The 123475-nt window shown below is 36.5% G+C and overlaps 3 protein-coding genes across 4 annotated transcripts; 2 read left to right on the top strand and 1 right to left on the bottom strand.

Annotated features, from left to right (window-relative positions):
* Positions 1-14704: 14704 nt before the first annotated feature.
* On the top strand, positions 14705-23659 carry LOC123526204 (uncharacterized). 2 transcript variants are annotated; one of them, XM_045305253.2, is made up of 4 exons: positions 14705-14909; positions 15576-15701; positions 19171-19506; positions 22140-23659. In XM_045305253.2, exons 1-4 carry the CDS (start codon positions 14907-14909, stop codon positions 22749-22751), a joined length of 1077 nt encoding a protein of 358 aa, XP_045161188.2. In that variant the 5' UTR covers positions 14705-14906; the 3' UTR covers positions 22752-23659. The 2 variants fall into 2 exon arrangements, with proteins under 2 accessions (XP_045161188.2, XP_045161189.2); XM_045305254.2 differs by lacking the exon at positions 14705-14909 and having other exon boundaries at positions 15521-15701.
* Positions 23660-40297: 16638 nt separating this feature from the next.
* LOC123526202 (Parkinson disease protein 7 homolog) lies at positions 40298-87816 on the bottom strand. Its single transcript, XM_045305252.2, has 5 exons — positions 87625-87816; positions 68584-68745; positions 67622-67691; positions 49868-49945; positions 40298-42683 (listed from the first exon to the last, which is right to left on the bottom strand). The coding sequence occupies exons 1-5, from the start codon at positions 87784-87786 to the stop codon at positions 42523-42525; spliced, it is 633 nt and encodes a 210-aa protein (XP_045161187.2). The 5' UTR covers positions 87787-87816; the 3' UTR covers positions 40298-42522.
* A 176-nt stretch (positions 87817-87992) lies between these two features.
* Positions 87993-122004, top strand: LOC123526201 (forkhead-associated domain-containing protein 1-like). The gene is made up of 15 exons (XM_053523995.1): positions 87993-88360; positions 96476-96682; positions 97428-97460; positions 101568-101827; positions 103191-103252; positions 103780-103809; positions 105040-105161; positions 106020-106148; positions 108935-109057; positions 110516-110695; positions 118677-118841; positions 119605-119817; positions 120113-120352; positions 121043-121241; positions 121787-122004. The coding sequence occupies exons 1-15, from the start codon at positions 88253-88255 to the stop codon at positions 122002-122004; spliced, it is 2289 nt and encodes a 762-aa protein (XP_053379970.1). The 5' UTR covers positions 87993-88252.
* Positions 122005-123475: the final 1471 nt, after the last annotated feature.

The following is a 123475-nucleotide window of genomic DNA, read 5'->3' as shown; positions in this document are numbered from 1 at the left end:
AGTCTTGATGGCCCTATATCGCTCATCTGAGTAGAGTTGTTCCTTTGAACAAAATTCTTAGCTAAAGCTTTGAAAACAAGAAAATTAGGAGGGTGGGTCTAGGATAAGATATACAAGATTACTTTTGAAATCTGTAAAAAAAGATTACAGACATGGATTGACAATCGTGGTATTTAGTGAAACTTTTCATCATTTCTTTGCTATTTGAGGGATTTTAATGAAATTAAAAGTGTTAACGCTTAGACTGATGCTTTCAAGAGGCGACCACAAGGAGAAAACCGTGATCTGATCGATTCTTGCAACAGTGTTCTTGTTTGTTCAGCATGATGTTTTTGTTCCGTTCAGGACCTTAAGTCTCATATATACATATATATATATATATATACCTATGAGTATAACATTTGTTATGTGTCTAGCACCTGTGCCCACACCACCCCCATGATGAACTGTCGGAGGTAACTGGGTCTTGACCAAAAATGTCTTTGACCTTGAACTCCCCCCAGTGTAGCAATTGGTCTGCTGATGCGTCAAGTGTGGTTTGCTGTGTGTTGTGTGCTTGTCACCTTCCGCTTTCAGCCTCCACTGCTGGCTAGCCTTCTGGTGAAAAAGGAGCCGAGTGCGTAAGTCTTCCCTGCCAGTAATAGCCTCTCTGCAGACAAGCCCTTTTGCAGTGCCTCGAGTGGCCCCACACGGTAACTGAGCACCTTGCGGCCTCAGGCAGAACTGCAGGGACTCGGAGGAGGTCTGCCCAAGACATGTGCATGCCGGGCCCCGTTGTGTGGACACGCCCTGATGCCTATAAACAAACCCCCAGCTATGGACAAATAGCTCCTGTTTTCCCCGGGATAGGGTTTTAACTCGGAACTAAGGGTGAGTAACCCCGAAAAAACCTAGAAGTTGAAGACAGAGGTGCAGGGCCATTGGCACTCTTTTAAACGAACCACAGCCCCATGCAATAACGCTATGTCTACACAGCCATCCGGTATTCAACAACGTGGTGCTGAATCTCCGAGCCCCTCCAGGGGATTCAGTCCCCTGCCTCTGAGCCTCGACAGTTCCACCCACAGCTACTGGGGGTCCCTCCTTCAATCCACAACATGCAAAGCGAAGAAGGAGGAACATACCAAGGAGAAGAACCAATCCGCATCAACCTTTCAGGCTGATGCATTGGAATGCGGAGGTTGTCTTCAACAAGAAAGCTGAATTTGAGCATATCCTCCATGAGAAAGACATCAATTGCATTCAGGAAACTCACCTACAGCCAGAGAAATCCTTCAAAGTCAGAGGATACCAGTGTTTCCGCTGTGACAGAATTGGCAGACGAAATGGAGGCATCATGACATTGGTCAGGAAAAACATCAGCATTGTCCAGACCAACACGCATATGGATGACTCCGAGTTCCAAGTTCTGAGCCTCAGAAAGAACGAGTTCAATTTGAAACTTGTGAACATATACTCTCCAAGTGACAAAGCTCTGTCCCTTGACAAAGTTACAACTGATGAAACCATGTTCATCATTGTAGAAGACATTAACAGATGATAACAAGCTAAACCTCATCAACAAGCCAGATGATCCCCAAACTTTTTACTCCAGAAGCTGGCGAACAACATCAACCCCTGATCTTGCTTTATGTACTGATGACATACATGGACATGTCAAGCGGGAAGTCAATGAACAACTAGGAGGTAGCGACCATTCGCCCAGTCCAACTTACTATGGACCGTATAGCCTCTACTTCACCTAACATCCCCAGATGGAACTATAAGAAGGCCAGGTGGACCTTTTAAACCAAAGTCTGAGTGATGAGCTCTGTAAAGACATCAGAGGGAAGGTAGAGACATAAAACCGGGTTGTAAAAGACTTCAACGCCAGTTATACTTAAGGCTGCTTACGCGCCATTCCAAGGGGAGCAAGAAAGGACTATAAGCCATACTGGAGTGATGAGTTGGAGAATTACAGGCAAATTTAAATCAAAGCCGGGGAGGAAGCAGAAAACAATCCCTCACAAAAAAATAACCTCTCTCTACAGCAAGCCAAGGCCAAATTCCTCAGGCACAAACGGGAAGCACAGAGAAGAGCTGGAGAAACAAAACAGCCTCGCTCAACCTACAGCGAGATGGCCAAAAGCTGTGGGATTGACGTGACAGCTGAACGATGAAGAAACAGGAAGAGGCTCAGAAAACTCGGGAAAGAGAATGGTGAACTGTTGACGGGTAAACAAGCGCAAACACTTCTGCCTCTAACTACAAAGAGTTTCCAACATCCCCATCAACAGGAACGGCAAAGTGAAGCCCGAAGAGAAAAAAGGGAAAGGCAGACAAGCTAAGTGACACCAGAATGCATGAACAGGGTCTTAAACTGCATGAGCTACAGACAGCTCTTAGGCAGTTGAAGACAAAGAAGTCTCCTGGACCAGATGGGTCACAAATGAAATGCTGCCCATCTAGGCACTGAAGCAAATTTTCAAACTCTGGAAATTTACAACACAGCTGGACACAAGACTGCTTCCACAGATATGGAAAGAGGCGTCAGGATCCCCATCCACAAGAAAGGGGTGGATCCAAAGAAGGCTGCAAGCTACCGTCCAATCGCCCAACCAGCTGTGTTGGAAAGACCATGGAGGGATTGTGAATGCACGCCTGAAGTGGTACATGGAGACTAACAACCTATTTGCAACGCAAACAAGCTGGCTTCGACAATTCCGCTCCACTGAGGACCAGACCCCTTTTCTTATCGCAAGAGATAGAGGACGGCTTCCAAAAGCAGAAGTCGTGCTTACAGCATGGATGATCTGCAGAGGACGTTTGACAAAGTCTGGACTGATGGACTCCTCGTCAAGCTGATGATTTTGTTTGTTTGTTTTGGGTTTAACGCCGTTTTTCAACAGTATTTCAGTCATGTAACGGCGGGCAGTTAACCTAACCAGTGTTCCTGGATTCTGTACCAGTACTAACCTGTTCTCCGCAAGTAACTGCCAACTTCCCCATATGAAAACAGAGGGGGAGGACTAATGATTTCAGACCCCAATGTCGTTTATCAAATAGTCACAGAGAACATCGCCCCGCCGAGGATCGAACTCACGACCCCGCGATCCGTAGACCAACGCTCTACCTACTGAGCTAAGCGGGCGGGCTTCAAGCTGATGAGGACTGGAGTAGGAGGTCACATGCTGAGGTGGATTAAGTCATACCTCCACAACAGGAGAACAAGAGTTAGTTTAGAACATGCCAGCAGTAGGAAGTTCCTGTTGCGTCATGGTGTCCCACAAGGCGGAGTCTTATCCCCTACACTCTTCTTGCTTTTCATCAATGACCTGGGCTCGTATTCATAAAGAATCTTAGAATCAACTCTAAGATATTTCTTATCTTATTTTTTTAGACTTAGCTAAGAGAAATTCTTAAGTTCTTATTTATAAAACGACTTAGAAAAATCTTAGCGAAAAAAATATAAGAAATGTGTTTCTTAGTTTCATTTCTATGTCTATATTAATATGAAATTGGTGCTACCTATGACGCGGAAGCCCGTCACAAGTTAAATTTAAACTTAATAAGTCTATACAGTAAAGATGCAATTCATGAAAAACTGTTAACTGCGGTCATTGGCGTCCATTTCCCAATTTTACTTTTCTAAGATAATTCTTAGAAGTTAAGATAAGTGGCCACCTGTCTTAAATTTTAAGAGAAAAATCACCCCACTTAAGATAATTTCTAAGCAGATTTCGTTCTTAGAACAATTCTTAGGCAAAAATGTTTCTAAGACACATTTTAAGTCAAAAATGAGAAAAACTTAGAAAATGATGACTTCTAAGATATATTTCTATCTAAGATTCTTTATGAATACGGGCCCTGGTGTCTGAACTACCGAAAAGAGTTAATGCTGCTCTCTACGCTGACGATTGGTGTTATTATGTGAAGGAAATGCCACTACCAGCCACATACAGGATGCAAGAAGCCATCACCAAATTTCAGCTTGGGCGAAGATTTGGTGGTATCGATCAATACAGAGAAATCGTCCACCAACTATTCTCCCTGTCGTCAAGCAGAGGGCGGTAAAATCAAGATGGGAATTTTTTTCGCTGATTGAAGCAGACGAGGCAAAATACCTTGGAGGGGACCTTTGACAAACGGGTAACCTGGAAGCCCTACATTAGTCAAGCAAAAGGGATGGCCCGTAGGAAGCTTGCCATGATGCGCAAACTTGCTGGAACAACGTGGGGAGCAAATGAGCAAATACTCAAGATAGTATATCAGGGAACAGTGAGACCCCATTTACAATGCAACGCAACAAGCTGGCTTCAGACAATTCCGTTCCACTGAGGACCAGACCACTTATCTATTGCAAGAGATAGAGGACGCCTTCCAAGATCAGAAAGTCGTGCTTACAGCATGGATTGATCTGCAGAGGGCGTTTGACAAAGTCTAGATCTGGACTGATGGACTCCTCGTCAAGCTGATGAGGACTGCAGTAGGAGGTCACATCCTGAGGTGGATTAAGTCATACCTCCACAACAGGAGAACAAGAGTCAGTTTAGAACATGCCAGCAGTAGGAAGTTCCTGTTGCGTCATGGTGTCCCACAAGGCGGAGTCTTATCCCCTACACTCTTCTTGCTTTTCATCAATGATCTGGTGTCTGAACTATCGAAAGGAGTTAATGCTGCTCTCTACGCTGACGATCTGGTGTTATTGTGTAAGGAAGAACATGCCACTACAGCCACATACAGGATGCAAGAAGCCATCACCAAGTTTCAGCTTGGGCTGAAGATTGTGTGTATCGATCAATACAGAGAAATCGTCCATCACACTGTTCTCCCTGTCGTCAAAGCAGAGGGCGGGTAAAATCAAGATGGGAAATATTTCGCTGATTGAAGCAGACGAGGCAAAATACCTTGGAGTGACCTTTGACAAACGGCTAACCTGGAAGCCCCACATTAGTCAAGCAGAAGGGAAGGCCCGTAGGAAGCTTGCCATGATGCGCAAACTTGCTGGAACAACGTGGGGAGCAAATGAGCAAATACTCAAGACAGTATATCAGGGAACAGTGAGACCCCATTTACAGTATAGCTCAACTGCCTGGTCCACTACTGCCAAAACTAACCAACAGGCTTTAGACAAGGTTCAGAACCAAGCAATGCGGATCATGACAGGTGCTACAAAGTCTACACCAATCTCCTTCATGGAGAAGCTAACAGGTACACAGCCGTTACAAGACAGAAGACACGCAAAGGTTCTGCTTCAAGCAGAGAAGTTCAGGTCTTTTCAAGACCATCCCATGAAAGTCAAGCTAGATGGCTACACAAAGAATCGGCTCAAACGTAGCAGCTTCGTACATGAGGCAAAGAAACTCAACCGAGAGTTCAAAACTGAGCTGAGCATACCAACGACTCCCCTAGGTAGTGAAGACATCATAAACCCGCTAGCGAATGATCTGTCCTCAGTGACTGTGAGACTTGCTGTTCCTCGTCTTGACCGCGGGAAGCAAGAGGATGAAGGCATTCGGAAGAGCCTCACACTTGCTATGATCAATGAAGACTATCCTCCGGAATTATGGACTCATGTCTATACAGACGGATCAGCCACATGCGCCGTCAAAGACGGAGGAGCAGGAGTTTTCATTCAATACCCATCTGGCAAGAGAGAAACACTACATGCAGCCACAGGAAAACACTGCAGCAATTACAAGGCAGAGACTGAAGTACTCATGAAGGCCGTCTCAATGGTTGAAGACTCGGCAGAAGAAAGCTCCTCAGTCGTCTTTCTCACAGATGCACTGTCTGTCATGGAAGCTCTGATCAACAATAAAGCTCCGCAGCTAGCCAGGAGAATGCAGAGCCTGAGTATAACCTGCAAAGTAACACTTCAGTGGATTCCATCCCTTTGTGGACTTGCAGGCAATGAAGAGGCAGACAAACTAGCTAAGCTATGAGCTCAGTTAGAACAACCAACAGAACCTGTGAGTTACAAGGAGAAAGTCACTATTATCAAGGCACTAACGAGACCAAGAATGGAGGAAGATGTTTTTAATCTCCTTGATCGGTCTTAACAAGTGATGATGGTCAGGCTCCGCTCAAGGCACAACAAGCTCAATGCTCACATTTACAAGAAATACAGACTGACATCATCGCCAACTTGTCCATGTGGTGAAGAAGATCAGACTGCGGAGCATATACTTCAGAGATGTAAAAAGCATGACCAGGAGCGAGCTGCGACTTGGCCGATAGATACCTCAATCCACCAGAATCTGTATGGAGGCATTGAGGATCTTCGGCAAACCACAAGTTTCATCGAGGCTACTGGTCTGACAGTGTAGACGCGAACGACAAGAAGAAGAAGAAGAAGAAGAAGAAGAACACTAATAGTAATTTACTGACAAAATGCAATCATGAAATAAAGTATTGATTAAAGTCCATTTTTAGTAATTATATTTTAGATAGACGATGATCTTTCCTTTTGTAAATACTGTAGTCATATATCGTTTTCATCTAATTGGAATTGGTGGTATCTAAGCATTTTTATTTCAACAGTGCTTACATTTTGTATTTGTGCGTTTTTATTGTATAAATGTTTTCATTATGATTTCTAAATTCTTAACTCTAAAAAGGTCAGTTAGCAACCATTTTTCAGTTTTATTTATGAATATACTAATAGATATAATTATACACAGTTGATATATTGATATGAAAAAAGGTTACGCATTTATATAATTAATCGTTATATACTAAATACTGTCTTACATTAATGACACTAAAACACATTATATATATCGAGCATCACGCCGCATTGTTTTTGACTGAACCATTTTGCGCAGTTATTCAATACTCATGCTTCGATTTTCAAGGCTTCTCATATAGCAGAATCACATGCCATATTGGAGAAACCTGGTGGCAATAATTTTTACCGGCAAGATTTCTTGAAAATTTTTAGTAGCGGTTTAGGAAATTTCTGTGAAAATACTTTGAAATTGGGCCTGTCGTTTCGTTTTATTGCGAGAATTTTTTTTTTTTAAATTTATCTAAAGTAATGTTTTCAGTCTTAAGTAAGCTTGATCTTTAAACACTGACCAACAAACCGTTGGGTTTATGCTATAACTTCCACCAACGTATAATTTTGTGTAGTGTTACTGCAGCAATCGTAACCACTTTGATTTGGCCTACTGCCACCAAACATCAAAGTGTGATTGCAGTAAGTAATGACAACTGTTCATTCTGTTAAGGTCAAAGCTACAGATACCTTAGTTGAACCGTTCTCGACTAGTAACGGGACTTTGAGTAACACTTAATCGGGTGATTAGCGTCTGAATAACACCCCGTTCTCGATAAAACCAAAAGACACTTTCTGTCTAGATCATAGCAGGTATTCAATTTGGTAAATTTCTTATGATGTGGGTTCGGTATAGTAGTTTACTGCACAGATACGTCACGTTTCCGCTACACAAATTGGTTTAAACATGTGTATGTCCAAAATATGTAAAAGCAAGGTCTACAATGTGCAGCAAAAGATATACCGGTAGCACCATTGATAGTAACATCCTTACTTACAGGCATATCATGATATGGCAATGCCGATATGTCTGCATTTTAACATGACACCATACAATTTAGATAGATGCATGTTAGTACCTACTAATTCCCTCTTAACGACCATATAGTGAATTCAAATGTAAATATTACAATAATTAAGAAATCAAATCAACTATTATATTTTATTTATTTAATTTAAAATGCAGATTGATAACCTAAGTGAAATGGTACCACTTTGCATTATGTAGGGCTTATAGACTAACATATAAACTAAATTAGTATACAATGTTCTTATGTTGTTGTTTCTTGACAAAGAACTATAAAATAGGTAAACTCCAGCTAAAAACCATTGAAAAATAAAAAGAATCAAATAGAAAAGGCACTACGTTATTCGCAAATATATTACTTGTGGTGTTTACTAGATGAAATATTTTGAACTTTCACTGTAACAAAAAAAAATACTTAGCTCTACACATTTATTGGTTATTAGAACGAGTGCATATTTCCCGATGCAAAGATAATAACCTTTTTATTACATACGCATCTACACGTATAAATATAGTGTAAATATCATAATTTTGTTCAATAGCCTGATTAGGATTGACAATACTGAACTAAATAGAAAAAAATAGTGCAACAACACGCACTGAATTACGTCACGCACCCGATATGAAATTCGGGCGTCAGTGTATGGAAAATATTGACGTTTCCGGTACCAGTATAACTTAACGGAGAATAAAAACGAGTACGTAATAGTAATATTTATTTAGATAAAGAAAACAGAAACTAGATAATTATCTATCTCCATTTCAAGTTTCAGTTGAAAAATGGCTAAACCACAAACGAACAAACAAACAAACAAACAAACATAACAAAACTTCAGTTCTTTTGAAGTTATGCTCCAGAAAAGAAAACACTATGTACACAGAGGGTTGAATTGCTCCGGACACGAAATCTGACGGGCAGATTTGCAATTTGAACTAAGTATGTGATCTTGACCTTTGACCAAACGGTTTAAGTGCTCTGCACATCATCTCATTAATACCGACCTACATTTTAAATTTGAAGTCAACTATCTTGAACGGTTATTCTCCCCCCCCCCCCCCCCCCCCCCCCCCCACACACACACAATGGCGGACGGACGGGCATACGCGCCATCATATACGTCGTCCCATTTGTTCAAAACGGGCGAAACCCAAAATAAAGGAATTTGATTTGCAATTTGACCTAAGTATGTGATCCTGACCTTTGACCATTTGACCAAACGTTTTAAGCGCTCTGCACATCATCTCATTAATACCGACCTATATTGAACGGTTATTCTCCAAACACACAAAAAAATGACCGACGTACGGGCATACGCGTCATCATATACGACGTCCCATTTGTTCAAAACGGGCGGAACCCCAAAAAAGGAATTTGCAAACAGATCAACAAAGTTTTGCTGATTGGGGACGTATTTCTACTTACCACTAAAATATTTTCTTTGAATAAAAGTCAAGGTATTTGCATAGAAATTCTCATTTTTTCCCGCTGAGGTCAGCTTCTCTAAGAAACGGGAGGATTTGCCACCTACCTCATCATCCCTTTCTGAGTATAATAAAAAATCCTAGCCCTACGCCCTTGTATATTTTATTCACGGTTGTTTAATATAGTATTTACGGAGTCGACCATGTATTGTTAATATGTGATAAATGTTTATATTCCGTTTACTTCCTTTTTTTAATTCTAGTATTCGTGTTTGTTGTTCAAAAGTAATATTTTAAAGTCTGGAAAAAGACTTATATTTTCCTCCAGAACACGTCAATATCGTCAAATATATATATAAATAATTGTTATGATCACTACGCGTAAGTGTAACGAATTAAATCATTTTAATTGCGGACATTATAATGTCAAAAATTTAACCCATTGTTTACATCAGAAATGATCATTTACCTGTAAGTAAGGAATTTCTATTAAAGAAACGGAGAGTGCATTATGTTTCTTTATCAAACTTTATGTGTACTGTATCAATACAACCGATAATCCTGTAATAACATGCGGTCTATTATCTATGGTGGCTGATTTTTGCCATTTAGCGGTGCGAAAAAACGACAACACGAAAACTCAACAAACCTCATTTGTCGAGATTTCGCGTTGTCGGGACGAAAAATATCTTATCTGTCGTGTTTTCGTGTTTTCTCCCCAGCAACACGAAAACATGACAAATACATTATTTGTCGAGTTTTCGTGTTTTTGCCCCGCCGACACGAAAACACGAAAAATACCTTATTTGTCGAGTTTTCGTGTTTTCTCCCCGCCAACAAAAACACGACAGATACATAACTTGTCGAGTTTTCGTGTTTTCGCCCCGCCGACACGAAAACATGACAAATTATGTATTTGTCGAGTTTTCGTGTTTTCGCCCCGCCGACACGAAAACATGACAAATTAGGTATTTGTAGAGTTTTCGTGTTTTCGCCCCGCCAACACAACAACACGACACATACTTTACAGACATCTCTTATAAAACGTAGAATTATTCTGAAACCGGTGGCAATGGGTTTTAGAAGCATTTTTCTTTCTATTCAAACGAACCGTCAATTTAGAATTTATTTATATTTACTAAAGCTGCATTAGGAGATCTGAGATTATAAAACAGTACAATAATATGTCAGATGTCAGTTATCTTTTTAAGAATACAAAGTGTATGTATAACAGACCCGGTTCCAGAAATAATTCATTGGGGTGCGGTGAGCGGCAACAGTTAAATAATGAAGGCTGCATCGGCGAACCGAGTAGGGTTAGGTACGAAAGGAGGTAACCTCTCATGTTAGGTAGGTCAGGGCGTGTCTGTCTGAAAATGTTTGAAATATATTTTTTAAGTCCAAAGTTTGAGGTAGTCTGGAGTTAATATTAACCTTCTCCTGACAGTGGAATCACGGGGTCTCTCCCTTGTCATTTTTGAAATATAGGTATGAAATGGCGGTCCATGTTGCATTTTTGTCCAACGTTTGAGGTATGTGAGGGGGTCATGCCCTCCTATGTAGGGGGTCAGGTGGTATTCCCACGGACATTTTTAAAGATAGGAATGTAATTGGCCTCTGGTGTACTTTGGGTCTAATATTGTTAGAAAATATTATTTTGATATTCGGCTTTCATCTTTCGTCATCTTTTTATGTAACAAAATGGTATTCGGTCAAAATATACATAGAACGTAAGTCAATTTTTATTCTTAAACTTATATTTATTAGCATGCAGTTGTGTTGAGTTCAATAATTGTTGTGCGCATGTCTAGCGAAAGATGCCAAAGCGAAAACATGAAAAGTCGACAAATAAGATATTTGTCGTGTTTTCGAGTTTTCGTGCCGGCGGGGCGAAAACACGAAAAGTCGACAAATAAATATGCCCTGTCGGTGCACTCTAAATGTCGTGTTTTCGTGTAAAATTTGTCGTGTTTTCGTGTTGTTGTGTTTTCGCCCCGCCAACACGAAAATACGAAATGACAGACATCAGTCACCATAACTGTCCAATAAATATGTGTGCAGCCTTTGCCGAAAGGTCATACAAATATAGATAAACACTATTAAATTTATCGGCTCAGCTTTGATGATTGAGATAAAACCAGCTGCTCCTCCTACATTATTTCATCACGTGCGGGCTCTTAGGTAGAATCACCTACCGACCTTCGTAAGCCAGCTGGAGCTAGGTGGCTTCCTCCCATGAAGAATCCAATGTCCCGAGAGAAGATCGAATCCACATTGGTGAGCGAGAAGTGATTCGAAGTCAGTGACCTAAAAACACTTGACACAGAGGCCCCATGCAGCTAATTCAGGACACGTCACGGCTGAGGTACTCTTTTATTGTTTTAATTTAGGAGTTGCAAGCTACAATATAGAAGATCCATTTTAAGAAAATCAAACTTGAAGGTACATGTAGAAATAACAGAATTTTTTTAATTAGGTCATAGGTCATCATACACCTGTCAAAATTTGTCATTAGTTTGCACGAGCAGTCAAAAATATTTTTATCTGTCTATTCTGCATATGCATTGTAAGTAGAATCTATCTTGGTTGGACATTGTAGTGAGTTTTGGAAGCCAGGACTACATTATGATATAAGAATTGTTCCTTTCTGGTGGACAAATGGAACTATTTGTTTGAATCGTAACATAACGTTTTTTGGAAAGAACTGAATATTCTTTGTTTTCTATCATTCACCGGAAATTCAAAACGTGATACCACCTTAGCTCAGTATTATAAATACATGTTTTTCGGTTTGTGAACTTAAGGTGATGTCACGTTTTGAATTTCGTGTGAATAACAAAAAACGAAAGAATATTCAGTTCTTTCCAAAAACCGTTATATTGTGATTAAACCAAAAGGTTTCATTTGTCTACCAGAAAGGAACAATTCTTGTATCTTAATATTGAGGTTTGGTACCTTTGTAACAGACATAAACTAAAACAAAAGAAATTCATACGTGACTTCGGTGAGCTCAACAAAGCAATTTCAAGCATAAATATTGATGTGGAATGTAAAGTAAGTTACACACTACAATATCCGACCAAGGTACTTAAAAAACTATGCATTTGCAGAATAGAGAGATAAAAATAATTTTGACCGCTCGTGAAAACTAATGACAAATTTTGACTGGTATATGATGACTCATGACCTAATTAAGTTATTTTGTATTATTTCTAACTTCCAGTTTGATTTTCATAAAAATGTTTTTTCTATATTGTAGCTTACAACAGTTTGAACTCATAAATTAAAACAATAAAAGAATATATTGTTACCTCACTGTTGTTTTGTCTACCCAAGTCACGTACGAATTCCTATTGTCTCAGTCATTTGTCACTAATTAGAGCAACTCACAGTGTTGCAATCATACAAAACACACCCCTTATATTCACATATATATTGAGGTTTTATCTGATGAGCACATGATTTGGAAACACAATTTCAATACCGATTGTTTATTTAATAATGCTAAAGTATCTCAGCCGTGACGTGTCCTTAATTTGTCAAATTTTGAGTAAACGACCACGGGTCTTCATTTCATATATGCCATATGGATAGATATCTTTTACTCCACCGCTAAAATCGGATGAGAATGGTTATTTTCTATGGCCTAATGAACCTAGTTAGAAACATTAAAGAAAAAAAAGGATATGCAAGAACAATAAAGAAGAAAAAACGTCTTACCTTTAATTTATGTTATGTTACCTTCCATAATATTGTGAAAACTATACGCATTATTACACCCCGCCACCATGGTGAAAGTATCGATTTACATTTGGCCGTTATTTTTAGAAAATTTGTCGTTAGTTTCAATTTCGTCTTCAGGAAATTCAGGGCTGTTACGAAAGTTGATTTTCGTCAATATAAACTGGGTAGGACTGCAGAAAAAAAAGTTTGTTAGATCTATCAATGAGATAAAATCGAAGCTCATGAAAGCTGGGGATAAAGTGATAATTTTAAAATCCTTTCGTGGAAGGCTACTAATTCAACTAATTCATTTAAGGACGTATGCTAGAATTTGGTGCGATAATTTTCCTAATAACAGAATTTCTTCGAACTTTAGATATTGAAGGACAATCATCTAAGAAACAAAAAAATGCAATAAAAATCATAGGTCACCGGTATCAAAAAATAGTTATCTGCCCTTGAAAACTGCATTTCCCCCAAAAATGACGTTTTCAAGGCAGATAACTCTTTTTCGATACCGGTGACCTATCAATATCCAAAGTTTAAAGAAATTCTGTTTTTGGGAAAATTTTCGCCCATCTCATATGCAGGGAATTCTAGCGTACGCCTTTGATAAAAGAAAAAATATCTCTGCATGGAAAAGACACGAAATTTGTACCATTTCAGTTATTCGAATAAAAATAAGAAGTTTAAGTGTGGCATGAAACCATTATCCAACAATTGGCTCAAGTTGCTAAATAATATATATTCGAGTCTGATCCCTAAAAACCCATGCGCCTCCATCGCCTGTTTCTTAATTCCTGATATTCGTCCCCTAACGCGAAGAAAGCAAGTAAAATAAAAAGCATATTGTATGTTATTGTTAAATAAAAAGAAACAACTTTTATAAAAGATCTACCTCTCAAAAATGTTTATAAAATTTACCTTCGTCAGTTTCAAAGTAGAACAAAGCACAGGTAGGCCTATGCATTAGTATTCGTTGTGCTTTAGGTTTTTATTTGTGAAATATTTTATAATTCATTCTATGTTTCTTACCCGTGTGCAAAAGTTATATTAAGTTGTTTTATTGACCTTACTATTTGTTTAAGGTAACTTGACATGAACAAACAAGATGGCGTCACGAAATTAGGGTTGGTCACATTTTTTACCCCTAAAGACAATATGCTGCTATAGAGGTCTAAAGATGCATTTTAATCATTTAACACACATATAAACAATTGTAAGAATGCATTTAATTTATAAAATTAAAAAATCAAATGTTCTGAAACTCACCATGAAAACTAGTCAATTTTTGTGCGCATTTTGCGGAAAAGTTATGTATCCAAAACTGAAAATAATTTATATCATCATATGTTTGAATATGTCCTTCAGGTGCTCCACCTATGAACAAAAGAACTTATCCTCTGAGTGTTATGCTATTTGCTCTGGAATTTCATCAGTAAATTATAAATTTCAATATTTTGTTGCAAATAAATTCAGTAACAAGGGGCTATCAATTCCAAAAATATGTTTATTGTAAAACTCACCCAGTCCTTTGAATGGAAAATGAACCTAAACATAGCTGATTTTGGGTATATTAAATTATGTTTTATGATCCTTTCATGTTCAAATGAAGAAATCTTTATCTAAACTGTCTCTATATTTTTTGGGAGGCAACAGAAAATCAAGAAAATGTACTTTATCAATTACATTAAACATACATTAATTTAGTATGGCCTAAGATCCACGCTTTCCATGAGATTTCCATGCAAGTCAGTAAAGTTTTGACACTGAGGGTTATTCAAACAGTAACAAACACATTTGAACTAGGACACAGATTGAAAAGATTGTAAACGTTTTATAAAATTTAAATACAAACAATGTAGAATTACTAAGAAATGAACACATCACTCAAAACTCATAATATGTGAGGATGTAAAGTCTCAGAAATAAGGACAAAGTAAACTTACATGTACTTTGAATTTTATTAACGACCCTCATACTGCAGGCAGGTTTCAATTTTTAGGGTGTAAAACATAGAAATTTATAATTTACTGATGAAATTCCATAGCAAATAGCATAAAACTCAGTGGATAAGTTCTTTTGTTCATAGGTGGAGCACCTGAAGGACACATTCAAAGATAGGAGGATATAAATCATTTTCAGTTTGGATGCATATCTTTTCCGCAAGATGCGCACAAAAATTGACTAGATTTCATGGTGAGTCTCAGAACATTTGATTATATATTTTTATAAATTAAATGCATTTTTACAAGTGTTTATGTGTGTGTTAAATGATTAAAATACATTTTTAGACCTCTATAGCAGCATATTGTCTTTAGGGGTAAATAATGTGACCAACCCTAATTTCATGACGCCATCTTGGTTTTCCCTGTCAAGTTACCTTAATGCTGCTGAAAGTCAATACGACTGCCAGAGTACAAATATGAAATCCCTTGATTAAGTACTGATTATTTTATTTTTCAACTACATATTGGTCCGCACATTGAAACTGATCAGATTGCTTAAATGCTGTATAGACTTATCTTCTCATACTTTTATATTTGCCCTAATTAAAAAAATTGCCTGAATTTGTTTCATATTGGTCCTGGGTCTGTTGAGTTTAATATGCACAATTTCTCTTGTATTGTGACAGGGTCCATTATTTCATAGGTGAATAATAATAATAAAACACACAACGAAAAGCAACTGGACGATTAAATCGGGTATTTAAAGTCGATTACTTCTTTATGAACCCACGTAACAAAAGACTGTGTCAAGGACGCGACGAGAAAGGTTATCAATTTTCAGAAAATGTTTACATTGTGATTGTCACGTTTACCAAGTTTAACATTTTCCGAAAACGAACTATTTGATCGCTTTTAGATAGATATAGAAGTATTAAACTTTGTAATGGAGTGTCGGCTGTGCGAAGTTACGAAGTTGCCGAATGAGTTTGCCCCGGATAACGTTACAGAATTATGTGAGCATCCAACCCTTTTCTGCTTGAGGGTGAGTATTAGCCTGATTAGTTTATATATTATTAGTTTATGTGCTTATATAAATCTATATGTATATGGTTTGTAAGGTTTTCTAGTACTACTGTCTCCGAACGTCAGGAGTAAGTTTGTGTCAAAATTACAAGTTCCGGTGAGTGACAAAAATAAAAATAGTTCAGTTGTTTCTAAAACAGGATAACGTAATGAATCAACGTATAATATTTTTCTTTACCCATCAGAAAGGAACTGTTATGTTTTGATCAAACTCCCAACACAGTGTTACTTCCCCTTATCGGTAGAACTTTTATTTTTGGTTGATTTAATGTCGCACCGACACAGTTTTAGGTCATATGGCGACTTTCCAGCTTTGATGGTGGAGGAAGACCCCAGGTGCCCCTCCGTGCAATTACTTCATCACGAGCGGGCACCCGAGTGGAACCACCGACCTTCCGTAAGCGAGCTGGATGGCTTCCTCACATGAAGAATTCAACGCCTCGAGTGAGGCTCGAACCCACATCGATGAGGGGCAAGTGATTTGAAGTCAGCGACTTTAACCACGCGGTCACGGAGGCCCCTTAGGCTGAATTTCAGCCGAGTCATACTTTTCCACGGGTGGTAACTTTTACGCGCAATCCAATTCGCACTGGGAATACGCTTAAAATGGGTTGTGCGACGTCCGTTGCTGGTGTTGCACATTAATATATACAACATCTAGGTAGTTTTTTTTTTGAAAATCATCGAGAAAGGGGTTGCACGCACACTGGGAATTGAGTTGCTCGTATGCATCATAATGTATATAATGTATACGCGCAACTCCATTCCCGGGGCGCAACTCCATTCCCGATTATTTTTTGCCAATCTTTCCCCCAAAACATTTCATTCAAGTGTATGTAATATTCATTACTTTTTTACACGTGTTTGATCATTAGAAACGTCACATTTCTAGACAGAAGGCACAAGAGTTAGAAAATGTGCACTTTTCATGATTCCATACTTTATACTTTTTTGACAGTTCGAGCCAGCAGAGTTTTCGTATTTCACACGTAATTTTTTTATGATCTTTATTCATTTTTGTGTCGAATAGCATTTTGTGTTTTCGAAAAAATGCCAAATGCTATTCGACACAAAATGAATAAAGATCATATGTGTAAAATACCAATTTATTAATTTAAGAATCAGTCCTGTTATCACGAAAACACTGCTGGCTCGAACTGTCAAAAAAGTATGGAAGCATGAAAAATGCACATTTTCTTACCCCTACTCCTGTGCCTTCTTTCTAGAAATATGACGCTTCTAATGATCAAACACGTGTAAAAAAAGTCATGAATATTACATACACTTGAATGAAATGTTGCTTTTGGGGGAAACATTGGCAAAAAATAATCGGCCCGGGAATAAGAGTTGCGCGTATGCATTATATACATTATGATGCATACGAGCAACTCCATTCTCGGTGTGCAACCCCATTCTCGATGCTTTTCTTGTCAATTATGTCCTCGTTAGCAGGATTTGAAGCAAACAATTTTGATATTTATTACTTAATAACAGTTGAGTTATCTTAAAAAGCATCAATGTCCTCAGATTAGGCATATAAGGTCAACAACTGCCATTTTTGTTGATTTCCTGCTTTTCTCACACTGTATCGCCAGAACTTTTGTGATAATAGAGCCAAATCATAAATTACAAACCAGATATTTTACATATATGATGTATTATCATATTTGTGTCGAATAGTATTTTGCTTTTTTCGAGAAAAAATATGCTTGTCTTATACTAAGCTAAATCATAACTTCAAATACATCAATTTTGTCCTTTTTACGCGCAACACCAGCACCGGATGTCGTGCAACCCATTTTAAGCGTATTCCCAGCGGGAATTGGATTGCGCGTTTACCACCCGTGTTTTCATTATTTTAATTTGTTGAAGTTTCTATCTCAGTAGTTAAATATTATGCTTGTAAAACGAGCAACAAACTAAAAAGTAATGTAGTAATACTATTATTGCTTTTTTTCTGGTGTTGTGACGTACACCTGCTAAATATGTACGTAAACAATGAAATTATTTGACGGTATTTTGAGTACAGTAAGCGAATTTGACGAATGGTATACTGCAAAATAGAGATACATTAAATACTGTCAATGCTCTTAAAGATTGTGACATAGTTGTCAATTTACCTTTAGATTATGGCAAGCAATTTTTTTACCAGACGTTGCCAATCGTGTCGCCATTTTAGGATCACATGGTTGCACCGTCGTCACGGACGTGATTTGCTTGGAGGCAGGGATGATTGTTTGACAATGTTCCTGCGCGGAGGTTGAGTTTTGATGATGACTTTTTTACCAAAAGTAAATTAAAACTAAAAATCCAACGTGGCTTTTAAATGAGTTCAACAAAACAATTTCCGAACTTTTTATATGATTGAAATTGATTGTAACATTATGTACTGCACTTTCTTATCCCCCAATGCATAGATATATTTCATTTTTTAGTGAAAATTAATGGCAAATTCACAGATCAATGTGACTTGTGAACTAGTTATTAGATTGCGGGTATGTCTACCTTTCATTTTGATTTTCTTAGAAAGGTTCTATTTTCTCAAGCGAAGTCCTAGCTGTAAGAATTTCTATTGTTTCAGTCGCATGACACTATCATATCCTCTTCCTACCATCCTTCTATCATCGTCGACAATTGTACTGCAAAGTCACAATTTCCAGTAAAATAGAGGAGGAGGAGGGGTCATTGAATTGAAAAACTAGGTTACTAATCAAATGAAAATAAAACCGTCTGGCTACATTTTCAGTTTGATTACAATCCACATCATCACATCGTAAAACATAAGGTTCATAACTCTGGCAGTAATATTCATGAATTATACCCCCTTTGATACTTACAACTTCTGCTTATTATTTTCATACACATCCACTCAATCTATATAATTGCTGAACAAATTTGATTCGAAGTAAAAATAATTGTTCCACATCATCGGCACATCATATATCACAAGATCCAAGAAGAATAGATGTGAGTGAATGCCAGATATCGCCCGCTAATTTTCTTCATGTCAGTTTAAAAAGTTTACACATTTAAATTTTACAACAGAACTACCTGTCAAATGTTTACTTTTCTTAGTACTATAATTCTGAATTAGACCTCATTTTTGACATTTATACTTAGAGGTAGCAGTCTACATTCGACCGGCTTCAAGGTACTAATTCTGTTAAGGTGAACTGAATGCTTCTCTTAAGTGATAAAATGGCCATTCTAGAGCACTATCGGCACAAAATCCACTTTTCAAAATTATTTTAAAGGGAAGCAGGGCCTTCAGTTATATATTTATTTTAAGAGTAGGAATCTACCATTTATCTATTACTATCATGTACGGTATGGTCAATTATTTCAAACATTTATTTGCTTCATGTATATCATCCGATGAAGTAAGAGGACTCGTCCTTAATATTGTAACTGTGTTTATGTACATTCAGTGCACTCTGAAAGCGGTAAAAGAAACATCAAAATGCCCACACCCGGGATGCATTCAGTCAGTTCAAATGTCCGATAAGAAGATGCGATGGTTTCAGGAGATTCTTGATGACATGTTCAAAGAATATGAAGCTGATGATTCTGTTGACGACAGCCCGACGATTCAAAATACTTTATATGCTGGAGGTATTTTGACCATCACTGTACTTACAGGCGAGAGTATTGCTGTACCTTACGATCCAAACATGGAAGTCCTGCAACTGAAAAGGAAAATAAGCCAGGCAATGAATCATGCCGTTGAGAAACAGAAGTTACTGTACAAAGATAAAGAATTGGCAGTATGTAGAACACTACATTTACAATATGTTAAATGCGTTCTTAGCTAATCTGATTTTTTTTTTTAAAAAATGATGAGTTATTGTCATCACTTGATCGGTGTCGGCGTCGGCGTCGGCGTCGGCGTTGCCTGGTTAAGTTTTATGTTTAGGTCAGCTTTTCTCCTAAACTATCAAAGCTATTGCTTTTAAACTTGGAACACTTGTTCACAATCATAAGCTGACCCTGTACAGCAAGAAACATAACTACATCCTGCTTTTTGCAAGATTTATGGCCCCTTTTAGACTTAGAAAATATCAGATTTCTTGGTTAAGTTTTATGTTTAGGTCAGCTTTTCTCCTAAACTATCAAAGCTATTGCTTTAAAACTTGCAACACTTGTTCACCATCATAAGCTGACCCTGTACAGCAAGAAACATAACTCCATCCTGCTTTTTTCAAGATTTATGGCCCCTTTTGGACTTAGAACATACAGATTTCTTGGTTAACTTTTATGTTTAGGTCAACTTTTTCTCTTAAACTATCAAAGCTATTGCTTTGAAACTTGCAACAATTGTTCACCATCATAAGCTGACCATGTATAGCAAGAAACATAACTCCAGCCTGCTTTTTGCAAGAATGATGGCCCTTTTTAGACTTAGAAAATCATGGGTAGGACAATATTTCTATTATACAAAAAAAAGCAGATGAGCGTCAGCACCCGCAAGGCGGTGCTCTTGTTAAAAGATATTCTTATTGTCTTAATTGTCTTAATAGGCTTTATCTTTTTAGCTCACCGGAGCACAACGTGTGATCACACCGTTCGTCTTCCGTCCGTCAGTACGTCAACTTGTTTTTCAAACGACATCCTCTGAAACCATACTTGATGAAATTTTGCTTGGGTATTCCTTGGGTGGTCAAAGGGGCGGCGAAATCAGTTGTCTGAAGCGCATTGCCCATGCATACAAGTAGATTTTCATCATATTGTATTAAATTACCATTATACAGACAGGAAGAATATACTTATTGGCACTTAAAAATGGACAAGTAAGTCAGATTTCGCCGGCCCTCTGGTCCTCTTTCAAAAGTGGTCAGACGGTTCTGCTTTGTTGCACAAAACAAGGGATGTTCTCACCTTTCCCTATATGTTCATAGTGGATACTTTAAGAGTCTTATTGTCAAAAACTGTTTGCCCACTTTTAAAATAATTTTACTAGAGATACTTGGGTGAACCTCTATCAACAGTTTTCAGATTATTCTGATTCGTGAAAAACATGACCACCTGAGATCTTTTCTCTTTATGTATATAATGGGAATTTCAAAAATCTTGTCTGGAATAATTTTTCACATAGTGTTCGTTGTGTGATCTTTACCAACATTGTTCAAATTATTCCCGTTCATCAATCTTGAAATTACATATTCTCCTGAACCGTTGATCTAAATATGAAGAGATCATTGGGTGATCTTCCCCAAGGATTGTTCAGTCAAAAATCATTGGTGCTAGGTGGCGTCGTTAATTTTCCGTATTTGTATACAGTGGAAAATTTGAAAAATCGTGTAATGACCTAATTTCAAAATAACTTCATTTACTAAGCATTAAATGGTGTGTCCAATTTTCATTAAGATATGTCAGTATTTTAAAAAAATAATAACAAAAGTATGTGGAGTAAGAGAAGTTGTTGAGTATATTTTGATTTGTCACAAAAACATGGCCGCCAAAGCTAAAATAGAACAAACTTTCAAATGCCATTTCCTCCTAAACTACTGGTTGATTTTGAAATATTTTCAAAGAAATGATCATTTGCTTACCCTCTACTAAAATCGCAAGGCTGTCTTGATAAGAAAACAAACATGGCGGCGAGCGGTCGGTACACCTCCACTAACATTGTTAAAAGCCATCTTTTTAAATAAATGACTACCATTGCTGGGTCTAGTTGTATCCTATTATGGTTTTATGGAAGGCTTAAAAATTCTTCTCTGAATCTGTATGCCAGTTTTCAAAGTTATTTAGCAGAAATGCTTCTTGTTAGAACCTGTTTGATCTGTGAAACCTATATAAACGGTATAGGGTCATCACGACTCTCTTGTTTAATAACCTGCATATGGCTTACATATCAATAACAAACTATTCATGGCCTTATTCGAATATTTCGAAATGTAAAACAAATAAACGTAATTTGCAACAGACACTGAATTCGATTGAAACACCTCCAATTTTGTTTCTTATTCCTATCACTAAAATATCTCGTATTGTTTTTTATATTCCTCACCCCCTTCGCTCTGACTTCCCCATCCCCTGCTATCTCCCATTTACCCACTACCTTTTCATTTCTCACACTAACTTTTTTTACCTATCTCTTACCCCGCTTTTTACTATCACCGCCCCCTTCACTTCACCTTAAAGGTGTTTTTACATCACTGAAAAACTTACATCATATAATAAAATCTTGATAGCCGGGCGTGCTGTCCTTCCGACAAATCTTGTTTCTTTTATTGTTTATAACGTGACCAACTGAAGAATAATTGAAATTTAAAGATGTCTCTTTATCAGTCTTGTTACATGCTTTGTTTTTGAGAATTGTATATTGTCAGCAAAAGTGCATACATTTGATTGTTTTCATGCTTTCAATTTTATTATTTAAAACGAAATATTTCAGGACCTCAAAAGTGACGGAAGACGTACAAAGATTCGAGACGCTGGTGTGAAGCCGAATTCTACACTTTGTCTAGTGATCATACTTTACTCCGTTCCTGAAAACTTCGACCGTGTAGTATTTGATTTGTTTTGGGGGTATCCTTCCACGGGTTGTGATTACCTAGATGCATCATGCCTCTTGTTTAATGGGACAAAGTTTAAAACCTGTTGTGATTACACAAATCGGCAACTGATACAAGCAATTATACATTCCGGGGATGTAATGGACAACAAAAATAAAATTGGACATCATACGATATATGTCAACTTGAAACAGATACCTACCGACATTACACATTTGTTCTTCACTCTAAGTGCATGGAGATCACCGAATATATCGCGGTATCCAAATCCAAGCCTTACGTTTCGTGAAGCATCAAATCCAACCAGTGACTTATGTAAAACAACTTTTCACCATGCAAATTTGTCTCAAGCTGTTATAATGTGTTCTGTATCACGTGGGCCTCATGGACGGTGGGAAATATTTGAGTCTGGGAAACTGTCGTCGGGCAATGCAAAGAACTATAAGCCAATAATAAACACGATAAAGTCGTTGATATCCCAAGGGTTTTAAACAGCAGTTTAACTGACCGCGGGCGCATATGAGACTGGCTAATTTGTGTCAAGATATTCTAGGCATATTCTTTTTATAAATACATGGGCCATTCCATGAGAAAACCTGTATTAGTGACAAAAAAAAGATTAGATAACAACACATTGATAGAGAACATCCTTTTGACCTTTTACCTTTCAAATCCGAAAATTTGAAGTAATTATCTTCACTATTTCAAGAGTTACAATGATTTTAAGCAAGACATCGAAGGCATTTGAGACGTGACATAAAGAACTTCATGAAAGCAGTATGACGTCGCCGTGCATGGCATGTATTTTTCAAATCATTGATGCAAAAAAAAAAAAAAAAAAAAAAAAAACTTGCGTATCACTTACCAAACATCCTAGGTTTGAATATCTAGGATCGAACAGTTTAAAAGGATTTTTCTGAAAAGTAACATAACCGTATATTTTGGTTTCATCACGGGTTATTATTAACACAGCTCAGTATTTTCATGATTAATTGGTGCTTTGGAACTTGTATTTGTAAAATTTGGTAGAATTTGATTAGCCTTAGATAACTGTTTTACATTATACTTATTTCTAGTTTGTGCATGAATATATTCAGAAAAACGGTGATTTTCCAGTACTTTAAACTATTTATGATGCAATAATTGTATCGTGACAATTAATACAGGTTTTCTCATGGAACGACTGTCATATATTCAGTATAGCAGTCGTAGATTATTAATTGTTACTTTTGGAGCCGGGAATTGATCTGTCGATTTCTTTTAGACATATATAGATAATATTCCCATGTATCTATTGAATACGTGGTTTACGAGGTAAATAGTTATTTCATAATGTACTTGTTATCATAGCGAGGACAATTATTAATAATTTTGTTTAATAAATTATTATGGCCTTCGAGCGGTTTGTCGTCAAATTTGTAATGGTTCAGAGTTAAGATACGCAGAGTTAAATACCTTTTGATTTTAAGCAATTATACACTTATATATTAGCAGTTCGTTTATTCTCTCAGTTCATGATAACATGACATAATGAGGTAAAACATACTATACAATACTTAATTATAACAAGAGCTCGAAGAACCCTTGATGCATTCAGTAACTGCACAAGGAACAGAAATATTCAGGTCATTGTGACCTTGACCTTTGACCTACTGACCTCAAAATCAGTTGGGGTCATCTGCTGGTTATGATCAACCTCCTTATTACGTTTCGTGATCATAGGTGCAAGCATTCTCAAGTTATCATCCGGAAACGATATAACTGTTCCGGGACGTTTGACCTACTGTCCTCAAAATCAATAGAGGTCATCTGCTCATTGTGATCAACCTCCCAAAGGCCCAAGCATTCTCAATTATTTGTCCGTATACGGTTGAACTGTTCTGGGTCACTATGACATTGACCTTTGACCTACTGGCCTCAAACTCTATATGGGTCATCTGCTGGTTATGTTCAACCTTCCTATTGGGTTTCGTGGTCCTTGGCCAAAGTTTTCGTCCGGAAACCGTTTAACTGTACTGGGTCATTGTTACTTTGACCTTTGACATCAAAATCAATAGGGGCCATCTGCTAGTCATGATCAACCTCTCTATCAACTTTCATGATCCTTGGCCCAAGCGTTCTTGAATTGTCATCTGAAAACCCGTTTAACTGTTCCGGGTGACTGTGACTTTGACCTACTGACCTCAAAATCAATAGTCATCTGTTGGTCATGATCAACTTCCTTATTAAGTTTCGTGATCCTAGGTCCATGCATTCTCAAGTTGTTGGCCAGAAATGGTTTAACTGTTCTGGGTCAGTGTGACCTTGACCTTTGACCTACTGACTTCAAACTTAATAGGGGTCATCAAACTTATGATTGTCATGATTAACCTTCCTATTAAGTTTCGTATTCCTAGGCCCAAGCATTCTCAAGTTATCGTCGGGAAACCGTTTAACTAGTCCGTGTCATTGTGACCGTAACCTTTAATCTGCTGACCTCAGTCAGTAGAGTTTATCTGCTGGTCATGTCCATCCTCCCTATCAATATTTATGATTCTAGACCCAAGTGTTTTTGATGTATCATCCTGAAACCGTTTAAGCGTTCCGGATCACTCGCACCTTGAACTTCGACCTACTGACCTCAAAATCAGTAGGGGTCATCTGTTGGTCATGATCAACCTCCCTATCAATTTTCCTGATCCTAGGCCTAAGCGTTCTTGAGCTCTCGTCAACAGCATACAATACAAATATAACTTAATTAAGTTGACAGATCCGCAAATTCTAGCCACATTTATAGCATTAAAAATATAAATATGACTTCAATAAAACAGTGTGTATCTTCATAACTCCGTCTGGGAGGTATTGCTTTATTAGGGTTCCTATGGGTATTTATTCAGCACCGGAATATAATTATGCAAAAGAAACTGTCACAGCTGCTCGAACTTACTTTAGGGGTCATATGTCAGATGGACGACTGTCTCGTCTCAGGTGCCACTAAAAGTGAGCAAAATACCAGGTTGTTTCAAGTGTTAGAGATACTGCAAAATGCAGGCATTTACACTGAACAAGACAAAATGTGAGTTTTGGAAACAAACAATCACTTTCTTAGGGAGTGCAATTGGCCAGGATACAATTGAGGCTGATTTGAGCAGGCTATTCTTGAAATGCCGGAGCAACAAAATGTATCTGATGTACGAAGATTTCTACGTCTCATAAATCAGCTAAGAACATTCCCACCAAATTCTGAAGAATACTCGCAGCCTATCAGGGAATTACTAAGACCAAGAATGGATGGATAAGGGAGAACTGACTTGCAGCGTATCAAAACAGAACTAATTTCATCACAGATCTTAACTGAGTATGAAACAGATTTAGAAACTCACATATCAGCTGATAGTTTATCTTTCGGGTTAGGGAGTATAATTAGCCAAAGGCATTGGCAGTTATGGAAGCCAGTAGCTTAGTATGCTCAGATTGAGAAAGAGGGTAAATTAGCATTAACATGGATCTGTGCGAAATTCGCAAACTTCCTTATAAAAATGAAAATTCAAATAGAAACACACCACAAACCTTTGGTTCCTTTATTTGGTACTAAAGACTTACTTGTCAGAGTTACCTCGAAGAATTCAAAGATTTCACATCAGACTTACGAGGTTTGATTACACAATTTCTCACATTGCTAGTCAAGAGCGCCAATGGCAGCATTCGCTGAGTTATCTTCCCAAATGATTTGACAGGTGTCGCTACGGGCGAATAGGTCCTATCATGCGGTGTACTCTCGGCTTTTATCATAGTGTTAAACTCTTTTTCTTAACCTTTCATGCATTTGATAGCTGAATAATAAAATAATTAAAGCATTTAAAAAAAATTCTAATCATGTAATTTATCAATATAATCTATCTGGATAGCTGTTTCTTTGGTTTTAACATAAAATTTAAACCCTTGTAAAATTTTCATCATTTCAAAATGCTGGCTAGTAATATATAACTGAAATTATTATTTTAGCATTAATTTAAGTGAGTCACATTTCCGTATAATTTATAAGCAAAGTGGGGCTAGCTAGTAGCTAGTTGAAAATATTGTTAAATTTTACCCCTGAATGGAAGCTTTGTTTCAAATAGACAATGGTTACTCTGGAAACATTTAGTTTGCATAAAATTTCCTATCCACCGGCTGCATACTGATTGTTATCATAAAAATGTGCATGCCATGTGTCCTGTTAACTCTAGGGGGTTAAATTCAAGAATATGTCTTTAAAGCAGACTTTACACTTTCTGCTCCCACTTAGGTGTTAAATATCGGTCAGATGTTAATGTAATGTGTATAATAAGTTTTCTTAATACATTGCAATTTGAAATAATGTCTAAAAGGTCTCACAGTTGTTTTTATTTTTAAAGCTTCACAAATTTGTGGTCTGTGTATTAAAAATCCTACGGGTGTTTTTATTAAATGTAAAGATTTATATTTTAACTTTATGTGGGCAAGTTACTGTGAATTTGAATTGACTGAAAATTAAAGAGGCAGCAACATAAAATTAAATTAACACGTGGTATGTCAACTTGTCAATAGAGATCATTTATGCCTCATGGATGATATTTTGAAATATATGAGAAAACACCTATAATAAATTAATTGAGCTGATGGAAAATTGAAGGTACATCTTATCACAAAGGCATATATTCTAACATTTTACAGTAATTATTATTATAATTCCTATATTATTCAAGATCTCATTGCATTAAGCTGTGTATGCAGATCTTTCCGATTAATTTTGTAACTTTAGGAATATATACTGTCTAGTATATTGATCCTTATTCTAAGAATATATAGTCTGAATACTTGCACAATGATAAAATGATTTTCCAAGGAGGCATTTCAATATTGAAAAATACTTTAAAGCTGAATAAAAGCATTTATTGTCACAATTAACAAACATAACAATCATACAGTCCATATATAAACTGACACACAGAAAATGCACTTTAAAACAGTCCTTACAGCTAGCCTCATATTTTTTAAGGCACAGAGTATCAATAAATATAAATAACGTTCTTTCTTCAATTGCTCAAGAGATAAACAGCTGAATTTTGATTACATAATCAGATATTTTCCAAATCTACTAATATAGTTTGAAGTGACAGCGACTGAATAATAATGTAAATAATGTAAACAAACTTTTCTAGGACCTATTCGCATGTAGCGCCACCTATACGCGCACCTGTTTAATCAGGGGAATTAACTGACCGATATCGCCCATTAGCAGTAAATCTCAACAAGATTTAGGTTTTTCCTAGAGAGTAATGCATTTGTAAATCAGATAATTACAGCAAATGACCGACTGGCAGTACAGGGATGAAATCACGATCAATAGAGGTCTCTAACTCAAAAGTTCAAGGTTAATTATTCCAGAGTGTCTGCAGAATGGGATCCTGGATAAAATTTATGATAGAGTTTATTGCTCGGTCACAAAACCGATGCCCGTATGGTTTTTAAAAATCGAACGAGTCCACCAATTTTAGAATCCTTACGATCTCTGTTCAGTCGAAGCGTCTGGTCACAGTACCTACGAGCCCCGTACGATCTTTTGATAATGCAGTCGTTAGATATCCGTACGGACATCACAGACAAGTCGTGCGGAGCTTGCAAGGAGCCCGGCCGTACCTCATACGGTGCTCATGGGGTTCGTACGGCGCTCGCACGACACTGGTACAATGTCCGTAGGTACTATGTTTTTATACCACCTTGAATTACGAAGGAAGTCGTACGGAGCCTCGTATATTCCCAAGTTCGCACGGACATCGTGCGATGCCCGTACGATCTCTTCCGGGGCCCGTGCGATTCCCGTACGGGGCTCTTTCGACCTGCTCCCGACTTCGAAAATCTCTACGAACTCATAGAGAACTTGTGAGCTCGGTGAAACATTTTCACCGAGTTCCCGAGTCCTCTACGAGTTCCAAAAATCCGTTCGACGCTCGTACGAGTCAACGATGTCCGTACGGACGCCGTGCGAGTTTGCCAAAATTCGACTGAAAACCTCGTATGGAGCTCGTAGCGTTTCTGTGACCGGGGTGTTAGTGGCCTGGGTTACACCCCGGTCACAAGATCACGTTGAATTTTGGCAAACTCGTACGGCGTCCGAACGGACATTGTTGACTCGTACGAGCGTCGTATAAAATTTTTTGAACTCGTGGAGGACTCGGAAACTCGGTGAAAATATTTCACTGAGCTTTCGAGTCTCTGTGAGCTCGTAGAGATTTTCGAAGTCGGGAGCAGCTCGCAAGAGTCCCGTACGGGAACCGCACGGGCCCCGGAAGAGCCCATACCGGTATCGCACGATGTCTGTGCGGATTTGGAAAACTGTGAGGCTTGCCGATGCTCGCACGACTATCGCGTTACGATCGCCGTACTTGCTCCGTTCCTTGGTAATTTAAGGTGGTATAAAAACACAGTACGAACCCACGAGCACCGTATGAGGTACGGCCGGGCTCATTGCGAGCTCCACGCGACTTGTCTAGAATGTACGTACGGATATCATACGACTGCATCCTCGAAAAATCGTACGGGGCTCATAGGTACTGTGACCAGACGCTACGCTTGTACACCGTAAGAATTCTTAAATTGGTGGACTCGTACGATTTTTTAAAACCATGCGGGAATCTCCGGTAAGTCAAGTCCTGTATAACATGAATAGAGCAATCAGCTGATAGTCTAAGGAATTTCCCAGTCGTCCTTGGCAACGCATTGCTACGGATTAGTCTGAGCTAAAAGGCCAAGCATATTTATTAGTTATTGACTACTTTTCGCGGTACATTGAGATATTGCAAACTTAAATTTAGATTCAAGTGCTGTCATAATGCACATGAAATCTATCTTTGCGTGCCATGGAATTCCAGAGTACGTATGCTCTAATGGCGGCAGTCAATATAATTCCTCTGCATTTCGTGACTTCGCGGCGAAATATGGTTTCACACCTATAAGTAGCCCACGTTTTAGTCTAGCTAATGGAGCTGCAGAAAGAGCAGTCAGAACAATTAAGCAAATGCTTAAAAAGGCAGACGATCCTCGGTTAGTTTTATAAGCCTGCAAGACAACACCACTACATAATGGATTTTCGCCTTCAGAACTACTTTTTGGTAGAAAATTACAAAATACTGTACTCATCAATCCGGAGAAGGTACTGCCTAAATGGCCAAATATGAAAAGGGTTACTTCTACTGAAAACCTTCCGGAACAGGGTATGGATAAAAGATCAAGAGATATGGTGCACAGTAGTTTCGGAAGATAAAAGCCCGCGGCCTTTTCATGTAGAAACTGACAATGGTGTTCTTAGAAGAAATTCAAGATTCTTAATGATTATCCGATGGGCCATACACTAAGTAGTAGTCTGGCTACCGACAAGATAATCTTTTATTTTTAATCATTTCACCCATCTTTCTTGGCGCTGATTATCTATCAATGTTTTGAGAAGAAAAGGGACATATTAGGCGCACAATGAGAAAACCAACATTGTGCGTTTGCGACCAGCATAGATCCAAACCAGCCTGCGCATCCGCGTCTGGTCATGATCCATGCTGTTCGCTTTCAAAGCCCTATTGCAATTAGAGAAATTGTTAGCGAACAGCATTGATCCTGACCAGACTGAGCGGGTGCGCTGACTGGTCTGGATCCATGCTGGTCGCAAACCCACTATGTTGGTTTTCTCATGGCGCGGCTCATATTATTTATACAAAATTTAAATAGCATCAGGAGTTACCTCCTGTGAACAAATCATAGACTAACCAATTAGCAATGAATCTTCAGAAATGATTGACCAATCAAACCAACAAGAGCAAGAAACTTGAAAGGCACAAAATCAGGTAGACTGGCTCCCGTCCCTATGTTTGTTCTACATATATATGTTTATTCATTAAGAGGGAAGTAACTCCAGCAGGTTGTTTCTACATTGACTTTTTTATTGCCCCTGGCTCCGAACATAGTATGGTTCAGCCATCAGATAAAATGTGCTATTTTAGAGGCTAAAGATTTTCTTATTTTGCTTGCAGTATTTATATAAAAAAAATAACCATGCAGCCAGGGAGCCAGGCTAAAAATCAGGTAGAATTACAGATTAAATTTAAGACATTGTAACATTCTTCTCTAATAAGTTAAAACAGTAGTACTAATTGCAAACAGTTCACAAGAAAGAGTTCAAATATGAACCATTATCCACTTGAAAGGGAGGTGTAGTATCGGCATTGTAGAGTAGGGTACTCTCTGGAGCATAGCTACCTGTGATAAGCCCTTAGATATTGAATCACTCTATATAGTCTAGGCTATACAGCCTTAGTAACATCTCTATGTAGTTCAGTCAAGGATATTAAATATAGCCGCTTCTTATTTATTGTGTTTACCCATATAATACTTCAGTTAACACATAAATGATTTAAGTGTAGATGTAAACAAAACAGGGAGAATGTACAAAGCAAGCACTATAACGTTGGGCATTGTACTCGTGCTACAAGTCAAGTAGACACTGACTGGGCACTGTCCTGAAACATGCTATTCGTTTTTCAAATGGACCGGTACACTTCAAACATTTTCTCTGCTATAGAAAGGTTCTCCCAAAGTTTCTATCGTAAATGGGACAAACCCAAACCTATTTTTTTTTTAAAAAAACCTACTTCTATGCTTTCCTGAATTATGTCATTTTACATAAGGTTCTGCCTTATAGATTTGTTTAGATAGCCTATGTGTTCGAAATTTGTTACCACCGTTGCCTCTTCGAGCAAATAATGTTCCTATTTATGCAAAACAATCTCACTTATTTCTTGTTGCATTTATGAACTACAACTTTTTGAACTATATTTTAATATTAATACTACAAAATAGGTCCTGCTATGTAACTGACAGTTCTTCATTCAATAGAAAGTTTTGAGAAAGAGTGAAAAGGAAGTTCACCAAAACTTTATTTAGCAGTCCAAATGCACGGTTAGTTGACTTTGACACATTTCTTGTCATAGCATTATAATCTATATATTAATAAATGATTAAAATAAACAATTTCTAGTTTGTCACTTCCAATATCGACTATTACGTCTGTAGATGGAACTGAATGTGGTCTGAGTCATCTTAATTTTGCAAGAATAATGGTCCATTCTATTTCTGCTAAACCAGCTGATAAGACCGTCAAGCACGAGTTGAAGGTAATTTTCATTTTCACTTAGCAGCACACTGCCATCTGTATACAATACAATACCGATTATTTCTCCGTCGTTGCCAGTACCCAAATGCGATGCATTGAATGTTGGAATCGAGTTATTTATGAACAGTTTAAATAAAGGCATCAATATGGGAAAATTAGACCCATCGTGAAAATTATCACAAACACCGATAATGAATTTGGCCAGGTAAATCGGTCATCCAGCTAGACTGCTCTACTCCGTTATTTGCTAACGGTGTCAAACAGGTAATTCCTTCTTCGATAAATTGTACCGTCATTAGCTCGTCTGATTTTGGAAAAAAAAATCTAAGAGGTATTGTCGCCCCTTGATCGTCGGCGTTGGTTAAATTTTTTGTTTAGGTCAACTTTTTCTTTAAAAAAACTGTAAGAATTACAGCTTTGAAACTTTGTACACTTGTTTATCATCATTAGGTGACTATGTAGGCCAAGAACCATAACTCTAACCTGCAATTTGTCACAATTATGACCCTTTTTGCACTTAAATGGATGGGTCTAATTTTCCCATGTGCCTGTTTTAATCCGCATTTTACCGAAAACAAGTCTAAACTAACCCCACTCAGTCTTGCGGAACATTCAAATTTCTGTTTAAGCTAGGGTACGAAGGCATTACACATATTCCCGTTTACACCGATTTCGTCAAGTGTTTTTGTTTCTTTCCATTTATCATATTTTTTATCGTCAATGATTGCTACAAAAATTGATTACGGTCTGTAAAATTGATATAATGATACTTTGGGCCGTCTCGAAGTCCATCATGCAGAAGGTTATCTGGTTTTCCCCATATGATATTAAGAATAGATTTTTTTTCTATACCTCGCTCAATGTTATGCATCTGTAATTCATAATTGGGTCTCTGGAATCTGCAGCGTAGATTAAGGGGCGGAGTTAATCATGTTTCGTGGCTACATTACGGGTGCAAGGCCTATACGTACTGTACACTTGTTAAACATTAATAGCAAGGAATGTATCCAAGATGGCTGCTCTTCCACAGTGATTTTGGATAAAAATGCTATCGGACACGACGAGTTACTGGTGGAGGTTTACTACTCCACCAGTAACTCGTCGTGTCCGATAGCATTTTTATACCCCCCTTCGAAGAAGGAGGGGTATATTGTTTTGCAGAGGTCGGTCGGTCGGTCGGTCTGTATGTAGACCAGTCCGTTTCCGGATGATAACTCAAATACGCTTGGCCCTAGAATCATGAAAGTTGATAGGGAGGTTGTCACCACCAACAGATGACCCCTATTGATTTTGAGATCAGTACGTCAAAGGTCAAGGTCACAGTGACCCTGATTAGTAAAACGATTTCCGGATGATAACTCAAGAACGCTTGGGCCTAGGATCATGAAATTACATAAGGAGGTTGGTCATCACCAGCAGATGACCTCTATTGATTTTGAGATCAGTATGTCAAAGGTCAAAGCCACAGTGACCCTGAACAGTAAAACTGTTTCCGGATGATAACTCAAGAACGTTTGGGCCTAGGATCATGAAAGTTGATAGGGAGGTTGGTCATGACCAGCAGATGACCCCTATTGATTTTGAGGTCAGTGTGTCAAAGGTCAAGGCCACAGTGACCAGGAAAAATAAAATGGTTTCCAGGCAATAACTCAAGAACGCTTAGGCCTATTGTCAAGAAAATTGATAGTGAGGTTGGTCATGACCAGTAGATGACCACTATTGATTTTGAGGTCATTAGGTCAAAGGTCAAGGTCACATTTGCCAGGAACAGTTAAAAGGTGTCTGATCTTCTTGTACAAAACAACAGGGCCTAGGGCTTTGATATTTGGTATGTAGCAAAATCTAGTGGTCCTCTACCAAGATTGTTCAGATTATTTCCCCGGGATCAAGTATGGCCCCACCCCAGGAGTCACATTGTGTATATAGACTTGTATAGGAAAAAAACTTTGAAAACCCTCTTGTCTGAAACCACAGGTCCTAGGGCTTTGATATTTTGTATATGACATAATCTAGCGGTTCTCTTCTAAGTTTGTCCAAATTATTCCCACTAGGGTTAAATATGACTCCGCCCTGGGGTCACATGGTTTACATAGACTTATAGAGGGAAAAACTTCTTGTCCAAACCACAAAGACTAGGGCTTTGATATTTGTAATGTAACATCATCTAGTGGTTCTCTACCAGGTTTATTCAAATTAACCCTCTAGGGTCAAATATGGCCCCACCTCGGGGGTCACATGGTTCATATAGACTTATATAGGGAAAAACTTAGAATCTTCATTTCTACAACCTACATCGTTCAAATTTGGATCACATGTATTGTTTTAAGTGGCAAGGTGAACCTTGGCGTGAGTTGACCTTGATCTTGACCTGGTGACCTGCTTTCACATTCCTGTGGCTACAGACTTCAAATTTAGACCACATGCATAGTTTTGTGTTCCGAAATAAAATTTGACCTTGATTTTGACCTAGTGACCTTCTTTCACATTTCTCAAGCTACAGCCCTCAAATCTGGACCACGTGCATAGCTTTGTGTACCGAAACAAACTTTGACCTTGCTATTGATCTACTTTCACATTTTTGAAGGTACAGGCTTCAAATTTGGACCACATGGCACATGCATAGTTTTGTGTTTCGAAATAAAATTTGACTTTGATTTTGACCTAGTGACCTTCTTTCAAATTTCTTAAGCTACTGCCTTCAAATTTAGACCACATGCATAGCTTTGTGTACCGAAATGAACTTTGATCTTGAGATTGACCTATTGACCTACTTTGACATTTCTGAAGCCACAGGCTTCAAATTTGGACTGCACGCATATTTTTGTGTTCTGAACTGAAATTTGACATTGATTTTTATCTAGTATCTACTTTCACATTTCTCAAGCTACAGCCTCCAAATTTGAAGCACATGCATAGTTCGGTCTACCGAAATGAACTTTGCCCTTGTCTACCGAAATGAACTTTGACCTTGAAAAAAATGATCTCGTGACCTACTTTCACATTTCTCAAGCCACAGTTTTCAAATTTGGACCACATGCACAGTGTTTTGTATCGAAATGAAATTTAACCTTGATTTTGATCTTGAGCTAGTGTTAAAATTTGGAACATTAAAAAATGGCTCAGTGGTCAGAAACCAAGATCACTCTGTGATTTCTTGTTAGGTTAATAGGTTAAAGGCCAAGGTCATATTGGACCAGAACAGTAGAACTTTTGTTTACAGAGAGTTTATAATTTCTGTTCCTTGTGCAATTACTGAATGCATCAAGGGGGCATTTCCTGTTCGACGAGCTCTTGTTTTTATATTTCTTGATACCCATGATTTCAATTTTAACCTTTAATCCAGTGAATTGTTACTGTACCTTCCATTTCCAGGCCTGTTTTGGTTTTCAATAACATCTTGGCTTAACAGGCATTCAGATGTAGTGACCATCTATCCAACACCTGCGGTTTTAAATCCATCTTCATTCCGGATTTCAAGGAGTTTGACTTTTCGCTCGTTTTCCAACCAAATTATCCAATTAACTGCTCTCTTTCTTCTAACATTTTTGGACATGCTTACTGAATAATTTCATTTTAGACTTAGGTGACGACGAGCGGTGCCCTTATTTAAAAAGCAAACAAAACAAAAAATTCTGCCTGGAACACAATTCGTTCTAAATTTCATTTGATTGATTATTCCACTAGTGTTTCTCAAGTCTGTGCTCACCGTTAATAGACTTGTGCCTCATTTTAGTAAACATCTCATTTTGATGCAGTTACTAAATTCAGAAGATACATCGTTCCACTTGCTTTGATTCAAGCTCCAGTTTATATATGACATTATTTAAGCATTGCTGTGTATCATACATCACGTCTAGTGGTACATCTGTTTTATTACTGGTACTGATGATAAACTCGAACAGAAAGTGAAGTTTTGTTACCTGTAACTTTTTTATTTCTGCAATTTGTAATCAATGGTCGGTATCAAAATAAAGTTTAACATTAGCTGAAAACTTTACATAATTCAAATTTATATTTAATTAGCAAACTCACACGAAGTAAGGCCCTGAAAGGGGTTTGTAAAATGGGGACTGTACGAAGGTTGACTGATGATAAATTCGACCACTTTGGCATTTACAAAATTTTCTTCGGAGTATTATATTGAAACTTTCCCCAAAAAGCTGCAACAGTCATTTCTGATCAATTAATGGAAAGTGACCCAATGTCAGGCCTTCATGTGGCGAAAGTGAGCATTCGCAAAAAAAAAACCTCTTCCACAGTGATTTTGGATAAATATTTTTATAAAGATAAATGTAAGACATTTATTTATACAGAATATTTACCAATTTTGTTTTTATTTACACTAGTTGGTGTTTAAGTGGAAACTATTAGATGGTGTGTTCAATTTTATAAATAACCGATTGCAATCGAATACTTCCATGGTGGTCGACTTTATCATCTGTCCGGGTTTAATATCATCAGTACCAGTACATATGGTTCGAGCTTTTTGGCAACATCTGTTACCCATTTTATTTATATTACTTACATACCGCCCTACTGTAGAGTAAAGAACCATGTAACCATTGAATGATCTGGTATACAAATAGTATGACTTATTCAATTGATAATATAAATAGTATTCAACATATCAACCTCTGCACTAGATTTCATGCGGTACTAACAAAAAAATCTTTACCATGCTTATTATGCTTAAAAACTATAACATGACGTTCATGCGCATGATCCATCCTTGCAATAAACGCATCTTAGTCGGATCACACTGCTTTAAAATCTCCACAAACATAGAACACTTTGTATTACGGAAGTATTTGATTTAAAAATAATATCAAGAAGTCGATCTTTACAATCATTTCGGGTTGAATCTGTGGATGATAAACAGCAAACACAGCAGAGGAATTTGACCATAATATACAGTACCATCTTGAGTGCCATCAGTTCCATGATATTACAATATAATGTATAATGCTTAAAAAAGTCTGCAATTTGAGTTAAAATTGTAGGTAAGGGAGTGGAACATGGGGTATAATTCTACAAAGAAAAGTCACAAAAAGGCTTCAACAGACATCCCAACTTTGCTGAATGCCAAGCGGAAGATTTTGCTTTCCAAAGTGGGAGATTGGGGCGTTAAAGTGGGGAATTTAATACCGCGGTATTTACGTTCATGGTATTACTTAAAGGAAGCTTTTGATACATACATACGTACTAAAGACACAATGTAAAGTGTAAGACACCTCTTTAGCACTCCTAAAAAATAAATAGCGGGTTCAAATAAGTATTTCATATATTTTGTTTTTGTTTAAAAACTCGTGTTTCTACAAAAAAGGTTTCTGTAATTATTTCCGATTGTAATTATTACGTATCAATTATAAATGAGATTACTTTTTAAAGCTTGGTGCATTATGCGTAATAAAAATGTTACAGTAGAACTTCGTTCACTCAAACATGGATAATTTAATGCCACCCTTGCTTGAACTAATCATCAAAACTTGTGAAAATCGCTTCAATGTATAATTCTTAAAGGCTCGAAGTACCGATAACTGAAGCAAATTTTGCTGATCGACTTTGAGCAAATTACCTTGAAATTACTAATGGTAATTGTGTTTTTCTGGTACCCTTGAAAGACGTTGATAATTCAAACTTTGTCCATAAAACATACCCATTATATCTGCATTAACACATCTCTTAGTTGTCATCAGTAAGTATTGAATTCCCGATATTGTCGATTTTCCAAAAGTAAAAGAAAAGATAACCAGGCTTTTTCTCTGTTTATAATATTTGTTATACACATCCTGTTTTAATGCATCATATAGTAAATTAAAGCTGCTGAATTATGTTAATTTGTGAAATTCCTTAAAATGGAAAATGTATTAGAGATAGAACTGCTTACATATATAGTTTTATCCTGAATAGTACAGATACTAGTAAGTATAGTTTGAAGTGACAATCTCAAAAGATCTCAACTCGCAAGCCCTATATCTAAAGTAAAGAACTGTTATCCATTTCAACAGGAGTTATGTCAAGGCATATAATACTGTTTTATAAAGCCTATGTCTGTCCTGTGAACTGTTTGGCATCATAAAAATCTGTTGCATTGGAAGAGTATGAAACTCTAACAGGAACATTTTGATAAATGAGATTTCTGTAAGTCAGTGCGTTCAACTATTTAATATTTCTATGTCGAACAAGGGTTGCAAATTTCATTATAGTCAGACAAGACTTTCAGGCTAACCAAGTTATAACAATTAAACATTTTATAATGGCAATGATAACAACATGCTTACAACATTTTCTAACTTTTAGTCAAAAAACATCATAATTTGGATTAGTTTCAATCTGGAGGTCTCTAACTTAGTTATGTTTGTTTGATGAAATGGATGTCTTAGAGAAGTTTGAACATAAAACTGTGTAGCTGTTTCTGAGATACAGCTTGACCATAATTTACAGTGGAAAAAGGCTAATAATTTCTATCAACATCAATCTAGACTTACATAACCTGCTAACAAGAGCTCTACAAAGTGGGACAATATATGTCCAAAGTTCTAGATATAAAAGATTTTTGTTTGGTGTGTGTGTGTGTGTGTGTGTTAGAGGCAGGTTGGGGAGGGAGGAAGCTGGGGGTGTCATGTGGTGGGTAGTTTGGGTATATAAATATGAGACTGTGAAGGGAAGCTGCGGTTTGGAAAAAGATGTTCAAACACCTGAGCTTTGGGATACCCGACCCTTTACGAAAAGATGTGTGCCCTTTCCCATGAGCAATCCTTATGTAAGGTTTGACGGTACCAGGAGTAGCAGTCAAGATGACATTAAACTTGTCAAGAAGTTTTCAGCTGAAAGCAACAGTGATAGTCACGCCATGTTGAGTACAACTGCCCTCCTTGTTACTGGTTATCAATTGACCAACAGTTGCAGACCACAAAAAAAGACCGCATAGCATAAAATAATCTTAAGAAATATGACCGCTGACAGGCATAGAATTTGATCTGAAACCAAATGTTCTGGAAAAACAATCACCCTCTTCTTCGAAAGCCTATTACAAATACATGAACAAAACAAGAGGGCCATAATGGCCCTATATCGCTCACCTGTTATCATTGCACTTCAGGACAGGAAGGTCAAAAAATCATAATCAAGATCAATCAAAAGAATCCTGAGTAAATATAGTTGAAATTTTCTTAAAGGTACAGATATGTCAAAATACACCTAAAAATTGGAGGTACCATCCATGTTGTACCACAGAAAAGTGGTCTCGGTTTTTCCCTACGGCCAATAATAAAGAAGTTACTAAATATGCTATTTATAGTAACATAAAATAAAGTAAACCCTGGGGCTGGGTCAATTTGACTCTGGGGGGTCAAGATTTGAATTTTTTTTGTAGAGGTCCACTAGGCAATGCTACATGTCAAATATCTAAGCTCTTTGGTTTATTTTTAGAAAATTTTGAAGATTTTTCTATGTACAATCAAGTAACCCCATGGGGCGAGGTCAATTTTGGGGAGGGGTCAGTTTTGACCCCGGCGGTCATGATTTGAAAATTTTTTGTAGAAGTCTACTAGGCAATGCTACATGTCAAATATCTAAGACCTAGGCCTTCTGGTTTATTATTAGAAATTATTTTTGTTAAGATTTTCCTATGTAAAATCAAGTGACCCCTGGGGCGGGGTCAATTTTAACCTGGGGGACATGATTTGAACAAATTTTGTAGAGGTCCACTAGGCAATGCTACAAGTGAAATATCTAAACTCTAGGCCTTCTGGTTTATTTTTAGAAAATTTTTGAAGATTTTCCTATGTAAAATCAAGTGACCCCTGGGGAAGGGTCAATTTTGACCCTGGGGGTCATGATTTGAACAAATGTTGTAGAGGTCTACTAGGCAATGCTACATGTGAAATATCTAAGCTCTAGGCCCTCTGGTTTATTTTTAGAAAATTTTCCTATGTAAAATCAAGTGACCCCTGGGGCGGGGTCATTGACCCCGGGGTCATGATTTGAACAACTTTAGTAGAGGTCCACTAGGCAATGCTACATGTCAAATATCTAAGCTCTAGGGCTTCTGGTTTTTGAGAAGATTTTTTAAGATTTTCCTATGTAAAATGAAGTGACCCCTGGGGCAGGGTCATGATTTGAACAAATTTTGTAGAGGTCCACTAGGCAATGCTACATGTGACATATCTAAGCTCTAGGCCTTCTGGTTTATTTTTAGAAAATTTTCCTACGTAAAATCAAATGACCCCCGGGGTCATGATATCAACAAATTCTGTAGAGGTCCACTAGGCAATGCTGCATGTGACATATCTTAGCTCTAGGCCTTCTGGTTTATTTTTAGAAAATTTTTGAAGATTTTCCTATGTAAAATCAAGTGACCCCTGGGGCGAGGTCAATTTTGACCCCGGGGTCATGATTTGAACATACTTGGTAGAGGTCCACTAGGCAATGCTTCACACCAAATATCTAAGCTCTAGGGCTTCTGGTTTTTGAGAAGAAGATTTTTTAAGATTTTCCTATGTAAAATTAAGTGACCCCTGGGGCGGGGTCAATTTTGACCCTGGGGTAATGATTTGAACAAATTTGGTAGAGGTCCACTAGGTAATGCTTTACACCAAATATCTAAGCTCTAGGGCTTCTGGTTTTTGAGTAGAAGATTTTTAAAGTTTTTCTTTCGGTTGCCATGGCAACCAGAGTTCTGCATGGAATTCAATTCTTTTTGAAAGGGGGCGACCCAAGGATCATTCCTGTGAAGTTTGGTGAAATTCTGCCCAATGGTTTTCAAGAAGATTTTTTTACAAATTGTTGACGCACGACGGACGACGGACATCAAGCGGTCACAATAGCTCACCTTGTCACTTCGTGACAGGTGAGCTAATAAGAAAAAAAGACATATAATGTTATTATTTCTGATTTATTTTATAAAAAAAAGCAAACAAAATAGCAACAAAAATGCACCAAACTTTTTCTAATCTGTATACATGGATTTAACACTTCATAATATGAAGTCTAAATATACTGCTTCAGAAGCAAAGAAAATAAGCACATTTCAAACACATATGGCATCATCACTAATCCATAATAAATCTCTGCTGGTACACTTCACATAAAGATGTAGTAAAACCACAGTGAATAATGAACATCTACAAACAAGCTCTGCCATGAGAAAACCAACACAGTGCCTTTGCAACCAGCATGGATCCAGACCTGCCTGCACATCCACGCAGTGTGGTCAGGATCCATGCTGTTCGCTAATAGTTTCTCTAATTGCAATAGGCTTTGAAAGCGAACATCATGGATCCTGACCAGACTGTGCATATGCGCAGGCTGGTCTAGATCCATGCTGGTTGCAAACGTACTATGTTGGTTTTCTCATGGCATGGCTCAATTATGTCAGTCATATCTGCTGTTTTTCAATTAATGCAAGCTATACTGATAATAAACAAGAGGGTCATGATGACCCTGAATCGCTCACTTGAGTAATATGAGCCACATGTTTAAAATGGCAAAATGATGCCTTTGATATTTGGTATGTAGCATTGTCTAGTGGATGTCTAAGATTGTTCAAATTATACACCTGGGGTGAAAAGAGTTTTATGAGTTGTGTAGGAAAAGAAATACTTAAAAAATTATCAGATTGTATTTCCTGGACTGTTTAGACATAATTACCTGATGACCCTAAGTGCTTACCATACAGCCTTGAAATCTGAATGACATGTACAGTTTTGCACAGCGATCTTAAAACTGACTTTCAGTGACCATGAATATGACCTACCAACCTTCTTTCTAATATTTTTTCAATGTTGAAGTATGAATTCTGTCTCATTAAATCCGTTTACTTGAGGAACCAATGAACAAATGATATTGACATTTTTATTTTGTGTTTAATAATTGTTTACAAATAGTTTGATGTTTCTTTTATTAAAATTAATGGTAAAATGAGTTCTCTGCAAACGTTTTGGATAGTGGCTATCACTTTGAAATTTGTCTCTACTCGAGCTTGTGGAGATACCATAAGTTATACAAAATTTATAAAAACCAGCACGGTAAAAGTTGTTTAAAAATTGCAAAATAGTGCAAAACACAACTACCTTTCAGAATATACCAAGCAAAGGCCATTTTGTAAACATTACTATTAGTGACCTAATACCTTAAGCATTGCAGTTTCAGACAAGAAGATTTTTAAAGTTTTTTTCCTATATAAGTCTATGTAAAACTTGAGAGCCCCAAGGGCAGGGCCTCTTTTCATCCCAGGGGCATAATTTGAACAATTTTGGTAGAGGAACACAAGGCAATGCTACATACCAAATATCAAAGGTCTAGGTCTTTTGGTTTTAGACAAGGAGATTTTTAAAGTTTTTCCTATGCAAGTCAATGTAAACTTGGGACCCCCGGGACGGGGCCTTTTTTCCCCCTAGGGGCACAATTTGAACAATCTTTATAGAGGACCATAAGACGATGTCACATGCCAAATATCAAGGCTCTACGCCTTGCGGTTTTGGACAAGAAGATTTTTTAATTTTTTAAATAATTTTGAAAGAGGACCACTCAAGGATCATTCCTGTGAAGTTTGATGTAATTCTGCTCAGTGGTTTTCAAGAAGATTTTTTTATAAAATATTGATGGACACACAAGGCACGACAGACATTGGACAGTCACAAAAGCTCACCACGAGCCTTTGGCTCAGGAGAGCTAAAAATGGCTGGAGACCATAAAATTTGCAGGAGTCTGAATGCTTCAGCCATCCATATTACAGTGAGCAGTTTTTCAATGTACATAATTGGAGATTCCTTTTCATACAAAGAGCATATTGGAAAAAATGCCCTTATTAACAATGCCATTAATATTCAGTTATACTCAGTTACTCAGCCATCTTAAGTCCAAGCAGCAAAATTTCTTCACTCATTATCTAAAATGTCTTAACCATATAGCAAATGACTAATTGTTAGAATGTAAGCTAGGATCACCAATGACATTGACCTTGCTGTTATTGTTATTTATACAAGTAAAAACTTCATAAGCATGCTAACTTGAACCAACATCATTTTTGAACAAGTGATCATGATGAAAAACTTAAGTTCCACCTGATAAAGGTATGTTTACATTTATAATGGAAGTGTTCACATCTTTAGAAGCATAGGGGCCACCAGTGAGTTGGCTTTCTCCTCACCCAACAGGCTTTCAACAATTTTAAGAGCAAATTCAAAGCAGGTGCCTGGGCCACGACTTGTGATGAGTTTTCCATCTTGTACAACACGTTCTTCTGAGTATTTGTGATCCCCTGTAATGATACAGTAAGTTTTCTACATTTTAAAATGTTTGAATTGAATTTACAGAATATGAAAGTAATATAAACTTCCTTTGTTTTCAGTGTGAGATAAATCTCAAGGTAATCCAAATGAGGGACTGGGACACACAGCGTCCCGGAGTAAGTAATGAGAACTCGCTGCTATAGACCAATTAAACAGTCATATCCTTTTCTGAGAGTTCTTCAATGTTCTGTTACTTTTAAACAAGTAATGTTTATGTAAAATTTAAAAAAATTTCTGCCAAAATGCCTTTAGATTGGAGAACTGACAAAATTGGAACATTTAAGAGTTTGTAGAACATGAAATGTCCCCCTTGATGCATTCAGTAATTGCACAAGGAACAGAAATTATTTCATCACTGTGCACTGGACTTTTCACTAACTGACCTCAAATCAATAATTATGGGTTGTTTACCAGTCATCAGTGACCTCTGTATCAAATGTGATCTTAGACCAAAGCATTCTCTAGCTATTTGACAAAAAAAGTTCTACTGTTCTGGGTCAATATGATCTTAATCTTTGACTTAATGACCTTAAAGTCAACAGGGGTCATCTGCTGGTCATGATCAACCTCCTTACTGAGTTTCGTGATCATAGACCTCAGTGTTCTCAAGTTATCCTTCGGAAATGGTTTCACTGTTCTTGGTCACTTTGACCTTGACCTTTGACCTACTGGCCTCAAAATCAATAGGGGTCATCTGCTGGTCGTGATGAACCTCCCTATTGAGTTTCCTGACCCTAGGCCCAAGCGTTCTCAAGTTATCATCTAGAAACAGTTTAACTGTTCCAGGTCACTGTGACCTTGACCTGACCTACTGACCTCAAAATCAATTGGGGTAATCAAGTGGTCACAATCAACCTCCCTTTTAAGATTTGTGATCCTAGGCCGAAGTGTTCTCATGTTATCATCCAGAAATGGTTTAACTGTTCCAGGTCACTGTGACTTTGACCTTTGACCTACTGATCTTAAAATAAATAGGAGTCATCTGTTGGTCATGATCAACCTCCCTATAAACTTTCATGATCCTAGGCCTGAGCATTCTTGAGTTATCATCCAGAAACCAATCTGTCTACCGATCAACCAACATACCGACCATTGGACATCTGCAAACAGTATACCTCTTCTTTTACGAGGGGATTTCTACCCGTTTATGATGATATTTACATAAAGGTGAAACACCTGACACACAGTCACAGTTTCTCGTAACTTGACTTTTTTTTTTTTTTTTAAAGCTTTAGTACCCTATAACAGAACTGAAAATGGAACAGAAAATGAAGCAATTAAAAATCTGAGTCACGCCATGAGAAAACCAACATATTGTGGCTTTGTGACCATCATGGATCCAGACCAGCCTGTGCATCCATGCAGTCTTGTCAGGATCCATGCTGTTCGCTTTCAAAGCCTGTTGCAATTAGAACAAGAGCTGTCACAGGAGACAGGGCGCTCGACTATTTCGATGTTGGATAGTGAAACTGGGCACATCTGAGGAAACTGGAGCTGTCACTGGAGTGTTTATTAACTCCAATGGTAGATGAAGATATTGCACAGTAGCCCGAGTCTGTGTCAAAATTATCAAGTACTGGTAATAAGAGAGGTAAAGATAAAGTGTATCAAAACACTATATATATAAGTATAGTCTAAGCAAAAGGGGAGCATAATTCATTAAATATCGGTGCAAGAGTTATGCATCTTGTGTCATATGATTTGGGTGATGATGTGGAACAACTACTTAAGTCTGAATCAAAATCATTTCATAATATCCGAGATAGAGTGAAAATGTATCAAAATTAACCTTAAATTCAAAGTAAAAGGGGGCATAATTCATGAAAAATTGGTGCCAGACTTTTGCTTCTTGTGTCATATGATGTGAGTGATGATGTTGAACAATTATTTTAAGTTTGATCGAATCAGATCCATTCAGTAATATAACAGAGATAGAGTGAAAGTGCATCAAAACTTTAACCTAAAATTCTAAATAAAAAGGGGGAATAATTCATGAAAAATTGGTGCAAGAGTTATGCACCTTGTGTCATATGGTGTGGGTGATGATTTTTTTTAGTTTTAAGTTTGAATCAAATCCATTCAGTAATAATAGAGATAGAGTGAAAGTACATCAAAACTTTAACCTGAAGTTCTAAGTAAAAAAGAGGAATAATTCATGAAAAATTCATGCCAGAGTTATGCATCTTGTGTCATATGATGTGGGTGATGATGTTGAACAATACTTAAGTTTGAATCAAATCCATTCAGAAATAACAGAGATAGAGTGAAAGTGCATCAAAACTTTAGCATGAAAATCTAAGTGAAAAGGAGGGATCAATCATGAAATATTGGTGCCAGAGTTATGGCCCTTATGTCAGATGATGTGAGTGATGATGAGGAATAACTTTTTCAAGTTTGAATCAAATCCATTCAGTAATAACAGAGATAGAGTGAAAGTGCTTCAAAACTTTAACCTGAAATTCTAAGTAAAAAGGGGGAATAATTCATGAAAACTTTGTGCTAGAGTTATGCATCTTGTGTCATATGATGTGGGTGATGATGTTGAACAACTATTTTAAGTTTGAATCAAATCCATTCAATAATAACAGAGACAGAAAGAATTTATTTATTTATTTGGGTTTTATGGCACACCAACACAGTATAGGTTATATGGCGCCAAACAGGACTACAAACTTTGGTTCCACATCTCATTTACATTGAAATAACATGAGGGCCATGATGGCCCTATATCGCTCACCTGAGTACAATTGCTTTAACCAAAAACAAAAAGAAAAAATTCTTACAAGGTACTGATATGTCAAAATACACCTGAAAATTGGAGGTACCATCCATGCTGTACCACAGAAAAGTGGTCTTGGTTTCTCCCTATGGCCAATAATAAAAAAGTTACTAAATAAGCTATTTATAGTAACATTAAAGGGAAGTAATAAAAAAAAATATTGTAAGCTAACAAAAGAAGGATCTGCCAAATAAACACAAGAGCACTGCAATGCAACGCAAATGCAGAGCAATATTCACACAAAACAAAGTCATATGACCTTTGACCCCTAAGTGTGACCTTGACATTGAAGTGAGCCACCCGAAACATGCGCTCTGCACGTCATTTCAATGAGGTGAACATTTGTGTCAGGTTTCTCTGAAATCCATCAAGGGGTTACAGAGCGGAAGGGAAATTGCTAACCAACACACAGACAGACAGACAGACACCGAGGCGATAACATAATATGTCCCTTCGGACGTATAAAAAGGAATCGAGATCTTATGGTGGTACAAGTTGTGTGCAAGTTTGGTTAAAATCAAATCATAAATGAAGCTGCTATTGTGCAGACAATGTCAAAATAGCTAATTCCATCCCTATCATGGGCCGTAACTCTTGAACCCATTATGGGATCTGGCCGGTTCAAGAAAGGAACCAAGATCTTATGGTGATACAAGTTGTGTGCAAGTTTGGTTAAATTCAAATCACAAATGAAGCTGCTATTGTGCAGACAACGTCAAAATAGCTAATTCCATCCCTATCAGGGGCCGTAACTCTTGAACCCATTATGGGATCTGGCCGTTTCAAGAAAGGAATCAAGATCTTATGGTGATACAAGTTGTGTGCAAGTTTGGTTAAATTCAAATCACAAATGCTATTGTGCAGACAACGTCAAAATAGCTAATTCCGTCCCTATCAGGGGCCGTAACTCTTGAACCCATTATGGGATCTGGCCAGTTCAAGAAAGGAACCAAGATCTTATGGTGCAAGTCTGGTTAAAATCAAATCATAAATGAAGCTGCTATTGTGCAGACAAGGTCAAAATAGCTAATTTTGATCCCTTCAAGGGCCATAACTCTGGAACACATAAAGGAATCTGGCCAGTTCAAGAAAAGAACCAAGATCTTATGGTGATACAAGTTGTGTGCAAGTTTGGTAAAAATCAAATCATAAATAAAGCTGCTATAGTGCAGACAAGGTCAAAATAGCTAATGTTGGGCCTTTCAGGGAACATAACTCTGGCACCCATAAAGGAATCTGGCCAGTTCAAGAAAGGAACCAAGATCTTATGGTGATACAAGTTTTGTGCAAGTTTGGTAAAAATCAAATCATAAATAAAGCTGCTATTGTGCAGACAAAGTCAAAATAGCTTATTTTGGCCCCTTTAGGGGCCATAACTCTGGAAACCATAATGGGATCTGGCCAGTTCAAGAGAGGAACCAAGATCTTATGGTGATACAAGCTTTGTGCAAGTTTGGTAAAAATCAAATCATAAATAAAGCTGCTATTGTGCAGACAAGGTCAAAATAGCTTATTTTGGCCCCTTCAGGGGCCATAACTCTGGAACCCATAATGGGATCTGGCCAGTTCAAGAAAGGAACCGAGATCTTATGGTGATACAAGTTGTGTGCAAGTTTGGTTAAAATAAAATGATAAATGAAACCATTATCGTGCAGACAAGAAATTGTTGACGGACAGACGACGGACGAAGGGTGATCACAAAAGATCACCTCGTCACTATGTGACAGGTGAGCTAAAGACATGAGGTGTGGAATCAAAATTTGCATACCTGCTGGAATCACAGAGTTACTGCAAAAGCAAGTGTTAAGACCCTATTAGTCACCTATTATGATCATGCAAGGGTAAGGCAGTAGTTCTAATTCTTTTCATACACAGATCGTCCCAGAACCACATGGGGTGAGATAGAAAGGAAGTGCAGTGCATCAAAACTTTAACATGAAAATCTAAGTGAAAAGGGGGGATAAATTATGAAATATTGGTGCCAGAGTTATGGCCCTTATGTCAGATGATGTGAGTGATGATGAGGAATAACTATTTCAAGTTTGAATCAAATCCATCAAGTTATTATAGAGGTAAGTTGAAAAAAGAGAGTGTAAAAAAACTTTAACCAAGGTGGGGACGCGGAGACGTCCACGTCGGGTCGAGTAGGATAGCTCTCCTTATACTTCGTATAGTTGAGCTAAAAACTGTCTGCGAACATCATGGATCCAGAGCAGACTGCACGGATGCGCAGGCTGGTCTGGATTCATGCTGGCTGCAAAGCCACTATGTTGGTTTTCTCATGGCACAGCTCATTTAATCAACACTAAAATTTGATGAAAGTGGTTCAGTAATTTTAGTCTGAAAACTTTATGTAAAATTTCATGCAGTGCATCTCCTGTCAAGCTTTCACCAAACCTTTCATCCAAAATCTATTCACTACATATACAATATACCTGTGTATGTAATAAAGATAGCTTTAAATACAGAAATATGCACTCTTTTTACATGAGTAGAACAGCTACAAAACTTGTGTATATATATTTCCAAATATAAACAGAAATAGTTTTTCATGAAAAATGTATCTCCCCTCACTTTAGGCCCAGAAATTGTAAACTGCCAAAAATTTAGGCCATAAGTCAAGGATAAATCACTGAACCATAGCATTCCAACAATATACACAACTAATGTGAAATTTGGTGGAATTCCAACCCGTGGTATCGGAGAAATTGCAAAGACCAAAGAATAAAACAACTCAAGGTTCATGACTCCGCTGAAAATAATTAAAAGAGAACATGACAGTAATATGCATAACTATGCTTCACACCTATCACTTGTGAGGTTTGATGAAATTCAGCCTAACTGCGCACAGCAAGTAGTTAATCTGACAAATCAAGGGCTGTAACTCTGCTACAAATCACTGAACCAGAACATGCTGATGATTGTATAAATAGGCTTGAAACTGATAACTCTTGTAAATTTTGATGGAAGTCTGCAATATGGTGTAAGAGAAAATGCTGAAATATCATAAAATTTGACATATACAGGGCTATAACTCTCCTGAAAATTACTGAAACAGAACTTGCTGATAATGTGCATACTAAGACTTGGCACTGATCACTCCTGTTAGTTTCGCAAGAAATCCACACAATTATATAAGAAAAAAGGCTAAAACATCATAAAATTTGATATCTCTACTAAAAACAAGAAGTTGCGTCAAATAAACGCTTGATGCCCCTGGTGGCATCCTTGTCGATACAAAGCAACCAAAGTCCAAAACGAGGTCAAGTTCAAGGTCAAGGTTTAAACTGAGGTCAGGTGATGTCTGAAGATGAGAAATGGTCACAGGTTACATCTGCATTAGTATCAAGTCATTCTAGTAAGGGGTATTGATGTTAGACAAAACGGTCCCATTTGGTTAACCAAGAGATGGCCCATATAAAGCAACCTAAGTCCAATGAGGTCAAGGTCAAACTGAGGTCAGGTGATGTCTGAAGGTGAGGAATGGTCACAGGTTACATCTGCATTAGTATCAAGTCATTCTAGTAAGGGGTATTGATGCTAGACGGAACGGTCCCATTTGGTTAACCTCGTACAGATGGACGGATGAACAAATGAACAGACAAATGAATGGATGGACAGGAGAATCACTATATGCCTCCCGCATCAGTAGATGCTGGGGGCATAAAAACAAAATGGAACTTGCCCAAGCTAGGCACAACCAAGATTGGCAATGATCACTTTTGTGTAATTCCCCCTAATAGTATCCAGGAAGTTAGTTGGAAAAGGTAAAATACAACAAATCAAGTGACAAAACACCACTGAAAATCACTGAACCAGAACATGCCAATAATATACACAGGAAAGCTTAGCACTGATCACTCCTGTAAGGTTTGGTGGAAATCTGCCTTGTAATGTATGAAAATTGGCCAAAACATACCAAAATTTGATGAATCTAGGGCTATAACTCTGCTGATAATCATCAAACTGGAAAATGGCAATGTGGACGAATGATATACGTAACTAGGCTTTGTGAGGTTTAGTTCATTTATTGGTTTGGTGTAAATCCGTCTAGTAGTGTCAGAGGTGTTGCGTGGACAATCTTTGTGACAGACAGATGGACATACAGACTGACAGTCGAACAGCACTCAAACAATATGTCTTCCCTATTACATTTGGAAAACATAATTACATATAAGTTTTCTCTGGACAAGAAAAATTGTGAATGAGATGTTTTCTTGTGAATGAGATGTTGTAAGCAAAAGATATTTTCTCTATACAGAAATTTTTTATGTTTTGACCTATAAGAAAATGCATTTTTCTCCCTTGTATACATTCAAAGTAAACACCTACTTCCCATGAGTCAGTAGTGCTTTTCATAACACCTTGACTTACCTACTTTGTCCTTAACACTGGGATGAGATGTAACATTTTTCCCTTGCCCAATTTTGTGACTTGCCAGTGCAATTGGAGCTGAAATTTAACAAAATATTACATATGTTTACAAAATAAGCCTCTGTAAATCAGAATTATAACTAAAGAAGAGCATGCCTTTCATTTCCAGTTTTTTTTTTCAATTAAGCTGTCACACCTATTATGAAACATGATTTTATCATGTGACTAATACTCATTTTATCAACTATGAATATATACTAGCAAATATTTCTTCATACTTCATAAATGAGTTTGAATTAGAACTAGGGGATCATGATGGTCCTATACAACTAACCGAACTGTTTTGCCACTTGCCAAAATGGCAATGATGACCCTATAAAGCTTACTAGAGCTTCACAGTTCAACCAGTTTCTAACAAGAAACACTTCTGCTTTGAAAACTGAAGAAGGTATGAACCCATTTTAGGAAAACTAGACCCATCTCAGACAGCCATGTTGTTTTCATAAAGACGGCTTTTTAAATTTTTAACACAGATTTACCCATCCCCATCATTCAGGTTTTAAAGTAGCTATTGTATGTGAAAGTACAACTTGAGAGGACTTTTAAGGGTGCTACAAACCAAGTTTTGTGAAGATCCACTATGTGGTTCATGAAAACTGGTCGTTTAAAGAGCAAATCAGAACCAAGATCAAAGTTGGTGAAAATCTAGTAGTTCATGAGAAGCTCTTTAAAGACATTTTCTATTTTTAGCACTGGTGGCCCCTTAATGTCCAAGGCTGAACTTTTTGAATAAATGTGAGAGAGGGTGACATACAAGGATGCTACTGGCAAAATTTAGTGAAGATCAATTCTTTCATTAATGGGAAGACACATGAACACACCATAATTCTTTTTCGATTTTAAGGCATGGTAGCCCCTAATAGGGATGAAGTGGATCCATTTGAATAATACTGAAATAAGTACATACAAGGATGCTAAAAACCAAGTTGGTAAAGATCCATCATCTGGTTCATGAGAAAAAAGTTATTTAAATTTTTTTCTACTTTTAGCCCTGGTGGTTTATTAAAGGGGCCAAGCAACCTCATTTGAATAAATTTGAGTGAGGATAATACAAGGATGCTATAGACCAAGTTTAGTAAAAATCCATCAAGTAGTTATCATGAATAACTAGAATGGTGTCTGTAGGACACTCATGCCATCATATTCACAACAAATTCCTTCCTTTATGGGCAGCTGCACATCAAGCTTGTTCATCTGTAAAAGTCTGAAGCAAATCAGGCTAATAGTGTGTTAGGAGTTGGACACACAAGTTTTTTTATCTATATTCCATAGAAAAACTACATGTATCAAAGGACCATAACTGCAGTAAAAAGATTTTGGGATATACATACGAATGTACAGACAGTAGGAATGCTCTATGCCCTTGACATAAATGTGTTAAGGCATAAAAATTATTATAAGGTTTGTCTAGTTTGGACTCTGCACCCCTAAAAGGGTCAAAGCATAACCATTTCAATAAATCTGAGTGAAGCTACATACCTGGTTTGGTGAAGATCCATCATCTTGTTTATGATAAGATGTTTAGATTTTTTTTTTGGCTTTAGCTCTGGCAGCCTCTAAAGTCCAAGCTACTGGCTAAATTTTGGTGGAATTTACCAGTATATAGCGGGGCTATATTGACCCTAGGGGGTAATTTGAACAATCTTTGTAGAGGACCACTAGATGATGTTACACACCAGATATCAAAGCCCTAGGCCCTGTGGTTTTGGACAAGAAGATCTTTAAAGTTTTTCCTTTCGCTTAACATGGCAACCAGAGTTTGGCATGGAATTCAATTCTTTGAAGGGGGCCACCCAAGGATCGTTCCTGTGAAGTTTGGTGTAATTCAGCCCAGTGGTTTTCAAGAAGATTTTTTTAGAAAATGTTGACGGAAACATGACACATGACTGACACTGACCGGTCACAAAAGCTCACAAGGAGATTTTTTTCCACTACATGAATATAAGGAAAAGTGACCTATCCCTCTAGTGGCCATGTTTTTTGACAAATCTAATTTTAAACAAGAGCTGGTAATGCCCCCCTTGATGCATTCAGTAACTGCACAAGGAACAGAAATTATTTGGTCACTGTACACAAAAGTTCTACTGTTCTTGGTCAATGTGACTTTGACCTTTGACCTATTGACCTCATAATCAATATGGGTCATCTGCTGATCATGACCAACCTCCTATCATGATGCTAGGCCCATGCATTCTCGAGTTATCATCAGGAAAACTTTTAACTGTTCCTGGTCACTGTGACCTTGACCTTTTACATACTGATCTCAAAATCAATAACGGTCATTTGCTGCTGATGACCAACCTCCTATCAACTTTCATGATCCTAGCCTCAAGCGTTCTTGAGTCATCATCCGGAAACAAATTGGTCTACATACCGACTGACTGACACACATCTGCAAACAATATACCCCTCCTTCAAAGGGGGGCATAATTACTTGAACAGTTTCATTAACAGGTCATGCAATAAACATTAGTATGATTATTTTAAAATGGGGCCATAAATAAATGACAAAAAGATTTTTTAACAAGAGGGTCATGATGCTCCTGAATCACTCACCTGAGTAATATGAGCAACATGTTTCAAATGGCAAACTGATGCTAAAATATTAAGAAAGTAGGTCAGTAGGTCATATTCATGGTCACTGAAAGTCAGTTTTGTCATCCAAATTTCAAGGCTATATTTTAAACAAGAGGGCCATGATGACCCTGTATCGCTCACCTGAGTACCATTGCTCAAAATGATATGATCAAGTTTTGACTTAGAGCACATCGGCATACACATTAAATATCATCAGGATAAACATTTTGTTGTAACAGTCTCTTTTGACCTAGTAAGGGCCAATTTCCATACCAAGTTTGAGGGTCCTAGGCTCAAATGCTGCATTTTTGTACTAACATGACTATTCCTTACCCTGGAAGATTTAAATAACAATTAAAACCAATCTCATTAGATGCTGCCGAGATATATTCGTTTACATAAAATAAATGGAGGAAATTTGTCATAAATTCAGTCTAAAGTTATCTACCCTGATTGTCCGAGTCCATCTGATTGCACAAATGACATTTCAAATCAGTATCTTCACTGGTTACTGAGATACACCCATTTTAATCTGAAACAAAGGGAGGTAATTTGACATAAAACAGTCCATAGCTATCTACCCTGATTGCCTCAGTCCAACTAAAGACAATAATGAGTTATATAAATATTTACCAAGATAAATCCATTTTTATTAAAATCAGGTGTGTGTGTGTGGGGGGGTGGGGGGGTGGGGGGGGGTTAATCATACATTAGTATATGCAGGTACAGAGTACAAGCCTATACAACAATAGATTAGTAAAGTATTCATATCAATAAATGTTCAATCAAAAGTTATCTAATATGACTATTTCTTACCATGGACAACATAAATAATGTTTCAAACCAATCTCATTAGAAGCTGCTAAGGTGTATTCATTTACTAAAAAATAAAGGGAGGTAATTTATCATAAATTCAGTTAATATGTATCTTCACTGATTGTTCAAGTCAATCTGTTCACATAAATGAAATTTCAGATCAGTATCTTCATTAGTTATGGAGATACACCAATTTTAATTTGAAATAAAGGGAGGTAATCTGACATAAAATCAGTCCATAGTTATCTACCCTGATTGTCTCAGTCCAACTGGGAGAGGGATAACGACAACAGGCCGCGCATGGTATTGTTAAGCGCATGTGCAAATATCGTGTAAAAATAGCCATCTAAAAATAGCCATCCCAAATAAAAGTATATTTTTAGATAACTAGCCCGTTTTCTGTTTTCAATTAACATCATGGAATCGGATGAGGAATTCACTATGAAGAATGACTTTTATCACGGTTTATTTGTGTCTATTGAGGCAGCAAAAAACGTCATTGACGACTTGAATATTTTACTTCTTCCTCATTTTCGGAAACAAGACTGAACACGGTATATATGAGTACTATAGATAAACATGCCCTACTGTTGTCATTGTTTGGTAACAACAGCTGGAGCATTGTATATATCAGTACTAAAGTTAACCATGACCCTGCTGTAGTGATAGCTAGCAACAGCTTGAGCTAGGGGATATATGAGTACTATAGATAACCATGCCCAACTGTTGTCATGGTTTGATAACAACAGCTGAGCATAGTATATATCAGTACTATTGTTAACCATGTTTTAGCCGTTGTCGTGGTTTGGTAGCAACAGCGGGAGCGCGGTATAATTTGAGTACTATAGTTAACCATGACCTAACAGTTGTAATGCTCCAGTAGCAACCACGCTGAACATGGTATACATGAGTAATATAAATAATCATGCACCAACTCTTGTCCTGGTTTGATAACAACAGCATATATCTGTACATGCATTGTAGTTAACAATTTCCCAAATGTTGCTATTGTTCGATAGCAAAATCAGAAGCCCAGCTTAGTTAACACCAACTGTACATGGTATGTATCATTAGTATATGTTATTCACGGTAATAACAGCTGGAGCATGGTTTATCTGAGTATCTTAGATAACCATACATTGACTTTTGCCGTGGTTAGGTTACAACAGCTAGAGTTTGCACATAACAGTACTTGTACTATAGTTAGTACTGTACCAATTTGTTGCTTTTGCGACTGGAGCATGGTTTATATTTATATATCCATGTTCAGACTGTTGTCCTTAAACCCAGCTGGAGAATGGTAATTACCAAAAGAATTTATATCCATTTCCAAACTGTAGTAATGATTCGGTAACAACAGCTGAAACATGGTATATTACCAATATTATAGTTTACAATGCCCCAGGTGATGCATAATATATACAGTACAACCTCACCACAGCGCCCTCTCTTAGAAAAACGTCTATATAACATCATCATCAAAATTTCCCTAAGCAGAATTATACTATCAAATATAACCTCTCCAGAACAACAACCTCTACATAACAGTCAATATCTGTATCTCCCAAAGGGTGTTGCTCTACAGGGTGCACTGTATGAGTATTTTGGATAAATATGCCATGACAGTTGAGTTGGTTTGAACCCGTCTGAAATATTTTTCCATTACAGCTTCTTTTTGTTGTGGGCCTACTATGCAAATGCGTAGCTCTGGGGCTGTGATGTATGGGTACTATAGATAACCATGTTCGACTTGTTGTCGCTGTTTGCTTAAGTACAGCTGGAATATGGTGTATATCAGTACTAGAGTTAACCATGATACAACAGCTGTACATAATCCACCAGAAGCAACAGACGAAACATGGTACACATGTTGACCATGTTCTGGCTGTTGTTGTGGTTCGACAACAACTGCTGGATGATGGTAAATATGAGTACTATAGATAACCATGCCCCAACTGTTGCCATGGCTTGGTAACAACAGGTAGAGCATGGTATATATCAGTATTACAGATAACCCTGTTCTGGCTGTTTTTTGTGGTTCAGTAACAACAGTGGAGCATGGTAAATTGTAGCACTATAGATACCATGCCCCAACTGTTGTCATGGTTGGTAACAACAGGGAAAGCATGGTATATATCAGTATTTCAGATGACCATGTTCTGACTGTTGTTGTGGTTCAGTAACAACAGTGGGAGCATGGTAAATAGTAGTATTATAGATAACCATGCCCCAACTGTTGTCATGGTTTGGTAACAACAGGTAGAGCATGGTATATATCAGTATTACAGATAACCATGTTTTGGCTGTTTTTGTGGTTCAGTAACAACAGTGGGAGCATGGTAAATAGTAGCACTATAGAGAACCACGCCCCAACTGTTGTCATGGTTTGGTAACAACAGGTAGAGCATGGATTTATATCAGTATTACAGATAACCATATTCTGGCTGTTGTTGTGGTTCAGTAACAACAGTGGGAGCATGGTAAATAGTAGCACTATAGATAACCATGCCCCAACTGTTGTCATGGTTTTGGTAACAACAGGGAAAGCATGGTATATATCAGTATTTCAGATGACCATTTCTGACTGTTGTTGTGGTTCGATAACAGTGGAGCATAGTAATATGTGTACTATAGATAACCATGCCCCAATTGTTGCCATGGCTTGGTAACAACAGGTAGAGCATGGTATATATCAGTTTTACAGATAACCATGTTCTGGCTGTTTCTGTGGTTCATAACAACAGTGGAGCATGGTAAATAGTAGCACTATAGATAACCATGCCCCCAACTGTTGTCATGGTTTGGTTACAACAGGTAGAGCATGGTATATATCAGTATTACAGATGACCATGTTCTGACTGTTGTTGTGGTTCAGTAGAACAGTGGAGCATGGTAAATAGTAGTATTATAGATAACCATGCCCAACTGTTGTCATGGTTTGGTAACAACAGGAAAAGCATGGTATATATCAGTATTACAGATGACCATGTTCTGACTGTTGTTGTGGTTCGATAACAGTGGGAGCATAGTAAATATGTGTACTATAGATAACCATGCCCCAACTGTTGTCATGGTTTGGTAACAACAGGAAAAGCATGGTATATATCAGTATTACAGATGACCATGTTCTGACTGTTTCTGTGGTTCAGTAACAACAGTGGGAGCCTGGAAAATATGAGTACTATAGATGACCATGCTCCAACTGTTGTCATGGTTTGGTAATAACAGGAAGAGCATGGTATATATCAGTATTACAGATGACCATGTTCTGACTGTTGTTGTTGTTCAGTAACAACAGTGGGAGCATGGTAAATAGTAGTATTATAGATAACCATGCCCCAACTGTTGTCATGGTTTGATAACAACAGGAAAAGCATGGTATATATCAGTATTACAGATAACCATGTTCTGACTGTTGTTGTGGTTCGATAACAGTGGGAGCATAGTAAATATGTGTACTATAGATAAACATGCCCCAACTGTTGTCATGGTTTGGTAACAACAGGTAGAGCATGGTATATATCAGTATTACAGATAACCATGTTCTGGCTGTTTTTGTGGTTCAGTAACAACAGTGGGAGCATGGTAAATAGTAGCACTATAGATAACCACGCCCCAACTGTTGTCATGGTTTGGTAACAACAGGTAGAGCAGGGTATATATCAGTATTACAGATAACCATGTTCTGGCTGTTTTTGTGATTCAGTGACAACAGTGGGAGCATGGTAAATAGTAGCACTATAGATAACCATGTTCCAACTGTTGTCATGGTTTGGTAACAACAGGGAAAGCATGGTATATATCAGTATTTCAGATGACCATGTTCTGACTGTTGTTGTGGTTCGATAACAGTGGGAGCATAGTAAATACGTGTACTATAGATAACCATGCCCTAACATTTGTCATGGTTTGGTAACAACAGGAAAAGCATGGTATATATCAGTATTACAGATAACCATGTCCTGACTGTTGTTGTTGTTCAATAACAGTGGGAGCATAGTAAATAAGTGTACTATAGATGACCATACCCTAAGTGTTGTCATGGTTTGGTAACAACAGGTAGAGCATGGTATATATCAGTATTACAGATAACCATGTTCTGGCTGTTTCTGTGGTTCAGTAACAACAGTGGGAGCATGGTAAATAGTAGCACTATAGATAACCATGCCCCAACTGTTGTCATGGTTTGGTAACAACAGGTAGAGCATGGTATATATCAGTATTACAGATGACCATGTTCTGACTGTTGTTGTGGTTCAGTAGAACAGTGGGAGCATGGTAAATAGTAGTATTATAGATAACCATGCCCCAACTGTTGTCATGGTTTGGTAACAACAGGAAAAGCATGGTATATATCAGTATTACAGATGACCATGTTCTGACTGTTGTTGTTGTTCAATAACAGTGGGAGCATAGTAAATAAGTGTACTATAGATGACCATACCCTAAGTGTTGTCATGGTTTGGTAACAACAGGTAGAGCATGGTATATATCAGTATTACAGATAACCATGTTCTGGCTGTTTCTGTGGTTCAGTAACAACAGTGGGAGCATGGGAAATAGTAGCACTATAGAGAACCACGCCCCAACTGTTGTCATGGTTTGGTAACAACAGGTAGAGCATGGTATATATCAGTATTACAGATGACCATGTTCTGACTGTTGTTGTGGTTCGATAACAGTTGGAGCATAGTAAATATGTGTACTATAGATAACCATGCCCCAACTGTTGTCATGGTTTGGTAACAACAGGAAAAGCATGGTATATATCAGTATTACAGATGACCATTTTCTGTCTGTTGTTGTGGTTCAATAACAGTTGGAGCATAGTAAATATGTGTACTATAGATAACCATGCCCTAACTGTTGTCATGGTTTGGTATCAACAGGAAGAGCATGGTATATATCAGTATTACAGAGAACCATTTTCTAACTGTTGTTGTTGTTCAATAACAGTGAGAGCATAATAAATATGTCTACTATAGATAACCATGCCCTAAGTGTTGTCATGGTTTGGTATCAACAGGTAGAGCATGGTATATATCAGTATTACAGATGACCATGTTCTGGCTGTCGATGTGGTTCGATACCAACTGCTGGATCACGATGAATATGAGTACTATAGATAACCATGCCCTAACTGTTGTCATGGTTTGGTAACAACAGGAAGAGCATGGTTTATATCAGTATTACAGATGAATATGTTCTGGCTGTTGTTGTGGTTCGATATATATGAGTTCTATTGAAAACAAGTTTGATGACAACAGCATTGTATATATCAGTACTATAGTTTACCATGACCACCAGTAGCAACAGCTGGAACATGGTATACAAGAGTAATATAAATAACCATGCACTGACTCTTTTCGTGGTTTGATAACAACAGCCGTGCTGTAATTATGGTTCGGTAGCAGCAACTGTAACATGATATATGAGTACTATAGGAAGAGAGTAGTATTTATCAGTACTATAGTTAAACATGACCCAACTGTAGTGGTGGTTCGGTAGCGAAAGATTGAGTACGGTATATATGAGTCATATAGATATAGATAACCATGCCCTAACTGTTGTCATGGTTTGGTAACAACAGGAAGAGCATAGTTTATATCAGTATTACAGATGAATATGTTATGGCTGTTGTTGTGGTTCGATAACAACTGCTGGATCAAGGTAAATATGAGTACTATAGATAATCATGCCCCAACTGTTGTCATGGTTTGAAACCTATAACCTATAGTACGGATACAGATCATGCTCTTACTTTATTTTACTTATTTTGTTGGGTTTAACGTCGTACCGACACAATTATAGGTCATATGGCGACTTTCCAGCTTTGATGTGGAGGAAGACCCAAGGTGACCCTCCGTGCATAATTTCATCACAAGCGGGACCTGGGTAGAACCACCGACCTTCCGTAAGCCAGCTTGATGGCTTCCTCACATGAAGAATTCAACGCCCTACGTTAGGCTCGAACCCACATCGATCATGCTCTTACTGTTGTTATACAACCATGACAACCGTTGGGGCCTTGATATCTAAAGTAGTGATGCAGAACATGCTCCACCTGTTGTAGCACAACCATGACAACAGTTGGGGCCTTGTTATCTATAGTGCTGGTACAAACCATGCGCTAGCTGTTGTTACACAACCATGACATCAGTTAGGGCCAGGTTATCATTAGTACTGATACAGATTATGCTCCGTCTCTTGGTACCAGACCATGACCACAGTCAGAGCATGTTTACCTATAGTAGTTATACAGAACATGCTCTAACTGTTGTTACCCAACCATGCCAACATTGGAGTCTGTTATCTATAGTACTAATACAGACAATGCTCCAGCTGTTGTAACACAACCATGACAACAGTTGGGGCCTGGTATCTAGAGTAATGATACAGACCATTTCTATAGCGGTTGTCACACAACCATGGCAATAGTTGGGGCCTTGTTATCTAAAGTACTGATACAGAACATGCTCCAGCTGTTTTAAAACAACCATGACAACAGCTGGGGCCAGGTATCTAAAGTACTGATACAGACCATGATGTAGCGTTGCAAAACAACCATAACAAAAAGTTTGGGCATATTTATCTAAAGTACTGATACAGACATGCCCCAGCTGTTATAACACAACCATGAAAGCAATTGGGCCTGGTTTTATTTAGTAACAGATACAAATCATGCTTTAGCTGTTGTAACACAACCATGACAACAGTTTAGTCCTTGTTTCTTACATGTATAGTACTGATACAAACCATGCTCTTTCTGTGTAACCGAATCATGACAACAGCTGAGAATTTTTAACCATAGTACTGATTTATACCATACTCCAGCTGCTGTAACACAACCATGAAAACAGCTGGGCCTGGTTATATTAGTACTGATTAGACCATGCTCTAGCTGTTGTTACCGGTAAATGACAACAGCCGCAGCATATTTATCTATTGTAATGATATAGACTATGCTCTAACTGTTGCTATCGGACAATAAGCAACAACCGGAGCAGGTTTATCTATTGTACTGATACAGACCATGCCTTGCTGTTGTACACAACCATGAAAACAGTTGGGGCCTTGTTATCTATAGTACTGATACAGACCATGTTCTAGCTGTTGTAACACAACCATGACAACAGTTGGGCCAGGTTATTGTTAGTAATAATACAGATTATTCTCCGGCTATTGTTACAGGACCATGCCACAGTTAGAGCCTGTTTTACATATATTACTGTTACAGACCATGCCCTAAACTGTTTGTTACACAATCATGACAACAGTTGGGGTCTGATTATCTATAATACTGATACAGACCATGCTGTAGCTGTTGTTACCGGACCATGACAACAGCCGGAGCATGTTCATCTATAGTACTAATACAGACCATGCTCCAGGTGTTGTTACACAACCATGACAACAGTTGGGGCCTGTATATTTATAATATTAATACAGACCATGCTCCATCTGTTGTTACGCGTCCATGACAACAGCCGGAGCATTTTATCTTTTGCACTGATATGGGCCATGTTCTAGCTGTTGCTACCGGACAAACAGCCGGAGCATGTTATATATTGTACTGATACAGGCCATGCTCTAGCTGTTGTAACACAACCATGACAATAGCTGGGTCCTGGGTATCTGTAGTACTAATACAGACCATGCTCTAGTTTGTTGTTACACAACTATGAGAATAGTTGGGACTTGGTCATCTACAGAACTGATGCAGACCATGCTGAAGCTGTTGTTGGCTGACCATGACAACAGCCGTAGCCTGTTTATCTATAGTAACTAATACAGACCATGCTTTAGCTGTTGTAACACAACCATGACAACAGTTTGGGCCAGGTTATCGTTAGTACTAATACAGATTATTCTCCGGCTATAAGTTACCGTACCATGGCCACAGTCAGAGCCTGTTTACCTATAGTACTGCTACAGACCATGCCCTAACTTTGTTACACAATCATGACAACATTTGGTATCTGATTATCTATAGTACTGATACAGTTCATGCTGTAGCTTTTGTAACACAACCATGACAACAGTTGGGTCTGGTTATCTAAAGTATTGATGCAGACCATGCTGTACCTGTTGTAACACAAACCATGAACAATAATTGGGGTCTGGGTATCTAAAGTACTGGTGCAGACCATGATGTAGCTGTTGTAACACAACCATGACAAACGTTTGGGCATGGTTATCTAAAGTACTGATACAGACAATACTCCAGCTAATGCAACACAGCCATGAAAGCATTTGGGCCTGGTATTATTTAGTACAGATACAGATCCTGCTCTAGGTGTAGTCACACAACCATGAGAATAGTTTGGGCCTTGTTATCTACATTACTGATACAGACCATGCTGTAGCTGTTGTAACCTGACCATGATAACAGCGGAGCAGTTCATCTATATACTTATACAGACCATGCTCCAGCGTTGTTGCACAACCATTGACAACAGTTGGTGCCTGTTTATCTATAGTACTAATACAGACCATGCTCCATCTGTTGTTACCGATCCATGACAACAGCCGGAGCATGTTCATCTATAGTACTGATACAGACCATGCTCCAGCTGTGGTTTCCAGATCATAACCACAGCCGGAGCATGTTTATGTATAGTACTGATACATATCATGCTCCAGCTGTTTTAACGCAACCTTGACAATTGTTGGGGCCTATTTATCTATAGTACTAATACAGACCATGCTCTACCTGTTCTTACACAACCATGACATCAGTTATGGCCAGGTTATCATTAGTACTGATACAGATTATGCTCCAGCTGTTGGTAGCAGACCATGTCCACAGTCAGAGCATGTTTACCCATAGTACTTATACCGAACATGCTCTAACTGTTGTTACCCAACCATGACAACAGTTTGGGTTTGGTTATCTATAGTACTGATGCAGGCAATGCTGCAGCTGTTGTAACACAACCATGACAACATTTGGGTCTGGTTATCTAAAGTAAGATGCAGACCATGATGTACCTGTTTATATTTAGTACTGATACAGACCCATGCTCTAGCTGTTGTTACCGGTCAATGACAACAGCCGAAGCATATTTATCTATTGGAATGATATGACTATGCTCTAGCTATTGCTACCGGACAATGACAACAGCCTGAGCAGGTTTATCTATTGTACTGATACAGACCATGCCCTAGCTGTTGTAACACAACCATGAGAAAAGTTGGGTCGTTGGTATCTATAGTACTAATACAGACCATGCTCTAGCTGTTGTTACATAACCATGAGAATTGTTGGGGCCTTGTTACATTACCGATACAGACCATGCTGTAGCTGTTGTTACCGGACCATGACAACAGCCGGAGCATGTTCATCTATAGTCCTAATACAGACCATGCATCAGGTGTTGTTACACAACCATGACAACAGTTGGGGCCTGTGTATTTATAGTTATAATACAGACCATGCTCCATCTGTTGTTACCGGACCATGACAACAGCCGGAGCATTTTATCTTTTGCACTGATACAGACCATGCTCTAGCTGTTGCTACCGGACTATGACAACAACCGGGGCATGTTTATCTATTGTACCGATTTATTCCATACTCCAGCTGTTGTAACACAACAATGACCACATTTGGGGTCTGGTTATCTATAGCACTGATACAGAGCATGCTCCAGCTGTTGTTACCGGTCAATGACAACAGCCGCAGCATGTGTATCTATTGTGATGATATAGACTATGCTCTAGCTGTTGCTACCGGACAATGACAACAGTCGTAGCAGGTTTATCTATTGTAATGATACAGACCATGCTCTTGCTGTTGTAACACAACCATGAGAAAAGTTGGGGCCAGGTTATCGTTAGTACTAATACAGATTATTCTCCGGCTATTGTTACCGGACAATGGCCACAGTCAGAGCCTGTTTACATATAGTACTGCTACAGACCATGCCCTAACTGTTGTTACACAATCATGAACAACAGTTGGGGTCTGATTATCTATAGTACTGATACAGACCATGCTGTAGCTTTTGTAACACAACCATGACAACAGTTGGAGTCTGGTTATCTAAAGTAATGATGTAGACCATGCTGTACCTGTTGTTAACACAACCATGACAATAATTGGGGTCTGGCTATCTAAAGTACTGATGCAGACCATGGTGTAGCTGCTGTAACACAACCATGACAAAAGTTTGGGCATGGTTATCTAAAGTACTGATACACACAATGTTCCAGCTGATGTAACACAACCATGAAGCAGTTGAGACCTGGTTATATTAGTACAGTTACAGATCATGCTCTAGCTGTTGTACACAACCATGACAACAGTTGGGGCCTTGTTATCTATAGTACTGATACAAACCATACCGGTCAAAGACAACAGCCGGAGCAGGTTTATCTATGTACAGATACAGACCATGCTCTAGCTGTTGTAACACAACCATAAGAAACGTTTGGTCATTGGTATCTATAGTACTAATACAGACCATGCTCTAGGCTTTGTTACACAACCATGACAACAAGTTGAGGCCTTGTTTTCTATAGTACTTATACACACCATGCATCATATCGTTGTTACTCAACCATGACAAACATTGAGGCCTTGTTATCTATAGTACTTATACACACCATGCTCTATCTGTTGTTACACAACCATGACAACAGTTGGGGCCTGGTTATCTATAGTGCTTGTACAGACTTACTTTAGCTGTTGTTGCCGGACCATGACATCAGTTGGAGCCTATTTATCTGTATTTATGATACAGATCTTGCTCTGACCATGACAACAGTGGGTGCATGGCTAAAGTAATTTCAAAACAGTACAAATAATGTTTGTAGAAAAAAAAAATGATGCAAATCTGATCAAATTCTGCACAGTTAACTTTTGTGTATACCATTCGATATAGCATTAATATTTCAAACGGTGCGTTGCCGTAGAAAGAATTGTGATACCTTATCTTCATATATATGTCAAATATTGAAGCAGCCATTTCAATGTATGTTGCCACAAAAAGTAAACTTACGATACCGTATTTTTTGCCTCGTAAATGACTTATAGGCTGCTCCATGAGGATATGTCACTGGGTGAGAAAACTGTACAGCGTAACCAGGACTCGAACCAGGGCCTTTTGCTTACTGGACGAACTCTTTTGACAGAGCTACCCGGTCCCCTACACATTTTATCCACTTCAAACATAGTTTGAATTTTAGAGAACGCCATTCATTTTTCTCGTTAGTTATCATAAGGGCAATGACTGTGAATTTAAAGGCTAAAATAACTTTAAAAGAGATATGTAAGATTAGAATTTTAATCAAATAAACATCATAATTTGGTTCAGGTAATACATGCTGTTTGCTTCCATGAAGTGCATGTCTAACTAACAATTTTAACTTGAAAGCAATGATGTCTACAAAAGGAAACACTAAGTTACAGGGTGTTTTGTTGCATATGTTTTATATTGAAACATTATTTTAAATGTTCTGCTGGCGATTTTTGTTTATTTGTATGTTTGTCTACTTGCTTTACATGAATTAAATATTTTGAACCATACTCAAAACTTTCTATTTCAAGGTAATTAATTATTTTGAACAAAATTGCATTAAACGTTGCAGTTTCATGGTGTAAGTGTAACCTATGAATATAAGAAAAAATATACGAATTCAGATTGCACTAACCAGTTCCAGTTAAATGAAACTACTACATCGTTATTTCATCCGCAGACGTGTCCACTTGATAGTTTTCAAGGCCACATAAACGGAAAAAAAGAGACAAATCAGGCTAATAATCATTTTGTTGTATGTTACGTTGACAACCCTACTAAGTCATATTGTACAGTAGGATACGTCACAATATGGAACTTAAATGATATGTATAAATGTTGGAATTTCCGACATCTATAAAAAGTAACCAATTGACGCATGCGCATTTTGCAACCATGCGCGGCCTGTTGTCGTTATCCCTCTCCCAGTCCAACTAATGACAATAATGAAATTTCAAATAAGTCCTGTAAGTACTTACTTTTATAAATCCATTTTGATTACATGGGAGGTAATCAGATATAAAATACTCTGGAACCTACGATTGGATCTGACAGATTCGTCATGGAATGCAAGACTTATTGTTGTTGAAAATATTTCGGAAGTTTGTATCAAATCAAAACCATAAATGAAGTCTCTGTATGGCTGCAAAAGCCAAAATAGCAAATTTTGGACCTTTAAGGGGCCATTACTTTGGAACCCATGATGGAATCTGGCCAGTTCAAAACAGGAGCCAAGACCTTGTGGTGATACAAGTTGTGTGTAAGTTTGGTTAAAATCAAATCATAAATGAAGCTGCTATTGTGCAGACAAGGTCAAAATAGCTAATTTTGGCTCTTTCAGGGGCCATAACTCTAGAACCAATTATGGGATCTGGACGGTTCAAGAACGGAACCAAGATCTTATGGTAACACAAGTTTTGTGCAAGTTTTATTAAATTCAAATCATAAATGAAGCTGCTATTGTGCAGACAAGATCAAAATAGCTAATTCTGGCCCTTTCAGGGCACATAACTCTGAAACCCATAATGGAATCTGGCCAGTTCAAGAAAGGAACCAAGATCTTGTGGTGATACAAGTTGTGTGCAAGTTTGGTTAAAATCAAATCATAAATGAAGCTGCTATTGTGCAGACAAGGTCAAAATAGCTAATTTTGGCTCTTTCAGGGACCATAACTCTGGAACCCATAATGGGATCTGGCCGGTTCAAAAAAAGGACCAAGATCTTATGGTGACACAAGTTTTGTGCAAGTTTGATTAAATTCATACCATAATTGAAGCTGCTTTTGTGCAGACAAGGTCAAAATAGCTAATTCTGGCCCTTTCAGGGGCCCACAACTCTGATATCCATCATGGGATCAGGCCAGTTCAGGAAAGGAAACGGGATCTTATGGTGATACAAATTGCGTGCAAGTTTGGTTAAAATAAAATCATAAATGAAACCACTATCATGCAGACAAGAAATTGTTGATGCACGGACGGACTGACGATGGGTGATCACAAAAGCTCACCTTGTAACTATGTGACAGGTGAGCTAAAAACAAGCAAGTAGGTAAGTAGGTCATGGTCACAGTCAAGTGACCCCTAATCACTTGGGGTCATCAGGTAATTATAATTAAATAGTCTAGGAAATATGATCTGATATTTTTTTAAGTATTTTTTCCTATATAACTCATATAACAAGTGACCCCCAGGGCATAGCCTCTTTTAACCCAAAGGGCATAATTTGAACAATCTTGTTAAAGATCAACTTCAGACAAGAAGATTTCATTTTCCTATACAAGTCTATGTTAAACTTTGGACCCAAAAGGCAGGGCCTCTTTTCACCCAACGGGAATAATTTGAAAATGTTGATACAGGAACACTAGGCAAGGCAACATACCAAATATCAAAAGCCTATGCCTTGCAGTTTAAGGCAAGAAGATTTTTCAAGTTTTTTCCTATATACTAAGTCTCTGTAAAACTTGAGACCCCCGGGACAGGGCCTCTTTTCACCCCAGGGGCATAATTTTAACAATTTTGGTAGAGGACCACAAGGCAATGCAACATACCAAATATCAAAAGCCTTGCAGTATCAGACAACGAAATGCCACATACACAATATCAAAGACCTAGGTCTTGTGGTTTCGGACGAGAAAATTGTTAAAGTTTTTTCCAAATATGTAAGTCTATGTAAAACTTGTGACCCCCAGGGTGGGGCCTCTTTTCACCCCTGGGGCACAATTTGAACAATCTTCATAGAGGACCATTTAGATGATGTCACATGCCAAATATCAAGGCTCTAAGCCATCCGGTTTTGGACAAGAAGATTTTTAAAGTTTTTCCTTTTAACAAGACTTCTGCATGAAATTCCATTCTTTGAACAACTTTGAAGGGGCATCACCCAAGGATCATTCCTGTGAAGTTTAGTGTAATTTTGCCCAGTGGTTTTCAAGAAGATTTTTAGAAAATGTTGACTGACAGACGACACATCGCAAGACTGACCATGCACGACGGACATTGAGCAGTCGCAAAAGCTCACTATGAGCCTTTGGCTCAGGTGGGCTAAAAAGTTTCCTTTCTGTTGCTATGGAAACCCTGGATTCTGAATGGGACAGATTTCATCGAACAGCTTAAATAGTGGATCATCTAAGGAACAAGTTTTCATCAACTATAGAGGAGATGTCATTTACAGAAAATGTTAATTGACAGTAAATATATATTCAGCTTCAGCACAAAGGACATTTAAGTAGGGATCATATTAACCAAGTGGTGTTAAAATCTTTGGTTACTACTTCGCTACATACCAGCACAGACAGCTGCTATGAGACGTCCACCTTTTTCTTGCTCTTGCAGAATTTTTCCAACTTCTTGAGACTAAATAAAATAAAAGCATTATCTAATATTATCAAATATTCATTATTCTGATATTATCACAAAAATGTTTTTGCTGCACAATCCAGTAAAAAATACTTTTTTTTTATTTTTGTAAAACTTGGATAGTTCTTCAATGTAACTCTTACTAAATAAAAAGTTTCTTTAAAAAAATCTAGTAAAATACTTGACAAAATAATACCTTCATTCTAAAAGTATTAAAGAAATCTGCTTCCAAAATAATACCAACAGAAGCACTTAGACACTAAACATGCTAAACATGTCCACTTTTTACAACAATCTCCAACTAACTATTACCAGATCTCAATTTGTGTAACAATTTTCATATTAAATAACTCTAAACAGATCAAGCAGTGTTTGAAAAAAGTTTCACTGAAATCTTTTGAAAATATTTCCCTCACCCTGAGATCACTATACAATGGTTAACAGTGTGCTCTACACAGTCGTCAAAATGACTGGTGTAAAAGTGTGCTTGCACTGATGCATCGATGAATATTTGCATCCACCCAATCTTGGTAGAAATGTCTGCCTCCAATATTGAGATGGCATGTCTCATACAAAACCTGATAACTCTTTCAAAGGTAAAGGGCACTCTGGCAGGAGAGTTGTCAAAGACAACTACAGAAGACCTCTTCATCTGAAAACCTACGTCTATGGTCAATGTTTATAAATTTGAGTTTGGAGGCCAGTCTAAAAAATTTGACATCTGATTTACAGGTAATGAGCTCAGTTTTGACACTGACCAAACACAGGGTACAATTCAAAGACAGGTTTCCAAACCAGGTTCTATTAACTTGGACCTATACCATCTGAGATTTGTCTCTAAACTCAGTTGTATAATCTGGGACAAAGATCACTATGAGACAGGTATTACCTCTGCTAGGTTTTGAGCTCCCTTTGCACCGCCAGGACAAACAACCACATCATATGGACCTTTAGAAACAGCATCACTAAGAGCTGCATCTGGGACAATCTTCACATTACGGCTACACAGCACTGGATCTGCACCTGTCAAGCCAGCAAGGGTTACTTCAATCTGTAAATGTATACATATGTGAAGCTGTAATAACACCATCTTAGTTCATATCTTTTAATTTCAAATTTGTGAAGAGTTTGGTTTATTGTTTCAATTAATTATTCATATGACAGTATTTCACTTTTCTATGATTGTATATTAAATACTTGCATTTTGACTGATTAATATCTCTATTTACTCCATAAGCCCTGCCACCCAATGAAGTTTGAAGGTTCTAGGTCAAATGGTACTCCAGTTATTGATCAGAAGGATTGAAATGAAGTATGACATACGGACAGATGGACAGGGCAGAAACAATATGTCTTCCCAAGTGGGGGGAGACCTAATCAAGTGGAACTTTTTGAAATAATTTGAGGGAAGACCTTACAAGGTGGCTAAAAATGATGATCAATCAAGTACATGACATTGTAGTTCATAAGAACAAGTCGTTTACAGGTTTTTCTATTTTCAGCTCTGGTGGCCCATAAAATAACTCAGGCAGAACCATAAAATGCAAAAACTTGAGAAAGGACCTTACATGGATACTACAGACAAAGTTTAGCGGCCATCAAGGAATTTGTAAGAAGTCATTTAAGATGGAAAGCTAAGACAGAAAAGACAGACAAATTCACAATAGCTCACCCTGATCCTTTGAGGTCAAGAGGGCCATAGCAGCCATAAGTCATGAAAAGAAGTCATATAAAGAGATTTCTATTGTTAGCTTTAAAAGGGGCCAAACATGATCATTTGAACAAACATGAGAGAGGACCATATAATAATGCTACAGACCAAGTCTGATGAAGGTCTATGAAGTTATTCATGTGCAGAATTTAGAGGCCCATATTAGGGTCTAAGTGCCCCCAATTTAAACACATTTAGGAGAATTATCATATGATAATTCTACAAAGTTTGATGAAAATCCATCAAGCAGGTGAATAAAGGTATTTCTATTTTCAGCTCGAGTAGCCCCTATCTTGACAGATGTTAAAGAGGACCTCAAAATGATCCTATACAGATCATGTATGATAAAGATCCATCAATTGGTTTGTGAGAAAAAGTTGTTCAAAGGTGTTTCTAGTTTAAGTTCAAGTGGCTCCTACCCCCATTTGATACAAGAGTTAAATTGTTTGATGAAGATCTATCAAACAATTCATGAAAAGTTGTTTAAAGCTATTTCTATTTTTATCTCTAAAGGCCTGTAGAAGGGACTGAGTCCAACAGGTTTTTCTCCTTTTTTTTTAGCTCTAGCAGCCCTTAAGCAGGTCAGGCAGAGCCTTGCCCAGGATTCATTAGACCAATTGTTTGGTGTAATTCTTACCATAATTTTCAGAGCAGAAGATGTTTATGTAAATTGTTGATGATGGACAATGGAAAAAGGCTGGACCATCCCCCTTTACTAATAGCTCACCTCCCCTTGGGTTCGGGTCATCTAAAGAGTGACTACACTCATAAGTGGTCTTGTTTTTTTTTTGACGAATTAAAATAATTTGATCAGTCTTGGCTGAGAGTCACCTAAAGATTATCTGTGTAAAATTATCTTAAAATCAGGACAGCATTTCCCCATTAAGACTACCATACAGACAAATCTCGATATCTCAACTTCGCCAGAACCAAGCAAAAAAGTCGACATATCAAAATATCCAAATAACCATAGTTAAGTCAACTTTGGTTGGGAGATGGGATAATGTCAGACAAAATATGTAATTTTGTACCTAAATATTATGGTTTTCATATTAACTGGTCATTACTTGTTGAAATAATATCAATATTTCAACTTACTTCCTGGTTTCTAATACATCTTTCCACCATCTTGTGCTATATGCAATGCACATGATGTATAATTCACTATTGGGTTTAAACCTAAATACAATGTAAATTGCACAATGTCATTATCTTCATTTCTTTTTGTTTATAATTGCAATTAAATTCACTCAATTTCGAATATTCAATAAAAATTACTCAATTAGCTTTGCACACAGCTTGCATCTCCAAAACCAACAGTTAATGACACATGATCGCCAGTTAATTGGCTTTGGGTCGTAAGCAGGACTATTGAGTGAATAACTGCGTTTGTTGTTGTTGGCAGCTACGGCGGCAGACGACAATTTAGCAAATACATGACTGTGCAGCTTTTGGCACCTGTGTTTGGTAGACGATTAATATCCACTTGTGATAACTGATGTCAAAACTATATTTCAAAGTTGGGGATTGAAAATTTAGTCGAGATATCGAAAAAATTGAAATATCCAAATCAAGATATCCGTAGTTGATTTATATGAAATAAGAAGGAAACAAATCGGGACCAGGAAAATTCACTCAAAATAACCGAAGTCAGCATAATGATTTCAAACTGTATATACTTTGATGATGTGGAATTTTTTGAACAATCTTGCAAGAGGGTCAGCAGAAGAGTATGTGTATGTTCGGGTTTAACGTCTTTTTCAACAATTTTTCAGTCATATAAACGACGGTGTCTACTTGTAGCAGTAAGCACAATGCCCAACTTTATAGTGCTGCCTCACTGGAATATCACGCCGTAGACACGTGACATGATACCCCACCCAGTCACATTATACTGACACCGGGCTCACCAGTCCTAGCACTATCCCCTTAATGCTGAGCGCCAAGCGAGGAAGCTACTAGTACCAAGGTCAGCAGAAGAACATTACCTTGAGTACTTCGTGCTCAGGTCAGCTAAAAACTGCAAAATTTAAAACAAGACATTCTAAAACATATAAATATGAACACAGTAATTTTTTTTTATAAATCTGACACATGACATGACGATTCAATTTAACATCAACTAGACTACACTAAGTCTAATGTTACAAGTCAAGATCGATTGTGACATTGCTTGTGTCAAACACATATCCACATGTATTGTCATTTTATGTTCTAATATATATATTTTTCAATAAATGCAACATGTTTTCTTAACTTACATTCTGGCACCCATTCCTGGTTACAGTTAATCATTCTAGTACTATATTTTATGTTTTTATGAATTTAATGCCCATTTCAACAGTATTTCAGAGCAATAAATGAATTATGACACCTTCATTTTGTATGATCAGCAACAATACTAGCTGACATAATTTTATCTATCTAAACATTTTATTAAAAGGTTTTGGTAATGAAAGAGTGCTGTGAGTGTCTATCTACAAGCCTGTACAAATTGCTAATTACACACACATTTCTGTGTAAAACTACTTGCATTTTTTTAATATCAGGTCTTTTTCACATATATTCTGCAAATAAGTATTTTGTCTTTTTTTTTCTTTTTTTACAGTATTAAGTCTGGCCAACAGATTTGGGTGTCATGTTTAAGCAGACCAACTGATGGATGAGTATCTGACTACCGAGTCCAGACTCGGAGTTGCCATTTATCAGTGAAGACACAAGTCTCGACAGTTTCTGGTTGAAGATGGAAAGAGGTTTGGGAAACTCAACTGTCCTTGTTTTGCCGGGCAGCAATGCTGATCTCACGAGGTGTTTTAGTATGGTTAGAAAAATTCAAAAAGATCACAGAGACAATTTGGCAAACAGAAATATGAATTTATTGTTAAGGTGTAAGTTCAATAAGACAGTGAATTTTTAGGTTTAGTGTGAGCAAAGAACTTCTCGGATCTTCAAAAGAGGCCTGTAGTCTGTACCAACAAAAATGTATTCATTGAATAATAATAATAATAAACTAGAAAATGCTTTTGTAAAAAAGCGCATGTCTCCCCCAATGCAAAGTCCTATAGGCACGAAGTCAATAGGGGTCAGGAGCGAAAGTCAAAGAGACACTGATGGTTGGCTGCAATAGGGATCATCTACTTGGCATGTCTAGTCATCCCGCTAAATTTCAACACTAGTGGCCTAGTGGTTCTCAAGTCACTGTTCAGGCTCCTGTGACCTTGACCTTTGATCAAGTGACCTAAAAATAAATAGGGGTCATCTACTCTGCATGTCCAATCATCCTATTAAGTTTCAACATTGTAGGTCAAGTGGTTCTCAAGTTACTTCCAAAAAATGATTTTACATGAACAGGCCACTGTGACCTTGACCTTTATTAGACTGACCCCAAAATCAATAGGGATCATCTACTCTGCATGTTCAATCATCCTATGAAGTTTCAACATTCTGGGTCAAGTGGTTCTCAAGTTATTGATCGGAACTGGTTATCAATGTTCAGGCCCCTGTGACCTTGACCTTTAACGGAGTGACCCCAAAAACAATAAGGGTCATTTACTCTGCATGAACAATCATCCTATGAAGTTTCAACATTCTGGGTCGAGAAGTTCTCGAGTTATTGATTGGAAATGGTTTTCCATGTTCAGGCCCCTGTGGCCTTGACCTTTAACAGAGTGACCCTAAAATCGTTAGGGGTCATCTACTCTGCATGACCAATCATCCTATGAAGTTTCATCATTCTGGGTCAGGTGGTTCTCAAGTTACTGACCGGAAATGGTTTTCAATGTTCGGGCCCCTGTGACCTTGACCTTTCACAGTGACCCCAAAATCGTCAGGGGTCATCTACTCTTTATGACAAATTATCCTATTAAGTTTCAACATTCTGGGTCAAGTGATTCTCAAGTTACTGACTGGAAATGGTTATCAATGTTCAGGCCCCTGTGACCTTGACCTTTAATGGAGTGACCCCAAAATCGATAGGGGTCATCTACTTTGCATGTAAAATCATCCTATGAAGTTTCAACATTCTGGGTCAAGTGGTTCTCTAGTTATTGATCAGAAATGGTTTTCAATGTTCGGGCCCCTGTGACCTTGACTTTTGACGGAGTGACCCCAAAAACAATAGGGGTCGTCTACTCTTTATGACCAATCATCCTATCAAGTTTCAACATTCTGGGTCAGGTGGTTCTCTAGTTATTGATTGGAAATGGTTTTCAATGTTCAGGCCCCTGTGACCTTGACCTTTGACGGAGTGACCCCAAAAACAATAGGGGCCGTCTACTCTTTATGACCAATCATCCTATCAAGTTTCAACATTCTGGGTCAGGTGGTTCTCTAGTTATTGATCGGAAATGGTTTTCAATGTTCAGGCCCATGTGACCTTGACCTTTGACGGAGTGACCCCAAAATCAATAGGGGTCATCTACTCTTCATGACCAATCATCCTATGAAGTTTCAACATTCTGGGTCAAGTGGTTCTCTAGTTATTGATCCAAAATGGTTTTCAATGTTCAGGCCCCTGTGACCTTGACCTTTGATGGAGTAACCCCAAAAACAATAGGGGTCGTCTACTCCAGCAGCCCTACAACCCTATGAAGTTTGAAGGTTCTAGGTCAAATGGTTCTCCAGTTATTGCTCGGAAATGAAGTGTGACGTACGGACGGACGGAAGGACGGACGGACGGACAGGGCAAAAACAATATGTCTCCTGGGGGAGACATAATGATTTGTGTCACAAGTAATCTGGTTATATTTAAGGATAGTTTTTCAATCTACTTTCATAAAAACATAATGGTAAACCAGGTAAATACGACAAGAAAAAAATCTCCCACTTTTGATACCCAATCTACCACTTTTTAGTAGCAATAACAAACTATTTCTTTTCTTTTAAATACATGGCACACACTATATACTGTTACAAAGGTCTAGTTTTAAGAGAAACAATGGTGAAAACCATTTTTTAATAACTTTATCTGTTAAAAAGTTGTAACGAGTTAAACCTGGTGACTGTCAGAAATTCATCTGTCAAAACTAGGGCAAATCCATATCAGAAAATTGAAGGGTATTTGTCAAGGGAAGTAATTTGTTTATAAGTTTATAACTAGAGCGCACCTGCTGAGGGGGGTATTTGGAAACGATGGCGCAAAAAAGCGCAAGATTAAACATATATTTTTATGTTATCAACTTTTTCTTTAATGATTAAATTCGATAAAAACAAGAGCTGTCGGAGGACAGCAACGCTCGACTATTCAACAGCCTTGTCAATTGAATGAATACAAATGTTGAAAAAGGGGCATAATTTTGTAAAATGCAAAGTAGAGGTATTGAACCTCTGTACTGCATGTCATATCATGACAGTGAACAAGTGTGTGAAGTTTCAATCCTTTCCGATTTGTAGATACTGAGATACCAGCTTACATACAAAAACTTAACCAAAAACTGCTAAGTCAAAGGGGCATAATTTTGTAAAAATGCCAAGTAGAGTTATGGGACCTTCACAGTGCATGTTAGATCATGACAGTGAACAAGTGTGTGAAGTTTCAATCCATTCCAATTAGTGGATACTGAGATATCAGATTACATACAAAAATTTAACCAAAAACTGCTAAGTCAAAAAAGGGGCATAATTTTGAAAAAAAAAGAGAGCAGAGTTATGGGACTTGCTTAGTGCATGTCAGATCATGATAGTGAACAAGTATGTGAAGTTTCAATCCATTCCCATTAGTAAGTACTGAGATACCAGCTTACATACAAAACCTTAACCAAAAATTTCTAAGTCGAAAAAGGGGCATAATTTTGTAAAAAAGCAAAATAGAGTTATGGAACCTGTGCAATGTAAGTCAGTTTGTCACAGTGAATAAGTGTGTGAAGTTTCAATCCATTCCCACAAGTGGTTACTGAGATACCAGCTTACATACAAAACCTTAACCAAAATCGGGACGCGGACGCGGACGCGGACGCCGACGCATGGGCGAGTGCAATAGCTCACTATTCTATGAATAGTCGAGCTAAAAATGGGTCCTGGGAGGTCCAGTCAATAGGCAATGCCACAATTCGTCACCAAAAAAGACCTATTTTCAGTTATATTTTTTTTAATATTGCTTTAATTTTCCAAAAATAAAATAATTTACCCCCTTCGGAGGCCTCTTATGAACAGTCAGGGGTGTACCTGTTTCAGTTATATAACCTACTTCAGTTACTTTTTCAGTATAGGATAGACAACTCGTGCCGTTGTCTATGGGATATATACAACGAGCAAAGCGAGTTGTATATATCCCGTAGACAACGGCACGAGTTGTCTATCCGACTTAGACCACTTGACATAAAAATTGCAATTATTGAAAACTCTCCCACGCGTTCTATAGAAATTAGGATTAACGTGTTTTTATAAGAGTGATATTATCTTTGTACCGTTAGCGCTTTTTGTCAGTAGGGCATATAAAAGAATGCAGGATATTTGTATAAATTCAGTTTTACTCCAATACTGTATTTACTAAGATTTAACGTTCATTAACACTTTGAGTCATTTGTAATCACAAATGCTAAACAGTTAAAAATGGATTTCTCAAAAATACTCAAAATTGAACTGCATGCTGAACAATTAGTTTTTGTGAGGAGTTTGCATGTTGGCGAAACACGAAGACAGATACGTTGATTCAAGAAGATAGTCAGGTTCCGAAATTACAAAAAGGCTGACAGCAAATCGGAGGTAAACATGTTGGATAAAAAAAATATTGTTGTTTGTTTGAATGAAGTAATCTGGTATTTTAAGTATGAACTAGTGCTTACTGGTGATATACATAATCACATACAAATTATCAGATTCTATTAGAAATCACCATTTTACAATCGGTGTAAAGTGACAAAATAATTATGGTTATATTCATATTTTTGTTCTTATTTAAACAGAAACCAGTGACGGTGTTTATTTATTTATTTATTTATTTAGTTAGTTAGTTAGTTTTAGTTATTTTTTATTTTTATTTTGTTTATCAGGATATCGTTAGTGCGTAGATACTCGTAGGACTACGAACACATTTTACTATAGCGTGTCCTTCTTGTTCTACTTTCTAACTGGGCAAAGCTGTTCGAAACTTTAACGGGCTGTAATTTAGTTTAGTTTATACTAATTTGTTTCAGCTCGATTGTGATGAAAGCTTGAAGCTTATTGTACCATTCTCGAGTCCGTTTCCTATGAAAACCAGTACTGGGGTCATATGAGAAGTCATGGTCATGACAGCAATGATGCTCGAGCCCACGACCACTGCATTAAGCTGTTAAACTAACCGCCTGTTAAATTTCTATTCCAGATATTAGTCTTGGTGGGTGGGAAACATTAGTATGATGTTTTACTGTAAAGATGATTTAGTGTTTATATCCCTTAACATTTGAATTTCTAAACTGTCGAAATCTACTGATAATTTAAAAGTTACTCGGCAGTTAACTCAATCGCCTGATAAAGTTTCGAACAACTGGATCCAGTTGTTTGCAAATGTAAGGATCGTGCTGACATGTCTATTTTATAACAAGTAAACATAAAAGTTGCAGCTGTTGGAAACATTTCAGTGAATGTGTAAATTACGTTTTTACCAAGTTTGTTCTACACTACAAATATGTAGTTTATTGTAATTCAATTTTATTGATATCCAATAACATGGGGTCATTTTTACGATATTAATATTTAGACGTTGTCGACTTAATTAACCTCCAAGTCTGTCATATTTTTTATCCCATTGATAAATGGTGAGAATATTGCAAGGTCATTTAACTCCGGCGTTAGCTTGTATTGTTAGATGGTACACTAACACGAAATTCACGCGTTTTTTGCCCAAGTTTACCCCGATATATATACAACGCTACTGTTGTATATGAAATATAGACGGGTTCAATTCTGCTTTGCGACTGGCTATTTACGGATTATCGTGGTCTAAAGCATTTTATAACCTGTATTAGTTATAAAATATAGTTAACTCAGGTAAGTTATTCAAAAAAAGTGTTCTTGCTGTTCTCACAAAGTGACCTTTAAAGTGAAATTAGGAGCAAGCTGTGGTTAATCAAATTGTCTTTTAGTCTGACCATGACCTGATCAGCATAATGGGATTATAGGACAGTTTTATGGCTTTAAAACTTTTGCGTAAACCTTTATCAGCCTTGCATAAAAATTTTTATTGCATAGCTGGAACGAAAGAAGTTCACGGATTCAGACAATAATTGCATTAGTCACATTCAAAATAAGGAATTGGCACAGGAGGGCTTTGTAATATTTTAATTATGATAACTGAAACAAATTATGAAAGTATAAGCAATAACTTAAATGGGTTATCAACTGTGACAACTTGAAACAGTTACACCCCTGACTGATGAATAGAAATTAGCCTCGTTTTGATAATTTTATATATAGTATGATGTGTGTACAGATAGCGCAGCCCTCAAGCGGCCGATACGTTGTTATTCCTATTTTTGGAAACAAATCTATACCACTTTTGCTGTTCAGAGTGATCACATGTATGGTAAAGTGTTTTGGTATATCTTCTACTGGGAGGAGGCAGGAAGTGGTCGTGAAGCAGCTAAATATCAGCCTCTGCTAAAGAAAATACAACTGAAACAAGAGCTCGTCCTACACGAAATGCCTCCCCCCCCCCTTGATGCATTCAGTAACTGCACAAGGGACAGAAATTATATGCTCACTGTAAACAAAAGTTCTACCATTCTGGTTTAATCTGACCTTGACCTTTAATCTATTAACCTAACAAGAGATTACAGAGTGATCTTGGCATCTCCACTGAGCCATTTTTGAATGTTCCAAATTTCAAGACTAGCTCAAGGTCAAAATCAAGGTCAAATTTCAATTCAGTACAAAACAATGTGTATGTGGTCCAAATTTGAAAGCTGTGGCTTGGGAAATGTGAAAGTTGGTCACTAGATCAATCTCAAGATCAAAGTTCATTTCGGTACACAAAACTATGCATGTGGTTCAAATCTGAAGGTTGTAGCATGAGAAATGTGAAAGTAGGTCACAAGGTCAAAATCAAGGTCAAATTTTATTTCAGAACACAAAACTATGCAAGTGGTCCAAATTTGAAGCCTGTACCTTCAGAAATGTGAAAGTAGGTCACTAGGTCAATCTCAAGATCAAAGTTCATATCAGCACACAAAACTATGCTTGTGGTTCAAATTTGAAGGCTGTAGCTTGAGAAATGTGAAAGTAGGTCACTAGGTCAAAATCAAGGTCAAATTTTATTTTAAAACAAAAAACTATGCATGTGGTCCAAATTTGAAGCCTGTACTTTCAAAAATGTGGAAGTAGGTCACTAGGTCAAAAACAAGGTCAAAGTTTTTTTCGGTACACAAACCTATGCATGTGGTCCAAATTTGAAGGCTGTAGCTACATAAATGTGAAAGTAGGTCACTAGGTCAAGATCAAAGTCAACTCATGTCAAGGTCGCCACTCAAAATATACATGTGGTCCAAATTTGAATGATGTAAGTTATGGACATGAAGATTCTAAGTTTTTCCCTATGTAAGTCTATATGAACCATGTGACCCCTGGGGCGGGGCCATATTTGACCCTACAGGGATAATTTGAACAAATTGGTAGAGAACCACTGGATGATGCTACATTACAAAATATCAAAGCCATAGTCTTTGCGGTTTGAACAAGAAGATTTTCAAAGTTTTTCCCTATATAAGTCTATGTAAACCATGTGACCCGCAGGGCGAAGCCAAATTTGACCCTTGGAGAATAATTTGAACAAACTTAGTAGAGGACCACTAGATGATGTCATATACAAAATATCAAAGCCCTAGGTCCTGTGGTTGTGGACAAGAGGTTTTTTAAAAATTTTCCCTATACAAGTCTATATAAACCATGTGACCCCCGGGGTGGGGCCATATTTGACCCCAGGGAAATAATCTAAACAATCTTGGTAGAGGACCACTAGATTTTGCTACGTACCAAATATCAAAGCCCTAGGCCCTATTGTTTTGGACCAGAAGATCAGAAACCGTTTAACTGTTCCTGGCCAATGTGACCTTGACCTTTGATCTAATGACCTCAAAATCAATAGGGGTCATCTGCTGGTCTTGACCAACCTCCCTATCAATTTTCCTGACCCTAAGCCCAAGCGTTCTTGAGTTATTGCCTGGAAAGCATTTTACTGTTCCTGGTCACTGTGACCTTGACCTTTAACATACTGACCTCAAAATCAATAGGGGTCATCTGCTGGTCATGACCAACCTACCTATCAATTTTCATGACCCTAGGCCCAAGTGTTCTTGAGTTATCATCCAGAAACTGTTTAACTGTTCAGGGTCACTATGACCATGACCTTTAACATACTAACCTCAAAATTAATAGGGGTCATCTGCTGGTCATGACCATCCTCCCTATCAACTTTCACAACAGTCAACTATAAGAGATCACCTTCCATGGGTCAATCAGGACATTAAGAAACTAATCAGAAGGAGGAACAGAGCTTTTAAAAAGGTTAAGAAAACTAGCTCATCTTCTGATCGAAAGAAATTTCTAGACTTAAAGCATCTAGTGCGGAAAAAGGTCAAAGAGGCTTATAGCCAGAATCTTGAGCACATCCTAAACCTGAATAACACTGATGCCTCATTCCCAAATAAACTAAATACTAAGTAACTGTACTCGCTCATTAAACACTCGAGACAGGAATCTTCCTCTATCCCTCCCATTAAGTATGAAAATAAACTCCATCTGGATGGTCAAGCCAAGGCATCAGTACTGAACAAACAGTTTCAGTCTGTTTTTAGCCCCAAGTCACCACTAAACCTCGCCTCGCTGAGTAAAATGAAACTAACCCCAGATGGTAATTCAGTCCCTACTATGCCAGATATTAGGATAGGTACAAATGGTATTGAGAAACTTCTCAGCAACCTCAACCCCCATAAGGCCAGTGGTCCTGACAAAATCAAGCCTCTAATACTTAAAACACTCTCTGTAGAACTATCTCCCATCCTTGAGGTCATATTCCAGAAATCCCTGGAGGAAGGTTCACTTCCATCCCAGTGGAAATCCGCATATGTTGCCCCCATTTTTAAAAAAGGTGATAGGTCAAATCCAGTAAATTATAGGCCAATTTCATTAACATGTGTCCTATGCAAAGTTCTTGAACACGTTGTTTCCTCATCAATTGTTAAGCACTTCACCAACCATGGTATTCTGTATGACCTACAGCATGGTTTTAGGGAAAAAAGGTCATGCGTTACTCAGTTAGTTATGTTAGTAAATGACCTGGTCACCTCAGTCTACAATAAGAAACAAGTAGATCTTATACTTCTAGATTTTAGTAAGGCTTTCGACAAGGTTAGCCATGAGAAAGTCCTACTAAAAATGCATGAATATGGAGTCAGAGGTAACACACTAAGATGGGTCAAAGGCTTCTTAGATAATAGGATCCAATCAGTAGTCCTAAATGGCACTACCTCTGATGCCATCCCAGTATCCTGTTCTTCCTAGCTTACATAAATGACCTCCCACAAAACATCAGTTCCAAAGTCTGTCTGTTTGCAGATGACACGGCAATATATCTAACATTGTCATCTGCAGACCAATCTGTCACTCTCCAAAATGACCTAAAACTTCTAGAAAAGTGGGAGTTGGAGTGGGATATGGAGTTCAACCCCTCCAAGTGTCAAGTGATCCACGCCACTAGAAGGAAACATCCTATCCCTACCCAGTATTACCTACATGGAGTCCAACTTAAATCGGTCAGCAAAGCTAAATACCTAGGCGTGGATATCTCAAATGACCTATCATGGGACAATCACATAAATAGGTCAACCAAAAAAGCTAACCAAACCCTAGGGTTCTCAGGAAGAAACATTAAGGTCAAATCCCAACCCATTAAGACCATTGCTTACCAGACTCTAGTCCGACCCCAGCTTGAATATGCCTCCGAGGTATGGTCGCCCCACACCCAAACCCAGATAGACCAAATTGAAAGTATCCAAAGGAGAGCTGCCCCGTTGGATCAAGACTGACTACGGCCGTACTTCCAGTGTAACAGATATGCTACACTCCCTAAACCTTCGTCGACTGGATTCTAGGTTATCATTCTTCTATAAGATTCATCATGATCTGGTTGCTATCCCAATCGTAGATTACCTTACCCCAATTACCCGATGTGTCCGCTATGGCCATTCCCTAAGTTATAGGTTAATTACTGCAACCACTGACTATTACAAGTTCTCTTATTTTCCGAGAACTGTGTACCATTGCAGGGCTCTCCTTTGGCAAAATTTGGGGCCGAATATGGGCCCCATTCCCCCCTCAAAATAGTGGGTTTTTTTCCTCTAATTCAAAAAAAATTCCCCCCCCCCCCCTCTAGTCCAAGAACATCAGTGCTGAGTGCTTTGCAGTTGACTTGTTGGCCTTAAAATTTTATTTTTTCCGAAAATTCAGTGGCTCAGAGAAAAATATACAAAGTGTGATGCCTGAATAAGGTTGTTTATAATTGGAAGAGTTCATATAGCAGACTTTATAATTAACAGAATTCAGGTTCGGGTCAGTAAAGTTGAAAAGAATGTTTATATTTGTTTGCATTTCTTTTCATGTTTGAAATTCCCCCTCAAAAGAATTTTTTTGAAAAATCATGCGAAATTCCCCCCTTGTATGGACCCTGGCCCCAGTCCCAAAAAGCAAACGAGAGCCCTGCATTGGAACCAACTTCCCCCCAGTGTCACCCACCTCCCTACCCTAGAGCAGTTCAGTGCCGCAGTTTGCAGCCTTGAACAAGTCTCGCCCTAGTTATCCTACTAACTCAAGTTTTAACCTTTTATTTCACCAAAGTTATTTTTTTTAGTTTCTTCCACTCTAAATTTTTTATCACTATATTCTTTCTCTTTATGATTTTGATGCGCAAAACGTCTACGTCCCCGCAAGGGGTTCGACGGTTACGGAAGATAGATAGATAGATGATCCTAGGCCCAAGTGTTCTTAGTTATCATCCGGAAACCATTTTACTTTTCAGGGTCACTGTGACCTTGACCTTTGACATACAGACCTAAAAATCAATAGGGGCCATCTGCTGGTGATGACCAACCTCCTAGTCTAAATAATGAGACCTCGGGCAGACCGATTTTACATTTTGATATTTTACGTTGTCTACCTAGAGGTCTCAACCAGAAACAATCAAAACTGTGGTGGAAACTGTGGTCAACTGAAATTACGATTTATCAGTAGTCACGATTTTTCTTTAGCCCTAATTGCTTACCTGTTGTTTTAAATCATAAATAGTAAATAAAAAACATAAGAACAGGACATATTTATCAAGAATTTCTGTTGTAAAAAATTTAAACCTCTAACGTTTCAATCGTCTTCATGTAATGGCGGTCGGAGGCGTGACCAATGAAAATGCTTGGTGTAGTAGGGTAAATCCATCAAATTTCGGTCAGTCCGGATAACTCGGACACTTTCAGTTTCAATGCTATTTTTATGTTAAATAGTCCAATCAAGACCGTTCTTTCGTATGGAATTCCCAGAATTTTTATGTACACACTGGGTGATATCCAAAAATAGAAAATTCACACGTGACACTAAATTGTACATGCGCAGTTGTTATATACACCCACGCTTCCTTTTCCGCAGCGCAAAGTTTTTGTGGCGGCAAGTTTGAATATAGTCGGAAACAATCTTCAACATCTGGGTTTGTATCTCACTTTTACTTCAATGTTATGTTTTTATTTTACTTAACAGACGTTCATATATTGTGATAAGAGTATATTTAATGGTGAATATCGTTTAATTAGTAATATTTTTAACAAAACATTATCTGTCCGAATTTCCCAGTTCTAAAATATACGGTCCTTAAATCTCGGACGTCAAAAATCTCGTATCCTTTATAATTCGGACGCTGCTTTAATGGCATGGTTCTTGAAATATTTCAAAATACCCAGCATAGCTAAATTCGTTTATCTTCTGTTTTAGGGGCATGAATGCACTACTGAACCTAAGAAATCGGGAAATCAGCGGCAGAATGTGTACTATTCATATTAAACAAACATTAAAAGAAACATTATGTCACATGTTTAATCATGAATATATATATGACCATCCCCTAATATTCAGTATCTTAAAACATCTTTTACAAAGAATCGACTCCGATATGTGGATTGTCTCTGAGATACATCATTTATTGCTTAGAATGGAAATGGATGAAGATAGCAGTATAGTCTGGCTAGCTTCGCGATATGCAAAGTCCTGCAATGATCTTCACATGCTCCGCCTCGTTGACGAAGTCAAGAAGAATTCACTTTGATTCTTTGTTATTGTATTTTCTTAGATATAGACATGTACTTCACAATGTCTCATAACTGTCAGAGATGATAACATGTAATAAAATACAAGTATTTGTAATAAAGTTTAACATCTTAAATTGTTTCTTTTACGTTCTTCTACGCTTTCAGAAATGCCTAGAACATATACTCATAAGAAACGAGGCAAGACAATGAACTATGATACAAAACAACTAGCTGATGCCTTGAAAGCGCATCAAAATGGGATGTCCATCAGAGAAGCTTCAAAAGCGTACAATATCCCAAAATCAACACTAGCTGACAGGGCTAGTGGCAGATATGAGGTAAATGTAACTCATGGTCGTCCGTGTGCGATACCAATTGAAGTTGAAAAGAAAATTGTCGAAACAGTGAAAGTAGCCGCTGAGAGGGGAATTGGAATTTCGCGGAAGCAGTTGCTACTTAGGACAAACGTGTTGTGCCAACGCATTCAGGTACATAGAGTAGTATGAAACTTCTTCATTTTTTTAATTTGAATAAGACTTTTGCTTTACTTGCCTTGTTCAGGGCATTGTCCTGCTCAAGTCCCGAGTAATATTTTTCTTCTATTAAAGATATCTATTGGGCATATTTCACTAAAATATTTTTTCTCTCGATATTTACTTCAAATGAATAAAATCCTTATCAATTGTATTAAGCTTTACTAAATGAAGAAATTATGCTTGCAAATAGGGCTACATTCGTAATAAAATGCCGTGCAGTAACAGTTGATTGTTAAAAAACAGCCAGTTCTTTTAATGGTAGTACATATTTATACTGTATTTATCTATGAATGTACAGAGTGTGCACTATTTTATACCTAATATATAGTATTGTAATGACAAATAAACTTGTTGATTTTCTGTTAACATTAAATTAAGTCAATGTTCATTTTTAATTAGCATGATCGTTTTATTTAAAACGGATAACATAATAATACATGGAAATATCAAATGGATGATAAGAATGTGTGGTAGAATGTTTCTATTAATTACTTTCTAGGTGCATACATCCTATAAGAACTTCCACGCAGGTAAAAACTGGTGGGAAGGCCTCAAGAGACGTCATGGGCTTACACTTAGACAGCCAGAGCGCCTCGGTAGTACGCGTTGTCGTATGATGAATCGTGAAGTTGTAGGAAAGTATTTTGAGGCATTGTCAAACATCATTACTTCCTCAAACTTGAATGACAAGCCAGAATTCATCTGGAATTGTGACGAGACCAGCAAGAATTTTGAACACAATCCAATTAAAGTTGTTTCTGGTATAGGTGCTAAAAATGTATGTGGTAGAACAAGTAGCAAATCTACTAATATAACCATTATGGCATGTGTTAACGCAGCCGGCAAAGCTATGCCACCCATGTTTATAGTAAAGGGAAAGACCCCAAGGTCATTGTACTCGTTCAATACTCAGGCAGCTCCTCCTGGTACTAAGTGGTCCTACCAGGAGAAGGGCTGGATGACGGACCAAATAGGTGAACAGTGGTTCGACACTGTTTTCCTGCAAAACTGTGGTACCCATCGACCCCAACTCCTGATTCTTGATGGCCATAGTAGCCACGAATCTCTAGCGATACTCCAGAGGGCTATTGAAGAGAATATATATATTCTTGCCCTGCCCCCTCATACCACGCACCATCTTCAACCTTTGGACTAGTCTGTATTTGGTCCTTTTAATAAGGCGTACAATTCAGCTTGCTCCGAATTCTTACAGGATCCATTAAACTCCGTGAATAAATGGAACTTCCCCGCGCTGATCACAAAAGCATGGGTATCAGGTCTGACTGAGGGGAACATTAAATCTGGATTCGCTGCCTGTGGCATATTTCCTTTGAACAAAAATGCCATCCATGATCAAGCTTATTCCCCAAGTTATCCATCTGACAAACCACTTGACAGTCAAACTCAAAGTCCTTTTGTAGAACATTTCTCAATCCCACAAGGCATAGGAAGTAGTTCTTCATCTGTATCTAGTATGAGTACTGAGGTAAACCATGTTGACACATCTCTTCAGAGTGTCAACACTTCAAATTTCATGGACCCAGTTGTTACTGATCAAACTGAGTCTATTGATCAGGTTAACAACCAAGGCGACAGCACTGTAGATGTTGTAATGGACCCAGTTGTTACTGATTATATTAAGTCTATTGATCAGGTCAAAAACCAAGGTGACAGCACTGTAGATGTCGTAATGGACCCAGTTGCTGTTCTGGATCTTCTCTCTAGCGGCGATTTTATAGTTGATGGAGAGATAGATTTTCCAATTACAGATGATTCTTTGACTCTTCCCAACTCTCCATGTAACATAAGTCCTGAAATTAATACCGAAACCACGCAATGCCAGTCTTTAGTACCGTCCGCTAATTGGAATCAAGATCTGGATTCCATATTCCTCCCGCCAAGCGGCGGTGTACCCAATGGCCCTGTGGCAAAAAAACGAAAGGCTATTACATCTCATAGGCTACTGACCAGTGCTGAGGTTTTGCAGGAGAAACTGGAACAGGAAAGGAAAAAAGTTGAGAAACAAAATAAACCACGTAGACAAAAACGAGTAAAAATAGAATCTAACAAAATTTAATTGTAACCGAACCATACAAACATATAGACTGAACAGTTGAACAAAGAGTATGGACATGAAATAAAATGATTTTGACGAAAATAAATGTAAAATCTTGTTATTTTTAAAAAAATTAATTATGTCCGAATTTCCCAAACCCTATGTCCGAATTTTTAGTACTACCGTCCGAGCTACCCGGCTCTCACATACTATTGAAAAGTTGTACTTTTCGCTATTCTAGCCTCGTTTTCGTACTCTTTTCTTTTCAATTTGAAAAATTCGGACGTCGTTGAAGCAGACTAACGCTCGTTCAGGTGTTAGGAACTAGACATACAGGAAAAGCGCTGCACCTGATGCAGTATGTACAAAAATTGTCCGAAATTTGATGGATTTACCCTAATTTGTTTACCGGTGATCGGCCATTTTCCAATATGTAGTACACTTGTGTTAAACCTTGGCATTTTTTTAACTGCCATAGTTTGAATTTTTCTCAAGAAATCTCGGTAATATATACATCATTGAAAAGGAAAAATTACAGGCTTTCTATGTATGTATTTTTTTTTTATCCGTTGCATTATTATAACATAATTCCCGCCCAACGGATTCCACTGGGTGTTACTTACGCAAAGAAGAGGACAGTGCTATCACATTCTTTACCTTTTCTGGTTTGTACTCGGAGGCGGATATTCGACAAGTCAAAATAATATAACGATATTCTGTAGTGAGAGTAGGTTTATAGGCCACTTCCAACAGCCTTGCTGTTGGGTTAACCCTTTAGCGACGTGGTTGAGTGTCCGCCTACAGATCTCGAGGTCCGGGGTTCGAGCCCCAGTAGGGACCTTGGTATGTTCTCTCCCAGGGTTTACTTTAATGGTGTCAGAAGTGTTTGACGGACTCATGCAGTGGACATGGAGTGTCATTCTGGAGAGCTGGTAAGCTCTGAAAAGTAAAGGGGGAGAAGTGTAGTGAGAGTAGGTTTATAGGCCACTTCCAACAGCCTTGCTGTTGGGTTAACCCTTTAGCGACGTGGTTGAGTGTCCGCCTACAGATCTCGAGGTCCGGGGTTCGAGCCCCAGTAGGGACCTTGGTATGTTCTCTCCCAGGGTTTACTTTAATTCAACTCTCGAGTACAATTATTTGGACTAACCAACCTCCCTATCAACTTTCATAATCCTAGGCTCCAGGGTCTGAAAATGGATTGGTCTACATTCCGACCGACAGACAGACCAACTGACCGACATCTGCAAAACAATATACCCCTCCTTCTTCGAAAGGGGGCATAAAAAAATGAAATGGGAGACAACATCCTAAGGAAAAACTACATGAACAAGGGAGGTAACTATGCTAATCTGAGGTGACATTCATTTACCCCTCCTCTTCTAAGGACGTCCACGGTGATGACAGTTTCCATTTCCTCCGCCCCTTCAGACAATATGACCAAAGCTTTCGGCATGGCTGAATTCTGTACGTGGAACTGCTTAAAACCGTGTCTATTTAATTGTTTTAATACGCGAAAAATTGCAGACCGCATTAAACCGGAAGTAGTAAGATTTGACAGTTTTGTAATCTTTAATCCAAAAAAAAAGAAATAAAAATCATTTCCTTCCTTTGATTATAACGTTTGTTAAAATTAAGTCAGATCATATGATAAAAAATCAATTTGATACATATTTTTGTTAACTTGTTTCAGCACATCAGGGAAACTTGAAATTAAATCACGAATGTAGTCTCTAGGTTAGAGATTATGGTTGTTTGGTGTTGTTATGCTGAAACCTGTCAAATGTGAAAATTGATAGTTTTGATGACAATTGACAAGTTCATCATCATTGTCTTGGACTTTATGTGTTTCGAAACATGATATATGATTAAATTCTAAAATTATGTGTTAAAAAGCATTGCTTTTAATCATCTGATAGTCATCTTTGTGTTCGATTTTCCAATTAACTAGTTTTCCCGGGCACCTGTTATTTTTAATTGGCATGTGAAAAATCAACACCATGAGCCGGAATTCCAAAGCATTTCTAAAAGGTGGTGATGGGAATTACTATCCACTAGCTCCTAAAGTTACGACAATAGGAAAAGATGGATGTGATATACTTTTGCAGGTGAGAAAGTTGTGTAAAATGTTGAAATTTTTGGCTAGACTTTAGAATCTGTCCGTAGCTATTCTTGTTATTTGGGCATTCTTTTATTTATCGATATGGTAGCATGGATATATTTTCCTCGCCAGGTTTAGAAAATGCGGGGGGTGTGGGGGGCAGCAGCCCCCCAATTATGAAATATACAAACTAAAAAAGCCTTACCTTTATTTAAACCATACAGGTACTGGATATTGCAAATTATGCAGATTTTACCTACGGACAGATTCTAAAAGTGCTCCGGGACACCTGTATAGGCCCTATTGTCAATTAGCAGGATCGCCAGGTGTCAAAAATCAATAAGTTAATTTGGGGATTATCTTTCTGGTGGTGGGGCGCCCGCTCGTCATTTCATAGAGCAAAAGTGTTAACTTTTTGATCTAATTGTCTATATTCAGACATTGTTAAAGAGTGCAGTTGAGCCTTAGTTGAGCGCCAACAAAAGCTGTGCTACAAATAAATGTGAAGAAGGTAATGTATCAAAAGCAGTCAAGTAAAAATATTTTAAGTGTTAGTTGTCTGTAGAATACATATGCATTACATTTTATGAAAAAAGAAATGAGCATTGTTTGTCTTTCACATCACTTTCTCATGTTTTTACCCCTTTTATGAATGGTTTGTTGGTTTAATATTTTCTGACGATGGTTGATGGTTGATGCTTGAAGAGCAAACCTCATTAAAGATGTTATATTAGCTTCTAACACATTGATACAATTGCACCATTTTATAAAATTTAAGAATGTCTATAGCTTGCAAGACAATAAAACGTTTTGAAATTGAGTGACTTTCAGAATTATTTAAAACAATGCTTTAATAGATCTTCTTGGTAAAATTGAAACAAATAACGTCTTGATATAATTGGTTATATTGTATCTAAATGCAAGGAAATCGTGTCATTTATGGTGCAATTTGCAAAAAAAATTCCCACAACCTGGGACGGGGATCCCCCTCCCATACCCAACCTGACAACATCTCGCGTCACCTCGATACCAGATGCCTCGCGATGCACCTGGTCTAGGGGTATGGATCAGTACCTCTACAATGATTTCTAGACACTTCAATTATTTAAAGCTTAAATATTTAAAAGCATAACACAGCATGTGATCAACATTCAGAAAACATGAGCTAAAAATTTCTTTTGTAACTAATAAGGTTTCCATTAACAAACTCTTACCAGTTACTGTCCTGACAGAAACCTAATTGAATAAAGCAAGGGAGCAGCCATTGCCAATACTGTCTTTGATATGACATGGCCAGGGACTTCTATACTCAAAGCAGACAGCAATAAACATGAAGTGTATTACTTTAGGACCAGTGGGATTTCTTTACACTGTCATCAAAGAGCAATGGCAACTTATAAAAATAATCACATCAAAAGATATATATATGTCATCCTGATGCAGGCTGATGTGCATGATTCTGTGAAAATTAGTAGAAATGATTGCAAAATTAGGAGTGTGAGTGGCTCATGTCTTTTAACCTTGACAAGTATTTAATTATCCATAACCAAAAGACAAAATCCATTTAACTTTACAAACACCTAAGTACAACTGAAATCCTGTTACACCAACTGATGGTGCTAAAGAATTTTGAATCAGCATACATCACAGATCATGAATTCATGATCTGTCTTAAAAGCCAGCTCCACCTGGCCTTCATCTTCACTGCAACATTCACTGAAGTATACCCAGTGCCAAACATACAGCCTACAAGACATTATGTCTGTCTCAGTGTGGTATGTAATTACTGTGGTGGTCTCCCTATGCTCTTAGGAGAGATGGTTTTGATAAAAGCTGCAACATTTGTCAAAAAGATTGTCACAAAACAAGCTTTAAGATATCAAATATGCTCCATGAACTTCAGTAGTACAGACTTCAGTGCAGACATAGCTTGTCCAGAGTAAACACGCAATATAAAATTGGTCATTATAATATATCATGTTGATGTTACTCCAGATCCACCAACCTACCAGAATTAGTGACAGATCATAACTGGGTTATTACACAGCTTAATATCGATGTCTGTTTGAAATCGCCTAATTGGCCTAAAAAAGAAAAAAAGAAAACAGTGTTAATAAAACACAAACCCATTAAAGTGGAGGGTGGGGGGGGGGGGGGGGGGGGGGGGGGGGGGGGGGGGGGGGCGATAGCGGGATACAAAATTAACAAGAGCTGTCACTAATGCAGAGCTGTCAAGGGTTTCATGAGTCTAAGCGTGAGAAGGGGTTCCAAGGGGCGGTTGCCCCTAGTGGGGGGTCTGAGGGGCAAAGCCCCCCCATACGCTAACGGTGCGTTCTCGTTAATTTTCGTGAAAAAAATGACCAAAAATGACATTGACAACTAATATATTACCCGCCGATATCGTGTTGTAAACAACTTTATAAATAATCCCGCCTTCCCTCCTAACATCGATCAATCGGTTCATCTCTTTGAATGTTGCCGAAGACAAAATATCAAAATCTACAACTAAAAGACAATTTAAAATGAAAATTTTTTCCGAGACCAGTTTTAGCATGAACATTTCAAAAGGCTTTAAAACGTTTTTATAAGCTTACCAAGACCTGTCTGTAGCTCCAGCCAGCTCCAGTGTTTACGACCGAAATGTGTAAACACGGGCTAGGATTCCCCTTAATAATATGTGTAAAAATAGCAATGTTTGCTGCTGATATTGCTATTTTTAGACATATTTATATATGGTCACATGAAGCTGCATCATCATGCAGACCGTGAACACTGCAATCTTGCGTAATACACTAGGCAAAGACAGATGGAGCGGGTGACATCCAGTATTTTTTTTCTCGTTATTAGTGGGAATTTGAAAGAGTGCTGATCGAGGTGAAAATAATTGTTGAAGATATTTTTTATCTAAATTTGCGCGCTAGCGTGAGAAATTGAAACCAGGGCGTGAGAGCGTGATTTCTGTCCTGAATGCATGATTCTCACGCTCAGTGCGTGAGACTTGACAGGTATGCTAATGGTGACAAATGCGCCTTGACCTTTGGCCCCTGTAACCTTGACCTTTGACCTGGTGACCCCCAAAGTCAGTAGGGGTCGTGGTCTCAATAAGTACTCTCAGCAATTGTGAAGTTTGAAGGTCCTGGGTGCAGAGGTTCGCGAGTAAAGTGCATTCATGCAAAAAGTTAATGTTGTGACGAACTAACGGATGGACAGTTGAAAACAAATATGCCTCCCTTTGGGGGCATAAAAACTAAATACCCATCATATACTATAATTATAAGGACTTTTAAATCTTGAATTTTGCAAGTGGGGTTTTTATTTATTTCTTTAGAGTTTCAAATTTATTGACAATCACATAGTACACACCTTTGGTCATATACAGACAAAACATGAATGGCAAAGACAGACAAGGGTGAAAGTTTTTAAATATAATCCACTTAAGTGTTGACATAAGTTAATTTTCTACAATTTGGTTTTCCTATTGTAAATAATGTTTGTGTAGGGAGGTTAGAGGGGAGAGTTATACCAGTAGAATGCATTAGGAAGGAGGGCTTAATTGGGAATATTTCCTACTATTATTGTAAAGAAAATTTTATAATGATACATTGATAGTAACCATACACAAGCATTTAATTCATTTAAATTTCTTACGCAGATAAACATCAGATAGTCTAATTATGCTGTTAATCTTTCTTGATACATGATAACCATAATGTGTTCATCAATACCTCGAGTAAAACAGTAATTACAAATTATTGATTAATGGCTGCAAAACTGATTAAAGGTAAACATTAAGTAGACAGAACTGTCTCAGCAGCTGTTGATATTGAACCAGTGTTTATTGTTTATTGTTACCTAAGGGTAGTTAATGTCATTTATTGCTGGGAATGCTTTTATAAATGAATTATAGATTAAAGCAATCAGATGAAAAAAAAACACTACGTAAAAAAGGTAAAGATAAAGTTTCTTGTTTAACGTGGGTAGTCGACAAAGTCCCCAACTGGAATGAATGGAACAACTTATTTCCAACTGGGCCCATGGGAGACGTAATATTCACTTCCCCAGCATCCAGTCTAGGCAGATACTGCTGGAAACAGTACAGTTTAAGTAAATCAGCCAGCACTGAACACTAGTCGAAATATCAGTGAAACAAATAGTTATAAAAGACCAAGATACTATAGTTTGACACTCAGCCCTCGACTAGCAGTGTCTATAGTGACATTACTACAAGTTGAAAATAAAGAAAACTCTAGCTCAGGCAAATGAAGATGCATTTTTCAATCAGGCATACTGTTAATTAAAAGCTTTATAATTGTTCCAAAATTTGAACATAGCTATGAATTAATGGCTAAAAGACAGTATAAATTTAAATGTCCAAAAGTGGGGGCGGGGCTAGTTTTCTCTATGGGAAAAAAAACAGCTAGGTCTCGAAGCCATTAATAATTTATCGATTTTAAGGATTAGGTCTGGACCCTGAAAATTATTTTATAAGTGATCCATCTTATAGGCAAGATAAGAAAAGAGGAAGTTAATTAGCAAATATTGAATTAGATTATTGTTCTAAACAACCCTTACAGAAGCAAGCCTCTGTGGCGTACATGCTGCGTATTTGCTGTGTATATGCCGCGAACACAGTAGTACGCCAGAGGAGTACATTTTACATACACCGCATGCCGCGTACATGCCGCGTACTATTTCAACGAGTACACAGCATGTACGCAGGAGGTCACTAGTACACTTCAAGTACGCAGCACAGACTCTGAAAATTTAAGGAGTACACTGCATGTACGCAGGAGGGACTTGTACAAGAAAATAGTACACTGCATGTACACCGCAGATACTTCGAAATTTATAACACTTATATTTAGTTGCATTAAAAGTGTTTCCCTTGATGCAGTTACGCCATTTTGTTCAGATGTTTACCAAATTACATGCTACAAAAATTGATTTATTTCATTGAAAAGTGGATGAAGAAAAGCATACTAATTTATTTGATAACATCAATCTACATTATTTTGGTAAGGGTAAATACTTATTGATGCATGTCACTTATCTTTTTTCTGTTTTTTTTCTGTCCAAATGATCAGCATTTGCAAAAGAAAGTTGGTGGGGTAAGGAATTTACATTATCACAGCAGTTTGCCACAAGAGTACACAGCATGTATGCAGCAGGAGTACACAAGCATGTACGCCGCAGGACTCGGGCCAGGAGTACACAGAATGTACGCCGCAGGAGTACACAGCATGTACGCCGCAGGAGTACACAGCATGTACGCCGCAGGGGTAGTACACCGCAGGCTCATTTGCATGTGAAAAGTGTATGTGCCGCGTACATGCTGCGTACTATTTCCCGCATACTAAATTCCTCCAGCGTACATCCTGTGTACTATGTAGTCCACAGCATGTACGCAGCAAGTAGTACGCGGCAGAGCTCATTTGCATGTCAAAAGTGTACTACAAACGTACTATCGGTGTATGTGCGGTGTATATCCTGCGTACTATTTAAAGTCCTTGATTTCAGTACACATCATGTACGCATCATATACGCTGTATGTACACAGCAAGAGTACGCAGCAGGCCTTTTTCTTCTGTAAGGGAAGAGAAATGGAAGTTTTGCACATTTAGGTTGTTTTCTATATCTCTGTTCATTTGTTTATATGATTTTCATTTCATGGTTTGGTATGAATGTAATGTTACAATAAACCAGGTTCTGATGTGTAAAAACAGTACCTGCATAATTCATTCTACAATTGATTACTGCAAAAATTGAAAGTTGGGCCGCAGGTCTAGTGGTTACAAGCTTGACTGTCAATCCAGAGGTCCGGGGTTTGAATCCCGGTCCTGCCACTGAAAATTTCTGAGATGCTCTTGAGTGTCTCCCACCTAATTAGAGGCCTGTACTGGTTCTTCCCAGGAAAGACGGCTTCGCGTGTGTCGGTGCTATACACCAGGCAGGTTTAAGAACCAGACTGTCTATTCGAAAAGAGCTAGGCTAAGTCAGCCGGGCATGTCTGTATCTGAAAAGTTCTCTCTGTCTGTTCTCGGGGCTTTATTTCACTCTGTGTCTTTGGTCAGATCGCTCTGTGTCTGTACTAGTAGAGGATGATTTCGTGCCCAGTGTGGCTGCAGTATAATTATGTGAAGCGCCTTTGAACGTGTTTATCAAGAAAAGGGCGCTAAATTTATAAATCTGGTATAATAATAATAATATAATAGGTTAATGAGAAAATTGTATATATTAATGATATTTTCAAGTTGTCTTACGATGCAAGAAAAGTTCAAACAAGATTACCTCCCCTGGTAAGTTAACTTTTAGTGAGATTCAGAGTTTATTGACTGCTTTTTTTTGTAACATCAGACTTGTTTCGAAATTTTAAACATGTAATTTACAGTTTAATAGTTAATTATTTTTAACAGGAACCCATAATTAACTTACACAATGTCATACAGAAAGGCTTCATGAAAAAATTCATTTCATAGTTTTTATGAAAGTTTAAGGTTTAAATCTCAGTTAATTGCCAAGATTTTTCTTTATTCAGTGTGTGTTTTAGTGAAAGGTAATGGTTTATTAATCTCGATTAATTGCTGAAGTTTTTCCACCAAGACTTCCAATGTTCAAGTTATGTTTAATGAAAGTCTAAGATATAGTCTTTGTTAATTGCCAAGATTTTCTGTCTTCAAGTTGTGTTTAAGGTGTGGCCCTTGTATTAGTGTACCTTCTTTTGAAGAGTATTCAATTTCTACAATAAACCTCTAACTTTGAATTAAATTTTTCAGGGCCCCAATGGAACCAGTTTTTTTTCCTTATTTCTTTTTTCCTAGTAAGGTTTTACTTTTTTCAAAACTTATAATTGATTTATTGTATAAAAGTGAACAATTTGAAATTGATTTTTTGCTGTTCAAAGTGAATTTACCTCTGAAACAGAAGGGGGTAGAGTTAGACATCTTTAAATATATTGCTTTAACATAGTTTTGAACAATTTAAATATTCACCTTTAGGTGGGTCATACCTTAATGAAAGATTGAAGTCTTGAAATATTGCCACAGCTTCTTTATCAAGACTTACTTTGAGTCTTGTGTTTTAATGCAGTGTGACATGCTGGTTTGTGTATGCTGTGATTAGAGTGAGAGTAACAGGTTTCATTTTTAATGCTTCAGCAACATAGACTGTGATGCAAAGCAAATTTCATTGAGACTCTGCTTCAGCAAAACAACAGTGTTTCAGTTTATTGTTCTGAAGATTCAGTTTTTTCTTTGCAAATTATTTTTACAAGGTTTACAACCAAACAGCATGTCACACAATGTATTGTTAGCGTCTTGATTCAAGAATTAATTGTTCTGTTTATCAAACTGTAGTGTAGTGTTAAGGTATTCTTCATGTTTGATTAACTGGAAGTGACAGCTTAAAGTCATTTAGACTTCTTTACCAGCATTGAGTATCCACTACTGTAACTTCAGATATGGAAATGTATTGTAATATTCGACTGATGCATGGGAGAGTAAACGTCATTCAACCAGAAAACCTAGCATGGTGTCTTGTAGCCAGTACATCAGGGTAGCATAATGTTGCTAAGAATCCATCATCTCCTGTATAATATTATTAAGTCTGAAACAGACAGCATTACATTCCTTTATAAAGGTTAAGTTTTATGGGATTTGATGTAAAATGGTTGTTGAACTATAAGGACTGCAAGTGATGTTTGGTGAATTGTGAAAGATTTAGCACATTGACCTTGACCTTGTGATTGGCAATAGATAACTCTACAGCCATGCAGAGTTTCATTAAGATCTACATTGGGAATTTTTTCTACATGGGAAAATGTTATCATAAGAATCACATTCCCAATTCAGGAGCCAGCTGTGATTAAATTGACCAGAGGACCAGTGTTTTCAGATTAGTCTGACAGAAAATCAAGTACAAACACTATTTCCATCTGATACAGACACAGTAAATGTAAAAATACAGTTTAATAAAATTCTATATTGTAAAACAATATTTGTTTCAAATGTGCAGAACTACCTTAACAGTATACTATTTAATATATAAGTGTCTTTTTTGTCCCATTAATACATAAATGGTCACCTTTTCACAGATCATACTGATAAATTGTACATTTCATTTACAGATGAATGGTGTAGATCAGCAACATGCTGTTATAGAGTACAGCGAGCAAGAAGATTGTTATGTTCTACAAGATCTCAACTCTACACAGGGTACATACGTTAATGACGTTCGTGTTCAAAATGCCGCAGTGCGACTTGCTCCGGGGGATGTCATTAGATTTGGTTACGGAGGGACGCCGTATGAACTAAATATAGATAATCCACCTCCGGTAAATACCTGTTTTCTTGTATGTTTCTCCATGTGTAATATTTAGATATAAATGACAAGTGGGTTCTTATTGACTACAAAACTTGGGGTAAAGAATTTGAGACCGGGCTCCTCCAGCCAAGATTACTAACATTCTGAGTCCCGTGTATGGGTGGCAGGTAAAGAATTAAGGAATCTTCAGTATGCACCAACTAAACTCACAAACAGTAGTAAAGCTTTTAATCAGCTTCCCTTAAAGTGAATCATGAAGGGGCTATTTCTCCATTATGTATGTTATGATAATGTCAGGCTTTTTAAAACAGAAAATCTTAGTACAGCTATTTTAACAAAAGTTTATTAATATTTTGTGAACATGTTGTAATTTATTACGTTATGTCTATTAAGCAAATGCTTGCTGCTTGACCATCAGAGTAGAATAGAATATATACATATATAGATAGTACAGAACAATGAATTTTATCACTGCCTTTAACAAAGTAATTCACTTGCTTACGTTTTTATTTACAATAATTACTAAATTCACAAATTACAAAAAATTGGAGACTGACCCCTTTGATATATTTTAGAGGTATAATAATGATTGTTTGATTTTATATGTGTGATTATACGTATGTTTCATTTAGAGTAATTTTAGTGCCAGATAATTGTATATGTGTGTGAATGTATGTATTTTTCATATACAGTTATTAATTTTTAGAGCCAAGTAATTATGTGTGATATATATATTTCATGTCCTGTTGTTTTAGAGCCAGATATTACCATCGTATCACCAGTCTACCGTATGTATTTTTCACAGAAGTATATATTACTCTATAGCATGTAAACATAGGATGGTGCCTGGTGGTAGGGTAGTAGACAATCTGACTAAAGTACATATCCTATTATGCTATGCATAGGATCTGAAAACGAGCTATTGATAGCCTCGTTCTGACGACCCTTCCGCTAGCCAATCAAAAGCTAACTTACAACATCTGCAAGCTTTAAAAAGCCTTGGTTTTTGATATCTACAATTCTTATGTCGTAAGATGTCAGATAGTCGAATAGCTAAGTCGGTAAGACACTTGCTCTGTAAGTGAGGGGTCCCGTGTTCGACCCCTGGATTGACTGTAAATTTTTCTTACTCTTTGACATTTGAACAAACTGTCTGATTGGTTCAAATAAAAATAGATTTGCGAAAATAAATATAAATACTGGAAATCCAAAATACAGAAGACGTATGTGAATGGGTCGTTCTCAGATCTTCGTTTAGAAGATCAAGTACTTTAGTCAGATTGGGTAATAGATAGACTATATATACAAGTGTAAAATGTTGTTACTTTCCAAACTTTGAGAAAATCTTTGTAAAATTCCCAAAACTCATCTGCACATTTTTACATTGTCTGCATGACATTAAATTAAATCCCCTTTCATTTGTTTACAACTTAATGCTAGATTTTAAAAAATTATATTATGTTTGCTGAGGAAGAAATATATATTCTTTCAGTTTTTAGTAATATTTCAATATAAATTATTATAATTGCTGTTTTCTACCAAAAGACAAACTTGTGAAGGAGGTGGGATTGTTTTGGCAAAACTGTTAAAATGAGCGTCGGAGGATTCAGATTTTGACCGTTGATCATCAAATATTTTTTTGGAACAATTAATTGACTGACTTATTGATTTAATAACATTTGAAAATGTACCAAAGAATTTACGATTGAAGTTTAAATGATCTTGAAACAGGAAGTATGTTATTGCTTTGATACTGGAGATTTAACTAACATTCGAAATCAGACAAACAGGGAAGTATCAACATTACTTGCACATAGTTTGTTAATAATTGCCATTTTGCATTAGTTATGAATTTAAGTCAGCAATTTTAAAATACACAGATATTCTTTGCCTTATAGTTCTGCAAAGTTTAGTTATATTTATGTATATAGAAATCATAATAGTCTTTCAACTTTCTTGGAAATTTTTTTACTAAACAAATCATGATATGCAAACAGTTCATACTACTGTTGCATGTTTTTAACTTGCAGCATGACTAGCTCGTCAGTAAGAGACAATTAATTTAGTTCAAATCCATTTGTAGACATTTACAATAGAATTCAATAGATGGAACAAAATGACGGTGTTTATTGTTTTTCTCACAGTTTTTCTTTGGTGACGGTTTAGATATTGTAATTTGCCACACTTTAAACTTACTCTTTATGCTCTTACAGCTTTTTGAAATATTACTTGATCAAACTTGATACAAGTGGTAGGTGGAGTTGTTGTAATACAATTGAAACACTTGATGTACAGAAGATTATTAGTTATCTTTCAAGTCCCAACCTACACTGGCTTTACAATATACCGGTAGCTTATCTGCGTTGAAAAAAGAACTTGCAGAAATTTTGGCAGATTTTGTAATTTTTATAAGATGAAATTGTAGAGTGAAAATCTGAAATTTAGTATTGAGAACAGACTATTCAACCAATTTGTCTTCTTTTAACAATTACACTGTATAAAAACTGAGCTGCAGATGTGAATTGTATAAGTTACTGGTTATGATATTATATAATCTAAGTATAAATGACAAGACTAGTATATGACTATGGCATTAACCTATCATTTAAAGGGGTGTTCACTGAAAATTCACTGATGTCATATGATAGCGAACAGTGCAAGCTTGACTTGGTCTGCACTGGTTGCAAAGGCAGAATCATTGAAGGTTAAAGTTTTTTGATAAAAAAATTTTGTCTTGTAAGATGTCAGTTATGACATTAGAACTCCCACGTACTTCTTGCTGTCACTGTCTTAGCCTATAGGCCTAGTATCTGCATGGTATCAGATATGATTTAAACTTGATCAATATCAGTAAATATTTCTATGTTTATTTAAATCAAACAGTCGAGTTTTTCACTCGATTGTGAATTACTTAGGTTTAAAAAGACTGCACCATTTTCTAGTTTGTCTGTTGAAACTGTTTTCCCTAGCAATGTCAACACTTCTTTTCATGTGTTAATTTCTTTCTGGTGGCTAGATTTTCATTACAAGGACACAATCTTCTTGATGTATTTTATCTGCCTTTATATAGGTATAGAACAAAAAAGTTGTTCAAGAATTTAAAGACCGATTTTTAGATAATCATTGTTAATGATTATACTTAAATATTAAAGCAACTGGGCTAAAAGTTGTTAGCAAAATTGATGTTCTTTTTATTTTTTGCTTACCCTTAAACTGATTAATATTGAAATATCACATTTTAGTGTTATTTCATTACTTATATACGACTTTTAGAAAAGTTTTTTTCTATCATGAATTATGGTAAGTCCATGTTTGGAAATTAAGCATGCAGTTAAAATCCATGGGTATGTACATAATACCTAATTATCATACATGTTTTTTCTGCTCATCAGATTTTTTTCATGTAAGACTTACATACTATAGATATGGCCAAAAATGTTTTTGAAAGAAATTAAAAAAGGGTAGACAAAATTATGATTATTAATAAAGGTTTTTCCATAGGACGACACAATACATTATATCAAAGTACAAGTATGTAGAGATACAGAAATATTTACTCCGTCTGTGCATGAGAAGCTTTAACATTTATATAGCATGAACATATAATGTAGATTAGAAATACCTTTTATCATGCATGTCACAAGGCCGTGTCTGTTGCCATTGTGTTTATATTTTGGCTTTACTGCCGTCATTAAATCAATCACAGATTTTTGTAATATATTATTATATACTCTTGTTCATGCCTGCAACATGAAAAACAAAATTTTAAAAGTATACATAGTCTGAGTTTTACAGTCTTTAATAATCAGTTTACAAGTTAGAAAGTCTCTTCTTAAATTATTATAAACTTCTTTTATGAATTTGTATAAACATTATAATTTCATGAGACTTTCCAGATCTTATTTCCCTTCAGAACAAATTGTTGTCCAACTATGTCCTGAATCGGATGTTACAATTAATTTTTTAAAGAAATATATTACTGACTATGATAGCATTTTATAAGTTCTTTTTTTTTTTTTAACAATTTAACACATTTTGAACAAATACAGGGGCAAGCTATATCAGCAGGAGGATCTGTATACCCACTCAAAATATAAGGCAAACATGATTGTATTGTAGGATAACACGGTCAAATTAAGCTTGTACAAGAATTTATAGGCTTTTAGTGGTACTTATATCAATAATTCAGTCAGATCAATAATTTTCGGTAACCAGGTGTAGCGTTAACTTGAATGAGAGAAACTTATCATGGGTATATAGCTTTGCAACTTTTGATATTTTTCCAGTCTAGCTGAGCTAATTAAAGTTTAATCAGATTAAGTAGGAGAAATTAAACATGGCTTTACAATTCATTAATCAGCAAAAACCTTTTTATTCAAGTTGAAATAGTTTAAAATACATGTTACCATATTATTTTAAAATAAATTGAGTGTAATTAATGCTTACATCTTCAACAGAAGGAAAAAGTCATTAATATAGAAATAAGTATATTTTAAATAGCTTTAAAGAGGATTGTCTTGAATATTTAATTATAAAAAAATGTTTTGTGTCTATATAAAGCATAAATTCTTGAATATAGAATGTATTGATGTCGGAATAAATTTTGTTTTTGTTGTAGAAGTTGTACTTATGTCCTATACAGTCAAACCTGTGTTAAAGACAGTCTCCATATAAATACTACCTGCTGTAAATTCCACTATTTGTTTTCACAACAAGCAATAAAAAATGAAAATTGCCAACATAGAGAACGTTCTTTTCCCCAAGAGTATTCCATAAAGACAGGTTTCACTGAAGTATAAATTCAGTGACTAAATGTATTTCAATTAAATAAAAAGATAAAAAGTTCTCTCAATTATTCCATTTAACCTTTTTAAAGTGTAATGTTGTTGTTTTAGATTGCCTATCCACCAGTTCAACAAAGACCAGCATGGACAGGCACTCTAGCTTTGCTTACAGACGACCAGTCACTATACACACAGTCAATGCAGCAGTCCAATCCAGGACTTCCATATTTAACCACACCCACTCTCACAGTTCCTGCAGCTCATTGGACACCAGTAGCACATGCACACCCACAGATACCTCAGCCCCGCCCACCACTGAGAAGTCGACCACTCAGTGCAGGCTCTAGAAGACCTACAACAACATTTGACAGGTAGAAGTTTGAACATAACCAGGTTTAGCATAACATCTTGAATAAAGTAGTTCTGCATGTAGTGATCTTTTTTTACACAATGTCGAATTTAATTAATGAATCCAAGACATTTTAAAACTTCAGCATAACAATTACTTTAAAAATCAGACAAATGAAAAAAAAATGGCCATGTGCTTGATATCTGAACAATTTGGACCTCAAACAAAATTTCATTATAGGGAAAATAAACTTTGGATGATATTTTTGCAAATAAAAATTTCTACAATGTAGTCTGTTTGAAACTTCTCACTGTAATTAATAAACATTTTTTAGACAAATAAAATGTTATATAAATGGGTCTGTGTGCTTATTTTTGAGATATTTGCTCTTGGTTAGAGATCGGTTGATTTTATGACTTAATTTGGATTTTTTTTTCACACATCAATATTTTTGTTATCATATTTTATCTTCAGAAAGATAAGTGACGGTTTTTCATTTTCATTTTCATTCATGGGACGATTTTTGATTTCCATTTGTTGGGTCCAGGCTAAAAATTATTCTATAGATATTTTCTGAGTAAATGTTGTTTAACCATTTCTTCTAGTTAACCAGGTTTTCAACGAAAACCTGAGTTATTAGACTGGGGTATGTCGTTGGTCGGGCGGGTGGGCGGATGGGTGGGCGGCGACGGCGTCAAACTGGTGTTTCCGGTCAATAACTTTTGTTTCGGTAAAGATATTTGAATAAAACTTGGTGTGTATGTAGCTTATATCAAGACAAAGGCTGGGATTGATTTTGGGGTTTCTGGGGTCAAGGTCAAGGTCACTGTTACTTAAAATAGAAAAAGGGTTTCCGGTCAATAACTTAACTTAGGAATGAGCTATCATGATGAAACTTGGTGTATAGAAAACTTATATAAAGTTGTAGCTTGGGATTGATTTTGGGGTTTCTGGGATCAAGGTCAAGGTCATTGTTACTAAAAATAGGGTTAGGGTTTAGGGTTAGGGTTAGGGTTGTGCTTTAAAGTGGTGCACTGTGATTCAGTATACTTTTTTATTCTTATGAAAAGTGTTGAAAACCTGGTTTCGTGGCATTGCCGCGTTTCTTGTTTTTAAACATGCAGAACTACCTTAATGCAGAAATTAAGAGAAAGTAAACCAGCAGTATTAGACAGAGTATGAAGTGTTTTACTAGTCACTGTCTTAAAGTTTGATTCTTTGTTGGAATGACATACCATTGTTCCAAACATGACTTGTATAAAATTATAAGCAAAACATTTGCATTTGTTTCCAAATATGACTTTTAAATGTTCTTAAGGGACCATAGAATAATGACAGATAATAAAATGTTTCATCAAAATTAATACTTTATCACCCTGTTTCAGGTTACAGACTATTGGCGGTACGATGCAGCAGACGTCCCCTGTTTCTGCTCCACTTCCTAGAAGTAAGTCTCCAAAATAGTGTTACAATCTTAGTATGCTCTCATTAACATAAAAAAATCTTTGTTGCATTTTGACTTTAGTTTGTGAAGTGTTGTATCTAAGTGTTTGTTTTCACTAATCTGTTCATCAGAAACATGAGTTTGACAGGTTCACAATTAGATAGTAGCATTTTAATGAGATCATAACTGTTAGGAAGAGTTCAGGTTGAGATCACAAAAAGCAACAATGTTAATTACATATTAGATGACCAGTTGGATCAAGCATTACAGACTGACCAAATTTCTAAGTCATGTTATATTTGCATTATAATATACTTTAAAGATTTTCATTAATTTTGTTCTTTGGGTGGCATTATATTTTAAGGGTTGCTTTTTATTTCTTTTTTTTCTCATACCATTTATTCTATTAATTAAATAGATTCTTTTTATGTTCACCAAAATATTTACTGCATTTTTAGAATTTAAATGCATTTTGCTTGAAGTGCATCTTAATTTCTCAATTTTCATTATTTTATTCACTATTTTAACAGCTGTGAATACTAAGGCATGGACTACACAAGGTATTTTGCAATGTCACAGCCTATTTATGCTTTGTCACTGGCTTACAGAATCTCATATATATTCTGTTATATTTTGCTTTGACCCTCCATTCTGAGTATGTCATTCTTTTCCTATGGATCTTCGGCTAAGATTGCTTTTTCACTTAAGGATTATGTCATTTGTCTTCATTCAAAGCAGAAAACATGCTTTGTCTCTGGCTTAGAGGATCTCATTATTCTTATTGGATTTCACTTTTACCTTCCTCAAGATCTAAGTTTGTCTTTTTCCTACTGATCTTTGGCTAAGATTGCTTTTTCAGTTACAGGCTCATGTGATTTGTCTTCATTCAGAGCAGAAAAATGCATTTTAATCAAATACTGCTTTTATAGCAAGATGTTTTGATGATTTGTATAATTTTCTTTTTGCTTTTGCTAGAATTTTTAAAAACTGCAAATGGTGTCATTTAGCAAAGGGAAGTAACTCCAGATATTTTGGACTTTATATTTTTCATATGTTTCATATTGTTTCTTTTCAAGGCCTGCTGCTTTATCATACTTAGTGTGTGCCTTATATTTCTTTATTTTTTTGCACTCTTCCGTTTTTCTGTAGAAATTCTTGAAATAAGTCTCACAGTACACATGTCAAGGCTGGGACAGATTTTGACCTTTCCTACTACCTTTCTCTATGCTAGCACCACTTTCAGAGGACATTCAACGAATATTAAATTGTATCATTCAAATATTTACTGTAGTATATATAATATCTTATACTGTACCTGTATGAAATGTTAAAGTTATAGACACCCACACTTAAACTCATGACGCAAAAAGTTCAAGCAGCTCTTTTGACAAAAACAAGGGTTTTGGCACCTTGAGACACATTAAAAAAACAACATAAATTGAAAAAAAAAACATCAACAACAAAAACATGTGCAATACAAATCTGAGACTGCTTTTAATGAGCCATGTAAGCTCACGGTCTGCTGCTGCAAGAATTACTTCAGCTCACCTTTTTAAATCTTTGTAGAAAAGTCTTGGATAATTTACTCTATAAAACATCTTTGAATGCAGACTGACTTCTCATTGTTTAAGTTTTAGTATTCAGACAAAACCAGAAATGAAGAAAATAAAGGCTCTATGGCACAGCCTGTAAGATTACTGTATTTTAACTTAAGAAAGTAACGCAGCAAATATGTTTTGTGTATATATCAGACATAGTATTATATAAGATAAATGATTGATGATTTTCAGGTGGAGGCTGGGTAAACAGTGGCAATGGAAGAAGTGTGGTAACTAGTCAGTTTACCCCTGTACGCCCCTCTTCAGTAGAAAATGGGGGTACACAGGGAGATCTGTATCTAATGCAAGAAAAGGTAAGATATGGCTACATGTAGGATTTTATGCGGTATTTCTGTAAGTGTGTGAGGGGCCTCTGTGGTCGAGTGGTGTGTGAGGGGCCTCTGTGGTCGAGTGGTGTGTGAGGGGCCTCTGTGGTCGAGTGGTTAAGGTTGCTGACTTAGAATCATTTGCCCCTCACTGATGTGGGTTTGAGTCTTACTGGAGTTGTTGAATTCTTCATATGAGGACGCCATCCAGCTGGCTTACATAAGGTTGGTGGTTCTATCCAGGTGCCCAATTGTGATGAAATAATGCATTATGCCATATGCCATATGACCTATAATTGTACCAGTGTGATGATAAACCCAACAATAAAAAAGAAAAAAAAGTAAGCATGTGAGGTGTCAAAATTCAGAATTTAAAGCATTTTCCCACAATTCAAGCCCATCATGTTCTTCATGTAAGAAGTATGATGTTTTTATCAGTTGTAGCGGACAACTCAGTTAAATTTACTGAATTATTTTAAGGGACTTATTATTATGTATATTTCAGGTCAATAGGTACTGATCTCTTATTACCAGAGCTTGAATGGAAATTCAACAATTTCATTTTATACTTGTCATGACTGTGATAGTGTGATAAATAAAAACTTTATCTTAATTCAATTGAAATTTAAGACACACAGTCGACCAGTAGATTAAATTGTCAATGAAATTAATGAAATTAAAAAGACATATCCAGTCTGCCAGTAGATTTAAATCGCAATTTAAGAGACCCAGGCTTAGTAACCAGCAGATTTCAAATGAAATTTAAATATAGTCTCCACATAATTATATTTATTATATTAAGTTATCATTGTTGCAATTTTGAATTAGTTGAATATTATTACTTAGGATCAGAAGATTCGAGAGCTTTCAGAAGAGGTAACAAGACTGCGAACTGTTGAGATGGAGTCATTCCATAAAGACCAACAAGTTCAACATAAAGATCAGCAAGTTCAGCAACTACAGCAACAACTACAGGTTGGTATACCAGTAAAGTCTGGTAGGGGGCGCAACCAGTTGTTTCTTGTAAGGGAAGGGAGTTTCATCAGGTATTTCTGATACGGGTTGCCACCAGTAAGTTATAATAAGAGTTGCATCAGTAGTTTAAGATAAATGGCACCACCAGTATGTTCAGATAGGGGATTTCACAAGGGCACCATAAAACAGAAAAATGAGTCATTTTGAAAACATTTACCCAAGTATGACATTTATATCTTAAATAGTGGCTGAATTTAATGCTTTCAAAGCCAGTCATTAGGTCATCTGTTAAAATGCCCCTGAAATTAATTATCTTGACAAAACATAATAGACAACAATCCAGAATTAATTTTGCACAACTTCTGTCCTTATAAATTATATGGTTATGTTTGTATTATAAGCCAGTAATAAGGTATCTAGACTTCTTTTTTATGAATAGCATGATGTTAGTTTAAGTAAATTCTGTGCAAATTGAACAGTGAAAAGTTCTGTTCTTCAGGGAGGTGGCACACTACCCCAATCACCAGTTACAGTTACAAACAGACAGACAGATGTAAATAATGGAACTGCTGTAATCAAACTTATGTAAAAATTTGAAATTAACTTGCACTGACCCATTGATGTTAACAGCACGTTTTGCACTAAAACTTCAATCAAATGCTGATGATTATATTGCATACCAACAACCCCCAGGGACATTATATATTTATGCTTTTCTTTTGTTGAGTTATGTAGCTAAAAAATGAAAGATTTGGCCAAGTGACTACTTACTAAAATAGTGAAAATTTGTTTCTAGGTTGAAATTAGTACATAATTAAATTTTGCAGATAAAATGTGTCGTGGCAGATTTTTTTTGAGAGAGAGAATTGTAATTAAAACTACTTTTTAGTGTAACAGATTATGCTAAATCTCCACTTGTCAAAGTTCAATCAAGAATCAAGTCTCATTAGCCATACATCCCCTTATTATCTCCCCTGAAGGCTTTTATTAAGGCCCTCATTAGCCCTCATTTTTTTTTGTTATAGATTTAAACATATTTTAGTAAATATAAACTATAAATCAATTTTCTAAGAAACATGAGAAATGGGTTTTTACAATTAATAGCACTACCATAGTACTGTAACTATTCACTTCTGATCTTAAACAAATATTTTGGAAAATAAGGTGAGAGGGACTTGTATTAGGAAATATAACATTAACATTATACTCTTACAGTTCCATAATGTAATAACTGGTTATTCCGTCTACCAGCATGATTTTGTAAGTTTTTATCCTTCAGGAGACAGTCCACACACATTCTCCATTAACAGTGGATATTATCAATGAAACAACAGTAACTATTTCATAAATACAAGACTAACTATTGATACAATGTACAAATTCCTTAATCTCGCCATTTCTGTCTATGGTATGTTAGTATTAATTGACTAACTGTTAAGCATACAGTAATTTTACTCATCCATCTACTCTTATAATATGCATTAGTTTCTCCATTTTAGTTCAGTAGGTTTTCTTTTTCTTTTTTTTAATGTCAACAAGATGTTGTAATCACTGATCAGTAATGTCAGTATTGTTATAGAATATAATTTTTTTGGTTAAGTTGAGGTCCACTTTTCCTTCAAAACAGACCTGTAGCCTTATAACCTTGTATAGTGACCTTCTTTATCACTGGCCAAAGTTTGAAAATGGTGTTTAGTTAAGAAATAATTTATAGCAAAAGAGTGTTTTAACACTATGTACGATGGGCGGTTATAAGTTGGGCGTAATAATTTTCACGAGGATGAAGCCTGAGTGAAATTATTTGTACGACGTATTACCGCCCGAGTGTATAAATAGTGTTAAAACACTATTTTGCTATAAATTATTTCGATTCTAATATGCCCTTAATCTAAAACAGTATGAAATGTAGTAGCGCTCTTTCTTGGTCGCAACAAAAACTTTGACATCACTGCATGTTAACATGATGTCACTCTAGTGTGTTTAACAGATATAAGCATATTAGAATTTAGTTTATGCTTTTATATATTTTTACTCCAGTACTTTTGTCAAATGAGAAGTCACGGTGATGACCCCACTGGGGCTTGAACCAACGACCCCAAGTTTGAGCGGCAAAATTTTGTTTGACACACATACATTAAATATTCAAAAATATGTTGTTGTTTTTTTTACTTGAAATATAACCAATGACACAATTGTTCTAAACCTCTTACATCAATACCCCACTGATAAAATACCTCAGAAAAATAATTTTGCACTCTTGAAATTCTCACATGCTAAAACTCTTATTTGTTTAAATTCCTATTGTTAGAATGTAATGCATTCCATCTCCTCACAACTGCATGATTAACACAAAAATACATAATTATGCATGTATTTTATTCCAAAATGCAACTGCTGTAAATAATTTTTCTTGATTATATGACATTATCTATAGTATAAATGGCAGTTGTAAATTGTTGTTTGATATTTTTGTAATAATACATTCTTAGATAGCCATATATACTTTTACTAATCAAAGATTTAAAGCTCATTCAGACTTTCTGTCTAATATTTATACTGTTTAGGTGTTATTTTATATAATCCTGTTTAAGGAATGTAATGTTTTTCATAGATATTGTTTGTTTTTTCCAACCTAATTTTTTTTAAGACTGCCGACCATTGATCGAATATTTTACAAATAATTATGTATGTTAACTGTTCCAAAATGATGCTACATGTCCAAACGGGAGATAATTTATCAAAAGTTCATTTTCAGTTTTTTTCAGCCAATTTTCTGTATCTTTCAGGAGATAAGCTGTCGTCAAAGTCCAATGGTTATGGGAGCAGACCCAGAAGTCACAAACAAATTGTCGCAGCTAGAAACAGAAGTCTCTCTGAAGAAACAGGAAATTAATGAACTAAGAGAACAGGTAAACAGGAACATGTGATGCCTGTTAAGCTACAGGTGTTGAAAAAAAATAAGCAGAAAATATAGCCTCGTTGACAGTACAGATTCAGCTTTTTTTGTCAAGATAGCTTGTGAGCTTAAAAGAAGCCATTATATCTGTTTAAGATTAAGTTTACTTTTAGTTATAGATTATGTGAATACAGATTATTTATTAGTTTTATTGGATAGCAATATTTTCCCAAATTTATTGTTGTATATATTCATTAAGTCTTAGGCTGTGTTTTTTAGTTCAATATAAATTTGAATTCAAGTAATCATAGTATTTCCATAGTGAACACACAGTGTGAAAGTTGTTCATATATCAGCCTTGTTGAAAAATATTATATATGTAGCCAGAGTTTGTTTTTTCAATAAGAGTCTTTACTAACTGTCCCAGATAATAAATGATTAAGAAATATATTAGGTGTGTAAAATTTGCATTGAGAAATAGATAATGTGTAAAAGCATATGTAAAGTTTTCAGTGTGCTGTATTGATTAATCTGGTTAATTCTGGATCATCCCTTTGATGTTTTTGGATTATTTAGTCCTTTTTCAGAGAATTTTTATTGCATCCATGAACTGTTATGCATCATTTTAATATTGTAGATTTTCACCTGGCATGTAAAATACAGTGATAATTGCAAAAGCATGAAAGACTCTTGTGGCATGAAAACTTTATATTCTTAAAACAATGGCAGCATGTTTTCAAGTTTCCATCACAACATGCATGATCAAGATAAAAGAAAAGTTTCACAGCACTCTTTTGAGAGAATTATAAACTGTTATGTTATTATTAGACAGCTGTTATTACAGTCAGTGTAATATACAAATATCTCACTAACAAAATTCAAAAGTTTTCTTATTAAACTAGTCTGGTTTCAAAGCAATAAAAAAAAACAAACAAAAAAAACAGCAGCTTAAAAGAGTGAAAAATAAAATCCAACACATTTTCAGGTTTGTTTGTTTTTCTGTTGCAGTGTTGTTTGTATATAATAAATAATATTAATAAATAAATATAATATAATAATTATAGTATATATATATTTTATATATATAGTTTTATTAGAATAATTAGATACAATTGAAAATACAATTGTTGCTTTGAGTATATGCATCTAAGCAAGCTTGAAAGACCAGTTTCTAAGGTTATAAAGTAGTTATAAACCTGAGTTGGAGACTGGTCTCAGAACTCCAGCATATGATTGGATGATTCTGATTTCATTCTGGAAATTGGCCAATGGCAAGGCGGGATTCTGAGACTGGTTCCAAACTCAGATTTATAGCTTTAGAACATGTTATGAGCAAGTTGTAACTTATGACTATTCTTTAGAAAAGTGTAAAGAACTCACATTCTCTCAAAAGTGTTGCGCTGTAAGATAAAATTTGATAATAATACACGTATTTGTACATTGCATGTTTATAAATGTTTACATTTTACAGCTGGCGCAGTTACAAGCACAGAATGAACTTGATATTGAAAGTCCCGCCCATATACGTGCAGAGCTCAGCGATAAAATTAAGGAGGTTAATAATCTCAAAAATGAGCTTGAGCGTGTCAGAAAGGATAAAAACATAACCTCAGGGCTCGTAACTCAAATGCAGCGAGATATGTCTAACAAAGTAAGACAACTCTGCCGAAACTGCACTCAGTAATCCTGCCCTGTGGAGTTGTGCACCTTTATCTAACCAAGAATAACACTTTTAATGTTTGTAACAATTTTGGAAGGGCAAACCATATTGTATATGAAGAAAAACGATACAGTATTATTGTCATATTTGCGACAGTAAAATGAAAATTGATTTACATTAGTGCATGAAAGTGCAATTAAGTTCTGTTATTGAAATATTTAGTTTTAGCTCTTTTAAATTTGGTACTTTATAATCCCGATTGGACTAGCAAACCTTTAGATGGATTAGAAGCATTTAAAAATTCTGGGTGTACAAAGTTTAAGAGGAACGTTGAAATTTTGGAAAAGAAACTCAAAATGTTAAATCCGCTTACCTCAGCATTTAAATATAGCATAATGTCTTTTAATAACACATTGTAAGAGCAAACTCTCACTTCGAAGGTTAATATTTTCTTTCCCATTTACCTTGCTACAAAGACTGATATTTTTTCCCATTTATCTCCCTAAAAGGCATTATGTGTTCTTTCTCATTTACCTCCCTACAAAAACAGATATTTTCTGTCCAATTTACCTCCCTGCGAAGGCAGGCTTTATCTTTCCTTTTTACCTCTCTGCAAAGACTGATATTTTCTTTCCCATTTACCTGCTTACAAAGACTGGTATTTTCTTTCCCATTTACCTGCTTACAAAGACAGAATGATATTTTCTCTCCCATTTACAAAGACATTTCCACATTACAAAGACAGATATTTTCTTTCCCATTTACCTCTTAGAAAGACAGATATTTTTTCCCATTTACCTGCTTACAAAGACAGATATTTTCTTTCCAATTTACCTGCTTACAAAGACAGATATTTTCTTTCCCATTTACCTGCTTATTCTTTCCCATTTACCTCTTACAAAGACAATTATTTTCTTTCCCATTTACCTGCTTACAAAAACAGATATGTTCTTTCCCATTTACCTGCTTACAGAGACAGATATTTTCTTTCCCATTTTACCTGCTTACAGAGACAGATATTTTCTATCCAATTTACCTGCTTACAAAGACAGATATTTTCTTTCCCATTTACCTGCTTACAAAGACAGATATTTTCTTTCCCATTTACCTGCTTACAAAAACAGATATGGTCTTTCCCATTTACCTGCTTACAGAGACAGATATTTTCTATCCCATTTACCTGCTTACAGAGACAGATATTTTCTTTCCCATTTTACCTGCTTACAGAGACAGATATTTTCTATCCCATTTACCTGCTTACAACGACAGATATTTTCTTTCCCATTTACCTGCCTACAAAGACAGATATTTTCTTTCCCATTTTAACATGCTTACAAAGACAGATATTTTTATGCCCCTGAAGGTGGGCATATTAAAATCGCACTGTCCCTCCGTGCATGTGTCCGTACGTCCGGTTCTTGTCCGGGCTGTAACTCTTTCATCCATCAAGGGATTTTAAAATTGCATGGCCTAAAATGTTTGCTATAATGAGACGATGTGTCATGCGCAAGACCCCTAGCTCCAAGGTCAAGGTCACACTTAGAGGTCAAAGGTTATCATGGTCTGTTTTGTGTCTGGTCCATAACTGCCATCCATGAAGGGATTTTCAAATAACTTGGCATAAATGTTTACCATAATGAAATGACATGTCATGCACAAGACCTAGATCCCTACCTCCAAGGTCAAGGTCACACATAGAAGTCAAAGGTTAACAGGATCTGTTTTGTGTCTGGTCCATAACTCTGCCATTCATCAAGGGATTTTGAAATTACTTGTCATAAATGTTCCTCATAATGAGACAACGTGTCATGCACAAGGTCCAGACCCATAGCTCTAAAGTCAAGGTCACACTTAGAGGTTAAAGGTTAACAGGGTCTGTTTCTTGTATGGTCCATAACTCTGCCATTGATGAAGGGATTTTGAAATTACTTGGCATAAATGTTTCCTATAAGGAGATGAGGTGTCATGCACAAGACCCAGACCGCTAGCTCCAAGGTCAAGGTCACATTGAGAAGTCTAAGGTTTTTCTTGTCTGGTTCATAACTCTGCCATTTATCAGGGGATTTGAAAATGATTTGAAACAAATGTTATCCATATTTTCACACTTATAACTTGGGCCTCTTAGGTCAAGGTCAAGGTCACGAAATGATGTGTGATTTTTTTACGCATACAGCTGTAGCATTCTAAATGGGCATGCTTCGGGGGCATTTGTCACCAATAGTGACAGCTCTTGTTTCCAATTATCCTCCCTAAAATGGGAGATATTTTCTTTCCCATTTGAATAATATTCTTAGTTAATTTTACCTTCTGGAGCAACAACCTGACTATACATTAAACACATTTCAGTCATTCCAGTGGTGTATGCTCGAGAGAGAGTGCACTGTATTTTACTTTAAACCTTATTTAATGGTTATTTTATTATCATACAGCTAAGAAAATCTCTGGACAGAAAGCCAGCTCCTGTCCGAAAAATACCGGTAAAATATAGCACATTGTACTGATAGCACAAAAATATTGGACATACCGCATAATATATGTTACGGCACTACAAAGACACATTGTCAAAGGATGTTGCCTTTTTTGTAATGACTCCATTGTCTTATAATTATCATTTACAATTGCATTACCTAAGGTCAGGGAGGGCGATCAAGTGACTTCTTTATGATCACATTGTGTCCACTTTAATGGCTGCCCCCATGTGCAAGATGGTTTTTTGTATTTTTCTTCAATTTATCATCATATTTGAACATATTTAATCGATCATGTTCCAGCCAACAACTTTCCGGTTCCAACGATGTATTATTTTGCTATGTGAGTGTTGCCGTTTTTCCATTTACCCTGCAGAGATTTTCGAAGTGGTGATTTTTCTCTTGAAAAAGTGTGGTCACATTGAGTCCCAAATTCAAAAAGCACATTTTATACATTTTTACAGGTTTGTTTTTGATAGAAATCGACTGAAAATGCACCTCAATCATGTATTTTCTTTCACATGCGACTTCTGAATGTTTATGCGTGTTTTCTACAACGTTCCGGGGATTCATGTCTGAATGGTTACATTACGTCATGGTCACATTGTGCCCGATAAATTTAGTAAATTGTGTATATAGCAATTAATTCCAATCTTCTATATGATAATGAGTCTTTTTAAGTGTTTTTGTGTTGAATTCAATAAAGGTATACATATAAGTACTAAACAGGTAGTCCAGTAGTACTTTCGGGCTTGTCACATAATTATTGGCTAAAAGGAAAAATAATTATTTTTTTAGATTAAGTATCAATTTTTTTTCTGTAAGCTAGTTCCTGTTTTTACATCAGTTTGGACCTTTAATTAACATTTTATACCAGAGAAGTCTTTTTGTATTGATGGAAAAGTAAATGAACCTTTTTTACACTTATTCCTCTAAGTGTTAATAGATACGTTACCTTCATCAGATTCTGTTAAATTACTATTAAGTGAAAAAATGTGAAAAACATTATCTTTATTAATAATGTGCACCCATTACATACAACATTTATAATATGAAATTTTGATAAACAATATCATCGGTTATTAGAAATCAATAACAAAATCCACATACATTATTGAATAATTGATGCATTATTTCACAATCAGCAATAAACATTTCACCTACATGAAGAAATATAAAAGGAAGTAGAATATAGATGTTGAAACGAGATACGTGAGGAACTGATACTTTAAAGATATTTTAAATTCGGAATGTGTTCTGTGCTTTAGGGATGCAAAAGTGATGGAATTAACATCAGAATTCCAAAAACGGATACGTTACTATCAAGCTCTTTTTTAATATAGGACATTGTTTTGAGTATCATCTATAAATGAAATACAACATTTTATTTGACATATTCAGATCTCTTTGACAAAACCGTGTATGCATGTCTTACGTTTTCATTTCTACAAACTAAGCTTATGTTAACTAAGCTCTCAGGTTAAAGGAAGAAATAAAATTGAAGCCTACAGCAGGTCAAATAAGTTTGACAGCCTGGCATTTAATACAGTAACGTAAATTCTAGATCTTAATCACAAGTAGCAGCTTAAACATCGTTATATAGTATTATCAATATCACAGTTCAAGGTGTGATATTTATGCACTACGAATGCACGCATTGATACACGAGGTATTTAGTAATATAACATAACTGACACTATATAAAACAGATATACTTACTGCATAAAAATGTTATTTATTTATTTATCTATTTGGGTTTTACGGCACACCAACACAGTATAGGTTATATGGCGCCAAACAGGTCTACACATTTTGGTTCCACATCTCATTTACATCGAAATAAAAACATGAGATATGGAAGCATAAAAAATGTTAATAATTAAAAATGTTAATAATGAAAAATGAAACCATACATGACTGCTTGATATAAGAATTAATTGCCTCAACGATTTTATACATTTTTTTTTGGTTACAGATTTCGATATAAAATCCAAAGTTAACGTATCTGATTTTTAAGAACATTATAAATGGGTCAATTTGTGTGCTTACAGACATACATGATGTCTAAGATCTCTCAGTTGGTATAGGCCAATCGGTAGCTATGATTACACTATGTTGTACAGAGGTCTCACAAAGGTCAGACTCAGATAGTGACAATTTGTTTGAAGTGTACAACTGTTTCTTAAACATTCATTACATCCCTTCAGTGATTATATGATATTAATTCCATCACTTATGTATTTCTAAAACGCAGAATTATGTGACATTCTGAATAATGTATCTGTTTATCACGTACTAGTTAGTATTTGGTTTCATCACCTTAATTGTTCTTCTTTTTCAATTCCATATAAGTAAAGATAGAATATTTCATGTTAGTGAAATGCTTATCAGCGATTCTTCTGTTCTGTAAGGGAAAATATAAAAGTCGATTGCTGATTGTGAAATCATGCATAAATCAACAATGTATGTGGATTTTGTTATGTTACATTCTGTTTATCAAAATTTAAAATAATATTATAAATGTTGTATGTAAGGGGCGCACATTATTAATAAAGATAAGATTTTCAAATTTGTTTCACTTCATAGTAATGGATCAGATGAAGGAAACGTATCTGAACAATGCTTTGGCGACAATATATATTTGTATACACAGACAATTAAAAATGTGTGCCAATGATGATGGATTTTGGGAGACTTGCATGAAAACAGTTTGAAAATGATGCCAAAAGATTCTAAATACAATGCAGAATAAGTTTAGTCAAGATTGTTGAGCGACACAAAATTAGGCAATTTTAACTCTTACGAAAAGTGTAAAAAGGTTCACTTACTTTTCTGTAAATACAAAAAGCCTTCTCGAAAATGGTACAAAATGTCAATTAAAGGTTCAAAATGATGTAAAAACAGGAATTAGCTTACAGAAAAAATATAAATGACACTTTCCCTCGGAAAAAATGATTATTTTTTTCTTTTAGCCATGATGTGACAAGCCCGAAAGTATACATACTGCCTGTTGGACAACCTTTTTAGTTCTTTTATAATACCTTTATTGAATTGCAACACTAAAGCAGTTTAAAAGACTCATTATCATATAGAAGATTGGAATTAATTGCTATGTACACAATTTGCTAAATTTATTGGACACAATGTGACCATGACGTAATGTAACCATTCAGACATGAATCCCTGGAATGTTGTAGAAAACAGGCATAAGCATTCAGAAGTCGCATGTGAAGGAAAATACATGATTAAGATGCATTTTCAGTCAATTTCCATCAATAAAGAACCTGTTAAGATGCATAAAATGTGTTTTATGGAATTTTGGACTCAATGTGACCACACTTTTTCAAGAGAAAAATCACCGCTTCGAAAATCTCTGCAGGGTAAATGGAAAAACGGCAACACTCACATAGCAAAATAAGACATCGTTTGAACCAGAAAGTTGTTGACTGGAACATGAAAGGTAAAATCAAATCAAGTATGATGTAAAATTGAAGAAAAATACAAAAAACCTTCAAGTACATGGGGGCAGCCATTACGGTGGACACAATGTGATCATAAACAAGTCACGTGATCACCCGCCATGAAGGTGCAGTTTCAAAATGATTGCATAAAAAGCATTACCTAATTTAATATTATTGAAATTTTCAGAACATTTAGTACACACATTTTTGTAAAAGTACTAGTATGTCAAAATTTAGAAATATGATTCAGATGATTTTAAAGGTATTGGCAAAAATATTAATGGTTTTGTAAGAGGACTTGTTCAATGGACAGAATTGTGTGGTTGAGAATACAATATGGTTGCCCTTGGTTTCACGGTTGCAGCATGATGTTTGTTTCACTGACTGTATTTCTGCATGGTATCAGGGTGGTCAATATGAAGGAAATAGTCTGAGCCAGAAATTTAGCAACTTTTTAAAACTGATTTTTTTTTAAATGTTTTGAAAAAGGTAGACCATATAAATAGTGAAAATCCAAAGGGTTGGGTGGGGAATCCCTTGCTCTCAGTTCTTATTGACCACCCAGGTGTAATGTTTTTCCTTTTACACTTTGTAACTCCCATTTAGCACACATATTATAGCCAGTGTATCACATAAAATGGAGAAAATTACAGTTTGCACAAGAGGTAAAATGAGACCAAAACAGTTGAGAGATTTATGGCACAAATATTGGTAGGTTTCATAGCAGGCCATCCCAGAGAGTTATTTGATTTCAAAAATAATTTAAACAACAAAGAAAACAATATTCTTCAGATGTAAATGCATTTTAAATTGATTTAACTGACATTAATGATGCACTTTTGACTTCCAGCATGGATCACTGTTTCTGAGATGCAAAGTATAATTTACATTTTTTCAGTGCAACTTATTGTCAGTAACATGAGTAAATTTATAAAGGTGATAATATACTGGTACATTTCATGTAACAGTGGGCTAAATGGGATTTCAAAGTGAATGCCTTATGTGCTCTAGTCAGCATTTTTTTGCATGTTTTTTTTTTATTATTTCTTAACTAGATGACACCCAGTGTGTACTGGTTAGTTGTTCACTATATCATACAGTTACATGCCAAAATAGAGTCCACAAAATGATTTGCTATTAGACTTCCCTGTACAAACCTGTGTTAAGCAGCCAAGCAGAGGACTGACTCAGTGTGGCTGCTTAATGCAGGTAACTGTTGCATACAGGTGCTTAAGTTTAGCTGTATTTCTGATATTTTTCTAAACTCTACTGAAAATGTTCTATCTTGCCATTATTGATAAAAATTACATATTGAGATTCCAATCTTTATATTTCATTTATGATGAATTTTGTCAAAATAATGTCCATTTGTATTATACTTATAATATCATACAGAAGAAATTTTGAAATTTCTGATGTTCTATGGTCAATAATAGACTTTAAGGAAAAGTTTTAAGAAAAACTTTTTCAATTCTCAGAGATACATTTCTATAAACATTGGAACATGCAAACACTATAGAAATTGTTTTGTGATCTTTGATTTGTCATGTATTTGTGTTTGATTAAGATTTCTTATCCTTCTTGTAGAATTCACTCTATATTCACACTATACATAGCTCTCAATAAGAGCATGCACTTTGCTTTATGGAAGGTTGTTGTTCTTTATAGGTAGAATTTTTTTCTTGAGGTTATGGCATTTATGTATGTAAGTTGTATTTTTCAAAGCTTTTAGACTATTGCTTCGTTGTTTGGGAGTACTGATTTTTTTCTCTCCATGTAGCAGAAGTTATAAGGGCATTATATATACATAATGTGTAATGTGACTGCAATGCAAATGTGAGATGACTTATTTTCTTAATACATCTACCATCATTTAATTTTGACTATAAGTAATACTGTAAAATGATCATTATTTCTGATGTATATATAAGTATAGACTTGTTCTGTTAGAGAATGTGAATGTGAAATGCTGATGAAAAATAGAAACACATTTGAAAAGAAATTTTCAACAAAACTATCAAAGTAATATTTGTATTTTTTCAGGATTCTTCCATTTCGAAGCTGACACGCGAGATAGAAGCATTGAAGAAGGAACTGCGAGAACGAGATTCCCAGCTCTCAACAATGACCTCGAAGGTGAACAAACTGAAGGAACCAAGGACTGAGGAAAGAGATGCTAGGGAAAGGGAGTTAATCAGTCTGAGACAGGTAAATTATAGAAAAAGGGAGTTAATTTAGTATGAGACAAGTAAATTGTAGAGAAAGGGAGTTAATCAGTTTGAGACAGAAAGGAATTTAATTAGTCTGAGACAGGTAAATTCTAGAGAAAGGGAGTTAATCAGTCTGAGACAGGTAAATTCTAGAGAAAGGGAGTTAATCAGTCTGAAACAGGTGAATTCTAGAGAAAGGGAGTTAATCAGTCTGAAGCAGGTAAATTCTAGAGAAAGGGAGTTAATCAGTCTGAGAAAGGTAAATTCGAGAGAAAGGGAATTAATCAGTCTGAGGCATGTATATTCTAGAGAAAGAAATTTTGTAAGTCTGAGACAAGTAAATTCTAGAGAAAGGAAGTTAGTCAGTCTGAGACAGGTAGATTCTGGAGAAAGGGAGTTTATCAGTCTGAGACAGGTAAATTCTAGAGAAAGGGAGTTAATCAGTCTGAGACAGGTAAATTCTAGGTATATTCTAAAAAAAAGAGAGTTGAATAGTCTGAGACAGGTAAATTCTATGATTTAACCAGTCTTGAGACAGGTAAATTTTAGTGACATACACATATAAAAATGTTAAAAAACACTTGTAAATCCTATTTTAGATGTTTATAGTAGCTTTTACATGTGGAGGGACATGCCATTCAGTTAGCAGCAAATTTTAGCAGATGTATAATACTATGTTATTACATGAATTTTCAAAAACTTAACTTATCCAATCTCAGCCTCTCTGTTAGGTGATATGAACATATTTGTTTAAATTTTAGAAATTCAAAACAACTGAAAGCAAGACCCAAGAACAGCAGACATTGATTGACAGTTTACGGGAAGAGCTAGAGAAAACTAAAGCCTCACTGTTTGCCGAGAAAGATGTTCAGCGTAAACTTCAACAAGCAGTAGATGAAGCAAAATCTGATGCTCAAGATTTAGAGAGAGCCGAGAGAGTCGTTAGGGTTGATCTGGAACAAATGTCTAAGAAGGTCTGTTATTAGGTTACTGTAAAATCGTTAATGTTTAAGGGTAAATAATTGTTGTGAATTGTTTGGTGCCTCCAAGCCTGGATATTTAATGCCACAAAAGCAGGTCAAATTCTCATTTTTCTTCAAAATTTGAAAACCACATATTCAGGTTGCCATGTAATAGTTTTTCGGCAAATTGAAATGATTTCCCAGATAAATGGATTAAGCCCAAAATGCTATCAGTCATGTTGAGAAATTTATATTTATAGAAAACGGATTGAAATGATTTAATTTGAAATATTTCCATTGTTTTCAGAATGAAAGGTTCAGAAACCGAGTGGTGCAGACAACATTTTCTACTCCTGGTATAAAAGCTCCAGACACCGAGATCAGTGACGATGAACTACTTGAAACCTTGAAGAAAATAATTGATGAGCGCACAAACTCATTTAGGAATATTAAGGAATTGGAACAGAAACTCAAAGCTGCTGAGGCTGGCAATAAAGGATTTGACAAAAATGTTCATGATTTACGCAAAACATTACAAAATGCAAAGGTGAGTAAAAGTCTTTTCCAAGTTAAGCTTATGTGTCTGTGAGGAGATAAAGTCATTCATATACATTATGTAATTGTAAATAATTGGCCAATAATTTCTGTTATAAGATATAGTCAGTTTATCTACACAAATTTAAAAAATTAAAGATAAGATTAGACTTCTTAGAAACTTTGAGCACAGCAGCAAGAGCCGAACATTTCAAAGTAGGCCAGCCACAAAAACTAGTGGAAATAATAATTATGGCAGAGCAATTTAAAGCATTCAAAGCTATAAGTTTGTGATGATCATTTCAATTAGTTGGCATTGGTACTTCATCTTATACATATGTATATGATTCACATTATTTCCTACCTGACAGAATAAATCCAAATATTATTAGCTATTGGGTTTGATAGTGACCCTGCATGGAAATATATGGAGTCAGTATGATAAATGGGTTGGGGTGGTGGCGAGGCATTAGCCGAGTCCATATTTACCATACTGACACCACATTTTTCTGGGGTGGGGGGGCGGGGGGTCACTGACAAACCCTATAATTGATTTGTTTTATCCAGCACTTATTTATAGCCTAGATCAACATGAAACTCTACTGAGCCTCCAAAGAAATATAAGGGGATCACTGTGACCATCTTTTAACCAAAGAAAATGGTAGAATCTTTGTTATAATGGTGGAAATGATATTCATTTCAGGTTCATCTAAAACAGAAAGGTCGTTTGTCTGGTGCCCTGAAGGAAGAGATAGGTCTAATACAGTCAGTATCAGTGAATGATACACTAGCCTGGATAAAGGATGTAACTGTGGGACTGCTCGAGGGAGAGTTGGCTTGGGAAACTGATATTGAAGCAGCATTGGAAAAATGTGGTGTTAATGTTAAACTCACAAATGATGGTAGGTTGAAATTGTTCAGGAAAGTTTCATTGTAATGCATCCACTCATCTTGATGTTTTCGAGTTTTAGAGCTAGCAGGGCTATGATAAAACATCTGTAAAAGACACATAAGGTTATTGACATGTGCATTTGTATTAGTATTTGTATTAGGGCTTCTTGATGGGGCCTTTGTTTTGGCTGCTGCATAGGAGACGCAGTTGTCAATGAATTCATGAAAATTTCACTGAAAAAAAAAGCTAAAAAATAACTGGATATATGTAAAACATCTTGTTACATATCATGATAAAGTTAGATTTAAGAAATTATTCAGTAAAAAAATATAACCAAGTGACAACATGTTCTTAGAAGTTTGTCCAGTCATATCATACTGTATATACTCACTACCTCTTTCAAAATTTATTTGTGGCCACATTTATTTTCAACTGATATCTGAATTTCATAGTTACACTCAAGGTTGGCAGATGCACGAATATGTTATACATGTAGATATGAAATGTGCTTTATATATACAATGCTGAGTCCATATTTTACACGTGTCATTTCAGAACCTAGTAAGCATATTAGTCTACTTTATGCTAAGTGGGAGAGTGCATTAAGTGAGAAAGAACGTCTAGTGAAACAGATTTCGGACATGGAGGTGAGACATAAAGAGGATCTACTTCTACAGATAGATCAGCAGAAAGTGGAGTTTGAAGGCAGAATTGCTGATGCTGCAGAGAAAGCCAAGCTTGAAGGTACATTTTGTATTTCAGACTTGTTGTAGACATTTTAGTTCCTCAACACAATGACACATAGTGACCCTGTTATAGAGTTAGGAATTTTTTTATCAGGCTCTGAAAGTATTAAGGTAGATTTCAGGATAGTCTTAGAACATAGCCTTTCCTAAGGGCTGTTTCTAACATATGCTTTGAATCTTCAAAGAGGATGCCTAAGTTTTGGGACAGAAATTACCTCCTAAAGCCTTAGTCTTCATAAGCACAGCTCATGCTTTTTGACTAATGCCTCACATTCTCCGAAAGATACTCTTTAAACCACAAGACATTAATATGGTTTGGGGGGGGGGGGGGGGGGGGGGGGGGGGGGGGGGGGGGGGGGGGGGAGAGGATGGGGAACAAAAAAAAATGTAAGAAACTAGGTATGTTCTGCCATTTACATGTATAGCTGCAAAAGTCATAAAAGACAAATATGTATATTATATATTCCTACATATTATATTTTTACCTTGTATGGGGAAGAATAATGTTTCCAAAATACAGTAATAAATATTTGAACATATTTTGTACAGGAACACTAAGGCAAATAAACAAAACATTGAAGAAGTAGCATAAATTCAGATTTATACCCATTCAGTATATATTGAAATGCTTTGTTTACAGTCTAGACCGCTGTTGACTTGTGCCAATGATTTTTGGCAGATAAGAGACTCTCTGTCTTATGAAATTTATAATGGTTATCATTATTTATGTTATGCCTGTTACACTGAGCTTTCAGCTGCTTTTAAAATGTCACACTTAAAAAGCAATTGTATAGCAATCATGATAAGAAATACAAATAAAAACCAAATTAAGGCATGTATATGACCTTGTTGAAATTTTAAGTTAACTGTAAATGAGATACTTAACATAAAATATACAGATTTAATTCATTTATGGGAGGTGGAAAATTTCATTGGATTAAAATATTGTGGTATAGTTATAATGTTACTTTTTGTCTGTCAGTTTTGCTCAGTAGATAAGCTTTTAATTATATAATTATGTGAGAGTTGTTCCTAAACTGAACTGGAAATGTATTGAAACAAAAACTTGAAAAATTAAGATAAGATCAATTTTTTCACATCCTTTTCTTTGGCTTAACAATGTTTATCAACAGTATTTTAATTACTTAGAAGTGTCAGTTTTTCAAACCAATGTTGCTGGATTCTTTACCAGTACAAATTTTTTTTTTTTAATTTTTTTGGGCCCAATTTCCCCCAAAAAAAAAATTTTTGGGACATTTGTCTTTTTGTTGTTTTAAAAAAAAATTTTTGAAAACAAATTAAAATATGTGAAAAAAACAATTTTGTGCATGCAAAACCTGGGGGTTTTAAATGAAGCGCTTTTTGTGGGATATAGAATGCTTGGTTTTTCTTAAAGGGGAAATTTTTAAAATGTTTTTTGGGTTTAAAATTTAAATAAATTTTTTAAAAACCCAAAAATTTTTTGGGGGGGTCATAAAAAATAATTTTTCCCCTGTAA

The sequence above is a fragment of the Mercenaria mercenaria genome, chromosome 14, assembly GCF_021730395.1.
Source record: "Mercenaria mercenaria strain notata chromosome 14, MADL_Memer_1, whole genome shotgun sequence".
Lineage (NCBI taxonomy): Eukaryota > Metazoa > Mollusca > Bivalvia > Venerida > Veneridae > Mercenaria > Mercenaria mercenaria.
Note: the sequence above shows the minus strand (reverse complement) of the source record. Positions and strands in the feature narration are given on the sequence as shown.

What these genes read in the sequence shown, in the direction of transcription:
- LOC123526202 (XM_045305252.2), bottom strand. Translation starts at nt 87,786, where the DNA reads ATGCGGTCTGCAATTTTTCGCGTATTAAAACAATTAAATAGACACGGT. An exon ending in GAGCTCAAAACCTAGCAGAG is followed by an intron (nt 67,692 to 68,583) that starts GTAATACCTGTC and finishes TATTTTATTTAG; the next exon opens with TCTCAAGAAGTTGGAAAAAT. An exon ending in CATAGCAGCTGTCTGTGCTG is followed by an intron (nt 49,946 to 67,621) that starts GTATGTAGCGAA and finishes GTTAAATTTCAG; the next exon opens with CTCCAATTGCACTGGCAAGT.
- LOC123526201 (XM_053523995.1), top strand. Translation starts at nt 88,253, where the DNA reads ATGAGCCGGAATTCCAAAGCATTTCTAAAAGGTGGTGATGGGAATTAC. An exon ending in TTCTGCTCCACTTCCTAGAA is followed by an intron (nt 103,253 to 103,779) that starts GTAAGTCTCCAA and finishes CTATTTTAACAG; the next exon opens with CTGTGAATACTAAGGCATGG. An exon ending in AGTTAATCAGTCTGAGACAG is followed by an intron (nt 118,842 to 119,604) that starts GTAAATTATAGA and finishes TTTAAATTTTAG; the next exon opens with AAATTCAAAACAACTGAAAG.
- LOC123526204 (XM_045305253.2), top strand. An exon ending in CAACCCTTTTCTGCTTGAGG is followed by an intron (nt 15,702 to 19,170) that starts GTGAGTATTAGC and finishes ATGTACATTCAG; the next exon opens with TGCACTCTGAAAGCGGTAAA. An exon ending in ACAAAGATAAAGAATTGGCA is followed by an intron (nt 19,507 to 22,139) that starts GTATGTAGAACA and finishes GAAATATTTCAG; the next exon opens with GACCTCAAAAGTGACGGAAG.